General features: G+C 34.9%; 11 protein-coding genes and 3 pseudogenes across 12 annotated transcripts in view; 12 read left to right on the forward strand and 2 right to left on the reverse strand.

Moving 5' to 3' along the window:
- The window catches only part of LOC146166703 (junctional adhesion molecule C-like), a 15,560-nt gene extending 6,216 nt beyond the window's left edge, over positions 1-9,344 (forward strand). Inside the window, exons 7-11 of one of the 2 annotated variants that reach the window (XM_083381602.1) lie at positions 55-145; positions 1,573-1,680; positions 2,623-2,650; positions 3,701-3,797; positions 7,501-9,344. In XM_083381602.1, coding sequence (XP_083237728.1) covers positions 55-145; positions 1,573-1,680; positions 2,623-2,650; positions 3,701-3,797; positions 7,501-7,533 — 357 coding nt within the window. In that variant the 3' untranslated portion in view covers positions 7,534-9,344. Of the gene's footprint in view, positions 1-54; positions 146-1,572; positions 1,681-2,622; positions 2,651-3,700; positions 3,798-5,949; positions 6,147-7,500 lie in introns of those variants that run through there. The other variant, XM_083381611.1, reaches the window with a different exon arrangement.
- Positions 9,345-31,604: 22,260 nt separating this feature from the next.
- On the forward strand, positions 31,605-41,133 carry LOC146166704 (uncharacterized). The gene is made up of 5 exons (XM_083384617.1): positions 31,605-32,465; positions 35,608-35,775; positions 35,901-36,087; positions 40,453-40,602; positions 40,799-41,133. Exons 1-5 carry the CDS (start codon positions 31,638-31,640, stop codon positions 41,131-41,133), a joined length of 1,668 nt encoding a protein of 555 aa, XP_083240743.1. The 5' UTR covers positions 31,605-31,637.
- Positions 41,134-42,576: 1,443 nt separating this feature from the next.
- Positions 42,577-43,549, forward strand: LOC146166705 (uncharacterized). The gene has a single exon (XM_083384627.1). It carries the CDS (start codon positions 42,577-42,579, stop codon positions 43,219-43,221), a length of 645 nt encoding a protein of 214 aa, XP_083240753.1. The 3' UTR covers positions 43,222-43,549.
- A 3,211-nt stretch (positions 43,550-46,760) lies between these two features.
- Positions 46,761-47,393, forward strand: LOC146166706 (uncharacterized). The gene has a single exon (XM_083384636.1). The coding sequence runs from the start codon at positions 46,761-46,763 to the stop codon at positions 47,391-47,393; it is 633 nt and encodes a 210-aa protein (XP_083240762.1).
- An 8,042-nt stretch (positions 47,394-55,435) lies between these two features.
- On the forward strand, positions 55,436-62,633 carry LOC146166707 (uncharacterized; annotated as a pseudogene).
- On the forward strand, positions 62,456-63,490 carry LOC146166708 (uncharacterized). Its single transcript, XM_083384659.1, has one exon. It carries the CDS (start codon positions 62,660-62,662, stop codon positions 63,488-63,490), a length of 831 nt encoding a protein of 276 aa, XP_083240785.1. The 5' UTR covers positions 62,456-62,659.
- A 2,141-nt stretch (positions 63,491-65,631) lies between these two features.
- LOC146166709 (uncharacterized) lies at positions 65,632-71,411 on the forward strand. Its single transcript, XM_083384670.1, has 4 exons — positions 65,632-65,697; positions 66,929-67,043; positions 70,263-70,397; positions 70,482-71,411. The coding sequence occupies exons 1-4, from the start codon at positions 65,632-65,634 to the stop codon at positions 71,090-71,092; spliced, it is 927 nt and encodes a 308-aa protein (XP_083240796.1). The 3' UTR covers positions 71,093-71,411.
- Positions 71,412-77,388: 5,977 nt separating this feature from the next.
- LOC146166710 (uncharacterized) lies at positions 77,389-85,084 on the forward strand. The gene is made up of 3 exons (XM_083384682.1): positions 77,389-78,061; positions 84,782-84,852; positions 84,973-85,084. Exons 1-3 carry the CDS (start codon positions 77,389-77,391, stop codon positions 85,075-85,077), a joined length of 849 nt encoding a protein of 282 aa, XP_083240808.1. The 3' UTR covers positions 85,078-85,084.
- Positions 85,085-85,110: 26 nt separating this feature from the next.
- On the forward strand, positions 85,111-85,638 carry LOC146166711 (uncharacterized; annotated as a pseudogene).
- Positions 85,639-95,795: 10,157 nt separating this feature from the next.
- On the forward strand, positions 95,796-102,529 carry LOC146166712 (uncharacterized). Its single transcript, XM_083384705.1, has 2 exons — positions 95,796-96,126; positions 102,057-102,529. The coding sequence occupies exons 1-2, from the start codon at positions 95,796-95,798 to the stop codon at positions 102,527-102,529; spliced, it is 804 nt and encodes a 267-aa protein (XP_083240831.1).
- A 3,946-nt stretch (positions 102,530-106,475) lies between these two features.
- Positions 106,476-107,492, forward strand: LOC146166713 (uncharacterized). The gene has a single exon (XM_083384717.1). The coding sequence runs from the start codon at positions 106,476-106,478 to the stop codon at positions 107,490-107,492; it is 1,017 nt and encodes a 338-aa protein (XP_083240843.1).
- A 2,310-nt stretch (positions 107,493-109,802) lies between these two features.
- Positions 109,803-111,109, forward strand: LOC146166714 (uncharacterized). Its single transcript, XM_083384728.1, has 2 exons — positions 109,803-109,816; positions 110,293-111,109. The coding sequence occupies exons 1-2, from the start codon at positions 109,803-109,805 to the stop codon at positions 111,107-111,109; spliced, it is 831 nt and encodes a 276-aa protein (XP_083240854.1).
- Positions 111,110-139,047: 27,938 nt separating this feature from the next.
- LOC146166715 (uncharacterized) lies at positions 139,048-139,767 on the reverse strand. Its single transcript, XM_083384740.1, has 2 exons — positions 139,656-139,767; positions 139,048-139,487 (listed from the first exon to the last, which is right to left on the reverse strand). Exons 1-2 carry the CDS (start codon positions 139,765-139,767, stop codon positions 139,048-139,050), a joined length of 552 nt encoding a protein of 183 aa, XP_083240866.1.
- A 2,731-nt stretch (positions 139,768-142,498) lies between these two features.
- On the reverse strand, positions 142,499-143,480 carry LOC146166716 (uncharacterized; annotated as a pseudogene).
- Positions 143,481-144,179: the final 699 nt, after the last annotated feature.

Genomic DNA, 144,179 nt, shown 5'->3' on the forward strand with positions numbered 1-144,179 from the left:
TAAAAAAAAAATAAATAACCGCCCCAGTAATAACCATTTTTATTTGACAAACAGAAAGTGGTTGCCGGTGATGCTGGTGAGTATTTCTGTGCAGCCGTCAACTCACAAGGCCAAGCACAATGCACAACCGTTATGATTACAACCAGTAAGTCAACTTTGGTCTTTAATTAAAATTAGAGCTTAGTGAAAGATCCATAAAATCTGTGTTGAGCTATTTTTGCGATTTGCTTTGCCTAGACCAGGGGCGTGCAACCTGCGAACCAAAATATATGACCCTCGGAGTGCTTTGATTTTTGGCCCGCACCACGAAACATTTAGGCAACTGTTTTAGATAACTGTTAAAATATTGAAACTTTTTTCTAGGTAACCTTATATAGCATGTAAATTTTTGGTTCATTAAAATAACTACAGTATGAGGTGGGAAGCGATTTACCTAAAATTATCGCCAACAGTCATTTTAACCGTAAAGCAAATTATAATTGCTCCACGAATAAAATCGCCTTAAACGATATCCTTTTGTTGTGCTATTATTTGTTTTTAAACAACTATGGAATTATCGCTGCAGTAGCTGTTAACACTTAATTACTAGTTTGTTTATAATTTTGAGTCAAACTTTATAGCAAAATTCCTTGGTTGACGGAAGCAAAAAACGAAAGTAATTCCAAAGTAATGTGGCCTGCTAACAAGATAAAACTACAAAAAAAATTTTGGATGCTTTCGGAAAGTGTATGAGTTGTGTGAAAGTTTAATGTATGGATTGCCCTGAGCGCTGCAAATTTTTTTGTTCTTGAAATGATTTTAATATTGTGCTCCATAGTTCGTAAAAATTCTCTCTGCGCAGCTAAAAAGTAGTTCTTTTCCCGCAATCATCTCGATCTAAATGAGTTTCCACAACTGAGAAAATTTGTTACTTCAACGATGGCATTGTTCGGTTCTATGTACGTGTGTGAACAATTTTTTCTAAACTGGGGTTCATGAAATCCCCTCATCGTTCAGAACTGAGTAAAGTACACCTAGAGAATAGACCGCGGGTTGTCAGCACTTACATTCAAGTGAACCTGGATAGGGTGGTTTGTGGTTGGGAAAACAAGCCATTCAAAGCTCTCATTAAAGTGATTTTAAAGCTTTTCCGTTGAATCTTAATAAACTAAAATCGAAACGGTTTTATTTTGGTGGTAGTCACTAAAACGGGTAGTCGACGAGATATATGCAAGTGGCCTGTGGTCTAAACCGAATACACATATTTTGGCCCAAGGTTGCACACCCCTGGCCTAGACTGTTATGAGATGTTTTTAGAGTTAAAAATTCCAACACAGGTATAAAATATGTTTATAAGCCCTTTATATAATTTGATATTAGATTTAAAGATCAGTTTAACATATAATCTGACATACAGGTGAAGTTCTCCCCAATCATCATTATCCATTAGAGCCTGTTGCTTTAGCTTTTATGAAACCTCAAAGTTTTTGTTTCAACTTATATTTAACCTAATTTTTCAACTGTTTTAGTTCTTTAGGACGTCAGAATAACTTTTTTGCCTTATGGTTTAAATTTCTTTATTTTCATTTGCAGAGGAGCAGAATGTGGGGCTCATTGTTGGCATTGTTTTTGCTGTTATATTTGTTGTCCTACTTGTGGCTGTGCTGGCCTGGTGGACATGGAGGAAGGGATATTGTGATAGTAAGTCTTTGTCTCTATTTTTATGCATTTTTTGTGTGTTTTATAATCCAGAATACCTTAATAAAGGAACACACAATAAGACCCACAAGGCAACAATATCTAAATAAAAATAATGTATAATCCATAGTATTAAGACATTTAAGACCAATGACATCTAAATACACAGTAATATCCACGGCAAAATTAGATCTAAATCATCTAAATAATATCTAAATATGTCGGATTAAGTCCTAAATTCATCAGAATAAGGCCCAAATTGGCGAAATAATGCCTTTTTGGTGTCAATGGACGTCCTCGTTAACCGACGTTGCTGTTTTCGCACTGGATTTTTTTCCCTGTTTTGGGTTAGTGGGGTGGTAATAGTAGGTGTTGGAAAATTGGTTGTGGTTAAAGTTATTAAGGGAGTTAGTGATGTATTTAGGAGTGGGGTTTGGTAAAAGGTTGTATAGGCCTGTTCGATTTAGGCGTTATTACGACTATTAGGTAGTAGTCCTCTTGTTTGGTCTTATTCTAAACTGTGTTTTATTACAACGTTGATGTCATTCTTATTTTGGTCTTTAGCTGGAGATTCCTCAATAAATATATAGTGGAATGCGTTATTGATGACTTTCCACTCTTAGTAACAAGCCCACAGATATCTAGCTTGGTGTACTAGTTGTTTGTCAAGCTGGCCAGCAATTTCTATTTGCATAGAAATACTGGATGTGACTCGTACAAACCTATCAATCATTTACCAGAATAAACTTGTTAAGCTATTGACAATTGAAAAATGCGTTTAACTCCCTGTTTTTTCTTTTGATCTAAATCATGTAAGAGTTTAGTTGTAAAAAATGTATACAAAATAGTTTTACTAGTAAATAGAGGAAAATGCGAAGTAAGCCTGTGTACAGTTTGTGGTTTTGTATTACAGAATTTTTATTATGTTTTGTTGTTTTTTTTTAGATGTCTTTTCGAAGTCTGAACCCGATGAGTAAGTATAAAGCATAAATAAATATTTTCTTACAAATTTTTTTTTACTGTTGTTCTGCTTCTCAAAATGTTATCCCTGTTGTAATAATTTCATATATCTATAAAAGCCAGGTATGCTATTCAATGTTGAAGTTATTGGTCTGACAATGTAATAGCTAGAAACAATTTGGTTGTATGTAGGAACAAATAGTAATGTGTGTGAGTTCAAAATTTCTATATTTTTGTGATTTCCCTTTAAGTTTTGCAGTTTATACTTACTGCTGGTCAAAATCTGCACAATTAAAACTGTTGTAGACCTTTCATTTTAACGTAATAGTTAGAAAATTAAGTTAAAATGGTTTCGAAAGACCATTTGGTTACACTTTCTTTATGATCAATTTTGATTTATTTGAATGTAATCAAAGTTAGAAAATAATTATGTAATTTTTTCAACACCTGAAACCATGGCAGCTATTACCGATAAAATAGGCTCAAAAAAGGTTTTCCAGTGAAACAGATCTCATCCTAGAAACAATAAAACTCAAAGTTTAAAAACCTGACTAAAACCAGGATTAGACACTTTTTAAATTTAAAGGAACATTGTCAGGTCGTTCATTTGAATTAATTTGTTTTAAACGACCCGTGGTTAATTAAAAATATCATACTTACAAAGAACAACTTTTATACAAAGTAGAAAGCTAAAAAAAATTTTCCTGGTAAGCTTTTTTTCCCATTTGAAAACATGTGACCTCATGCCCTAAACTTTTTGAAACAGTTGTAGAAAAGCTTTGTTAAAAACTATTTACTAAAACTATATACTTATTTTTTTTAACTTGAGAATGAGATGCATTTATCATCATTATATCAGTTTTTGCTAAACTAACACCACCTTTTTTAATGTGGACAGAACGTTGTTTTTTTTTTGTATAGTCTGTAGTGTTTTATTTCCAATGTTATGTTTTTGCACTTTTTACACTCAGAAGTTAAAAAATGTGCCTTATTTTTTAGCGATATAAAAAAGTAGATTTTACCAGATGAATGTAAATAGGCAATTTGACGATATTCTTTGCAGGGTCGAAGATGATGGATCTAATGACATCATGCTCGATGGTAATGGTCCACTGGTCCACAAGCCTCCCAGTGTAGTTAACGGATCAACGTCTGGAAAGGTAACATTTTGTTTTCCAATTTACATCAAATTTGTTAAAATATATCAGTTTGATGGCCGCAGCTTTGTTTGTTTAATTCTTTTAATCGGATTTTCCTGATTAATTGTATTTTCCATTTTAGTGTAAAATACTTTCGTTTAATTGTAGTCAAATTCCTAATTCTTTATTGTTCATGATTGTTTCTTTACAGCTTGTATGTATTGATATACTCTTAGTTTTTGCTGTTGGCTTTTTCTAAACTTTGCAATTTAGTTCTACAACAAATTACCCTTAAAAAACATCACTGTTATTCCCTTTGTGCAATATTCAAAGTTCCCTACCTGTTTACCAAAGATTTCAATTCAAACTACGGTAAAAAACTCATCTATCTTCGCATGTCTCTCAGTCAATTATTTTGTATTTTTTTCTATTTAAAAGAATAATTTGAACTGACCCTTAATATAGCAATTAGGAAATTAAACGTAACATCACATACTTGTAACTGCGTTTAATTAGGCTTTATGAAAATATATGTTTAATGCTAATTGATATGGGATAAAACTGATATCCCTTTGTTATATATTTTAGTTTTCACCTCACTAATAATATATTTTACATGCGTGCAAAGTGACAGTGAATGACAATTCTAAACTTAGATAATAATTAACACAGCACAACCTAACATTAACATCACCTCTAACATACATAAAAATCAACAATTTAAGTCTTTGTTTTGCTTTGTAAGAATCTGCAGTTATTAAACAATTTAGTTGGAGTAGATGTACAATACTTCCAAGTAGTGCTATGGTCTACATCAGTGGTTTTCAACCAGGGTTCCACAATCTCTAAATTGTTTAGCTAATTGAGGTGTGTTTATTACACTGGGGTTCCTCAAGCCAGTGAAATGTTTCCATAGTGTTCCACTCCAGCAAAAAGGTTGAAAAGCACTGGTCTACGTATACCAAGACTTAAATTCAAGAGTATACAGAAGCAAAGAAAGGGTGAAAACAGTTATAGTATGCTGTAGAAAGCAGCTGTTAATATCAACACTAGTCGGTTTTGCAGAGCATTTATTTGAAGTGCTAAAATATTAATGTTTCTGTTTCAATGGTTAACGATTGTTGGACTTTTCGGTAATGGCAAAGAAGAGAGTACAGTGTAAATAAAATATTTAAACTAGAATGAAAGTTGTGGTAACGGTTTTTTTGGAGGGAAAGTGCAATAGTTGTCAGCATTATTTTCCTAGAGATCTGTCTATTACCAAATGGCCATTTTTAAGATTCCACCTGTTGTTGCCAGACAGGTGCAGTATTGTGTTTCGTGAGATTAGTTTCAGCCAGCAGCAGGATACATTACATTAGATGCACAGAATACTGCATGTCCGCTTCTGTGCTAATCCCTAAAAGCTGCTAATTTGGTGGTAATTATGTAGAAGTCTGGTGTTTTTTCACGGGACCATTACCCGGTGTGTCATATGGATACTCTTATTTTTAGAAAGCAATAAATACTCACTCTTTCCGGGTAGGATTAAATGACCTATCTCTTAAATGAAACTTATGAACACTATATGAAGATCACATTATGTGCGGAATTTAAAAAACTCCACATTTCCATTCTACATACATTGGTGATTCAAATTTTACCTCTAAATTTTCCCAAACAAAATTGTTAAACAAGTTATAATTAATACTATTTTCCTACTGCAACTAAAGCATATGCATGTATCACGAAGTGCTGAACAGAGATTAGACAAATACGGCCGTTTTATGAGATTAGACAAATACGGAGATTATACAACTACGGCCGTTTACAAAGATTGCAGAATAGAGGCGACCAATTTTACCAGCATCCAATCTAGGGTCAGTCGGCCTTTTCTTTTCCCCAAATCCATTTCTTAAACTAACCGCGTCCTTAAATTAAATTAAATCACATTTTGAATAGTATTTAATGAAAGATGCACACACATATGTGTGTTAACAACTGAGATCTAGCCCTTCTGAAGCTGCATTTTGACCAACGATAACGGCTTAGGTATCATTAGTACACCGAAAAGCCATTGCAATGCAGACTCACCGAGCTCGGTGTATTTCCAATAGAATATACTAGTAGCCTCACACAACTAATTTTGAGTGGAATGAACGCGACTAATCACGTTATCCAATGCATTTAACAGCAAGAGGCCTCCATGATGATTTGAAGCACCTGGAGTTGCCTTGTAACGGAAGCATTCTATCCCCGGGTATATGCACCTATGTCTCACCCCTCAAACTCTGTGTGTATATATTGTCAAGAAGCGTTCACTTTAAGAACAACTAAAAGCTGCCCGTTCTCTTCGCATTGCTTCGAAATGCATCTTTTCGGTCGATTTTCGCCTTTTCTATACAAATTTTCTATACAATTCGAATGGTTTTGGTTTGCATTAAATCGAAATGATCAATGTTGCTTGTTTTGAATTTTTAGTTGTTGTGTCGCTGTCAGCCGTGTTTTTATAACCTCTGCTGCGTTTTTTTTTTTTGTGATTAACCCCAATTTATCGGCATGAAACGTTCGTATACGTTTGGGTTGTGTAGTGCATGCTGTGGTAGAATACGCCTCATTTAGCCTTCAAGGTTTCATGTTGCACCATTTTCATTCGCAAGTAAAAGGCGTCGTAGTCAAGACAAAGGTATTGGCACGTTGCACCGCGCATTCCACATCTGTACATTAAATACGCTAACGTTTTGGTCAGACCCTGGCTGTTCTGAATAACCTATAGTCCAGTGTGTTCTCAATCGGGGTGCCGCGGCGCCCTGGTGTGCCATTTCAAATGCTCAAGGGTGCCTGGGTATTTACGATTTTTTTTTAAGAATCTGATTTTTGCTCATTTGGTCAGATTCTTGATTCGACTATTTGTGTACGATTAGAGACCATTTTATTAAATGGCATTTTCCTACATGTTTCAATTTAATTGTGTTGTTCCAGTTCCATTTATAGTGACATTTAAGTAAAATACTCAACGAAAATTCCAGTCGGGGTGCCGAAAATCATTTTTTTTTTGAGGGGTGCCGTGAGCCATACAAGATTGAGAATCACTGCTATAGTCCTTTGGGCTTTCACGATTCGGCCATCCAATAACTTCAACTCACGTTATCCCATAAACGCAAATGCGCTAATACCAGCTTTCGTAAAGGGCCGCGTCTATTGGGTTTATTGCCGAATGCCTTTGAAAGTTGCTTAAAAGCGACCGCTATTGATTAATAGAGTCGACCGCGTTGGATTGGTTTTGAAAGGTTATTGATTTTCTTCCAATGGTACTCCATTTAATGTGAGCTGCTCTGTCCAAATGAAACCGACTTTGAAGAGCGTTTTGCATCGCATTGGCGTGACCAGCAATTAATACCTGTTTCCTTTTTGAAACTGTATTTATTGCGTCATCCACAAGTACATGATTAAGGTAAAATTTAAAAGTTAGTCCGCGGCCCACTAAAGTGGCACAAAGGCCCACTATTTGCTGACCACTGATTTAAAAACCAAAAAACAGGCAAAGTCCAGTATATGTTCCATTTTTCCACCCAACGCGACTATACAAGGGTGGAAAATTACACATAAGGCGCCAATCAGTTCAAAAAAATGTCTAAAAGAGCCCCAAACTGAAAAACACCACGACGCCTTTACTCTCGAATGACCCCGAGTAACCTCGGCGGTGTGTTATTGACCTTTGACCTTGTGAATGTTTTCCACGAAGCTTCCCGACGGTGCGGTGCGCGTCATGCCGTAAAGCTAGTCGGACGGATCCACCCCAATCGCCCCTTTCAATGTACAAAGGCTTGTCTTTGCACTACTTTTTTCCGTGCCTGCAAATTGTGTACGCGATTGTTTTTTGTTTGAAGTTGTTATTCTACTTCTTTGTGAACGCACTGCTGATTTGCGCACAAGTAAATCGATGTATTTTGAATGAAATCCGCACGTTTATTCGTCCACCAAAGACACGGTCTGTTAAAATTGTCGGTTAAACTGTACATTGACATTGCTTATTGTTTTTCGAATATTAAAATCGTGACGCTTTGGGTAACTTATTTATCCAAATTATTCCACAAAGTTATATATTCTTGTATTGAATATTGCTCTGCGACATAACCACCCAGTGCATTTTTAAAAGCTTTTGGCCAGAGGTTTAAATATCTATTAAACAAAGGATTGAAAACTCAAAATGTACGCAATCGCTTTGTGTAGCAATTTCAGCGCCATCATGTAAATAGGCCTAATTCGCGAGCAACTATATATTAGCAGCGTATAGCCCGTGTTGTGTTTTGATTTCTTGTTTCTGTAGCGTTATGTTTCACGTTCGTTCGGCTTACACATTCATATGACTCCCTTTAGAAAAACAGTCGTTGTTTTTGTTTTTTGCGGCTGGTAATTTTCAGTTGTGCTTCGCCCGCGCGAAGCTGCACGCAATTCGCTTTTTGCGCGCTTTTTCCCCTTTGTTTCAAATGGCCTTAATCAGCAATCGCGGAACCCCGTTTTCTTATCACTTGCGGTACGAACCAGCGCGGTTTTGCGTTTCGTGTTAGTTAGCCTATTTGTTGCTCGCCTGTTATCGTTTTGTTTTTTGCTTGATGGCCCTGATAGCGCGGTTTGCAATGAAATTAGCTTGTGCCATTGTGAATCAGTTTTGGTCGATTTCCCTAAGCTTTTTTGGTAAGCGATAGTTTCCTGATGAAATTTGCGTACGATATTTTTTTATAAATAGTGATATTTTCACCTTTAGCTCGGCCCTAATTTAATGTTAAATGTTGACGATTTCTTTGACGAGAATAGCCATTTTCACTGATCAAGCGATAAAATTCGTCTTCACAAACCTAAATTTTAACGATTTAATCACCATTCTCGTGTTTTTCTTCTCTGCTTCTTTACAAGCAGGTACCTGGAGTTGCGATATAGTACGACGCGTCGTTTTTCTCGTTTTTTGTTCAGTCGCTTATATTGATCGTCAGTTAAATTCGTGTAATTTGCGCAGACTTCGCCAATTGGCCTAGCTCGTGGCTCTAATGGTACACCGACCGACTGTGCAGGCAGTTGCCCTGTTCGCGGTCGGGACTTGAGTAGTGTAGTTGTTTTTTTGTCTGTATAACCAAATGTACATTGTGTTTTCGCCTTTCTGCGCGATGTGTTAGCGTTTTAGATATTCTTTTCGTACTCGCGGACTGCAGCAAAAACGCTTCTTATACCGTAAACCGATTTCTGTAAACGCGCTTGAACTAACCGGCGCCAAACTTTCGTATTCATGGACCAATTAAATTTGACCCACTTACTAAAATTACCAAACGTTTCGTGCCCGTCATTAATCCGCTTTACCTGGTACGCCACTAGTTGCGAACACAAACATTTAGCACTAAAACCATGCAAAGGCCTTTTGATTTTGGCCATTTAAAAGTGGATAAAAAAATTACATTGAGACCAAACATTTTTTTTACTGCTGTATTTCGATTTTCGTCTTTTTATTTGCTTGTTTTTAACGGTTGCATAGCCTTCTCTGTGACCGTGCGATTGCTGTACAAACGGTATTGTTAATAAAATTCCACTAACCAATGCTATCAAATGAAATAGAAGAACAAATTTTCATGCTTTCCAACATTGTGAGGTAGAGAGAAACTAGCTTATACTTCGAAAACTATTGTGATGAATCCTATTTGCTAGACCAATAGTAGAGGTTTGCTAAAAGTTTTAGCAAGCGTTACTAAATTGATAAACATTGTGTAATAACGAACTGAAACCACATTTCTTGCGAAACGTCCACTGGAATTAAAATATAAAGTTTACCTAAAAAATGGTGGTTTTAATTGCTATATTAGACAGCGTGTAGGTCTTTCAAATGTTGTTTATTGACTATTAACAAAACCACCGTTTGTCCAAAGTTTAAAATCGATCGAGCATAAGTTCGATATATGACCTAATCTAAGTTTATCAAGTGCTTCAAATACACATTATTTGTATCTGATTGCGGTAAAAGTTGATGCAACTGCTAAATATGGCCTACCTCTTGTTTTAAATGATCCCGCGTGATATATGTTTTTAAGTTAGGCGTACTCATTTTGAATAGTTATCACACGCACTTCAAAACACCTGCATAGGCCTACTCATTTTAAATAGTTTTCACATACACTTCAAAACACCTGCATAGGCCTACGTATTTTTATTTAAACTACTTTTAATGTGCATATTTGCAAACCTAATGGCGAGACACGAAGCAAAAACACTTAATGACTTAAGTGCGCCTAAATTTACTATTTGCTTTATTTGACTAAATTATTTTTTGTACTTACTTAACTTTAGTCAAATATTAAGTTAGAAGCCTTTGTGGTCTCACTTACATAAGTACGTTCTTCCAATTCGTCTCTTTCATAAAAAATGTTTAAATTACCAATGATTTAGTTCAGTTTGCAATAGAAAGTTTGCCACTTGAACTAACTCTTTGCCGCTCTCTTGTGACTGTTATTTTTACAGAATAGCGGCTTCGTAATTCATAAATGTCGGACACAAGTTGTTCTTAACCTTTTCATGCTGTAAATCGAAATTGCACAAAGACTACGGAGAAAGTAATACACCGCATTAAATGGTTGTTATTGAGTGGTGACGTTTGGTTGTTAACCCATCTGTAGGACGAACAAGCCTAGGGGAATGAGGTGTAAAGTTTTTCCCTTAGCAGGCGACATTTCGTTTGATTAGATTTATACTACGGCTTTTGCGTCGACACACAGCAAGCGTGAGCTTTGTATAGGTTTAGGACACAGTTAATTAGAAGTGTTTATTACGCACTAAGTGATAAGTTAAGTCGGTCCCAATTGATAAGTTATTTCATGGTATTTAGGCTGTGAGAAATTTGTGGATAAATAGATTTATGTCGGAGTTATAAAGATTAAAGAAACTGGGCCTAGCTAAAAACCAAAAAAGATCGACATTGGGTCATTTTCTTATAACAACATTTGTAGTTATATCCCCAAAACGGTCGTTAATGTGCATCAAATAAAATGAACACAGTACAATTTAAAATTCACACATTTATTGTAATGAATCACTAAACGCAATATGTATTAAAATATTTGAGGGTCAAGGTTGCGGCGCATTGGAATCAATCTTTTCGAATATGTCTTTTGGCGCACTTGCATTGTCTCAGCACGACAAGTTAGGGTGCTTTGTCAAAACGAGTAAGTTGAACAACCATTACTCGACCGCAGCCGACTCATTTTGCATCAATGAAGCCAGGAGTGGAGTTCTGCCTCACAAATATTTTATATCTTGACTCGTTATAATAAGAAAACCTCCATTTGAAAGTTGTCAATGAAATACAAAACATTTAGCTGAAGATTAAAATTCTGAAAACTTTTCTTGCGAGGCAGCTTGTAATTTTGCCTGCTCCGCTAATTCTTCTTCATAATAACGAAGCCAATCATCCTCGGTTGGAATATTTCTCTTCTTTCCTGTGGTGTTTAGGTTATTTACAGGCGCTGTCTCTTCGTTCAAGTTATTTTTGGTAAACCGTGCAAATGTCAGCTGTATACTAGACCCCAAATCCAGGCAATCCTTGTGGTCAAGTTTTGCTTCCAGTTCATCTGATCCAGGATAGCTGGTGACTATCACTGGCGATTTCACCAGCACTTTAGTCTTACGCTCCTTAGAAATAGTCGATGCCACCATTTCCAATCGGTCCAATTGAGCTGAAATACCTTTAAGAAATACAAACATTGTAAAGAGTAGAACATGCAGTAGTTTGGAATATAGTAAGTATAGTTACAGTTACCTTCATATGCGGTAAGCATTTCTTGAACCTTGTTTTCCATTCCTTTTAAACCAGAAAGTCTTGTTTTTTCAGAAACGGACCCAAAGTTCTTCGCATCAAACTGTGAACCAACATCACAAGCAACAATTATTAAGTGTCGGAAATGAATTATGTGGAAAACTGCATCATTATTTAACTAAGTTTCAACATAAAAATTAAAGTCGCATATTTTATATTTTACGCAAGAATATAATATTACTTACGCTAAGGTTTTTCTTTAGCTTGCTTCCGACTCTTGAAAGTCCAATTGTTTTTCGAACCAGCCAAAAAAGACTACAAGAAAACGAATTGCTGTTGGTATTTTTAAATTTTAAGGACTGTTCTAAGTTTTACCGCAAAATTAGTGAAATATTGTGCTTACCTCTTTGCAAATGCGCGTCCAGTAATGGAAATGCCGAGCAACATAAGAACGGCGACCACCATCATAGAAACATTAAAGGCCAAATCGTTCCGTAATTCTTCCACTGAAGACGGAGCTGTTCCGACGAGAAAGTTTTTCAATTCGATGAACTTTTCGATTTTCGGTACAGGCGGACCTTGCACACCGAAAAAAGCAAGCGGAGAGTACGTATTCGTACCAAGCGTGCAATAAAATCTCATTTTCGTGCTGCAATAATTTTCCTCTGAATATAACAAGTATACCAGAATGATCATCAATAAGAAATGTTAAAAAAAATGTTAAAAAATATGCCTTGGGCAAAATCCCATTGTTTTATTTCCTCTGTGACGTAACACAAACTATGTTAGTAATATGTTAGATTTATAGCAAATCTGAAGGAATAAATAAAATGTGAAATGCCTTAGAAATATGTTAAATAAACAGTTTTTGCGTGGTTTTCAACCTATTTACGATAACTTACAAATCAGGTGCTTATTGTAGCCTACATTAAATATTTTGCTATTTTAATATATTTTAAATTCGATAGGTAAACCTTTTTTCATTTAGAAATATTGCCAATTCTAATCAGAATGACTGGTTTCTTTAAGGCACTTGCGTACTGAGTATGTGACATGTGTGCTCTTATCGTTGGTCCAGGACTCCAGATGGACTTGATCACCGAATACGCATTGTGTATATGGACGTTTTAGTTACTTCTCAACAGATTAGGAATGTTAGCTGTGTTTGTTACAAAAGACCAACATAGTTTTTAAGTTTTTAAGTACCTCAACAAATACATTTCACAGATGCTTATTTTAAATAGAAAAGCTTTTTTTTCTGGAAAAATAGCTTTTCTTATTTTTTTGTGGTTTACGTTTTGCTTTAACTTTTGTTGTAAGATGCCGACACAAGATGTTATCTGTTTTGCAGTTTATACAAATTATCATTACCAGTTTCTGGTGGATATTGAAGATCACAATTTTATCTGATTACTTTCTTCAGTCAAATTTCACCCCTTTTCAAAAATGCAGAAAAACAAAATGATTACTATTGTTAGATAGAAAGTCAACAAAAGAAACCATATTTAAATAAAAAAAACTCCTCCCTGGCAATAACAAAACAACTTGCTATACGATATTTGCATTTAGTAATGATCATTCTACACTATAGTATAATTTACATAAAACAAAATGTTAAAATCATTTTTAACTATAAGTAACATTTTCCATGTTAAAGTTTTTTTTATCTCAGGAAAGTAACACATGGTTAAAACATGGCCTAAAGCTATAGCTTAATTTGAAGCGATCTTGTCCTCCGAACCTCTTCCTTCGCTTGACAAGCTCCCTGGCACGTCCTCGTCTTCCTCCAGGAAGAGCACGACATCCATGCATCCTCTGGTCTCCCACCTCTGCAAGAGGGATCGGGGGGACAGGAGAACAAATAGATGTATGGACAAATGGTTTAACTTGCCAACTTATTGTGTGTTGTGCCGCGAATTGTTTTAATGATTGCAATGGAAATGATGTATATAGTAGGATAATTAAAACCCTTCAAGCTTCGCAAATACTAATAGTCGATCAAAGTATGTTTTTTCAGTTTTTTTAATATTTGTAGGCCTATTTTATAAAGCATTTAGACTTGCATACCTAGTATTTACCCAAGGATATTTTACAGTTGGATATTATTATATGAGTGATTCCTTAAAAAAGTTATGTATGAGGTTATTACTAAAAAAAAGCTTTTCTTTTGTAATTAATTTCACTCCAGTTGTTAACCTGTCTAGGTACGGTTTTTACATTTTCCCTGCAAATGGCTGCTAATTTAACGACTAAAAAATATTCTTCATTTAACTCATTCTTATCAATACACACAATGAAACATATGTACACACATATGAGTGTTAACAACTGAGATCTAGCCCTTCTGAAGCTGCTTTTTGACCAATGATTACAGCTTACATATCAATTCACCGAATCTGTCGATCATTGATGCAAGCAGGGCAGACTAGAAAACAACTAGCCTGCAGTGAGGTTCGAACTCACGACCTCCGGTCAAGCCGGGACCGTCTCGGCTTTCAATGATCGACAGATTCGGTGAATCTGCAATGGCTTTCAATGTACTATCATTCTTATCAATGTGCAAGTTTTTTTGCTGCACAATTGCATAATATTTTTTTGATGTGTTGTAATATTTACCTAAGTACCTAAAGTAATTCGTCTTATATTTTGATTAGGTCATTGCGATTTCGTCAAGTTTGACTGTATAAATTTTGCCTTTAGCAACATTCATGTGCGATAACCTGCCCAAGTTTCATGGGGTGAAGTTTTGCAAGGGTAAGGAGCGTACGTACTTCAAATAAACTTTGGTAATACTATAATCTCAATCGAAAGACAATAATCGTTTATTTACATTGTATAATCAACATAACAACACAAGCCCCTTTTTTGGTGATGACTGATGACATATAATACAAAGCAAGATGCTCTTTGCTGGTCGATGCTAGTCAGTTGTTTCAATACGACAAAGTGGGACCGCCCATTCGAAGTTGAGATCTCCATAATTATACATGCCAATAATAGATCCTTGTGATGGATTTGTTGCAATGACCCAAAAAACAGCTGGGCCCGAACCTGATGGACACCCCGGACACCAACGCGCGTAAACACTTCCACCAGTTGAACTTCGAAGCTCTTCATTCTGTGCAGATAAAATGTAGAATTCCGATTTTGATAGCAATAGTGTCTTGTAGATTCAGTGCATTTTGGGGGTATTTAAAACTGATGTTTGCTTTAAAATAAAACGTAAATCACATTCATTTCGGATACAGATTAAACTAAGTATAGAACTTAGCAAACTGAAAATCAGTTTGTTTGTATGTAATAAAAAGATAAATATATTTCGCTATAAAGCATCTTCAGTATCTAAAAACATAACACAACATAAGACAAGAATACGCTATAAAAACCTAAACCAACTGTTCTAGGCAAGTGGTGCACTATGCAAGCCGCAACTGCTGCAACTAAATGACGATGCAATCAGTAAAGTGACGTAAACTGATAAGACAGATAAATGCGCGCCATGAGGTGGAAAATAAAAAAGAGAGGGCAAATAGAGAAAACTAAACAAAACAAAGTAAAACAGCAAAACAAAACACTATTTAAAACGAGGTAAAATCATTTTTTGGATGTTTATGCTAGCATTTATAAGGTTAAGCCATTTGTCCTCGCACAGGTCTAGTTGGTTGACCTCGGGTTGCTCTACAAAAGCCAGCTTGGAGGCAAAAATGTGGGCATGGTAGGAAGCATAATGTTTTAAAAGAGCAGCTTTGTCCCCGTCTTTCGACAAAGAAAAGGTTTTCCACGTCCCTCTGTGGCTATTCCATCTGGTGGAGAACGAATTTTTAGTTTGGCCAACATATTGTTCATTACATATAACACAAGACGCAACGTAAATACCGAAATTTTTACAGTTTAAACATTGATGTAGTTTTATGGTTTTACTCTGTGTAATAAGTTTATTTGTGGGAAAAACCATTGTTTGTAATTTGCCGTGATGACCACAAAGACCACAGTGGCCACATCCATTGGATTTGGGCAACTCTTTGTCTTGCACGATGTTAGAGGACGCTTACGCCAGCATGCGGAACTTTGTGAACTTGTTGGCGAGGGTATGAGGCCTTTTGTACGTCACCATGACGTTCTGTTGGTAAGACCTCTCTTTCTTTGTTAATTGTAGAAGATCGGGAAATCCGGTCGCCCAAGGAATTTTCTTTGGACAACCAGAATCGTTTGTTTTCACCATTCGGATTCAGGCAGATTTTGTTATTCGAAAGAATACTTTGATCATTTCGGATACGTATTTTTCTTCTTAATGTGTGTTTCAAATTTATGTAATGTCGATAACAAAGTAAAGCCACCCACCTCGTAAGTTGACGCCAACCAAACTCGTACGGCCTTGTCTGTGGGTTTGTCAATGTACATATTCCAGGCACGCTGAATGTACAAATACAGCGCCTCGTACATTTGTTCACTCTCAATATCAACCAGAGTTCCGTTGTGAAACTGACAAAGTCTTTCTGCTGCAGCTTTGCCTTTTCCGTACTTCACATATGCAACAGTTTGTGGAAGCCAGAAGCATGATCCGTTGAAAAGAACGCCAGGGCACTGCGACAAATCTAAAACGTAAAAAGAATAAAGCCTAAATCATATGAATATATACTTTAGTTTATTCAAATAACTTTGACTAAATCATCTAACCTTTTATTTTCTTGGCAATTTTTTGTTCGATTCTGTTCCAATCAACAGTTGGCTGTGGTCCTGTGGGGCCAATCGGGCCAGCTAAGCCCCTCGGGCCTCTCCGCCCAGGAGGCCCTGGACGTCCCCTCATTGGTGTCGAGTTCTCTCCGGTGCTGGATTGTTGCATCTCGAACAAGCTTCCAATTGGTTTGCAAACCAAGAAGTCGTTGGACTGAACTTGTCCGTAGGCGAGCGAAGCTTGCAGCAAAACTAGAATTAAAACGCCCAGTTGAAACATTCTTCTGTTGTTGTAGTTTCTCATATTCCTTGAGATTTCCTTCGAGGTCTTCTATCGTTGCTGTTATTCGCCGTAGTTTTATAGACTTTGGTGAGACAGGTATTGTTGATATTCGCAGCCTTATACGGCGAACATTCTATTTATGAAATTTCATGCCAGCTGAAGTTGTTTTGCTCGCATTTTGTTGTCACACAGTTTGAACTTATAAGGTTACGGAATGTTCGGTTGCATACGTCAGAACTTCGTTTCACACACCGGAGCCTTATTTGTCGAATTTCCAAGGTTCTGTTGGGTCAATTTCTACTGAGGCATGTTTCTGCAGTTTCATGAAAAGCTGACAAACATATGAGCACATAGATTGGCATTCTCAACAGGCCTTGTTGTACGAATTCCATTGCTGTTGTACAAATTCCAAAATTCCTTAATTTTGTAGTGCAAGTGAATTCTTAATTCTTTTACAGAAATTCTAATGATTCAATCGCGTCTCGTAGGCCTACTTTGGTCGCCACTGTTCATAAAATGGCATCGATATACAGTTTGCGATGCATAACGCCATACCATTTCCGTCATACAAATCCAATAAATCAATTGTTGTCTCTTACTCGTCACGATGTATTCTTCAAACCAGCATAATAATCAAACTTAATCCGCTATGGTATTTACTTAATACAGTGAAATAACATTTCGTAGACAAATAACGCCTAAATTAATGCAAAGTTATTTACTACTTTAATAGTTTACAATTAAGCTGCTTGGCCAAGCTTTGTACCGATTGAGTAAATATAATATCGATGGCCTATTTGCAAGTTGTGGCCTAAATCACTAAAACTTATTTATATTTGTGGTCCTATTGATTTTCAAGTTGGCTAGTTTTATAAAGGTTTTGTGCTGTTACGTTTAAGCTTTAAGTTTTTTACAGTTGAGGTTGATTCACTTCTGTAGTTAATCGCAGTCCCTAACCGCATTTACGCCTGGGTGAGCATGGCGCGTTTCTGCAAAGCCACACGTACTATCGAGGAAGAACAATACTGCATTAATTTTTTTGAGCCAATTCAATTGTAAGCTTTTCTTGGTACCTTATTCTCAGCCTCGCTATTAAAACGGCTTGTTGACGAAAAATACCCCCGGTTGATGTGAGTTGTAAGGCTAGCGATCCGACTGCAAACTGTAGGCCTATATCACAAAAAGTTAGCAAAAGCCTCCTAAACACACTAATAGCGTTATTACCGCTCCTCTCGAATTGTTTTCAATTGCAGGAGCCCTACTTAATGGCCTGTCGGATGCCAACACGAAGTGCTTTCAAACAGTATTCAACAGAGGAAACGTAAATAAAACATCAAAACGCGTTATACAATAAAAGCGGCTAACGTCTTAAGAGGAGCAGAAACGTGAAAAAAAAACTAAAATAAAAACCCTAACTTGAAGCATTCTTGTGTTGTAGAGAAGTTCTTCCTTGAGACAACTTAAGGGTTGTGTGTCAGTGGTGTCAAATGTCGTTCTTATATAGCATTTGAAAAAACTCGTTCCGTCGGTGAGTGCAGCCATATTTGGCCAAAACTCCATGTATGGCTCTTCAATAGGAAAGATTGTTCATCTTAGCTGTGTTTGGTTTTCTTATATTCAAATGTGGCGCGGTTTTCACTGATAGTGATAATGATACGGAAAGTTTCATTGCGTAAGTCGGAATGTGTTTTTGCATCAGAAAGTGCCTTATTGTTCAGCTCTCCAGGTTTTGTGGCTTTATTATGACCCTGATGCATTACAGCAAACTTGTCTCGCAGTTATGTTAGCCAGAGATTGGCAACATGTTTCGCCTTACTACAACCCCTGAAGAAACGAAAAACAGGACGCCATACCGTCACTATAATATTCTCGCTTAGTAGGCTACTTTACAATTATGTCGCAAATACTAAGTTAAAAAACACGCATCAAAATAACAGTTTTTCAAAGTTCAGTGTGAAATTTGCACATAATCGTTTAAGGGGGTCAAACGTAGGGTTTCAAAATCAATTCTTAGTATTGAAGTTCGCACCAATATCACTGAAACCAAAACTGTTTTCATAATCAAATATATTTATTGTATCTAATCTATGCCTAATTGTACTGTAATTTTCATCAAAAGGTTCGAAAAATCATGGATATTTTGTGTTTTTTAGACATTAAAGTAGTGTTGAAAGCAGCAAATTCATCTATTAGATTGTATCTAAACGCGGTGTGAACAAAATAGAAATATTACGTGTACCACGTGTATGTTTGCAAGGGCGTTATGCGGTGCAGAGGCAGTATGCTTGACACACTCGGTTTAGTTCAATATTCTCAATTTTAATCAGACAATATTGTCAAGTTTGAATATAACGTGTATATCAGAATGATCATTAATAAGCAATGTTGAAAAAATGTTAAAAAAATATGCCTTGGCCAAAAACCCATTGTTTGGTTTCCAGTGTGACGTAACACAACAAATTAGTAACGTGTTAAACTTGCAGCAAGTTTTATAGACTAATTAAAAGGTGAATCAACTTAGAAATAGGTGAAATAAACAGTTTTTGCGTGGCTTGCAACCTGACTTTACCTTTTTTCCTTCTAGCTTAGATAGTATCTAAACGCGTCATGCGCTGCAGGCGCAAACAAATTAGAAATATTAGCCTACGTGTGCCGTTATGCGGTGCAGAGGCAGTATGCTTGACACACTTGGTTTAGGTCAATATTCTCAATTTTAATCAGACAAATTTGCCAATTTATATAAAATTTTTAGGTTTTTGTTGGCAGCTACTGGGCAATAGCACAAGGCAATAGTGTTGAAATAAAAAAATGCGGTTATTGGTTGTATGTTTGGCCACATGTTTAACACCCCTGCTTTTATACACATCATGCCGCCCATATTTCTTCCATTAGGATTTTCAATTTTGTCTATAAACTGATTTATGTCGGCGGTATAGGTAAAACAAAAAATATCCATACTGTCACTCTCTTATAATGTCCTGAGTAGTTATATACCGAAAACGATCATTTAAATAAAGACAATACGATTTAAAATACACATATTTTATTGAAATAAATCATTAAAAGCAAATTAAAATGTTTGAGCTACTATAGGTTGTGGCGCATTGGAAGCGATCTTTTTGAAACACAAAATCTTTTGGCGCACTTGCATTGTCTCAGTACGACAAGTTTTGGTGCTTTGTCAAAACGAGTAAGCTTCCTCTTATTACACAGCCATAACTCACCGCAGCCGACTCATTAGGCGACAGGGTTCTGCCACACAAATATTCTATATCTTGACTCGTTATAATAGGGGGACCGCCCTTTGAAAGTTGTCAAAGAAATACGAAAAACTGAGCCGAAGTTTAAAATTTTGAAAACTTTTCTTGCGAGGCAGCTTGTAATTTTGCCTGCTCCGCTAATTCTTCTTCATAATAACGAAGCCAATCTTCCTCGGTTGGAATATTGCTCTTCTTTCCTTTGTTGTTCTGGTTATTTACAGACGCTGTCTCTTCGTTCATGTTATTTTTGGTAAACCGTGCAAATGTCAGCTGTATACTAGACCCCAAATCCAGGCAATCCTTGTGGTCAAGTTTTCCTTTCAGTTCGTCTGATCCAGGATAGCTGGTGACTATCACTGGCGATTTCACCAGCACTTTAGTCTTACGCTCCTTAGAAATAGTCGATGCCAACATTTCCAATCTGGCCAATTGAGCTGAAATACCTTAAAAAAATACAAACATGGTAAAGACTAGATTAGAACATACAGTAGTTCCAAGTATATAGTAAGAATATTTTACCTTCATATGCGGTAATCATATCTTGAACCTCGTTTTCCATTTCTTTTAAACCAGAAAGTCTTCTTTTTTCAGAAACGGACCCAAAGTTCTTCGCACCAAACTGTGAACCAACAACACAAGCAACAATTATTAAGTGTCGGAAATAAATTATATGGATAATGGCATCATTATTTAAATAAATTTTAACATATTATTTAAGTCGTATTTATTTTTTACCCAAGAATATAGTATTACTTACAGTAAGGTTTTTCTTTAGCTTGCTTCCGACTCTTAAAAATCCAATTGTCTTTCGAACCAGCCAAAAAACACTGTAAAAAAACGAATTGCTGTTAGGTATTTTAAAACTTTGAAGATTGTTCTAACTTTTACAGAAAACTTAATAAAATATTGTGCTTACCTCTTTGCAAATTCGCGTCCAGTAATGAAAATGCCGAGCAACATAAGAACGGCGACCACCATCATAGAAACATTAAAGGCCAAATTGTTCCGTAATTCTTCCACTGAAAACGGAGCTGTTCCGACGAGAAAATTTTTCAATTCGACGAACTTTTCGATTTTCGGTACAGGCGGACCTTGCACACCGAAAAATCCAAGCGGAGAGTACGTATTCGCACCAAGCGTGCAATAAAATCTCATTTTCTTGCTGCAACAATTTTCACTTTGAATATAACGTGTATATCAGAATGATCATCAATAAGCAATGTTGAAAAAATGTTAGAAAATATATGCTTTGGCCAAAATCCCATTGTTTTATTTCCTGTGTGACGTAACACACACTAAGTTGGTAACATGTTAAATTTATAGCAAATCTGAAAGAATAAATAAAATGTGAAATACCTTAGAATTATGTTAAACAAACAGTTTTTGTATGGTTTATAAACTGTTTAGGATTACCTTTTTTTTCTTTCTAGCTTTTTTTTATTGAGCTGAATGTTTCTCACTTGTTTATTTTAAAAAGCATATAATTTGTTCCTTTTGAAAAGTGGTTTGATAATTAAGTTCGATTTTTTCTTCAATCCAAGGGCCTTAATTGTTAGGTAACGGACATTTTACATATGCCCAGCATTCTTAACTCTGTCCGCCACTGCTTGTAGTTATTTCTTAAAAATTGCTCTTGGTACCATCCATTAAACATGACACAATGTGAGAACTTCTGTCTTCAACTCTTTACCATTTTTTAACTTTTCCTATTTCGGATTTTCCTATTTCGGATTTTCCTATTATTAACGGATTTTCCTATTTCCCCAGTTGTATATTTAGTTAGTTAAGTTTCAGTAATTCGGAACAAAACTTTAGAAGGTTGTACACAATTTTGGGTAAAGTTTTAAGTTTGCCTACCACAGCCGTACACAAACAGGCAGGGGCGCCCGCAGAATATTTCCAGGGGCAATCAGGAACGTAACCAGAAAATCAAAAAAGCTGTCCTGAATTTTCAACTTAGGGAATTCCCCTATATTTCGCCTGATGTTAGTGACAGTATGACGTCATAGAATGGTGATTGCAAGACGTGATAGAAAAAAACCAGAATCCCCAGAAAGCCAAACACGTCCAGCAAAAGCGAGCACGTGAGTCGTCGACAATCCTGTCAGTCGCCAGCTGCGAAACCACAGTCTGCAATCGTTAACTTTAGGCAAAAAAACAAACCAAGACCTTAAAATATATGTGTTTAATTGTGGTAGAATCATACATAATTCAACTATCAGCAGCGGAGTTTTTAAGTTCCATGAACGGAACTAGCGCTAAATTAGAAGCAAGCCTTTCACCACGTGCAATACTAAACGAAGATCGTTTTTACCGGGTGTTATTATGCCACGATCGACCTTCAAAAATTAAAATCAACCCAAAATTTAATTACGCAACAGTGGGCAACTTAAACTCTTAGCTTTTACATACAACTGGTACAAAAGTTTAAGACTTAAACGGGTTGCAGCCTACTTATAAACAGTGAAGCAAAACACTTGCAGCATTGTGACGTACAATGAAGTCCAAAGTAGACCATTAACTCATATGTAAAGTCGTCAGAATGCTGCAAATTATGGAGCTGGCGAAGTTTTAAATTTGATGGTCATGCCTTCAACATCTTAAATTTTGTAGTTGAAATATAAAATTGTAATATATTTTGGCGATTGAGAACCACTGAACTATAACACAAAATTATCTTACAAAGCAGACTGATTTACGATTGTAAAGAACAAAGTCACTTTAAATCAGGGGCGGGCCGCATGCGGTCCTTTGCCATTTTTTGTGCGGCCCTTCGCCTTCCAGATATTTTTCCCTAAATAAGGGTATTTTGTGTGCACCAATGTTGGAACTATTGCTCAATCAGTTTCCTGTTTAAAAGTGCAATGTAACCCACCGCTACACTAATGCAGTTGTTGAACTCGAATGGGAAGCATCTATTACAAAACAATCTTTATTCATAAAATTTTACTTGCGTCACGTTGGTATGATAAAGAATTGTTTTGCAACAAATAAACTTGTCTGCTACGACTTTTGCCGCGCATATTGACTGAGATGTTATGTTTAACAGCTGGTTTTGAATTATTGCTGTAAATAGTTTGCGTCTATGCACATCTGGCCTGGAACCAAACATTGACAAGTTGGTTCAAAATATCCAACATCAGCCTTCTCACTAATTTCTATTTGAACATCCACATGTGTGTCTGCTATGATATTTCATATTCGCTTGTACTTGTGTTTTTCTAGTAAAAGCTGAAAATATCAATTAGTGTTTATTTGATGTGCGGCCCTCCTGTAAGCATTAAATTTCCTAACTGGCCCTTGTGTTAAAAAGGTTGCCCGCCCCTGCTTTAAATGAATTCCAAGAAAGAAAAAAGCAAGAATCTGTCAACACAGAATACAGAGTTTCGATGTCACATTTGCGAAAAGTGTTTCAAAGATCGTTACAAACTAAAATATCATTTGACTGGAGTTCACTTCAAGAAACACAAATGCAAGGTTTGTGGGAAATCATTTGCAATAATTTTCGAACTTGAAATCCACAGAAGAATTCACACTGGAGATAGGCCCTTTAAATGTGCTTATTGCGCTTAATGTTTCAGGCATGTTCAAACATTAAAAGTACACGAACAAAAATTAGGAGAAATACCATATGGTTGCAAATATTGTATAAAATGCTTTGCCAATGTTTCAAGTCTTAAAACACATGTAAGAATTCACACTGGTGAAAAATCTCACGAATGCAAAGAATCTGGAAAGTGTTTTAGTGAGGCAGGAAGTCTTAAAAGACATGAAAGAATGCACACTGGTGAAAAATCTCACGAATGCCAAGAATGTGGAAAGTGTTGCAACCAGGCAGGAACTCTTAAAATACATAAAATAACTCACTCTAAAGAAATCAATGCAAAACAGAAGTTGTCAAAAACTCTCTACTTAACCATTGTAAATTATTAAAAAAGCTGACCAAAATAAAAAAAAATCATATCAAACCAGCCTCATAATACCAGCTTGTTCTACTACAAACATTTTATCACAGGCCAGCACATTTGTGTAAAAAATAACTATTTTATTTTATTTACTAGTGCAACAGAATCTGTATTCGATTTAATTTGAGAAATCTGTATTCAGAATTTTTATTTTTTATTTTTTATTTTTTTTAACTTATTTTCACTAAACTTAGGCCAACTTATTTGTTGCTTCAGTAAACCATTATCAATTGCGGCTTTTTCTCGTAACAATTTCGCACGTTTATACATCACATATGGCGCACATATATACCCTCTAGCTCTAGCATGTGGTCGCATAGAAAATTTACAAGAAAACTATTTTCCGCAAGTTGTATTTATTTCATTATTTATCTAGTTTAAGTTGGTCCAAACATTTTTGCATTTATATAGTTATTGGTTGCTACAAATATATTTCAGGGGATCTATAACCTGGTGTCTACGGCAGGTAGCACTGTGGATGTAAATCAGTTTTTTTCTACCCTTATTCTAATTGTTTTAACGACCTAACGCCTCGAAAAGCCTCCTGATCTAATAACATCATTCTTAGGAAACCGGTTTACTTCTATTGGTAACATATCATGTGATCGTGATTTTCATGATATACCCCCCTGATATAATATAGTACAACCGCGCTATACCCCCAGGTAAAATATACAAGGTTTCAAATTATTTCAGGCTATAATATTCCCTTTAACATTTAGTTGAGGTTTAACGAAACTTTCATATGAATATAACTAGTGTTTTTTATCGCTACATTAAATAAAAATATGTATTGAATAAACACGTGAATTATGCACTAATGTACTTAGAAACTGGTTTAAACAAATCTCTGGCGATAAAATCCTAATTGCCCCATACTTACACAATATAAAGAGAAAATGAGATACTGGTACCCGGTAAGGTAAACGTAGCCACATTAAAACCACACAAAAATAAATAAATATCTGTGCAAACGACCAACAACTGGAAATGAATATTAACCGTGTAGATAATTTAAAATGTTTCCAACATTAAATTTTGCACTCCAATCCTAGCTGGTACATATAAACCTAGTCATCCGTTACATAAAAAACAGTCATCCGTTATATAAAACTAGACATGCGTTACACAAAACCAACCATGCGTATAAAACGCCATGCGTTTCGGGCTTAAGAAAACGGAGGTTATTGGTTTAGAAAAGCTGTGCAGTGTGCATACGTAGCTGCTTTTTTAAACTTCGTGCTATGGCATATGGTTTAACAAATTGAGGTTAAGGTGTTGCTTTGAAACACAGGGCCGCTGTACGATTACATTATATTTTAATGACAGCATTATATAAACAGCAGTTAGGCAAAAGTTGTTTTGAATTTTAAGCGGTGTATGGTATCACAAATGCTACTATATGACGTTCAAGTATAGCAGCTTATATGTGTTGGGTTAGGGAAGCATCTTAAATTGTATAAAGAATAAATGCGCCAACAGTCGCCAACCCATTCCAATATAATAGTAAGAATAAGAGCATTTAAAAAGAAGCATCTAAAACTCGAGCAGCCACTGATTGTACCTTCTTTTGTTGGTCACGCTGCTACGCTCCAGTGCGCACGGTGCTAGTAATATAGCTGGAGGCTTGTGTGAGTTAACTGAGATCAAGTGATTGAGCGAGGTAATGCAGTTGGGCGATTAGAGCTGTTACTCTTACTCAAAAGTATATTTTCTTGGCAGTAAACTGCAGCAAGATGCAACAGTAGAAAAGTAGCTTTGCCATTAGAGTAATTACTTAAAGCAGGGTTTCCCAAACTTTTTTTGGACCACGGACCACTATTTGTGAATCTGTTTTTTCGCGGACCGCAATACAAAGCAAAACATAAATAAAACCAAATTTTATATATTTACAATACTGACAACGTCAATGGGACGGATGAGATTGCTTCCTTCTGCTTAAATCATTAATTCATAATAAATTCAAAGCGCAACAAATAAGATTTACGATACTGGATAGCAAAAGCTTTCGAAATCAATAAGTTGTGAATAACTGCGACAATTTAATTATTGTTAAAAGAGTACACACTACTGTACAACAGGGCTTGGCAAACTTTTTCTAGTCGCGGGCTAAAACCAAACTCAGAAAGGTCTCTGCGGGTCACACAAAATGTTAACTACGAATTATGTTATTTAAATGTTAGAAACGACTGTTAATTAGGCGGGCTCCGGATATGTTTTTGCACTTAAAATCGTGTTTAGTTACCTTTAAGGAGGCAGTAACGTGTTGACGCAAAGCGGGACAAAAAGCGTTTCTTAGGTTCAAAATTCGAGTCCACACGTCACTATTCATATTGAAAAATGTAATGAAACCATTTTGAGAAAACGCGATAACCTTAATGGTTAATCTAGTTCAGTGTTTGTTCATGTACTGAATTTAAGTCCGGGCGCACCTGGCGAGCGCAGCGAGCGCGATTTTTTTGTGGGTATACTGACATTTATTTTAAATTTCTTTGAAAGAAATTTTTATTACATTTCAAAAATTAAAATTAAAAATGTATGTTCATATTTTTGAACACGTTTTCCGTTTGTACGCGAAGCACTTTGGCAGTCAGTCTTAAATAGGGATGTTCAAAGTAGAATACCAAGGTATACTAGAATAATAGGTTCCGAATCTAGAATAACGAATCCAGAATAGCGAATCCTAGTATATTTTTATTAAATTATTTAACCTCGATTTTGTTTGGGGAATGGATTAATCTTTTTCTACCCTACAGGGCCCACAATCACAGCAATAAATCGCCCCAACAATTTGCTAACATGTGTATATTATAATAAAAAATGTTTTACATTCTTAACAACTGTCATTTGAAGCAGTTGTGTAAACTGTAATACATGTCCACTTTCCAGGTTGTTGCGAAAACTTATATTTTTGCCAATAGTGAGTACAATGCAACACTGCACACAGAACTCTTTAGCAATTCGGTACAGTTTTTAAAAGCATTGTTGGATCTTAGTGCTTCTTTTTTGACTAATTGATCTGTTATGCAGTCAAATAATGTACTGCAAAGAATGTAAAGTTACTATTGACATAACGAATACTTGATAATTTACGCTGTGCATAACTGCATAACCTCGCTGAATATTGGCCTAAAGTTGACCTTAAGTAACCCTATAGCGCACGCATTTTCTCGATAGTCAGCACGTGTTACTTTTGCAACTTAACACATTTAGGGAAATTGCGAACTCCGCTCCTGACATTACACGTTAGTCGCTCGCCCAATAACGCTTGATTGACACTTAATTATTAGACGAACGTTGTCGCCAGACACAAAGCAATTGGTCGCCCGAAAAAACGCTGACACTGCACTACCAGGTTACATTTAAAGCAAGCACTATAAATTGGTCGCCACAGCGACATGCCAACTTACCGCACGCGTTTGTACAATTAGGCGCAACAATCGACGGTAAAACATTAAATTATATCGGTTCCAATTACCCGAAATAAACGACAGAATTGGATTCGAATCCCATCTGGATTCGAATCCAAGGATTCGATATTCTACTTTGAGCATCCCTAGCCTTAAACAAAGCAAATACTTTTGAAACAAAGGAAAAAGGTAAAACACATTTAATCCAAAGAGAGTTAGTAAAATTAAACAATCTATCCCAGTGGTTCCCAAACATTTTTGGCTCGCGGCACACTTTTAACAGAACTACAACAGAGTAATTTTACAATTGCCCTTAACACACGACAAACAATATGTAAATGTCTCAATATTATTAATTTGTAACAGATATAGTTCGCAAAAGCCTAAAATGCTTGCGTGTATGCTTATTGGTAATACAAATAACCTATTTTCCCAAATTCCAAAAAGTTTCGCGACAGTACACTTGACAATCTCTCAACGCACAATAGTGTGCCGCGGCACATAGTTTGGGGATCACTGATCTATCCTTTCTCTTTTGGCCTTTGCTAAACAATAAAACGAAAATGCTTAGAATCTGGTTTGTTACTTTAAAACCAGTGATACGCGTTATGGCGTTGGTTTAAAATACAGCTTATAGGTAAACCTTGGCGATAGTGCTATTTCGCAAAAGAAGAACTAGAAAGGTCTAAACCTAGAAATTTTGTCTCAAACAAACCTGAATCGTTGTGGGCAGAAAGGAAAGTGGAAGGAAAAAGAACTTGGCGTCGTTGCCGACCATATAGCGCCCTCTAGGGTGGGCGTCGAAAAGTGCTCGAGTGATGGCGTCGGTGACTTCATGAATGTTTGGGTTCGTCAGGTCGTCCATAACCTTTATTACTGCTTCGCATTCTAAAGCAGCAAAATGAAAAAATGGTAGATATTTCCGTACAATTTGTGGGAAACCAAACAGGCCAGTATATTTTTAAGATAGTCTTTAGTAAGCATTGAACATAATAAGTTGCACAAAATACACAAAATTAGCCCTTCAATGCATATTTTAGACAGTTCAGTTCATAAGAGTTAATGCTTCGCCAATATATAGACGTATATATACATATCGGTGCCTAGAGTTAATTGTTTTCTTTCTTCATGCAGTTGGTAAAATATATTTTTCGCAAACACCAATCGTGTAATAAGGGAAAAACCGAATTTTATTTGCTATTTTAGTAGGTATGCTAATCCCTCTTTGGGAGTGTCTATTCAGCACAAAAGCGCCTTGAGTAGCACATGCCACTCTAGCTCTAAATTAAACTTCATAGGCTACCAGTTTACAATTGCACAACTTGTAGTTAACATGACTGAGGGTAGGTTTAGTACAGAGGCGTGCAACATACGGCCCGCGGGCCACAGCACGGCCCGCGAGACCTTTTTACGTGGCCCGCTCAGACTACGTCAAGTAGCGCATTGTTTTTTTAAATTTTTCACTGTTTAAGAAGTTATTTGTAACGGAATCATTGGCATTTATCAATTTGTATTACGTATTCATCTTAACCCACAGTATTGCCTAACTCAGGGTTTCTCAACCGTGGCCCTCGGCCCCTGGGGGGCCACGGAGCTGTCATTGGTGGGCCACGAGCATAAGTCTGTAGTAATGACGTGTATTGCAAAACCGTGTCATTATTTTCAGTTTTTTAGTTAAATCTAAACTTGTAGTGTTAAACCTTCTTTGACCTATTGTAACGCATTTTTTCTTTACTACCTGCTGTTCGTGAGAAGTTTTGCAACAGTCGACCTCAAGCTTGCAATTCTTTGTCTGTCGCCTAATTGCATTTGTTACGTCACTTACAACCAACTTTGTGTTTTTCTAGTTTGCTCAGTTATTCTTTGTAACGCTTAACCAGCATTTTAATTATTTTTGTAAACCGCAAGTAGGATTGATACTAAAACTAATACAAGCAAGTTGAACATTTTTCAAAATAACGATATTACCGTTTTGGCTCGTAGAGATAGATTTGTTGTTGTTCCATTGATAAATTTCGATGTAAAATTAATTGTGTCAAGTGGTCAAAGCAAGCTTAACAGAACGAAGAATAGTTGAATTGCACACACTTTCAGAAGTTTACTATTAAAAATACGTTTTTACACAAAGCTTAAACATGATTTTGTGTTGTCAAATGTCAAAAATTCATAAATGGTGCGAGAGTTACGTCTCGTTTGGCTTCACAAAAGTTAGACGAGACGGCCATAATTGTGCGCAGTGTCTTAACTGCTCTGTGGTGATGTCAAATGCGTTATTACTAGCCTCAAAACTTAAAAATCACCGTTATAAAAAGCATTCTCGACGAAAGAATGATGCCGCCACAAATTCTAGCTAATTTTTTTATAATCGAGGGGGGCCACGAGGATTAAAAGCCTTTCGAAGGGGCCACGAGGCATAAAAGGTTGAGAACCACTGGCCTAACTTAACGCCACTTCGCGAATCGAGTTCGAATCTCTACAATGCGTTACAAGGAAGGTTTAGAATCATAATAAAAACCACAAGTTTAAGTTACGGAGGGTTTCCCAACCGTATAGTATTATTATTTTTAGGTAAATTAAATGAATTTCACTTTACTTGAATTTGTGTTTTTTTATTACGATACATTTCTTGTAACGTATTGTAACGTAATTTTCTGACACGTCCTTTGATAATAATAGCTAGGCAATACAGTGAGTTAAGATAAAGAAATACCTTCCAAACGCTACAACTTCTAACTTACTGCAATAATCACAAAGAGCCAAATTCCTTACTTTCAACTTACTGTTTTTCACGAAAAAACAGCCTCAGTCCTAACTTTTAAGTCGCTTTTAGTGAGGATGACAATCGTCGTGTTTAATACGCACCACGAATGCGGTTTCTAAATATAAACGAAATCAGTATACTAATGAAACGGTAAAGTCAACAATCTAGCAATTTAATTTACTAAACTATTACAGGAACCGTGGCGTAATTATCGAAGTTAACATTTTAAACACTTTTATCTGCAAATAAAGTTATCCGTTAGCGAATTGCCTACAACTCATAAATCAGCCAGAAACAGAAGAAGTTAATAGTAAAAAAAAAACAACTGCAGCTTTAGCAGCCAACAAGCAAGCGTGTGACCTAATAGACGTAATTGTTGTAAGATAATCAGCAGTTTTGAGCGACAGTTTAACATGTATTATAAAAAAAACACCTGTTTTACTTCCAACTTAATATATTATCCACACAAACTTAACGCCCCTTCGCGAACCGAGTTCGAATCTCTACAAAACGTTACAAGGAAGGTTTAGAATCATAATAAAAACCACAAGTTTAAGTAACGGAGGGTTTCTCAGGCCAGTGGTTTTCAAAGTTCCTTAGGGGGATTTCTAATTTTTAGTAGAAATCTTGTTCCAGGAGAATTTAAGAAAGAAAATGAAAATAAAACTCGTGTATAAAATATACCTACGTTATATGTTCAATTTTTGCCAAATAGCTTTCGTACAAACTCTTGGGCGATTAGAACGTCCAACTAATTATTACCAATGCTTTTTATCGCGACGGAGAAGCGAAATCCTCGGGACACAATTGAGTATTGCTATGCTCTAAGTGTAAACTAATTGAATATCAAATCCTTAAATGTCCTCTAATTTAATTCGAGAAACCGAAAATCGTCTCGACGGATGTAATGATATTCGCTTGGTCCAATATCCGAATATGTTATAAATAACTTATCGAAGTACAAGAACAATCTTCGCAACGACTAACTAAGGTAAATTGAATGGCTGTATTTGTCATTATTGCGAGAAGTAAAACATGTGGAAAATTTCACAATGCTAGGCATATTAATAGGCATGGGGACCACGAGGGTTGAGAGCTTATCAAAGAGGGCCACGAAGCATAAAAAGTTGAGAACTTGTTTTAGATCAGGGGTTCTTAAACTGGGGTCCATGGACCCCTTGGGGTCCGTGAACTAATTTCAGGGGGTCCATGAAGGCCAAATTGAAATATTAGTGTACGTTTAAAAAGTAATTAAATTAAAAAAAAGTTTAATTGAAAATAAAATGTTTTACCACTAAATGTTTTCTGACAGGCTATTTGATTGTGACGACAATTTATGACGTCATTTTTAATAATTTCTTGCCTACAGGGGTCCACGTGGAGCAAAAAATAATTTTAGGGGTCCGCGGTGAAAAAAGTTTAAGAACCCCTGGTTTAGATGGTGTTTGGTTGCTGATAAAAACGTTGGTCGCAAGGTTTGAAACCGAGTTTCTTCTAAAAGGTTCGACTCCGAAAACAATCAGTGTTAAATGTAAAATAAAGAAGAAAGGGTCACATGAGGTATACAAAGTCCTACAACCATGTCCAACGAAACGACCTTTGTTCAAAAGCTCCTAAACTTAATATTTTGCAGTTGAACGTTCAATCTAGGTTTTCCTAATTAATGTGTTAGGATTTAAAAAATAAGTTTCAGAAGTTAAAAACATTTCAAAACGCCGAAACGTTTTCTTTGCCATGGATGAGATAAAAGAGAGCGATTCTGTTGCCACAATTACCGGTTATTTATCCAAAGAGAAGCAACCTGTAATCGAAGACTCCGATTGTGCAGGACAAAGTGATTTGGATCAAATGAATACCAGGAACGAACAAAGCAAGAATCAAACAAATACAGAATTTCGATGTGACATTTGCGAAAAGTTGTTCAAAAAGCGTCATGTGCTAAACGAACATTTGTCGAAAGTTCACTTCAAGAAACACCAATGCGAGGTTTGTGGGAAACTGTTTGGAACAATTGGTGTACTTGAAAATCATTTGCGAATCCACACCGGACAAACGCCATTTAAATGTAATCATTGCTCTAAATGTTTCAAACGAGCTCGAACCTGGAAAGAACACGAACGAATTCACACTGGAGAAGAGCCTTTCAAATGTACTTATTGCGATAAATGTTTCAATCTTTCTCAAAACTTGAAATCACACGAAAGAATTCACACTGGGGAAAGACCATATAAGTGCAAAGATTGTGCCAAATGCTTTACCCAGGCAGGAAATCTCAAAGATCATGAAAAACTTCACACCGGAGAAAAACCCCATAAATGCAAAGAATGTGGAAAGTGTTTCAGTCTTACAAGAAGTCTTAAAGGCCACGAAAGAGTTCACACTGGAGAAAGACCTTACAAATGCAAAGAATGTGGAAAGTGTTTTAGTCATTTAAAAAGTATTAAAGACCACGAAAGAGTTCACACTGGTGAAAAGCCATACAAATGCAGAGAATGTGGAAAGTGTTTTAGCCAGGCGGGACACCTTAAAAGACACAAAAAAACGCACTCTAGAGAAGAAACATTTTAAAATCTAAAATCTAGTTTTAAATCTCACAACCATTTATGCCTGCAAAACATTTTTTTGATATAATAAAGTAGAAATTGCGAACAAAACTATACAGATAGTAAAACACAACAATGGTTAATAAAGTTAAAGAAATGTCTGAAATTTAAGGAAATGTGAATATGTGCGAGTTCAAACATATATCGATGTGCAACTTTCTATGCGGTAGTTTATCCCATTTCAGCAAAAGTAAAAGGAAGGACCAGTTCATAAGAATGCATTGAATTAATTAAGTCGATAAAGTTTATAATTTTGCCATTTTCCACCCACTGAACGTCTATATATTTTAACTTATCCATTATTAATATTAAAACGGTAGCTTTGAGATGTGAAATATGAATTAATGTCTTCTCTTTTTGTCGCTTTAAATAAAGTTTTTCTAATTTATAATTCCGAAAGTTGTTAAATGAAGTGTTTCTAAATATCCATGTACCACTTGTAGGTATAATATGTATAATGCGTTGAAAACGCTGTCATGACTTTTACTTTAGTAATATCCAACCCATGTTATTGCGCAAAAAAATATACAAATTACAGTTGTTTTGTTTCTTGACACGTTACAAGTTGCGCAGCATTGGAAAACTTTTATGTGAATTGCAACATTATGTTTTTCATGTTTTTTTTTAATACAGAGTTATTCGCTACGCTCAAAATGATACCTACTACTGTATGGGCTTTGATATTCTTATTTCGTCTTGCAACATTATGTGTAACCGAAGTTATGTGGCCGTTCTTGGTGGTTTCTTGCATTGTGTTTACGCAGTACACACGCAAAAGCCGATATAAATACAACGTTTTTTTAGTACGCCGAGTCAGGTTTTAATTAGGTCTATCTAACTTCTAATTGATTCTAGCTGATATAAATTTGATAAGCGGTTGGTGATATTCCTTATAAAAGCTCTTTAGTCAGGTAGCTTTAAATTCTTGAAAGCTTTAGAAACAATTAAGGAAAGCTAATTTTTTTTTAAATCATACGAACTAGAGCTATTTCAAACAGTCGTTGTTAATATGAAGTGCCTGGGAGAGATATGATTTCATGCAAAGCTCGTTTTCATGAGCTAGGGAGCTTTGTAATCCTATATACCAGACCTGGGCAACATACGGCCCGCGGCTTGGATCCGGCCCGCCAAGCAATTTCTTCCGCCAGCGTAAAATTTTTCCCAAAATACATATAAGCATCCTAAACACTCTTTCCAAAGATGGATTTATTCATGACCCTATACAAAACTCTATTTTTAGCCTGTTTTCAATACTAAAATGGAAGTTATTTTCGCGGTTCGCGCGAATCTTTTCTGCCTTTCTCGTAAGTGCCACGCGATTTTTGGCATCTTTACTGACAAAAAGCGTCCTCTGCATTATGCTACTTTCTCCAATATTAGTTAACAAACCTATCCTAATATTTATATATTTTTTGCGCTTCGGTCGAATGTATTCCGTCTACAAAATATGAATGAAATACCAGATGATTTTCAAACTCTGAAACATACCGATTCGCATTTTGTCAACCTGATTTAGTTAATGAATGCTATGTTGTATGTTTCTCCCGATTTATACCGTGTTTGCAATATGGCTGTTGTACCACAAAACTTGAAGCCTCAAAAAGCAAAGTAAACATTGTAAGTTTTTTGTGACGTTTTTACGTATTTTAATCCTAACTTTTGGTTCAACGCGCCCTCTACTTGATAAATTCTAATATATCAACAAGATATGTACATTTTCTATTTGTGCTCAATGCGTCACGTCCCCCTATAAATCCTAATTAAAGTTGGTATTTAAAGACAAACCTAGTGTCATTTGTTTCACGACGTCTTCTTTAAATTCGACTAAAATTGCAAATTCGCAAACTACAAACGTAATAAAAAGTTCGTTAGCTTATTTGTTTTATACCGCCAGAGTATGACGTCATACTGCGTGTATTTAGGATACTATTTTTGACCCGGCCCCCACAACATTGTAAGTTTCCCAAGCGGCCCGGGGTTAAAAATAATTACCCACCCCGGTGTATACTTATGTTTTAATTGGATAAATGTATGTCGCTATAAACATTAGTACCGCTTATTTGAAATGTATTATCGCCATAAAACGTCGTTGTGGTTGTGATATCCTTCCTGCCTTCGTCTAATTATAATCAAGTGTCAATCAAATGTTATTGGGCAAGCGGCGAACTTGTAATTTCAACGCGCTTCTTTAAAACGCGTTTGTATTACAAAGTAACACACAATGGTACATTGTGGACGAGATACGCTCTATAGCAGCGGTTCCCAAACTGGGGTCCTCGGACCAACTGGGGCCCGCACAACAGTTTTAGAGGGTCCGCATGGAGAATTAGTATTTAGGTTTTTCCACATTAGGCTTTAGCGAATGTTTTTAAACATTAGTCTATGTTTTAAACATTATCTGTCATCATTATTGTCTTTAGTTATGCTTTATTATTCGATCATGTGGCGTGTTTTATGATGTCTCTTGTGACGTCATAAAACATCTATTATGTTGTTCTACCTGCTATCAGTGAATCGTTTGCTTTAGTTAGAAAGTTGTCTGCACTAGTGTACTATAAGAAACACTGTTCAACTTACCCTTGAATTTTTATAGGGCCGCGAAATATCAAATTAATTGTAAAGGGTCCGAAAGGAAATTTTTGAGAAAAGTTGGGGAACCGCTGCCTATAGCAGTTACGTAATAAAACAATTAATTTAAAAAACCTGCTGTTTTCGAGCTAACTCGTGCGCAAATATGCTTTCAAAAATCATTTTATTTTGATACCTTGATGGGATCTTCTAAAAAGACTTTTAAGGGCCACATGCTGCTCCGGAGCCGCGGTTAAGAACCACTGCTCTATAGGCTTACTAAAAAAATCGGGGCGAGAACCGGCGTTGTATAATTACTCATGGGTATGCAATACCGACGCTAATAATGTTTGCAATTGTTTCGGTATTGAATATAGCAGATTATTACAGTCGTTCTTTGAACGCGCCTTAATTTGATGTTATAAGGTTAGCTTGGCCATCTTTGTTGGGCTGTTAATTTGATAAATCAGTATTAAATATAGTTCGGTACACTTTTATCTTTCAGGAAATAAATAAACATGTCTAACCACCAGACCAATTTTGAATCAAAATATTTGAAAAAAGACAGCGATGATGGATTTTCCGATGATTCTGTTTCTACGGTAACAGATTGGTCATCACAAGAACATCAACCTGTAAGTGAAGAGTCCAAGTGTGAAGAACAAAGTGACTTGGATCAAATAGATTATTCTAAGAAGGATGTAAGTAAGGATAAATCCAACAAAGGACAACATTCCAGACGACACGGAGTTCCGATGTAACATTTGTGAAGTTGTTTAAAAATCGTCGTAAGCCAATTACACATTTGTCCACATTTCACTTCAAGAAACACAAATGCAAGAATTGTGAGAAACTCGATAAATGTTTCAACCATGCTCAAACCTTGAAAGGACACGAACGAATTCACACTGGGGAAAGACCATATTTGTGCAAAGTTTGTGGCAAATGTTTTACCCAAGCAGGATGTCTTAAATTTCATGCAAGAGTTCGCACTGGAGAAAGACCTTACAAATGTAAAGAATGTGGAAAGTGTTTTTGGCGAGCAGGACATCTTAAAGAGCATGAAAAAGTTCACACTGGAGAGAGACCTTACAAATGCATAAAATGTGGTAAGTGTTTTTGTCGCCAGGGACATCTTAAAGTTCATGAAAGAGTTCACACTGGAGAAAGACCTTACAAATGTAAAGAATGTGGAAAGTGCTTTAGACAGATGTCAAATCTAAATAAACACAAAATAACACACTCTAGAGAAAAAAAATTCAATTACAAAACTTATTTTTTTGTAATATAAGCAAAGAAACTGCGGACTAAAATTTCACAGCATATAAAACACAACAATGTTTAAATAATTTAAAATATATCTGCAAATGGAAATGTGAATATTGCGAAGCTTATAGAACTTATATTAAAGTGCAACTGCCTATACCAGTGTTCCTCAACCTATGACACAATATAGGATCTACAATGCATTAGTTCACTTGGGTAGATCACTGGGAGTGGTTTTAGGCAAAAAAATTATAAACTTGTGAAAAATTAGTTTTCCCTTGCAAAGAGTTTAGCCAAAGTTTCGCTCTTACACTTATACTTTGGTCGGTGCGCAAAAAGGTTGAGAAACAATCGCTTATGGTTTGAGAATCACTCGCTTATGTTTTTCAATTTGGCTAAAGTAAAAAAGACGGACCTGTTAATAAGGATGTATTCAATTTCCCAACTTGATTCAGTCACAGGATTCGGCATTTACCCACCGAACCATTGATTAATTATTTTGTGTCATTAAAACAGTCCCTTTAAGTTGGTGAATCTTTATTTAATTCTGTTAGCTTTACCCATTAATTATACCTATATCATTTATGACTTTTGCCTTTTCAATTTTACTATGTAAGCAATCTTGAATATACAAATGTTTAGTGTTGTGTTTTATAGAACGAAACAAGTTAGAAACGCATCTAAAAAGGTGTTTGTTGAATAACTACGCATATGAGGTTTGTGAGCGAAAATACACTTTTAATACCACAAAGAAATAGACTTTAGAGAAAAACATATGAGTGCAAAATATGTGGAGACATAACCCGTAATATTGATTAGAAAGTTATTACAAAGGCTTTAATTACGCACAATTAGATAATATTATTAACAGACATCAGTTAATAAAAGTTTGAAAAAAACAAATGTCGTACGTCGAGTATAATGTTAACTTGGAAAATAAATAATAATTTACGTGAAACAATAGTAAAATGTGCACGTGTTACTCCCGACCTCGTGTTGTAACATTGATAGATGGGAATTCAGCTCTTTGTTTCATCTTTGCGTGATGTGGGTGTGACTACTGATAACAACTTTCACACAACACGATTTCACTTTTCTCTCACAGTCATTGTAATATTCGTTTAATTAAAGTTGCGCCGATAAATTAAAGGCGAATATATTTGGATTGGGTGGTTTCTGTTGTTTTTGTTTACTTTTCATTTCATTTTTATGTATATATCGGTTGCTGGCTGAAGGTTTGTCCAAATTTCTAATTTTAGCAAATTCGATATTATCAAGTAGAATTTAAAAAAATATTTCAAATATTGTGTTTTATTATATCTTCGTTGTTATTTAGTTTTTGCTGGAAAATTATTTCTTTTCAATTCTAAGAAAAGTATTTTAAAATAGGGTTAACAAAAATACAGCAAGCATATAACTTACCATGGTTCGAACCTTAAAAAGCAAACATAAAGCAAAGTAACTGCAATCCCTGCTGATGATCGAGGTTTCAACTTTGTTATGAACCGACTAAACTGGAATATTGCCAGACATTTGTTTTTAATTGTTACACTCCGCTGCGCAAGACTGTGGTAAATATAGCCTAAGGCAAAAAAAATTAAAGTTGCAGTTTTAGTTTATCACGGCTTGTACGCACTAGAAAAATAAATAAATTAGGAGAAACCAATATGGTTTTACCTTTAAAATTAAACATGATAGCAATACAACCAGAATATGCAGCCACAATTTAGATAATTGAAACTTCGACTTTACTAAACTACTCATCTCAAACGTTACAATACTTCCTCACTTAATAAATTATTAATGAACATTGGAATCTATTTCCCTAAAAGTTAGTGGAGAATAAATCCTCAGCGCTTTTGTTTTTCTCGCTGTTCATACTTTGTTTCAGTCCGCTGCGCAAGAGTGTAGGAAATACAGCCTCGGGGTGTGGCGAGCCAACTTAGAGTTGCAGTTCTAGTTTATCACGGCTTGTACCTACGCACTAGACAAGATAAAGCGTTTGTTAAAATCATTTATAGTTCAAAAGGTTTTCAAATTTTTTACTCTGCTTAAAACTAATCAAGAGGTGTTTCTTGCACATCGTTTTTATCTTGTTTTCAAAGATCAGCAATCAAGCATATAATAGTGTAAGGTGAAAACGATAAAGTTTATATAGAAAATTTAAATATTATTTTCAGTGTTTTAAGGTTTATTGCTAGCCGTTTATATTTAAAAATTTCAGTTTTGTAATGCACGTGAATTTCAAACGAAACCATAGCGACATTGCGGTAAAAACTACGATCAAATATCTTGTAGAGCCTGCCTTATAAAGCAGGTCATGCAATGTGTTATAGCTGCTAGCTGCTTAAACTTTTAGCGCCTTTGTTTTGCTGCGCAAAAATGTAGGAAATATAGTCTCAGGGTATGCCAAGCCACTATGTTAGCATTAGTCAAGTATATTTACAGAAGATAAAATATTTATTAAAAGGAGTTATAATATTTTAAAAGGGTTTACAATTGATTTCTTCCTGATTTTATTCTAGTCAGAAAATTTCTATTATATTTTGTTTAAACTTACAACACGCAGCCTAAACATTTGTGTTAATATTTGAGTATTGCAGTTTTAATACATGCGTAAAGTTATTTACCATTTCTCTAATCAATTTAGATTAGTTTTATCGTAACCATTTTTATCGTATTTGAAAAGTTCAATAATATTAAAAAAAAAAAGTGATTCAAGAGATTGTTTAAAACATTTAAAGACGTTCAATTGTTAGGCCTACTGAGTTCCTGGTAAAATTTTAAATATTGGTCGCAAACTTCGAAACCGGGTTGCTATTGGAAGGTTCGATTTTAATACCAGGCAGTTTTTAATGTCGTTGTTAAAAAATATCTTGCGCGGTTTTGGAAAACTGTGGCTTAAATCAGGGAGTCGAACCGTTTGACTTTTCCGGTTCAGGTTCGGTTCGGGTTCAATGATTTTTTTGGAATCCGGTTCAGTTCCGGTTTCGGTTCGGAGTAAATTAAAAGTTCCGGTTCAGCTCCGGTTCGAACATCGTTATTTCAAAACCGGTTCATAAAGTTCCGGTTCAGATACAATATAATTTGCGTTAAATCTCAAAATGTGGGTCGATAAATGTAGAGAATAATCTTTGAATTGTAAGTCATTTAATCTAAGTTCCGTGACTTTTTAAAAAAACAGCAACTCAATATTGAAATATCTAAAAAATAAAAAATGAACGATTTTTTTATTCAATATTCATATTTTTTTCATAAAATTTCGAACATCGCGTAACTCGGTAAAATAGAAGTTGTGACGTCATGCTGGAGCGAACCGCTTTTGTTTACAGGTTCGGGTTCGGTTAAGGTTCAGGTACTTTCAAATTATTCGGTTCAGTTCCGGTTCGGCTCCTTAAAATCTTATAAAAACCGGTTCAGGTTCGGTTACGGTTCGGAAAAAATTGAGCCAAAACCGGTTCATAAAGTTCGGTTCGGTTCCGGTTCGACTCCCTGGCTTAAATGCATAAACACAGTCGGTATCGGATCGGCACACAAGAATAACCAGAATATCGTACAAGTTCTAAACTGACGCGATTGTTTTTCTAAACGGACGCGATGTTTTTTTATCTATTTTGCAAGCTTTTTATTGGACGTAATTGAAGTTAGAGACGGCTGTTAGTCTCGTTGTGATGTTCTGTGATGATTTTTTCATGGTGTTGTTGCGTCGTTATTTCATTAGTTACTGATAAACCAAGCGTTAGGCGCCAGTTTGGAAAGCAAGTAGCTATTGAAAGATGCTGGTTCGACCAGCGTTTTTCATGGTAATCGCGCCACAAAACAATAATAGTATGGTCACAGATTGGAGCTTGAGAAGTAAATAAAAAATAAGCCACATGAAGAAAAGGGAAATATCTTAGTGGAATCAATGAGCATAACCAAGTATATAACACAAAAGAGCATTTGCAAAAGGTCGTTTGTATGCAGTGTTTCGTATTATTTGTGAGCTACTTTTTTATACTTTTCAAAAGTAGAACTAAATCATGTCAAACCAACAAAAGTGATTTTGTTAAGACTCAGTTGAACAGAGAGCGATGATGGATTTTCTGATAATTCTGTTGCCACAATAACAGATTGGTCATCACAAGAACATCAACCTGTAAGTGAAGAGTCCGATTGTGAAGGACAAAGTGACTTGGATCAAATGAATACTTATAAGAAGGATATAAGTAAGGATCCAACAAAGAAGGAAAAAATTGCAAACAACAACATGGAGTTCCGATGTAACATTTGCGAAAAATTGTTTAAAAACCTGCAAAAACTCAATATACATTTGTCTAGATTTCATTTCAAGAAACACAAATGCAAGAATTGTGGGAAACATTTCGGAACTAGAACCGCACTTGAAATACACATGAGAATCACACACTGGATGAAAACCCTTTAAATGTGCTTATTGCGTTAAGTGTTTCAACCAAGCTCAAATCTTGAAAGTAGACGAATGCACACTGGTGAAAAACCAAATGAGTGCAAAGTTTGTGGCCGGTGTTTTACCCAGGCAGGAAATGTTCGAAAACATGAAGGAATTCACACTGGAGAAAAACCTTACAAATGTAAAGAATGTGGAACGTGTTTTAGCAAGGCAGGAGTTCTTAAATGTCATGAAAGAATTCACACCGGAGAAAGACCTTACAAATGTACTTATTGCGACAAATGTTTCAACCATGCACAAACCTATAAAGTGCTCGAACGAATTCACACCGGGGAAAGACCACATGAATGCAAAGTTTGTGGAAAATGATTCACTCAATTGAACACCCTCAGAACACATAATAAAATACACACCGGAGAAAACCATACAAATGTAAAGTTTGTGGAAAGTGTTTTAGCCAGGCAGGACATCGCAAAGACCATGAAAGAATTCACACCGTACTAATTGCTTTATATCTTTACAGAAAATGAATCAAAATGGTTGTAAATAATCTGCAACATAAAAGAGATGTGAATATTGCCCGAGCGTCGACTATATATCGACGTGCACCTTCATATGCTGCTCTTTATGCCACTTTAGCAAAAGTAGAAATGAAGGACCAGTTCATAAGACAGCATTAAATTTCCAAAATTGATAAAGGTTAGGAATTTTATATATTTCTTTACCTACTGGACATCTATATATTTTGAGCTATTATTATCGTTAAAATAGTGGCTTTAAGTTGTAGAATATTTATTTAATCTTATTCTTTTCGTCGTCCCAATAGTGTTAAATAAATTAATGGTCCCATACCCTCTCCCTACAATGTATGGCGTTGTTTTGTCCATTTAGCGTACAAAAATATACCTAAAACTTTTAGTTCGATAATAAACACATTGTGAACCAAAACCTCATAGAATATAAAACATAACAATGGTTGTAAATAAATGAAATTATATCTGCAAATGAAAATTCGAATATTGAACTTGTCTATGCTTTAATTTACGCCGAAAAAAAAGACAGACCAGGTAATAAGGGTGTGATATCGATAAAGTAACAGTATTCTGTATTTTTTTAATCCAGTTATTTTCTCGTCGCCATGGTGTTAACAATTAATTATCCCTAACATTTATGTGAATATTCGCTTTAAACGCTGCCATGACTTTTACTTTTCGGATTTTATTATATAAACAATCTTGTTGCGTGAACAAAATAAAACCTATAATTTGTTTGGTTTTATAAAACGCTGAGTGTTAATGGTGCACATAAAATGGTAATGCCAAACTAAACACGCATCTGGGGTTTGTATATGAAGTTTCGCAATTAAACAAAACGGGAATTGACATCTAAGAAGAAACATGTGAGTGCAAATATCTTAGTTACCGTAAGTTTTCATTAAAGATGATCAAAATGGCGTCGGGCATTTCGCAAAACAATCGTAAAATTGTAAAGTGTTAATTTTGACCCCCTGTTATAACGTTGATAGATGGGAATTCAGCTGTTTTATTTATCTTTGCGTCGTGCGGGTGCGACTACTGATAACAACTGCCATCTTTGCTTGCTGATTAAACCTTCAACGCCTTTTTCGTTTTTATAACCGCACTAAAATAATTATGGTCGTCAGCAACATTTTGGTCGCAATAACAACATGCCTTGGTGTTTGTATTTAGGTTATAAAGCAACAATTTAAAAAGGACTTGATAATAAAGTTAATAAGTGTACTTTGTTAGAAGAAGCCGAAAGCCAACCATACTGTTGATTCAATTTTTGCCACGACAGATTGGAAATGGATATTCAGCATTTAAGTGGAGAGTCTGATTGTGAAGAACGAAGCAAGCCTCTGATTGTTCGAAGAAATATCATCAAAGATCTTTCAAAAAGCAAAAGCAAACCCAAGCACGAAGCTGAAACAAACCAAGAGTTCCGATGTGAAGTTTGCGAAAAGTGCTTCAAAGGTCTTTACGCGCTTCGCGAACATTTGTCCAGACTTCACTTCAAGAAGCACGAATGCAAGCTGTGCGCGAAAATGTTTGGAACCAAGCACTTGCTTAACACTCACATGCGAAATCACACTGGAGAAAAGCCGTATCAATGCAAACAATGTGCAAAGTGTTTTTCCCAGTTGGGACACCTCAGACAGCACGAACGAATCCACAGCGGGGAGAAACCTCACAAATGCAATCGTTGCGCTAAAGCTTTTGTACAGTCGAGTGCTCTTAAAACTCACGAACGAATCCACAGCGACGAGAAACCTTTCAAGTGCAAGCAATGTGCAAAATGCTTTCGCTCGTCTTCAGATCTTAAAACACACGAGAGGATTCACACTGGAGAAAGACCTCACCGATGTAAATACTGTGAGAAAAATTTTGTTCAGGCCGGACATCTTCGAACACATGAAAGGACGATTCATATCGGAAAAAAGCCGTTATAAATAAAAACATATATTTTCCTTACATTTCTTTAGTAAATTTGTCACATTAATGCCTTAGATATAGCAATTGCGCTAAAGATGTTTTAGTTCGACCATTATTTCTCACTGCTCTATGTTATGGCTGCTATTAAAATATCTGATGTCAGAAAAGCCACCCGACATACCTTTACGGTGCATTTTAGAATGCAGGGTTAACGAGCTTAGCACTTTGCACAAAACTAACTGAGATTTCAGTTCATGAGGGGTGAAACTGCATAAGAAAGCACTAAGTCCAAAATAAAACTGTATGTCATATTTATATCACGTCTCAAGAACTTTAAACGTTGCTCAAACCTGGATAGCTGCTAGAATTCAAACTTCTCTTGAGGGCAGGAACTTATGTCGGCATAAGACTGCATTGCCTTAACGGTTGAAATTACCTAGGTCCATGACCTAGTGGGATATTCCTAAAACGAGACGCACGGTTAAACGTTGTTGGGCACTCTCAAGAAATTCTTGTTTTATTTAAACCAATCTTAACTTTTAAATATGTCAAAGGAAAATTATGATTAATTATTAAAATCTTAATAAACATGGTAATGTAAAAATATCTAGTTTATTAATAAACTGTAATCCATTGATACATAACATTATGGAAAAGCAATATTTATTGGTAGGAGAGTTAAAATATAACGCCTGCATGTTAGAACCACGCAACCAGTCGAGTTTCCGCTTCAGACGCGATTTTACTCGGTCTCCGCTGCGCAATACAAAGCAACAACATCTCTGTGTGAAGTTAGCTGCCTTAATTCATCCAAGAAAAAACGCACCTGGGTAATCTGCAGTGCAACATATTTTTAAAGTAAACTGTTGTATTAATTAAGGTCCGTTGCGTCAGATAACCTTGGCTTCTTGGGAGTTACCAACGAGCTAAAAATAGAAAAGACTAATTTAGCGACTTACAATATTTAGTTTAAGGCATTGTTGTAAAGTCACATAAGGTTTCTTTTCAATCAAGTTGAGTCGGATTGTGAGTCTTTAGTCGACTTAACAAATTTATTTCACGCGTTTGGTTTTGCTCTGCATTTTGTAATTTACTAATTTAGAAAAAGATCAACTAAGAATTTTGTAAGCTCGACAAATCGTGAGTTTGTTGTCCTTAATGAAACCATAAAAAAACAGGTTGGCCTAACGACTACAAGGTAAATATTCCTGAAACTATTAGAGAGGTCGAGCTTTAAGTTTAAGCCTAATTCTTAAATTAATTAATCCCATACAGCATTTACGCTTTGTGATAAACATTTAAGTCGTAAAAATATTTGTTTAAGCGCATTACTTAATAACAACAGCATATGAACTGTATAATACGTGTGAAACAATGTCGCTAAGAAGTTCATTACAGCAAACTGTGAGAGGCAAAGTATACTCTGTAATCGAGTAACATCACTTAGATCAGTTCTTCTCAAATGTCTTTAGCCAAATATACCTTAGATTTACCTGAATGCGTGGCGTATCCCTTAAACATAATAAAATGAAAATATCAAACACGTGTTTAAGGCTGGAGGACCTACCGTTGGTACAACTGCGGTGAAGGAAATAAACTTCAGACAAAAAATGTGAACAGCCCATCAAAAAAAATGTGAACAGCCCATCAAAAAAAATGTGAACAGCCCAGCAATGAGTACCATTTTTTTGAAGATCCCTGGCTGAGGTCATCCGCACGGGCCCCAGGTTGGAAACTTTGGATATTGCGCGGGGGAGATGTTTTGCAGTAGAAAAAATGCGCGGCTGTAAATAAAATTTCGACTTGAACTTGCGCGGCTGAAAATAAACCATCAGGCTACCGAAAGTTGTAAATTGCGAATTTATATTAAACTTACAGCGTTCATAGAATACTTGAATCACTGCGCAATTTTTGGTTGGTGTGCGGGCGCAGTGCGCAGGTAAATATTTAAAAAGTTGGATAGTGTAGCATTTAATATGCAATATTACTCGAAATTGCCTAATTTGACGTCACTAAACACGTGACCGTTGTCCACTGATGCGTGACCAAATCGCCGAACTGTGCGTTTTCAGCGTTTCGCAAGTGATTCTATTTGATGCATTATTGTATATACGTCTTATAAACTAGCGTTAAAAAATGTTATGCAACTTCAGTATGCGGCCCGCCAATTTTTTTTGTGCTTGTTAAGTTTCATACAGAAGTTTGCGCGGCTGAAGTTTTGCGCGTTTGCTCGAGTCAGATTTGCGCGGCTGAACACATTTTCTATAAAATGCGCGGCTGTGACCGCGGCTGAAAGTGCTACTGGGGCCAAACTTTCCAACCTGGCGCACGGCAGTGATAACTAAATTCACTACATTAATTGTGTTTGCGGCGAGTAAACAAAGCGTCGAAACAAAGTTGTGCTTATGGTGGAAAGAGGTTATAGTTTGCTACTTTTAATAACATTCCAGAGATTTGTTGTATCTAGCTATAACAATGCAAGGCAAGGCGGTTTTAACTTGGGCGCTGCGCTCGTAAGCTTCAACATTTTGCTCGCTCGTGTCATAAACGTGAACAACAATTTCTTTACATCACTGGTTCGAAAATCTTAACAAAGCCAGACAAAATAAACACGCTTTACGTACCTAAGAAGTTTCAAACGCCTACTCCAGTTTAAGCATTCCTGATGTAGAGTGTCATAAATATAATATAACTTTCAATGTACAAGACTAAGTATGTTGTGTAAGTTGCTAACATTATTAATCAACACTCGAACGATGGGATTGAGCGAATGCTGGTAAATAGCGCTTGAATTAAAGCCATACTCTAGGATAAAACAGGAAATACACAGCATTAAGTGTTTATGTCAGTTGTGGTGTTGCGCCAAAAATACTGGAACCTCCACATGACGGCATGTAGGATGCATGAAACGCTAAAGGAGAGTCTTATAATTGGATTAAAGGAGTCAGAACACATGCGATATATTAAATGCGTAAACGGTTTGCGGCCAACGACACAAAATGGCTCAAACGTTTAGTTGCAATTTCTAATGGTTCTCCCAGCCTCTCCAAACCTGACTGCCTTTATTGGTTTACAGTTTCCCGAATCGCCTTAACGAAGGGAAGAAATGGTGTAAGTGCCAAACGTAACTAATTATGATGCGACCACAGAAAACGTGATAAGATAAGAAACAAAGCGTGAAAGGTTAGGCGCAAAAGTCGAAAAGCGATATAATTTACGTAAGTGAGAAAAAAAGAAATGAAAAAACGAACAACAAGCTTTTCACAGTCTTTATTTAAGCGCCGTTCAATTTGATTTTATGACGTTGTGTCGGCTATTTTTGTTGGGTGAGGAATTTGATCATTCGGCAATAAAATTAGTTTAGCACACTTCTTGTTTTTTTTAGGAAATTAGTAAAAATGTCAAGCCACGGCTTTTTTGTAAAAACAAACTTAAAAAGGAGAACGAAGATAAATTTTCTGAAGATTTAATTGCTACGATTATAGATTCTTCATCACAAGAACATCAGTCTGTAAGTGAAGAGTCTGATTTTGAAGGACTAACTTACTTGAATCAAATGAATACTACTAATCAAAGCAAATATCAAAGCAAGAACCTGTCAACACGGAATACAGAGTTCCGATGCCACGTTTGCGAAAAGTGTTTCAAAGATCGTTACAAACTCAAACATCATTTGACTGGAGTTCACTTCAAGAAACACAAATGCAAGGTTTGCGGGAAAATGTTTGGAAGAAATAACGACCTTGAAATCCACGTGCGAGCTCACACCAGAGAAAAGCCGTTTAAATGTGTTTATTGCAATAAATGTTTCAACCATGCTCAAACCTTGAAAGAACACGAAGGAAGTCACTCTGGGGAAAGACAAAATGATTGCAAATATTGTGGAAAATGTTTCACTCAATTGTCTAACCTCAAAAGACATAGTAAAATACACATCAGAGAAAAAACATACAAATGTAAAGTTTGTGAAAAGTGCTTTAGCCAGGCAACTGCTCTTAAAGTTCACGAAAGAATTCACTCTGGAGAACGACCTTACAAATGTAAAGAATGCGGAAATTGTTTTAGCCAGGCAGGAAGTCTTACAAAACATGAAAGAGTTCACACCGGAGAAAGACCTTACGAATGCAACGTTTGTGGAAAGTGTTTTAGCCATATCTCAAATCTTAATAGGCACAAAAGAACTCACTAAAAAAAAACCTTTCAAAACAAAAACTTGTGGTATGTTTTAAATCTCACAACAAGTTATACTTTATAACTTTATTTCTCTAATATATTAAACCTAAAAATTGCAATTTAAAGGAAATGTGAATATGTGCGAGCTTCGTACATATATCCATAGGCAACTTTCTATAATGTACTTTATGCCACTTCAGCAAAAGTAAAACGAAGGAATAGTTAATTAGAATGTCTTTAATTTATAAAATCGATAAAGTTACAGAATTTTACATTTTCCCAACGAATCGCTGAGTATTTATTCATTGAAACAGTTGTCTTGAGTAGTGTAATCGTTATTTAATCCTGTTTTTATTCTTGTCGCAATAGTGTTAAATAAAGGATTTCTAATTATTCCTGTACCACTTATAGGTATAATATGCATAATGCGTTTCGAACCCTGTCATGACTTTTACTTTTCGCAATATCCAACCCATGTTGTCGGGCAAAGAAATATACAAATTATAGTTGCTTTGTTTCATGACACGCTACATGCTGGCGCTTACATAATGATTGTTCAATAAACACATTTTTGGGAGAAGTTTCGTATTTAAAAACACAGAGGAATTGACATTACAGAAAAACATATGAGCGCAAAATATTTGAGAAAGTTAGCGACTTAAACGGGAATGGTAAGACATAATCTGAAATTGAAAACAAAAGTTGATTGCAAAGCTTTAATTACGCACAACTAAACAATATTTTTAATAGATCCCAGTTATTAAATCCTAAAGTGTAAATAAGGTTTGGAAATGGCAAATACTTCTGTAAATGGCGTACGCCGGGTATATTATTTACTAGGCCTATAAATAAAAGTTTACGTTAAACCAATTTACAACAATTCTTAAATTGTAAAATGCTAAAATTATAAATTAAAGTATATATTTATACAACCACGCGAGGGCTCCGAAGCCACAACAGAATGTTGGAACATGAAACAAATGATGAATATGATGGTTATTTTACAGAGTAGGTTCTTTAAGCTCATATAACAGCCGAACATCGTCGTAGTTTTGTTCTTTTAAGCAGCAACACTTAAATGCTACAGTATAAACTAGTTTGCTGCGGAATTATATGAAAAAACGTTACTTGTAACAATATAATAATTAATAGATTCGTAACATAACTTTATCAGACTTTGATAAAAATATCTTAAAGAGTCGCAGTTTGCTACGTTTTGTAAATGTATTTTTCATTTGTACCTGGATAATTAATTCATTAACATAAGAAACACACCGGGTTCCTTGAACTTTTTATTGGTTTCAGTTCGCCAAACATTAACGCATAATGGTGTTCTATCAATATTGGTTCATTTTTCCTTATTAATGCTATAGATTTTTTTCGTCGAAATAGTAAAGATATAATGCGTTTCATTTTTTACCTGTGATTTAAACTATAGCTGTTGCCAAATGTATTTAAGCTGAATTTTGCAATCCAAGCAAATATTGTAAGTTGATTATGGACATTAATGTTTTAAAAAGCGTTACATGTTAAAAGTAAATATATATATAAGGTGATTAGTCCATTAAACACATATCCAATAACAGATCATTAAAGAGTTGAACCGCAAATGGCTCTTCGTATTTTCTACATGTTATTTGTGTTCGCAATTTCCATATACGTGTGTTGCTTAAATCAGTCATTTCGCTGTAAACGTTTGTAATGCTAATTTGAAATATATTTATTATCTCCGTAAGACATCGTTAGCATAAGCGTTTAATTGCGTGATATCCTTCCTACATTTATCTAATCATTATTAAGTCTCAATCTAAATATTAAGTGTCATATCTTATCATCATTAAGTATTTTAGAAAATTTTTCTAAAGTTTTTTGCTATGTACAAGAGAAAACCACATACGAGAATTCACACTGAAGAAAAAGACCTTTGGTCCCAACAATATTGAAATACTTTAAGTCGGTCAGCAAATCTCAATTTGTTCAAAATTGTAAATCTAACAAAGAAAAGAAATATGCTTCCTGAATTATGAATGCTACACAAACATCTAACTGTGTTATCTTTCATTATTATAGATTGTTGTGCAGCATTGGAAAACTCTCATGTGAATGGCAACATTATGTGTAACGGAAGTTATGTGGCCGTTCTTGGTGGTTTCTTACATTGTGTTTACACGCGCAAAAGGGGTTAGGGTTATATCGCGGTGTTTGAAGCAGTAAATACTTTGGTTTGGTACATTGTCAAATGTACAAGCGTCTAATCTCACTCGCAGCTGCGATAAATAACACTTTGCAAGCAGCAGCGTTGCGTGGATCGAACCCGTCGTTAATCCTGCTTACTGTGCAGTGTTCGCCGCTTTGTAAATCCCCGCGCCAGGACAATTAGCTCTCGTTTCCCTGAGCAGGAAGCATCTTGTCGTTCGACCCGATAAAACCGACCAAGACCAAGTAAATGTGTTTAACGTCATATTAGTGTTTGTAGTAAAGTGGAGTTTACTGTACAATGCTGTACTGAATATAGTTGCGGTTGTATATATATATAAATTATGTAAAAAGAAAAGATGTATTTGCTAATGTTCTGTGTTTACATTAAAACACAGCTGAGTATATTTTGAAATAAAAGCCACAAGGACTTTGTTGTTAATTACTGTCAGAAAATAAGAGCGTGGCATCGACCCTGTATACAAGTTAGTTAGTTAAGCAAATATCTACATTGCGCTTTGCACAATATATATCAAAATATTTATCATAAACCCAAGAGCCGCAAAAAACTGGGTAAATTCGCACGAGAATCTAGGCTTAATTTGAATAAGAGGTTTCCCGCAAACCTTGCATAGATAACAAATTTGTCGTTGTTTCCTTGCTTTGTTTTTTGAAAGACTAGAATTTTGCCAGATATATGCACCGACGTTTTTGTGCTTTTGTTGATTTCCGATAAGTTGTTTGCTCTATCCGGGCGCAATTGGTCTGTGTAGCTCAGCAATTGGTAGTGTGACGGTCCCTGTATGACCGAGGTTGTGAGTTCGAACCTCACCACAGGCTAGTTTTACGAACAGGATGCAGCAGGCAATGGTGCTATGAGTTTTCGCCACTTGCTCCCCACTGAGCATGTGTAGTTCAATCGGTAGAGCGACGGTCCCCTGTATGACTGAGTTCGTGAGTTCGAACCTTACCACAGGCTTGTTTTACAAACAGGATGCAACATGCAACGGTGCTATAATTATTTGTCGACTTGCACCCCTCTGAGCCTGTGTATAGTTTAGTTGTTAGAGCAACGGTCCCGGTACGACTGAGGTCGTGAATTCGAATCTTACCACATGCTAGTTTTGCGGACAGGGTGTAGCAGGCAACGGTGTTATAGTTGTGTCATCTCACAGTGATGCATACTTTTCACTTAATAGATCGACGGTTCCGCTACGGACAAGGTCCTGAGTTCGAAACTCATCACCGAGTAGTTTTGCGATCAGTTTACTCGCGAGAGAAAATAATTCAAAGTCCTTCTGTCTAAGAAATGGAGGATTAAGGTTATGGAAATTATGCGAAATAGGGTGGCAACAGCACTTTAAAGGTATAGACATGTCATTATTTTACAATTGCCTAATATTGCTATGTAATCTCATGAATCCTAAAAATTATAGGCAGCTTTGGTAAATAATGTGGGAAATGATTTTGTGAACAAAAATTTGATAATAAAGAAAATGTAAATATTGCGCGAGCGTTGAACACATATTTCAACTACAATTGTCGACATTCTTGATAAATGACGGCAAAGGTAAATAAATAACCAAATTACACCAGTTCTTTGAAGCGGCAACATTGAAATGCTACAGCACAAGATAAACTAGTTTGTTGCGGATTTATATAAAAAAAAACATTAATGTCTTGTAATAATTATTTATGAGTAACAGCATTTAAAAATATATATATATATATCAAAGAGCCGCATGTGGCCTGCGATCCTCAGTTTGCCAACCTCTGTCAATGTATGTTCATTTGTACCTGGATAATACACGAAATACATCGCGTTTTTTTAGTGAACTTTGACTTATTACTGGCTTCGCCCAACAAGACAACACGGTGTTCTGATGTGAGAATGTTTGATAATTGTATAAAACTAGTAAATCGGTTATATATTAAGATATCATCGTACAAGCGATAATCTCATTTGCAGCTGCAATAAACAACACTCGAGTGCGTCCTCTCTCGACCTCGTATTCAAGTTAGCAAGTTAAGGGATGCTTTACCTTCATTTTTTACAGTGCATATTAAACGATATGACATGAACGCAAGATCCGCAAAAATCTGGGTTAATTCACACAAGAATATAGACTCAAAGGAACTTACTTGAATACGAGGTCAACTCCCGCTTTAACAACAAATTTGTCGTTGTTTCTTTACTTTGTTTGTAGAACAATTATAGTATATTTTAATGCCCCAAAACGGCGCATTTATTTCCAAGAAATTTAATAAATTAGCATTTAGCCAGCCATATCCACAGACGTGTTTTCTGGCAAATTTCCCGGCAAGTTATTTTCACTAATAGGACTCTGCAGGCATTGGTCTGTGTATCTCAATTGGTAGAGCGACGGTTCCGGTATGACAGAGGTCGTGAGGTGGAACCTCACTGCAGGCTAGTTATACGAACAGGATGCAGCAGACAATGGTGCTATGGTTGTTTCTTGACTTGCTCACAGTGATCTGCATAGCTTTCACTTGATACAGGGGTCGGAAACCTATGGCTAGCAAGCCATATATGGCTCTTTTGTGACAACATATGGCTCTCTTGATAAAAGAATCTTGCTTGCAGAAGAAGCTAAGCTATCATTTCTCAGCATAATCTCCAAAATAATCATTTTTGGTGCATAGAATTAAAACAGAATAAGCAGCCTATAACTAGATGTTAAAAAAGAATTACATGGCTCATAGAAATACAGCAAAGAATTTTTGAACTATATGGCTCCCTGCGTGTAAAACAGTAAATGTAAAGGGGTTTGTTCATTAAACATCTGAAGTGATGAAGTTTTGCAATTAAACCTCACAGGAATTGACAAAAAACTTCAAATTAGTAATATACTCTTTTTTGTAAAACTTTTTCTTCCAAAAATATTTTATAATACACAAATACAAAACATTTGAAATTCGATTGCGTGTTGTTCTCATAAATTTTATTGTTATAGGTTGTGGTACGCGGCATTGAAACACCTCACAGTGGTTGTACAACATATCCTGTAGTGTTGATTAAAATGTCATTCCTTAAAGTAATTGAAAATTAAACATTAAGTTATAAAATGGCGAATGCCCTTGATAAAAGGCATACGTTGGGTATATTGTTAAGTAGACCAATTAATAATTCTCGTTACAAATTTCCAACAATCGTAAAAATGTAAAGTGTATATTTCGACTTCTTGTTATAACGTTTATAGATGGAAAAATCAGCGCTTTACTTTATCTTTGCGTGTTTCGGAAAAACAACTTTCACACAACACGATTTTTCTTTTCTCTAGTCAAAAGTAATTTCGTTAAAGTTGCGTCATTAATCTAAACAAAGTGAATAAAATTGGATTAGCTGGTTTGTGTTGTTTCCGTATATTTTTTATCTTTTGGATATATTAGCTGGTTTGTGTTGTTTCCGTATATTTTTTATCTTTTGGATATATCTTACAGAAAATTTGATATGATTAGGGTAAATTCAATTCAAAATTATTTAAACTATAGTTTTTGGATAATTTTGACTGAGAAGTGAGTAACTTTGTGACGTGACGTTTTCGCGCAATTCATGAGTTTAATCATCCGCATTGAATTAATTAAAGTAAATACTTATGCACCCACGCGAGGGCTCCGAAGCCACAACAGAATGTTGAAGCATGAAACAAATAATGAATATTATGGTTATTTTACAAATAGGGTTCTTTAAGGCCACTGTAACAGCCGAACATCGTCGTGTTTTCGTTCTTTAAAGCAGCAACACTGAAATGACAGGATAAACTAGTTTGTTACGGAATTATCTAAAAAAAACGGCAATGTCTTGTAACAATGTAATAAATTGATATATGTGTAACACAACTTTATTAATTTAAAAAAAATATATCTCTAAGAGCCACAGTTATCCAATCTCTGAAAATGTATATTTGATTTGTAGCTGGATAATAGACGAAATACACCGCGTTGTTTTCGTAGATTTTGACTTACTTCTGGTTTAAGATGACTTTACTACTGCTTTGAGTTCACCCAACCAGACAGCACGGTGCTCATTTCACAGTTGGTTTATTTGGTATAGGTTGTTTGATTTATGGAATGTGGAACTATATAATGATGCACAGAAAAAAACACATTAAAATTGTTATGTTCTAACAATGCACCAAACAAATACCTTTGCCTTTATATTTTATTGTTAAAAAACTGAGCAACTAATACTTATATTTAAATGATGATCCAGATTTTTTACTATCGACGCCAGGGTGGTCCAAGGTTGACAGCATCGCGGGCTACAATATTTCATGCATGTTCTTTGCAGGCCACAAACCTAAGGTTACAGGAGCGGATCAACGATTTTTGTTTGATCGGGGCACAAAATGTTAAAAAATGATGTCACAAAGCATCGTCGCTCCTGAAACTTGCACTATAGTTGGACTTGTGCGCAAAAGAAATGGAGTGTTGTTGAGACTGGGGAAAATCGTTCGCGCAAAGCGCGAAAAAATTGCGTATTTGACAAAACTTTTAATTTAAAAGACAGAAACTTTCAGATGTAAAAATAATAACAGCGTGACTGTTCATAAGTTACCAAAAATAAATGAACTGCGCCAACCATGCTTGGATGCGAAACCAGCTTAGCGCATAATAAAACCAGCCACGCGTTTCGGGCGTGCGGAAACGGAAGTTATTAGATTCAGACCAGCTGTTCAGTATGCATAGGGCAGTAGCACATATAGTAGCAATGTGAGGTAAAAGCGGTCAACATTACTTAAGATTATGAATAATAAGGTAAAACACATACACTTTAGTGTGCATATAGCACATATACACAGCAGTGTAACAGTTCAAAGCTTTGTATATCGACACAGTTGTCAACAGTGCTAAACCATTATAGGATGTTAGAGCCTTTCAGTAACAGTGTACATTAAGCTCAGTAGCTTATATGTGTAGGGTTGTATATAGTGCTGGTAAATGTGATGTTAGTTGGCGGCTTGCAGGTCAAGCAGTGGTCGGACTTCTCGAATGTCGAAGTCAAAACACTGAACGCTGCGTTAACGCTAGTTGGGCTGTTTTGCTGATTTTCAACTTTGCACATTAGTTAATAAAGGACTTACCTTACATCTTTTTGATTAAGGGGCGCTTTATGAACGCAAAAAAGTATTTGAAAACCTTGCTCCTTAAACTAGCTTCATATTAAAAACAATAATTTTACACTTAAACCTGAAAGTAAAGAACGTAGGTAAAAGAAAGTGAAAGACTTCCTAAGTTTTGGAGCATAATGGTTGGAGGTTGTAGTAAGACGTAATAAGAATATCAAAGCCCATACAGAAGTAGGTATCATTTTGAACGTTTTGAATAACTCTTTATTCATTTTCAACATCAAAATGAATAAAGTTGAAAATGAAGAAAGAGTTATTCGAAACGTTCAAAATGATACCTACTTCTGTATGGGCTTTGATATTCTTATTACGACTTCCTAGGTTTAATATTGTTATTTTGATAAAGTTAAGAGACCGCTGTTAGTCTCGTTGCATAGATTTTTCCATTTTGTTGTTGCGTTGTTATTTCATAAGTTACTGCAAACCAAGCATTTGGTTTAATATTAGAAAGCAAATTGCTATTTTACGATTAGGGTTCGATGAACGTTTTTTATGTTAATCGCGCAACAAAATAATAACAGTTTGGCAACAGATTGGGGCTGAGAGGACATTAATAATTAAGTCACATGAGAAAAAGGGAATTCAACTTGGTTGAATAAATAGGCACAACTAAGTATAGAATATGAAAGAGCATTGATTGGCAAAAGGTCGCCATGCAGTGCCTTTGTATTATTGGAGAGCTACTTTTTCCTTTCAGAAGTAAAAATAAAACATGTCAAACCAGCAAAGCGATTTAGTTACGACGGAACTGACGGAAGAGAGGGATAATGGATTTTCTGATGATTCTGTTGCTCCGATTACAGAATGTTCATCACAAGAACATCAACCTGTAAGTGAAGGTTTCGATTGTGAAGAACAAAGTGACTTGGATGAAATAAATACTAGAAAGGAACAAAGCAGATATCTTTCAACACAGAATGCAGAGTTCCGATGTCACGTTTGCGAAAAGTGTTTTAAATATCGTTACAAACTAAAACTGCATTTAGCGGAAGTTCATTTCAAGAAACACAAATGCAAGGTTTGTGGGAAACTATTTGGAACAACTTTCAAACTTGAAAACCACATGCGAATTCACACAGGAGAAAGGCCATTTAAATGTGCTTATTGCGCTAAATGTTTCAATCAAGCTCAAATCTTGAAAAGACACGAAAGAATCCATACCGGGGAAAGACCGTTTGAGTGCAAAGTTTGTGGCAGATGTTTTACCCAGGCAGGAACTCTTAAATATCATGCAAGAAATCACAACGAAGAAAAACCTTACAAATGTAAAGAATGTAAAAAGTGTTTTATACACAGAGGACATCTTACATATCATGAAAGAGTTCACACTGGAGAAAAACTTTACAAATGCGAAGAATGTGGAAAGTGTTTTAGCCGGATATCAAATCTTACTAGACACAAAAGTATACACTCTGGAAAGAAAACTTTCTAAACAAATAAGTGGCGAAGTAAAACAGCACCGAAAATGAAACACAACAATGGTTGTAAAACTTAAAGATGTATCTGAAATTTAAAGGAAATGTGAATAAGTGTGAGCTTCGAACATATCGAAGTACAACTTCCTATGCTGTACTTTATGCCACTTCAAAAGAAAGTAAAAGGGCGGGCCAATTAATGAGGATGTATTCCATTTCTAAAACATGGATTCTGCATTTACACTGAACCTATTAGTAATTTTACTTCCATTATTATCGTTAAACTGTTGCTTTAATTTGTGGAATCCTTATTTTATCTTGTTCTCATTCTCGTCGCAATAGTGTTTTAAAAATGTAATTACCCCTGTATAACCATTTATATGTATAATTAGTTTCAAACGCTGCAATTACTTTTACATTTTGAATTTTAAAATCGAACCAATCTTGTTAAGTAAAGAGAATACACAAATATCACTTGTTTTTTCAAGCGCTATATTTTTAGGACGTTGTGCACCCTTGTCTTTTTTTTTTCATTAGCTATGTATATTAATTCGCAAAAAAATCATTATAGTTTTATGTTCTGGCAATACACCAAACACCTTTGCTTTTCGTTTTTCCTATTTATTTAAAGTGACTACTCAATATTTAAATGTTGATCTAGGTTTTATTTGTTTCACAGCACAGCCTTGGTTACATTACAAGTTTAACTTGATTTTAGCTATTCTGCACCTACACCACACTAGCCCCACTAGCACCAATTAATTTACAACAAAAAACACCTCTTATGCTTTATATTCCATTTCCAGTAAAATATGAATAAAACTTTTTAATTGTTGGGCCTAGCCACACTACATAAATATCTGTGCAAATGCCAACAACTAGAAATGACTATTAACTATGGAGATAGTTTACATCAATATGATTCCAACATCAAATTGTCCACTTTAATCCTAGCTCGTACATAAACCTAATCATCCGTTACATAAAAAACAGTCTTCCGTTTCATAAAGCCGTCCATGCTTTTTTTAAACCAACCATGCATATATAAACCATGCGTGACGCTTGGGGCTCAACAAAACGGAAGTGTTTGGTTATACGAGTTGTGCAATGTGCTTAGTCGTACTTCTGTAATGCGTACAGTGGCATTTAGTTCAACACAGTGTTGCTATGAAACACACGGCAGCTATATATTTAAATTACATTATATTTTCATGTGGCTATAACAGAGCACTATATTAACAACACCTAGCAAACTGCTTCAACCTTTCTTTTATAAAACATGTATGTATTACTCCAGTTATATGTGTGTATGGTTGTTTACATTGCTGCAAAGTGTGATGCTAATCAGTGAAGCGAGTTAAATATAAATTTAAACAGCAAGACTGTTTGTCATTGGCTTATATGTGTTGGGTTGGGGAAGCAAGAAATCAATGCAACTTTAATGAGAGTGGCACCCGAATATAATAATAAGAACAAGGGCATTTAAAAAGCAGCATCGAAAACTCGAGCCATTGATTAAACCTTTCTTTATTGTCACACTCTCCTGCTACGCTCCAGTGCGCACGGTTGCTAGTACTATAGCCTGAGGCTATTGTGAGCTAACTTAGATCAAATGATTAAGCGACCTAGTACAGTTGAACAATTAGATCTCTTAATTTTACTAAAGTACAGCAAGATGGAAAAACTAGTAACTATTTCATCATATTGAGTCATTGGACAGAAAATGTTGCAAGTTACTTTTACAATCGGTAGAGCAGTATGTATAGGTTTGTACCTTTCTAATAATTTAGTAGAGCCACTTGCGACTCTGTGATGTTTTGTTTGGCTTTTACGTTAATGTTGTACTTCTGCGTTTTTAGAAGTGCAGTGCAGATTGCCTTAAGTTACTAATGTTAGCATTACCATTTTTAAATCGGATAAATAGAGATGAAAGCTTTTAGCCATCTTACATCCAATGGTTCATTAAAAGTAACGTTGTTGTGATAATTCTCCCATAAAGGTCTGGTGGTTTGCGAATAATACATGAATTTAGAAGTTAAGGAATTTGTTTTTGTTGGGGCATATTACAAGTTAAACTGTTGCTCAAACTTTGCTAATTATCTTTGGACAATTACATCTATTACGTCACACGTTTGCTTGTTTTCTGCTGCTATTGCTGCAGTTTGTTTTTATTGTTAACTATCTTTGTAACTTTGTTGCTGGCTCTTTAGTAGATTTCATTAAGTAGAAAAATTCTATTTGTAGATAGAGTGTTTAAAATACTTATGTCGATTATTACGCCGCAGATCCTATAATAGATTGGTAAATTTAATTGCTAGAATATTGGTTTTACTGTTTCATTGGTTTACTGATTTCGTTAGTATTTAGAAAGTAGGAAATGTGTTTCTTTGTGGATAATACATCAAGTTAAAACTAAGAAATATGGATCTTTGTGCATAATACAGTAAGTTTGAAGTATGGAATGTGTTTCTTTGCAGATAATACAGTAAGTTCGAACTAAGAAATGTGGCTCTTTGCGGATAATACAGTAAATTAAAAGTAATGAATGTGGCTCTTTAAAAAGTACTATTACTACAGAATTGTGTTGTGTTTTCATAGTTTAACTGCCTTGTTTTATTTTTGACACAACATAGGTTTGATTATACCATGATTAAATATTGGCTAATTTTTAATGTTTAAGAGAGAAAATATGTCAAATTTTAAGATTGAATTTGCGTCGAAAGGTTTAAAATATGAGAGCGATGATGGATTTTCTGGTGATTCTGTTACCCCGATAACAGATTGGTCTTTAGAAGAACATCAACCTGTAAGTGAAGAGCACGATTGTAAAGAACAAAGGGACTTGGGTCAAATGGACACTTTTAAGAAGGATATAATGAGTAAAGCTAATCGAAGAAAGAAGGAAAAATTGAAAAACAACAACGTGGAGTTTCGGTGTAACATTTGCGAAAAGTTGTTCAAAAAGCGTCATAAACTAAATACACATTTGTCTAGGATTCACTTCAAAAAACACAAATGCAAAAATTGTGGGAAACTTTTTGCAACAATTACCGAACTAGTAAACCACTTCCGAATTCACACTGGAGAAAAACCCTTTAAATGTGCTTATTGCGATAAATGTTTCAATCAGGCTCGAGCCTTAAAATCACACGAGCGAATTCACACTGGAGAAAGACCACACAAATGCAAAGTTTGTGGAAAATGTTTTACCCAGGCGGGAAGTCTTAAAGGTCACGAAAGAATTCACACAGGAGAAAAACCTTACGATTGCAAAGAATGTGGAAAATGTTTCACCAAGGCAGGAAATCTTAAAGATCATAAAAGAATTCACACTGGTGAAAAACCTTATGAATGCAAAGAATGTGGAAAGTGTTTTAGTGAGGCAGGAAGTCTTAAAGATCACGAAAGAATTCATACTGGAGAAAAACCTTATAAATGCAAAGTTTGTGAAAAATGTTTCAACCATAAAGGAAATCTTAAAAAACATGAAAGAATTCACAGTGGTAAAAAACCTTACGAATGCAAAGAATGTGGAAAGTGTTTTAGTGAGACAGAAAGTCTTAAATATCATAAAAGAATTCACACTGGTGAGAAACCTTGCAAATGCAAAGTTTGTGGAAAGTGTTTTTGCCATCCGAAAAGTTTTAATCGACATAAAAGAATCCACTCTGGCATTTAACACAGTCGTTAAAGCAAATGGTCTAAAATTTTGTTTAAATGTCACTCAATATATAACCTTTCAAACGTGTTGTTTTACAATGTTAACTTTGCAGGAAAATGGAAATTGTCAACAATCAAGAATGATTTTTCTTCAATGCTAATAATCTTTTTCGTCGAAACAGTATGGATGTAATGCGTTTCTAATTATACCCGTAACTTAAACGTATAGCTGTTGTCAAATTTCTCATGATTTTATATGAGCAAGAATGCACAAATAGCCTCGGAGTGTGACGAGCTAACTTATATCGACTGCTGATGCTGTTGTACAATATCACGGCTTAAACTAGCGAAAGCAATTTTTTGTACATTGGCGTTGTGTATAACTTTTACATTGCCTTCACAGTAAATGTTAGTGTTTGTGTTTTCTCACTGTTACAATTAGATATTCTACACTTTACACTAAAGTAGCCCCGCTGGTCCAATTAGTATAATAAAATACACTACTTGTACTTTATATTCCATTTCCATTAAAATATGCATAAAACTTTTGAATTGTGGAGCAAAGTCACATTAAAAACCATGGAAAAATACATAAATATCTGTGCAAATGCCAACAACTAGAAATGACTGTTAACATTGTGGATAGTTTGCATCAATATGTTTCAAACATTAAAATCTCCACTCTAATCCTAGCTCGTACATAAACCTAATCATCCGTTACATAAAACCAGTCTTCGGTTACATTAAGCCGTCCATGCGTTTAATAAAACCAACCATGCATATATAACCATGCGTGACGTTTGGAGCTTAATAAAACGAAGTTTTTGGTTATACGAGTTGTGCAATGTGCTTAGTTGTACTTCTGTAATGCGTGCAGTGGCATTTAGTTTATCGAAGGAGGGTTAAAGTGTTGCCTTGAACATGGCAGTAATATAATTTCGAGCTGCATAATTTCCTTTGGTAGTAATATATGTGGACATTACAGAATTATTGCTAGTAAGTATGATGATAATATCAGTGGAAGCAAGTTAGGCATATTTAAACAGCAAGATTATTTGTTAGTAACTTATATGTGTTGGGTTAGGGAAGCATCTTAAATTGTATCAAGAATAAATGCAGAAAACGTGACCAATCATTCAAATATAAGGATAAGAGCATTTAAAAAGCAGCATCGAAAACTCAAGCAGCCACTGATTAAACCTTCTTTTGTTGGTCACGTTCTGCTGCTACGCTCTAGTGCGCACGGTTGCTAGTAATATAGCCTGAGGCTTTTGTGAGCTAACTTATATCAAGTGACTGAGCGAGCTAGTGCAGTTAAAATGTAAGGGCTCTTACTTTTAAGTGTATTTTTTAGCAGTAAACCGCAGCACAGTGAAAATAAATAGGAGCTTTTTTTATGCTAAGCCATGTGTCAGAAAATCAAAAATGAGCAAGTAACTTTTACAATTGGTAGAGAGCATTATTTATAGGTTTATACCTTCCTAATAATTTAGTAGCCTCTTGCGACTCTGTAATGTTTTGTTTGGCTTTTACCTTCATGTTATGCTTGTACTTTTTCAGATGTGCAGTTCAGGTTTAAGTTATTTATGTTTGTATTACCATTTTTCAACCGGATAACTAGAGTAACTAGAAGCTTTTAGTCATCTTATATCCAATGGTTAATTAAAAGTAACGTTGTTGTAATAATCCTCCTATGAAAGTGGATAATACATTAAGTTAGAACTTAGATGTAGGGAAGGAACGTAGGATATGTGTTTTTTAGGCATAATACAGTTTAAACTGTTGCTCGAAATTTACTAATTATCTTAGGACAATTATCTACCTATTGTAACGTTCGTGAGAAGTTTTGCAACAGTCGACCTCAAGCTTGCAATTCTTTGTCTGTCGCCTAATTGCATTTGTTACGTCACTTACAACCAACTTTGTGTTTTTTCAGTTTACTCAGTTTTCCTTTGTAACATTTAACCAGCATTTTGATTAGTTTGTTAAACGAAAGTTAGAATGATAGCAAAACTAATACAAGCAGGTTGAATATTTTTTTCACATAACGTCAAATAACGATATTACCATTTTTTTTTAAATAGATTTGTTGTTGTTATATTGATCAATTTTGTTGTAAAATTAATTGTGTTAAGTGGTCAAAACAAGCGTAACAGAACGAAGAATAGTTGAACTACACATACTTTCAGAGGTTTACTATTAAAAAGACAAAAAAAAATTTACACAAAGCTTAAACACGATTTTGTGTTACCAAATGTCGAATGTTCGCAAATGGTGCGAGAGTTACGTCCCTTTTGGCTTCACAAAAGTTGGACAAGATGGCCATAATTGTGCGCAGTGTCTGCACTGCTCGGTGGTGATGTCAAATGCGTCATTACTACCCCAAATAATTAAAAATCACCGTTATAAAAGCATCCCCGAAGAAAGAATGCTGTCGCCTCAAATTCTAGCTAATTTGTTTATAATCGAGGGGACCCACGAGGATTAAAATCCTTAAGAAGGGGGCCGCGAGGCATAAAAGGTTAAGAACCACTGTACTAGACGCATGAATTAATGTTTTGCTGATTGGGTCTTTTTTTGAAACGACATAGCTTTGATGATACCATGATTTAATATATGTGCTAATGTTTAGGATTTAAGAGAGAAAACATGTCAAACTACGAGATTGAATTTGCATCGAACGATTTAAAATATGAGAGCGATGATGGATTTTCTGATGATTCTGTTTCCACGATTACAGATTGGTCATTACAACAACATCAACCTGTAAGTGAAGACTCCGATTGTGAAGGACAAAGTTACTTGGATCAAATGGATATTTTAAGAAGGATATAAGTAAGAATAACCCAACAAACAACAACATGGAGTTCCGATGTAACATTTGCGAAAAGTTGTTTGAAAAGCGTTATGAGCTTAATGCACATTTGTCCGGATTTCACTTCAAGAAACACAAATGCAAAGTTTGCAAGAAACGTTTTGGCGCTATAAGCGCACTTGAAATTCACATGAGAATTCACACTGGAGAAAATCCTTTCAAATGTGCTTATTGCGATAAATGTTTTAATCTAGCTCAAAACGTTAAAGCACACGAACGAATCCACTCTGGAGAAAAACCATATGAGTGCAAAGTTTGTGGAAAATGTTTCACTATATTGTCTAACCTTAAAAGACATACTAAAACACACTCGGGAAAAAAAACTCACGAATGCAAAGTTTGTGAAAAAAATTTCAGCGAAAAAGTTACTCTACAACAACATAAAAGCATTCACACTGGACAAAAACCTCACGAATGTAAAAATTGTGGAAAATGTTTTTCCCAATTAAGTGGTTTGCAAGCTCATGGTCGGATACATACTGGAGAAAAGCCATTTAAATGCAAAGATTGTAATAAATGTTTTCGTCAAACCGGTGGTCTAAAAGTGCATGAACTAATTCACACTGGAGAAAAACCTCATAAGTGCATACGTTGTGAAAAATCTTTTCGTCAATTAAGTGGTCTGAAAGTTCATGAAAGGATTCATTCAAGAGAAAAACCTCATAAATGTAAAGAATTTAGAAAATGTTTTGTTCAATTAAGTCGTATGAAAGTTGATAAACGAATTCACACTATAGAAAACAAGTTAAATGTAAAGAATGTGGAAAATTTTTGGGTCAAAAGAAACACAAATGCGGATAATTTAATAATACGTTAGGTATATGGAATGTGGCCAAATGTAAATCGTTCTCTTGCTAAATTCCTAAAATATGTTTTTCTTAAACAAATAAATTTGTGCCAACATTTGTTAACAACTATTTATTCTGTAAAACTACCAAATAATTTACTTATATCACCAAAATATTATGTAATACAAGTTTTTTTACTTTAATCGGAAATAAACGTTCAAAGTGCCTTGAATGTTTTTTGGAATTATTCAAGGTCAAAGTACATTTTTTCCTGAACTATGCAGAGCTTTCTAAGTGTACACATTACACAGTTACTTCGTCGGGGAAGGATTCCATTGTCTCATAGCATCCCGGTTATTATTTGATGATAAAACTGCCGATTCGAATTTGTTAATGGTTACATATTTTCCCGGGAACCAGTTTTATATGTTCTTAAAAATAGCAACCTGCTCATGTTTGTTCATATTAAAGCGGATTTTAGTGAGTTCTGTGAAACAACGCCCAACTATGTCATCTCTTATTTTGCTTTTTCAAATCTCAACCATATTTTCAGGTTACTAAAGTTAGCATAACCATTTTGAACCGGATAACTAGATATTTGAAGCTTTTAGCTATCTAATATCCAATGGTTATTTAAAATTAATAGTAACGTTGTTGTAATAAACCTCCTATGAAGGTGGGGTTTGCGAATAACACATGAATTCAGAACTAAGGACTGTGTTTTTGTGGATAATATATAAAGTTGGCACTGGAAGAAAGAAAGTTCAAAATTTGCTGATTAACTTACGACAATTACGTCTATTACGTCACACGCTTGCTTGTTGGCTGCTAATGCTGCAGTTTTTTTTATTTTTTATGGTCAACTACTTGTGTTGCTGGCTGATTTAGCAGTTGTATGTGATTCGTTAACGAGTATTTCTATTTGCAGAAAAGAGTTTTTTGAATGTTAACGTCTATAATTACGCCACTGATACATATAGTTCGATAAGGTAAATTGCTAAATTGTCTATATTAGTGTTTCATTGCTTTGCTGTTTTCGTTTGAGTTGAGAAATCCCATTCGTGGTGCGTATTAAACACGACGATTGGCATCCTGACTAAAAGAGACTTTAGAATTTATAACAGTTAAAAGAGCTACTAAGTTTTGCGACACAGTAAGTTAGAAAAAGGATTGTGGCTCTTTATAAATAATACAGTAACTTAGAAGTAAGAAATTTGGCTCATTGCTGATAATACAGTAACTTAGAAGTAAAGATTGTGTTTTTGCAGATAATATAGTTAATTAGAAGTAAAAAATGTGGCTAATTGCGAATAATAAAGCATCCAATGGTGGCCAACCCACGACGAGCGCATTGTGGTCTAAAGCACTTTTACTACAGACTTGTGTTGTTTTTTCAAAGTTTAACTGGTAAATTTGGTTGATTCCGGAGGCAAATGTCTGCTCGCCTAAAACAAACCGTTACAAACGACGACCTAAAATAAAAATACTGACTGTGCGAAGCGATATAGAAACAAACTATAACAATGACAAATGGAAAAAAATCTTAATGATTGTAAACAGATTGATTTCATACTAGTTGATTTTTCCGTTTCGCCCTGTATGCGCTTAGCTGCGCAAGACTGCAGGAAATATAGCCTCAGCATGTAGTGAGCCAACTTACCGTGTCAGTTCTGATTTATCACGACTAGACAAAATGCTTGAACTTAGTTTACATTCGCTTTCTTCTAAAAACAATCAGCCTTATACACAGGAAAAAGTGAAGTTGTTTTTAGACTAATTAGGGTGATTTTGCTGTCCGTAAAGAATATTAGTGCCAAGAAGTAAAGATTTCCAAAGGCCTGTTTTTGTAATTCTATTTTTTCAAAACTAGGCTCAGCACATCTTTTCACCATTTTAAATAAAAAAGTTATATTCTTTATTCTAAACCCTTTAAATTGATTTTTGTTTTTCAACCTTTTACAAAGCAACACATTTTTTTCAACCTTTTTGCGAAGTAATTAGATTCGCAATGTTATTTTTAGGTGGTGTTGAGTAACAGATAAAAAACATTGTTGGCAAGGTTTAAAACCGAATTACTATTAAAAGGTTTGACTTTGATAATTTGTTGGGATTTTAAAAAAGTTTCAGGAAATAAAAACATGTCAAACCGCCTAAACGTTTTATCTATACGATGGATCGGATAAAAGAGAGCGATTCGGTTGACACGATTCCAGATTGGTCCAAAGAGCATCAATCTGTAAGTGTAGAGTTTGATTGTGTAGGACAAAGTGACTAGGATCAAATAAATATCAGAAAAGAACGTTGTTGTGTCCAGTCTTTAGAAACCAGAGTTTCATATGATGGGACAGTGTGATTCGCAAGATGGGACAGGAAGAATCCGTTGTTTTAAATTGATCAATTTGTACCACAAGCATTAAAAACAACTTTAACTCCACTTGCTACACTTACATAAGTTTGAAACTAGCCTGTTTAGAACAATTTCACAGAATCTTAGAACGAATTTGCTGTGGTAAGCGAAAGTTATTTTTTTTTAATTAACAGGACAAGTGCGTAGCAAAGAGTGACTGTCTTTGAACTTTAGTTTTGTTGTGTCTATATTTTTACATTGAATACATTATACAAATATTCTGTCTGTGTTGATAGCACTCAACACACACGACCTAGGCCAAATCTTGTCTGTTTGCTCGTTTGTTATTTAGTGGACTTTTAAACAATAATTTTGTTTTAAATTGAATAAGTATGTATTTTGTTAAGTAAAGTTTCACCTGAATTTGCAATATTTAATGCAAATATGTTGATACGGTGATCCATTTTAACCAGGTGCATTTCTTAACGTATTTTATGGATAGGGAAACCGTATAAAATGTTTTACGTCATACATCAAAAATTTATAACCAACCATATTAAAATTTGTTAGTTGAAAACTTTTAAACTATAACAAAATGTTAGCTTCTTAAAATGAGGTAATGGTAAGTCCATTTTTTGTCACAATAACCCAAAATGTAGGTTGCAACAAATAGTTCCTCACTTGGGAACGGCCTGCCCCGTCTTACGCACCCCACATCACCATATACAGAAGATATACTGGCTGCTTATAGGTGCAAGATAGTATAAAAAACTTCCCTGTATAAGTAAGCCTGGTAAATTACCCATATATTAGTAAAAAATGAATTTTATACAACTTAAACAAATATGAAATACCTCAGATATAAAAATAAAAAAACAGCAAGAAAACACCCCTATTTTCTTTAGATTGATATGTTGTAAAAACGCCGTCAGCCTACTGAAATGTTTTTGTGTTAAAATGGTGGCTACCATTGGGTGCTTCAAAAAATAATTAAGAATTGGCGCTACCTAATGGCGCGTTGATGTAATCCCCAAGTCCCGACTCGGGCAACGTCCCATCTAGGTCAACCTTCCCCTACGTCTTAAAATATCATTTATGAAACGTTCACTTCAAAAAACACAAATGCAAGATATGTGGAAAACTCTTTGGGAGATATAACGACCTTGAAAACCACATGCGAATTCACACTGGTGAAAAACCCTACAAGTGTGCTTATTGCGATAATTGTTTCAGCCATGCCTTGAAAAGACATAAAAGAATTCACACTGGTGAAAGACCTTATGAATGCAAATATTGTGGAAAGTGTTTTAGCGAGAGAGGGCATCTTAAAAGACATGAAAGAATCCACACTGGTAAAAGACTTAGAAATGCAAAGATTGCGGAACGTTTTTTACCCATGTAGGAAGTCTCAAATATCGTGAAGGAGTTCACACTGGAGAACGACCTTATGAATTCAAAGAATGTGAAAAGTGTTTTACAGTACAACTTAAAAGACACAAAAGAACGCACTCAAACGAAGAAACCTTTCGAAACCACAACTTGTGATTAGTTTTAACAAAAAAAAAAAAAAAATTATACCTGTAACTTTTTACTAATATATTGAACGTAGAAAAAAAACTTTACTGAAAATGTAACAAAACATTGGTTGTCAAAGGTAAAAATATATCCGCAATTCATATAAAATGTGAATATGTGCGAGATTGGACATATATCGATGTACAACTTCCTTTGTGTAACTTCAGCAAAATTAAAAAGAAAGGACCAGTTCAATAGGATGTGTTCAATATTTAAAATCGAACAGAATGCCTATCACTATGAACTAAGTGCATGTATTTAAATAATTAAATCGATAAAGTTGTTTTGCTCTGCCCACTGAACCGCTATTCATTTTGATTTATCCACTATTATAGTACAATTAGTTGTGGAATATTATTTAATCCTGTTCTTTTTTGTCGCAATGATGCTAACTAAAGTATTTGTAATTATCACAATACCATTTTTTTGTATTATTCTTTTCAAACGCTTTCATGACTTTTACTTTTCGCAATTTAATATTTATGAAATCATCTTTTATGAATGGCGGCTATAATGTTAACCTGGCCAAAAGATTATATTTTACGTTACACAAATTTTAAACAATCATAGAATTTAAAGTGTTACTTCCGTCACTGGCTTATGGTTTATCTAAAATTGGAATTTAGCAAATTCGATATTATAAAGTTGATTTTAAAAAAACATTTAAATTATTTTGTTTTATAGTTTTTAGACAATTTCGACTGAAAAGTGAATAACATTGTGACGTCACGTTTTCGCGTGCATTTTGCAATTCAGGAGTTTAAACATCCGCATTAAATTAATTAAAAGTATATATTTATGCAATATTATTAGCTAGCAACAACCCTTTAGCATATAACCAACTAATTTAAGTTAAAACATACCTGGGAAAGAAGAGGCATATTAAGCTTGCTAAAGTTACACGTGATTCTGTATTGTATTTGCAATCCTAACCTATACGCTCTTAGTTGGTCACGATCCGCTTGTTAAGAACACTTTTTTATATCGAAGGACAGGGCTTATATTGTGTAACTACATGTGGTCTTAAATCTTAATTTAATGATGAGCTATATATATTGTGCAATATGACCTTATAATACAACAGTTACATCAAGCATTTTTGGAATTCGTGAATTTTATATATTATAACTGAACAGCAGAGTTTATTCTAAAGTAAGTTACTTTGAAAACTTTCAAATTGCCAAGTGTGACTATTAAAGAAGTAATTTTATATTTATTCATTCAAAACAATTAACTACCTACGCATAGGCTGTATGTATGCGAAACCAGTCATGCGTTATATAGAACCAGCCATGCGTTTCGGGCGTGCGGAAACGGAAGTTATTGGTTTCAGACAAGATGCATAGTGTGCATAGTCGCACATCTCTAATGCGTGCAGTGGCACATAAAGCAGCAATGTGCGATAAAAACATTTAACATTGCTTATATTTTAGTGTGCATATGACAGCCAGCTATATACGAACGACATCTAGGTAACAGTTTCCAAGCTTTGTATATTAACACAGTTTTTTCAATCTTGATCAACCATTATAGGACGTTGGAGCCTTTGAGTAAAATGCAACAGTACACATTACGTTCAGTAGCTTATGTGTATGGTTGTATACAGTGGTGGTAAGTAGGGCGTATAAGAAAGTAGCTTATATGTGTAGTGCTGTATACAGTGCTGGCAAATGTGATGTTAGTTAGGCGGCATGCAGGTCAAGCAGTGGACAGACTTCTCGAATGTCAAAACACTGAACGCCGCGTTTATCACTAGTTTGGCTGTTTTACTTATTTTCAACTTTACACATTAGTTAATAAAGGATTTACCTAACATCTTTATGTTTAAACGGCGATATATGAACTCGAGAAAGTATTTGAAAGCATTTGATTAATATTGTATTTCTTTAATATTGTTATTGTCATAAAGTTACGAGAACGCTGTTAGTAGTCTCGTTTCGATATTCGGTATAGCTTTCCATTATGTTGTTCAGAGATCGGCCGATATCATTTTTGGACCGATACCCTATACCGATTTTTACCTGGAAAATGTTTAAAACTTGAACTTATAAAAACTAAAATTCAAATAACGTTTTAGAAATTGGTTTATAACTTGAATCATTATAAATTGTTAAACCATTGTTTTGCCTAGATTTTTATCCAAAAATAGGTAAGTTTTGTACAGCAAAAATTAGATTATATTTTCGTACTAACATATCGGTCTACATTTACCGATACCGATATATCGGTAGAAGCTAAATATGGGCCGATATTATCGGTAAACCGATATATCGGCCTTTCTCTAGTGTTATGTTACTGATAAACTGAGAATTTGGTTGAAGGTAGAAAGCAAATCGCTATTGAAAGATTCTGGTAAACGATAAACGTTTTGCTGTTAATTGTGCAACATAACAATAATAGTCTGGTGACACATTTGCGCTTAAGATGTATAAGAAAGTTAAGACAAAAAAAAGTGAATTTAACTTAGTTGCATCAATAAATATAAAAGATCATTGAGCTACTTCATACTTTTCAGAAGTAAAACTAAAACATGTCAAACCACCAAAGCGATTTTGTTACGACGGAAGTGACAAAAGAGAGCGATGATGGATTTTCTGATAATTCTATTGCCACCATTACAGATTGGTCATCACAAGAACATCAACCTGTAAGTGAAGAGTCCGATTGTGAAGAACAAAGTGACTTGGATAAGAAAGATACTTGTAAGGAAAATATAAGAAAGGATCCAACAAAGAATGAAAAATTTGAAAACAGTAACATGGAGTTTCGGTGCAACATTTGCGAAAAGTTGTTCAAAACCCGACAAAAGCTTAATGCACATTTGTCTAGATTACACTTTAAAAAACACAAATGCAAAGTTTGCAAGAACATTTTTGGACATATAACCGCACTTAAAAGCCACATGAGAATTCACACCGGAGAAAAACCCTTTAAATGTGCGTCTTGCAATAAACGTTTCAACAATGCTCAAAACCTGAAAAGACACGAAAGAATTCACACTGGGGAAAGACCATATGAGTGCAAAGTTTGTGGAAAATGTTTTGCCCATTTTGCAAGTCACAGAAACCACGAAATAATTCACACCGGACAAAAAACACACAAATGCATAGAATGTGGAAAGTGTTTTAACCGTACAAGCAATCTTAAAAGACATGAAAGTGTTCACACTGGTGAAAAACCTTTCTCATGCAAAGTATGTGGAAAGTGTTTTAGCCATACATCAAATCTTATTGGGCATAAAAGAGTACACACTGGAGAAAAAACATATAAATGCAAAGAATGTGGTAAGTGTTTCAGTCATCAAGGACATCTTAAAGTTCATAAACGAATTCACACCGGAGAAAAACCTTACAAATGCAACGAATGTGGAAAGTATTTTAGTAATGAAGGACATCTTAAAGTTCATCATAGGATTCACACCGGAGAAAGACCTTACAAATGCAAAGAATGCGGAAAGTCTTTTAGCGGGGCATCGTATCTTAAAGTTCATCATAGGACTCACACTGGAGAAAAGCCTTACAAATGTGAAGAATGTGGAAACTGTTTTAGCCAAGCATCAAGTCTTAAAAGTCATAAAAAAACTCATACTGGTGAAAAACCTTATAAATGTCAAGAATGTGGAAAGTGTTTTGCCTGGATATCAAATCTTGTTAAACACAAAAGAACGCACTCTAGAAAAGAAACATTTGAAAAACAAAACTTGTGTTAAATCTCACAAATAGTTATACCTGTAAAAAAAATTTCAAATACATTAAACGTAGAAATTGCTTTACATAAAATGAAACACCAACAATTATTGTAAAATTTTAAACATAATTGCAAAAGGAAATGTGAATATGTGCGAGCTTCGAACATATATGGATGCATAACTTCCTATGATGTACTTTATGCCACTCGCGCAAAAGTAAAAAGAAAGGATCACTTAATAAGAATATATTCAAATTATTAAATCAATAAATGACCAGAATTCTGCTTGATTTTCGCACTAAACCCCTATTAGCTCTATTTATTTTGCGTTAACTATTATTGTTTTTATTAAAATAGTTCCTTTAAGTTGTGAAATATTATTTCCTGTTTTTTTCTTGTCGCAATGGTATTAAACAAAGCGCTGCTAATTATCCCTATCGTATTTATATGTGTAATGCGTTTCAAACGCTGTCATGACTTAAACTTTTCAGATAGCTGCGTGAAGGATTATACAAATGTTAAGTGTTGTGTTTTACAGAACATTACGTGTAAAATAGAGTATCTATAAAGGTGTTTAGAGTATCTATAAAGGTGTTTGTTTATTAAACATCTGAATTTTCTGGGTGAAGTTTTGCGATTCAAACACACAAGAATTGACCAAACAGAAAAATATGTGGAAAATTTTAATCAAAAATCTTAATAATATAGAAGAAACAAAGGGGGAAGTCTCAACGAGATAATTAAACTTATCTACGCCTTTTATATAACACATTAGTAATATAATCTTTTTGGTAAAACTTTTTCTTTAAAAAATCGTTTAAAATACACAAAGAAAAAACATTTCAAGTTCGATTGCGTATTGTTCTTATACATTTTAATTTTTATAAATTGTGTAACGCGGCATTGAAAAACATAAAAGTAATTGTACAACATATTTTGCAGTATTGAATAAAATTTCATTACAAAGGCTTCTTACATATTGCTGTAATTACACACTATTAGGTGATATTTTTAATAGATCTAAGTTTTTTTAAACCTACAGTTTACATAAAATTTTGCTATAGCGAATGCTCTTTTATAAAAGGCGTACCGTCAAAAAATCGTTAACTATACGCCAATAAATTATATTTTACGTTAAACAAATTTTAAACAATCGTAAAATTGTAAAAGGATCATAATGGTTGGAGGTTGTAGTAAGACGTAATATGAATAGCAAAGCCCATACAGAAGTAGGTTGCATTTTGAACTTTTCGAATAAGTATTTAATTATTTTCAACATAGAGCGAAGGCACTGATAACGGTGTATATTTGATGCTGAGACAGCCGTTAGAAAAAAGGAAACAGGGAGAGATACCCTTGCGACTTCTTGTTATAACATTCATAGACGGAAATTCAGTGGTGACGAAACAAGGCTGGACTGACTCATTGCCGTCATATATATTGAAAACATGTAGAAAGCAAGTGTACATTTTAAATTTTGCTTATATTTATTAAAACATTTATAAGAGAGCACAGAAAGTTCCAACGCTTATTAAAAGTTATGTATCTTGAACGCTGTATTTTTGACTTTGTTGTTAATTGCTGTCAGCGAATAAGAGCCTGATATCGATCGGCACACGCGAATATCGCACAAGTTCTAAACTGGCGCGATTGTTTTTATCTATTTTTCAAGCATTTTATTTTACATAAGTTTTAGTTTTAGACCGCTGTTAGTCTTGTTGCGATATTCGGTGTTGATTTTTCCATGGTGTTGTTGCGTTGTTATTTCATAAGTTACAGATAAAGCAAGCGTGTGGCGCAAGATTAGAAAGCAAATAGCTATTGAAAGATTCTGGTTTGACCAGTGTTTTTCATGTTAATCTCGCAACAAAACAAAAATAGTCTGGTCACACATATTGGGGCTAAGAAGTATATAAATTTAAGTCACATGAGCAAAATGGCAATAACTTAGTTGGATCTTACACAAAAATGATTATATAATACAACAGAGCATTGTCAAAAGGTCGTGGCTATGTAGTGTTTCGTATTATCAATCAGCGACTTGATACTTTTCAGAAGTTAAATTAAAACATGTCAAACCACCGAAGCGATTATGCAACGACAGAACTGAAAAAAGAGAGTAATGATGGATTTTCTGATGATTCTTTGCCACGGTTACAGATTGGTCATCACAACAACATCAACTTGTAAGTGAAGAGTCCGATTGTAAAGGACAAAGTGACTTGGATCAATTAGATACTTCTGAAAAGGATATAAGTAAGAATAATCCAACAAAAAATAACGAAATTGTAAGCAACGATATTGAGTTCCGTTGCAACATTTGCGAAAAGTTGTTCGAAAAGCTCTTTAAGCTTAATAAACATTTATCCAGAGTTCACTTTAAAAAACATAAATGCAAAGTTTGTGGAAAACTATTTGGAACAATTACCTCACTTGAAAACCACGTAAGACTTCACACTAAAAAAAAACATTTTAGATGTGTTTATTGCGCTAAAAGTTTCAACCAGCATGCTAATAACTTGAAAGCTCACGAACGAATTCACACAGGGGAAAGACCGTATGAGTGCAAATATTGTGAAAAGTGTTTTAGTAATGTTAGATATATTGAAGTTCATGAAAGAGTTCACACTGGAGAAAAACCTTACAAATGTACAGAATGTGGAAATGGTTTTAGTCAGGCATCAAATCTTAATAGACACAAAATAATTCACTCTAAAGAAACGATTGTAAAACAATACTTGTCGAAAACTCTTTAAAGATTCATTTCAAATGTTTGAAATATTTTATCTGAAACAGTTTTAACCTAACAAAAAATAACAAAACAAACTATTAATGTAATATTGTGGGAAATGCTCGTGTGACTTTAGCAAATTTTGTGACTTTTGGTAATAAAGAAAATGTAAATATTGCGCGAGTGTTGAACACATATTTAAAGTACAATTGTCAAAACTTTTGATAGACGACTTCAGAAAAATTTCAAATTAGCAAGTACAAATTAATCAAACCAAACAAACCTTTTTACCAGGTGGTTCTAGTACAAATATTTCATCACAGGCCACCACATTTGTGTTAAAATAAACCTAGTTATAAGGATGTAAACAAGGCAATGGTGTTCTAATGTAGAATATGTTTTAACTTTAATTAATGTTTCAAGTTATCACTATTCCAGGTCGATCATGTAATATTATTCTCGTAATCCAGATTGATTTGATCATCCAGACATTATTCCCAGCTAAAGTGGACACAAGTCCAAATATTTCATCCCAGGCCAACAAATTATTAGACAAATAAACCTATAAATGAAGATGTATTTAGCTTCGAAACTTAATAAAAGTTACATAAATCTACTTATCTTTCGTGTGGCTTTATAGAATCCTTGTCAAACAACTGATTACAGTTTTATCATATTTGCAATGTTTAATACTGAGGTATCATCGAACACACAATCAATAATCTGATTTGTGCTGCGACAAATAACAGCAGTAAGCCCGTTTATATGCACTTTTAAGCCGGATTCGAATCTGTTTCGTTAATTCATTCTCTCTCGTTTTGGTGCTGGAATTACTTAAGTTCTCTCGTTTCTTATTCGGCCAAAAGGAGTGGTTTTCAATCCGTTCGCCGCTTAATCTGTTCGTTTCGCAGACGGCCGAAATCGTTTAATGTAGAATGTCCTGCTTTAACGCAGTAAAACACGTCACTTTAGGGCATTATGACGTAACACGAACGGCTAGTCGTAAACAAAACAACAAGTTTAGCGCATAAAGAAAGAATATTACATACATTCGTTAGATACTAATTTGTGACAGAGGGGCTGGTCTAGAACCCCGAACAATTATTTGGGTTAGGATGCGGGTTTGGTTTAAATAGTAATACTTGGTCCACTCTCACCAAAAAATATTGTTCATTGCATTAATAATTATCACAACGCTGTGGTAGGATTTTAGACCAGCGCCAAATACAGTTTTCATTAGTCATGTTTGGTACATCTCATCACCTTCTTTTGTCCACTGTGTTTGACATTTTTCCATATTTTTATTTTTTAAATTGGAATTATAAACTTGCAAGAATATTAAAAGAAATGCCGGTAAATCAAAATAAAACGGGATCGCTTCGCTCGCCAGGTCTGCCTTGAAAAAATCAGTCCGGCATTATTTTCAACTATGGTACAAACATTTCAATCTGGGCCAAAATGGGGGAACACACAATAAGACCTAGAAAGCAACAATACATAAAGCCCAAAAAACTATAAAACCATAGTATTAAGACAAATGACATAATAAAGCCAAATACGCAGTAATATCCAGTACAGCATACGATCAAAATCGTCTGACTAAGACCTAAATCTGTCGGAATAAGGCCTAAATTCATCAGAATTAGTTCTAAATTCATCGGAATAAGGCCTAAATTCAACGGAATAAGGCCTAAATTCAACGGAATAAGGCCTAAATTATTTGGAATAAGTTCTAAATTCATCGGAATAAGGCCTAAATTCAACGGAATAAGGCCTAAATTCATCGGAATAAGTTCTAATTTCATCGGAATAAGACCTAAGTTCATCGGAATAAGGCCTAAATTCATCGAAAGAGGGCCTAAATGGCCAGAATAACGCCCGAACCTGTAAGTAGAGGGTATGGGACGATCGGGGGCCATCGGTCTGGCATCGGCCGTTTTGGTGACTACGTTTGGACGCCCTAGTCTGACCGGGGCCGTCAGGGCGCCGCTGTTTCGGCACCGGATTTTTTGTCCTGTTTGGGGTTATTGGTGGGTAATGGGTGGGGTTAGAAAATGGGTTAGTGTTGAAACTTTTAGGGGAGTTAGTGATGTACTTAGGGGTGGGGTTTGGGGTTAGTTAAGTGTTGTTTAGGCCTGATTTTGACCTTTTAGGTCTTATTCCGACGGATTTAGGACTTATTACGATTTAGACGGTACTAATACCATAGGTATTAGTGCTATTTGAGTCTTATTCCGAATTGTGTTTTATTCTGACGTTGGTGTTGTTCTTATCTTGGTCTTATGGCTGGAGTCCCAAAATGGGTGTCAAAATGAATGAAAGGATTCACACCGGCGAGAAAGCTTTTCAACTTAGAGCACGTGCAAGAATTTGCACTGGGAAAAACATTACAAATAAAAGTTTCTAGATGATGTTTGAAACGCTTAGCAAGAGATATCATAACACACAGAAACAAAATGAAAGTAAAGAATGTGAAAAAGGCTTAGTCAAATCGTCAAGGCTCAAAACTCATGAATTAACTTACACTTAAAAACCTTTAAAAACAAACTTTAAAAAAAATTACTTTTAAAAATGCAAACGATATATTTACGGAAAAAGAAAACAACAAACGTTTTTAATGCCAGGGTAAACAAATACCAACGATATTGTCAGCTGGTGAAAACATTCAGCATAAAACCAACTATAAGTTAGGTTAAAACATACCTGTAAAAGAAGATGCATATATTTAAGCTTACTGAAGTTACACGTGATGGGTATTGCTATTCCAGACCTAACCTATACGTTCTTAGTTTGTCACGATTCTCCTTTTTAAACAGTTTTAATAAAATCGAAGGGCGGTGGTTGCATTGTGTAATATGCATACATCTTTCCTCGCGCTGTAATTGCCTCGTTTTAATTGTAGATATTTAGCTATATATTGTTATAAAATAAAACACCAATTACAGAAAGGATCCTTTATATTACGTACATTCTACACATATAGTTTTTTAAATTGACGAAAAAAACGAAAAAAACAAAAAACATTTTGAATATTGACATTCGACCTCAACCACGACTATTCGTAAAGTATGTTTACATTTTTCCGATTCAATTAAATAAACTACCCTAAATTTCTTTGCATGTGAACTCATCCGTGCGTGAAATAAAACTAGCTATATGCGTCACATAAATCAGCCACGAGTCTTGGATTTAGGAAACGGAAGTTCTTGGTTTAGACAAGCTGTACAGCGTTCATATAGTTGCCTTTCTGTAATGCAGTGGTGTAAAGTTTAACAACGTGTGGTTAAGCGTTCAACATTGCTTAACAATACGATTTATAAAGTGAAACACAACTATACGTTAGTATACGTATGGTACCTATATATTAGACACAGTAAGGGAACAGTTGCAAGCTTTTTATATTAACACAGTTGTCAACACTGGTAAACCATTATAGGACGTTAGAGATACAAATGCAACAGTGTGCAGTAAATTAATCACAGTAAGGGAACAGTTACAAGCTTTTTTTGGCTGAATCGGCAATTTTGTTGTGGCGATAATTTATTGAAAAGTAAGTAATTAATGTTTTTTAGAAGAGGGATTGAAATATGTCAAACCAGATAACTGATTTTGTAACGACGAAGTTGAAAAAAGATAGCGATGATGGATTTTCTGATGATTTAGTTTCTACAAAAACAGGTTGTTTATCACAAGAACATCAAAATGTAACTGAAGAGTCCGATTGTGGAGTTGCAATTAACTTGGATCAAACGATTACAAGGAAAGAACAAAGCAAGAAGAGGTCAAAACGGAAGACAGAATTCCGATGCCACGTTTGTGAAAAGTGTTATAAAACGGGTTACGTATTAAAACAGCATTTGTCCAGAGCTCACTTCAAGAAACACAAATGCAAAGTTTGTGGAAAACTATTTGGAATAAGAAGCATACTCGAAACCCACATGCGAACTCACACTGGAGAAAAACCTTTCAAATGTAATTATTGCTCTAAATGTTTTAACCAAGCTCAAACCTTGAAATTACACGAACGAATTCACACGGGGGAACGACCATATGTGTGCAAAGTTTGTGACAAGTCTTTTTGTCGGGCAGTTGATCTTAAGTATCATGAAAGAGTTCACACTGGAGAAACACCCTTTATATGCAAAGAATGTGGCAAAAGTTTTTACCATTCTGGAAGTCTAAATGCACATAAAAGATTTCATACTGGAGAAAAACCCTACAAGTGCAAAGAATGTGAAAAATGTTTTAGCTGGTCGGGAAGTCTTCGAAGACATGAAAGGACTCACAATAAAAAAAAAGAATAAAAGTAAAACTTAAATCCGTTTCTCGTTTTTTTGATTTTTAATTAAAAAAATACTTTTCATGTAAATTTAACGAATTTCTGCTATACATATATATTGAAAATATGTATAAATAAAGTATATACTTGCTAATTTTGTATGTTTTCATTTAAACACTTATAACACAACAGAGAAAATTCTCATTGTTTTTAAAAGTCATGTATCTTTATTTTATATTTGAAATGCAAAACACAACGACTTTAACTGTGAGCAAAATAAATACGGTTCTAAAGAACTAGCCGATAGAAACGGCAATTAGGATCTTATTGCAAGAGATTTGCTTAAACCAGTTTCTAAGTACATTAGTGCCTAATTTATGTGTTTATTCAATACATATTTTTATTTAATGTAGCGATAAAAAACACTAGTTATATTCATTTGAAAGTTTATTTTAATCTCAACTAAATGTTAAAGGTCATATTATAGACGTGGCCCAAAGTTTTAGTTGGCCATGGTGAACTTTTACAACATGGTTGCCAGTGGTCCTTGACAAATAGGTTCATTCTAATGCAAATAATGTCTGACGGTTTAACTTAAGGTCGTAACGAATATTAACTGATTGTTTTATGGCGTGTTAAGTTTCATTAAAGACCTTTATATCAGTTTAAATAGCGTCAAGTTGCTAAATCGGGCCGTTAGTCGCACTGATACTGACACCTCCGTCTATGCGTGAGAACAATGTCACAGCGGAAACTTAAACCCGGTTATCGTCGCAGACAAGGATTCGGCGACATACCTTGAAAGCGTAAAAATGCGCTCAAAATTGCTTTGAGAAAGCCCAATAAGGCAAACGCCTTGTAACTAAGATCAAACTATAATAAGAGCAAGAAATTGATGTTTTATTACAGAAGTCTATATCAGAATATCCGTAGGGTAAGTCTAATACTGTGAGCTGAATTCTGTTTCAGCTGAAAAATTCTTGTTGTTAGTAGGCCTATATGCAGCCGTTGAACTTCTGATGAGTTGTTAAAGAGAAAAATACTAGTCTACTACTGAATAAGATGTTTCGTTGAAAGAACGCATGATTTGCCATTCCTAAGCAAAACATATTTATTGTAGAAGTAAAAGTGAAAATAGCAGCAACATTAAAACTTAATACAAGGCTGTCTGTAAACGACGGTAATTATAAGTTTTTTGAAAAGCAATGCAACAGATTTAGATAAATGATTGAAATTTCGACTTTTTATTGAACAGACTAAATGTCAAATATTACAATCATTTCCTGTAAAATATGATAAACTTTATCTTTCTGGATTATCCAATGTCGTAACACCATGAACAATAATGATTCGTGGTGTCCGGCTATCTACTCGTGTTGTAGCTAACGCGATTGCTGAGAAACGCTCGTTGTCCGACAGCACAGTCCTGCACCGGATGACTCCGTCGCGTCACAGCTTATCGCATACTTCAGCGACGTCTAGATTTGTTATTTTATCTTTTGTCTTTTTCATTTTATACTTTTTAGTAAATAATTTGTCTAACGCATTCTCGTTTAAAGTAGTAACCCTGATAAGGTATATGTTGGTATCTACTGCCGAAACGTCGGTTTATAACCTCGTTTACACCAGAAGAGCAATTTCTAGTTACTGATATGTTGCCTGGTGGATAAAATTATATTATTAATAGAGGCCAGTTTGTTAGACGACTACTTTTATCAATTTATTTTACAAACTACTACAATTCTAAGACATTATTGTTAACTAAGATAAACCATAGCAGGAGATTATGAATAGAGTATGTTGAGGGAACTACTAGTTGTAAACTATTTTGGCGAGGCCTTTATCAATTAAAGTATAATATAAAAGTAGGGTAAACGCAAGGCTGTTGAGAGACGAAGCAAGATTGTTTATGTGATTTAAAACAGTGTTTTCATTTTTTCTGTAGTTCTAAACTCTCGTTTTTTGCCACTCTTTGTATATTGTTACTGAGTACGCTGAACAAGAATGTAGGAAACATAGCCTCATGCAAGGTGTAGCAAGCCAAAGAGTTGCAGTTCTAGTTTATCACGACCTATGCTGACGCACTAGACAAGGTTAAAACTAGTTTCCGTCTGCTCTAAAGTTTGCCAACTTGTGACTTTGGTTAGCCCTAGACCAGGGTTACTTCAACTGGGGTCCGTGGAAACCTTGGGGGTCCGTGAATTAGTGTTAGGGTGTCCACGAAAGCCCTATTGTAAGTTTAGTGTATATTTAAGAAGTAGTAAGTTTAGCAAAAGAAAACGGTTTTGCCCTGAATGCATAGGCCTCCATTTCACTTTCACATTTTTGGACCGAAATCAGCAGATTAATGAAGTCTATTTGTATTGTAACGTTAATTTATGACGTTATTTTTGAAATTATTTGCCTACCATGGTCCACGCGAGGCGAGGCCAGAAAAAAAATTAGGGGCCCGCTGTAAATAAACTTTAGGAACCCCTGCCCTAGACTATCGCTTTCACATATAATTGTGAAAGATTAGCAGTCAACTATTTACACGACGTAATTCAGCTCTAAAAACAATCAGCCGTATGCACATGCTTTGTTTCGTATTATCGTTTACATTGTTGAGGAAAGCAATGAGTTAGTTTACATGACGCAGGTTTATCTTAGAAATTATTTGGTATCTGAAAAACTTTTTAATAAAGGAAAAAGTGATTCGTTCAATTGGAGAAAAAGTGATTTTGTTTTACACTTCTTGGGGTGATTATATTGTTTAGATTGCAAGGACCGTCAACGTTAAATTATATTAGTGGCAAGATGTAAGCATTCTAAAAGGCATGTTCGCAATTTTAATGTTTTAAGCTAAGCTTATCACAGCTTTTCGCCATTTTAAAATAACAATTTTCATTATAAAAATTGCTTTAGATTCTGTTTTTCAACCTTTTTCGAAGTCACAGATATCAAAAGCAATTTCCATGATGTTGTTGCAATGAAATTTTAGATGGTAGTGAGTTACTGATAAAATTCGTGCATTATATAGTCACAAGGTTTGAAATCAAGGTGCGATTTTGATAACAAGCAGTGTTATATGTCAATTGTTAAAGAAAAGCAATGTGTTATAGAACCTTAATTAAAACGCACCTAAACTTGATATTTTGTGGCTGAACGTGCATCTAGGTTTTTCTAATTTAATGTAGTTAAATTGTTGAGATTTGAAAAACCAAATTTCAGAAGATAAAATCGTGTCAAACCGCCGAAAAGTTTTAACTACGATGGATTCTATAAAAGAGAGCGATTCTGTTGCCGCGGTTACTGGTTGGTCATCCAAAGATCGTCAATCTGTAATTGAAGAGTCTGATTGTGTAGAACAAGGTGATTTTGAAGAAACGAATATCAGAAAAGAACAAAGCAAGAATCAAACAACAACAACAGGGTTGAGATGTCACATTTGCGAAAAGATGTACAAAAATCGTTACGCATTAAAAGAGCATTTGTCCAGAGTTCACTTCAAGAAACACAAATGTCAGGTTTGTGGTAAACTATGGGGAACTATAGCCGCACTTAAAAACCACATGAGAATTCACACTGGAGAAAAACCTTTTAAATGTGCTTATTGCGCTAAATCTTTTAACCTTGCGCAAAACTTGAAATCGCACAAAAGAACTCACACTGGAGAAAGACCATATGATTGCAAAGTTTGTGGAAAGTGTTTTAGCCATACAAGATCTCTTAAAGAGCATGAAAGAATTCATTCTGGAGAAAAACCGTTCACATGTAAGGAATGTGGCAAGTGTTTTATCCATACAAGATCTCTTAAAGAGCATGAAAGAGTTCACACCGGAGAAAAACTACCCGAGTGCAAGTTTTGTGGAAAATGTTTTAGTACTACAGGAAATCTTAAAATTCATGAAAGAATTCACACTGAACAAAAACCTTACGAATGCACAGAATGTGGAAGACATTTTAGACAAACTGGAAATCTTAATAAACACAAACTAACGCACTATAAGCGAAACTTTAAATTTGATTTTAATCTTACGTGAAGCTTTTTTCTTATTTAATTAACATTTTTTTTAATGAAAGTCAATAAACTTGGATTGGCTGGTTTCTGGTGTTTCCGTTTCATTTTGTTGATATATCTGTTTCTAGCGTATGAATTATCTAAAGTTTTAATTCTAGCAAATTTGATATTATTAAATTAACGTGAAAACAATATTTAAAGGAATATATTATTAATTTTGTTGTTATCACAACTAAAATCCCTTTCGGCAGATATGTTGATTTTTAAATTATTGAATCAACTAATCGAAAATATTGTTGGTTTCATAACATTAAACAACAAGTAAAAATCTTAAAGCGTAATTAAACATGTCAAACAATATCTTACACCCGCTAGCTATAAATCTTCAGCACTTTTGTTTTTCTTGCTATATATACTTTGTTACAGTTCGCTGCGCAATACTGTAGAAAATATAGCCTCAGTGTATGGCCAGCCAACTTTAAGTTGCAGTTCTGTTGTTTATCACGGCTTCTACTGGTTTCTGTCTGCTTTAAATCTATCCAACGTGTGATTTTTGTTGGCCCAATGTAATTCCTCCGTCACGCAGCCACTTTGACAAACTAGACACAAGTCCATTTCAAATATTTTTCGACTATTTTAACTACGTTAGTGCTAAAAAAACGAATGATCTTTCTACGCCCGGTTTGTTTACGTTATGATGCTGTCTTTTCAACTAGATCAGTGCTTCGTTACCGTTGCGCCGTGGAAGGCTGCGTCGCGGACAAACGGCAAACTTATTCAAAAATATTGGACATTTGTTGTTTAACTTATTTTATTTTTTTATTTTCGGCTATGTAATACGACTTTCAAACATTTAAAAGAAATGCCGGTATATCACGGTTTTTCAATCCATTACGAAGTAACAGATTCCAGACAAAGTTTTTGTGATATTATTGCAATGTTGCGGGTTGACAAAATGCTGCAATTAAAAAATTATTTGTGTTATAAGAAAGACGTTGAACTTGTTGCAAAACTGAGCTTTAAGTTATCCAAAGCAATTGCCGTAAAAAGAAACTCTGTTCAAGATAAAATTCAGGAATCAGCTCACAGATGAGCACTTGTCAAAGTCTATTTTCTTGGCAGTAAACTGCAGCAAGATACTACAGTGGAAAAATTTGGAGCTTATTCAATATACTAAGACTAAGTCATTTAAAAAAAATGTTGCAATTAAGTTTTACAGTCGGTAGAGCATTATGTATAGGATTGTACCTTTCTATTAATTTAGTATCTTGAGCCACTTGCGACTCTGTGATGTTTTGTGTTGCTTTTACTTTCACATTATTTTTGTATTTTTTAAATGCGAAAGGCGTATTCTTTAGAGTTACCAATGTCTGCATTACCATTTTTGAATCGGATAACTAGATATTAAAAGCTATCAGTTATATAATACAAATGGTTAATTAATAGTAGCGTTGTTGTAATAATCCTCTCATGAAGATGTGGTTGTTTGCGACTAAACATAATTTAGAAGTAAGAAACGTGTTTCTTTTTCGGATAATACAGCAAGTGTAATAAATGCGACTGTTTTTTGCGATTTAAACACTAAGTAAAAAGTAAGGAATGTTACACGGTTTCTTGTCTGCTGCGCAAGTATGCGCATCTATAGCCTCGGGGTGTGGCGACCTTACTTAAATCGACTAGCTGTTGCTGTTGTACAACATCAAGGCTTAAACTAGCGCAACTAACGTCAACAACAAGTAAAAATCTTGAAGCCTCATAAAACAAGCTGAGCAGTGCATTATACATACCGCTCGCTATTGAAATATTCAGCGCTTTTGTTTTTCCCACTGTTTACACATTCTTACAGTCCGCTGAGCAAGAAATATTCTCTATGAGTCTAACCAGCCTCAGGGTGTGGCGAGCCAACTGAGAGTTGCAGTTCCAGTTCACGGCTTGTACTTACCACTAGACAAGGTTAGTATTACAGTCACGTTTATTTAGAGAAGATAAAGCGTTTATGAAATCAGTTATAGGTATTCAAATGGTTTTCAAATTCATGTTAGCCTGCTTAAAACTAATCAATGTGCGTCTTGTTAGCACAAATTTTTAATGTCAATTGTTAAAAAATATTTTGCGCAAAAAAGGCACAGAAAAGAGTTAAGAAAAAGATTTAAAATTTTGTTAAAGAAACCATAACACTACACTATGTTATAGTTCGTTGTAAAACAACCATTAAATGCAAAATGGTAACCTGTGGCACTGTGTAAAAAAGTTTACGTCAATAATGCCGCTGTTCGTCTCGTTGAAGTATTCGTTACAAATCTTTCAGTAGTCTTGTTGCGTTGTTATTTTAGAAGTTACTAATAAACCAAGCGTTTGGTTTTAAGATTGTAACCAAATTGCTATTGATTCAGGTTCGATAAGCGTTACTCATGGTAATCTCGCAACAAAACAGTAATATCTGGTCACAGATTTGGCCTTGAATAATACATAAGAAATAAATCACATGAAACAATGGAATTTAACTTAGTTGCTTCCATAAGCAACTAATAGTAATTAAATTCTGTAAGTCATTAAATCACATGAGTATATCATACAAAAGACTATTGGCAAAAAGGCGTGGCTATGCAGTGCTTCGTATTATTTGTGAGCTACTTGATACTTTTCAGAAGTAGAATTAAAACATGTCAAACCACCGAAGTGATTATGCAACTGATAAAAGAGAGCGATGATGGATTTTCTGATGATTCTGTTGCCACGATAATAGATTGGTCATCACAAGAACATCAACCTGTAAGTGATAAATCCGATTGTGAAGAACCAAGTGGCCTGGATCAAATGGATACTTCTAAGCAGGAAATAACTAAGGATAATCCAACAAAGAAGGAAAAAATCAAAAACAACAACACGTAGTTCCGATGTAACATTTGCGAAAAGTTGTTCGAAAAGCGTCAAAAGCTCACTAAACATTTGTCCACATTTCACTTCAAGAAACACAAATGCAAGGTCTGTGGGTAACTTTTTGGAGAAATTAACACACTAGAACGCCACATGCGAATACACACTGGAGAAAAACCCTTTAAATGTGCTTATTGCCCTAAATGTTTTAGCCTCGCTCAAAACTTGAAATCGCACGAACGAACTCATACTGGGGAAAGACCATATAAGTGCAAATATTGTGGAAAATGCTTCACTCAATTATCTAACCTAAAAACACATAATAAAATACACACCGGAGGAAAACCTTACAAATGTGAAGAGTGTGGAAAGTGTTTTACCAAGACAGAAAGTCTTAAAGATCATGAAGTAATTCACACTGGAGAAAAACCTTACAAATGCAAATAATGTGGAAAGGGCTTTACCCAGGCAGGAAGTCTTAAATATCATGAAATAATTCACACTAGAGAAAGACCTTACAAATGCAAAGAATGTGGAAAGTGTTTCAGTCATACAAGAAGTCTTAAAGGCCACGAAAGAGTTCACACCGGAGAAAGACCTTACAAATGCAAAGAATGTGGAAAGTGTTTTAGCCAGACATCAAGCCTTTATAAACACAATCGAATGCACATTTCAATTTGAGAAAACCTAATTTTGTGTTTACTCACAAAGAGTTAAAAAAAGTTGAGAAACACTGGTTTGTTCTTTGCTTTGTACCACTTCAGATTAAGAAGGATGTATTTAATTTAGTAAATTGATGAAGCAACAGGAATCTGCATCTGTACCCACCGAAACTCTAAGTATTGATTATCGTAAAAAGAGTTGCTTCAAGTTGTGCAATCTTTTTTTAATCCTGTTGTTTTTTTAGTCTCAATGGTGTTGAATAATTTTTTAATTATCCCTACCATTGATATGTATAATTCCTATCAAACGCTGTCTAAGCAATCTTGTTGCGTAAAGGGAATATATAAATTAAAATGGTTGTGATTTATAAAACGCTACATGGCAAAAGCGCGTATATGAAGGTGATTGGTCAATAAACACGCATCTAAAGTTTCTCGGTGCAGTTTCGCAAGTAAAACCACACAGGAATTGACATTGGGAAAAACGGCATATGAGTGGAAAATATGTGGAAAGTATTTTAACCAAAAATAACAAATGAGAATCTTAAAGCAAGATGGTGTAACTAATGTATGCTTTTAGTAAATCCTACAATTAATAATACTCTTTATTTTGTATAGGTTTTAAATACGAAAAAAAACTAAACAATGTTCATACAAACATTTCAAAAAATGGTTTTATAATACATAAAAAGAAAAAGAAAGAAAATTTGATTTCGTGTTGTTCTTATACATTTTAATGTTACTAGGTTGTGATACACAGCATTGGAAAACTTCAACGGCAATGATACAAAATAGTTTGTAATTAAGAGGGGCACTTAAAGACTTAAGAGGGGGCACTTAAAGACTTCTTACATTTTGTTTGATTACGCACAACTACCTATTTTATTTAAAAGATCTCAATTATTAAAACCTGAAATAAATATTAAAGTATTAAAATGGCAAATGCGATTTTATAATTGGCGTATATCGGGTATAATGTTAACCAGGCCAATAAATTATACGATAAACAAATATAAAACAATTGTAAAGTGCTACTTTTGCCCCCTTGTTTATAATAACGTTGTAATGCGGAAATTCAGCTCTTTATTTTATCTTGCGTAGTGTGGGCACAACCGCTACTGATAAGAACCTTTACATAACACGATTTCCCTTTGCTTTCTAAGTCATCGCAATTTTCGTTTAACTAAAGCTGAGTCAATAAAATAAAGAAAATGAATGGATTGCCTGGTTTCTTTTGTTTCCGTATACTTTTCTTTTCATGTTTTCGATATATTTGTTTCTAGCTTATGGTTTGATTTGATTTACATTTTTATCAAATTTGGTATTATTAAGTTAAATTGAAAACAATGTTTAAAGTATTATTCTTAGTTGTTATCTAATTTTGGCTGACAAGTGTGTGCTTGTTAATCCCAATTCCAAGTAAAATGGATTAACCTCGAAAATTAAACATAAAAACAATACACCTAAAATCTGTCGACACAAGTTTAAATGTTTAAATTTTAGGCTTTTTGCATTAAATCGGCTAATCAAAAAAATATACATGGATTTTTTAAATTAAACAACATGTTAAAATATTTAAACCTCGTAAAACAAGTCTTAGGCCAGTTCTTTAGCCCTTCTGGTTTTCCCGCTGATACATTGTTACAGCCCACTGCGCAAGACTTATATATATAAACAAAATTATAATTGAAAAATATATACAAACTAGACGGGGGTGCGGTTGTTGTTTATTTTGTCAGGGGGTATACTTTCAAGGTTTAGTGTTATTTTTTTTTAATTTTTAATTTTTTTTTTTTTTTCAATTTTTTTTTTAATATTTTTGATTGACTTAATTATTTATTTTTATTTTTCAATATTTTTATTTTTTAATGTTTTTATTTTTATTATTTATTTTTTTTATTTAGTTTTTTTTGATTTTTGTTTTAATTTTTCATTTTTTATTTTTATTTTTATTTTCATTTTTTTTTTTATTTAATACTTTTTATTTTTTAATATTTTGTATTGTGTATTTTATATTATATATTTTGTTTTTCATTTTCCTTAACTTGTTTCTGCAAGCAAAAACAGATATGGGCCGAAAAATTCCCCACTTAAGCCTTTGATGCGAAAGGGATTCAAATATGGCGTAGATTTTGGGAAATGATCGAAACATATATTTGATAAATAGAATTTACGTAGATAGTGTGTATGGCCATTTTATTACATTTTGGCCAGCTTACGTGTTTGAAAAACAAATATTATCATTCTCCCAAAGACTTAAAATGGTTTAACGCCTATGGTTTGCTATACTTTTGCAAACTTTTACTCGGTAAATTTTTACCATGGCTTGGTCCGAGCAATCACTGTTAAAACAGACTTTAAATCTGTAGTTTTAAACAATATGAAACACACTATTATGTTCTCAATACGCAAACTATTAAATCGAAAGTTTTGCTAGTTGTTTAGGCCTGATGTTGGTAGGTTGGTTGGAGCAACATGCACAACAGGTGCTAACAGAGAGGCGTACGCTGCCTTAAGATTTCGCATTTAAATTTGCAGCGGACACTTGATTATTAGGCGAAGCTTATCGCAAAGTAATTGGTCGCCCGAAAAAATGCTGACGCTGCATTTAAAGCAAGCATTATAAATGTGTCGCCGATATTCTGCTTTGAACATCTCTACTCGAAATGCTTCCCTCCGTTAATTGTACGCTGGGTGAAACTTTATTCACGGCCTTATTACCTCTTTGTGTATTACCGCGACAATACGATGAAATACGATTTGGAGAATATTGGAAACATCGTATTTGGAGAATATTTGCTATTTGCACCTGTTCTGTATGTTACTCCAATCCAACATATCTACACACAATTATAAGTTGTGTATAATAATATAATAACTTACGGCTTTGAAGCGAAGGCGGTTCAAATATGGCGTAGATTTTGGCAAATGATCGAAACATACATTTGATCAATAAAAATTTACGTAGATAATGCTTACGGCCATGTTATCACATTTTGGTCAGCTAGCATGTTTAAAAAGTCAATATTTTCATTCTCTCTAAATGATTTAACGTCTATGGTTTGCTATACTTTTTCCAACTTTTACTGTGTAAATTTTTACCATGCCTTGGTCTGAGCAATCACTGTTGAAACAGAGTTTAAATCTGTAGTTTTGAGCAATATGCAAACACGTTTATGTGCCTAATAAGCCACGTTTTATATTGAAAGTTTTGCCAATTTAAATCCAATAAACGCAAGATTTATTTATTTATGACGCCATGTTATGACGTAGCTTTGTAACGTCGTCGTTAAGAATGCGTTAAACTTAAGCTTTTTGTTGTTGCGGCCCTTGTATAATTATATTTGCTTAGACCTGGTGTTGATATGTTTGAATGGTGCAACAATTACAACATGTGCTAACAGAGATGTGTACACTGCCTGTAGGATTCGCATTTAAATTTGCGGTGGTAAAATATTTTGTGTTGTAAGAGCAATAGTTTTTTTTACTTAGAGAGGCCTCTTTATGAAAGGCAAGTCGCATGTGCATAGTTTTACTAGGCAAGCCACTTCCAACACAAATGTTGCACGCGCGGGACAATAGGGCGCAGCAGGGATGCCAGTAGCCGCCTCGTCGCGACGCGAGCTGGACAAAGCAAGCGAATATGAACGAATTCTGTATGAAAGTTTTTCTGCTGCTAGATGGCTGTCGTTAGCTACAAAGTGCTAAAACGCAATATTTCAGGTTTTTACCCCCCAAGCAAAGGCCCCTGGGAGTGCAGCCTCATAAACTTTTACAAAGCACCTTCATACCACTCTACGCCATGTCTGAAAATTTGAAGGTTCTACGATGTCTACTTTTTCTATAAAGCTTCGGACAAAAGTCGGTCTGAAACAAACCATAGGAAACCATAGGAAACCATAGGAAACCATAGGAAACCATAGGAAACCATAGGAAACCATAGGAAACCATAGGAAACCAAAAAAGAACTAGACGGGGGTGCGGTTGTTGCATATTTTGTCAGGGGGTATATTTTCAGGGCTTAGTGTTTACTTTCAATTTTTACTTTATTTTAATTTTTTTTTTTTTAATTTTTTTTTTAATATCTGTATTGTGTACTTTATATTATATATTTTGTGTTTCATTTTCCTTAACTTGTTTCTGCAAGCAAAAACAGATATGGGCCGAAAACTTCCCCATTTAACTTATGCCTTTGATGCGAAAGGGGTTCAAATATGGCGTAGATTTTTGGGAATGGTCGAAACATATATTTGATAAATAGAATTTACGTAGATAATGTGTATGGCCATTTTATTACATTTTGACCAGCTTACGTGTTTGAAAATCAAATATTATCATTCTCTTAAAGACTAAAAATGGTTTAACGCCTATGGTTTGCTATACTTTTGCAAACTTTCACTAGGTAATTTTTTACCATAGCTTGGTCCGAGCAATCACTGTTAAAACAGGCTTTAAATCTGTCGTTTCAAACAATATGAAAAACACTATTACGTGCCTAATACGCAAACTATTAAATCGAAAGTTTTGCTAGATAAGTTTAGGCCTGATGTTGGTATGCTGGTTGGAGCAAGATGCACAACAGGTGCTAACAGAGAGGCGTAGACTGCCTTAAGATTTCGCATTTAAACTTGCGGCGGTAAATACACCCTATTGACACTTAATTATTAGGCGAAGCTTATCGCGAAGTAATTGGTCGCCCCAAAAAATGCTGACGCCGCATTTAAAGCAAGCATTATAAATGTGTCGCCGATATTCTGCCTTGAACATCCCTACTCGAAATGCTTCCCTCCGTTAATTGTACGGTGGGTGAAACTTTATTCACGGCCTTACCTCTTTGTGTATTACCGCGACAATACGATGAAATACGATTTGGAGAATATTGGAAACATCGTATTTGGAGAATATTTGCTATTTGCACCTGTTCTGTATGTTACTCCAATCCAACATATCTACACACAATTATAAGTTGTGTATAATAATATAATAACTTATGGCTTTGAAGCGAAGGGGGTTCAAATATGGCGTAGATTTTGGCAAATGATCGAAACATACATTTGATCAATAAAAATTTACGTAGATAATGCTTACGGCCATGTTATTACATTTTGGTCAGCTAGCATGTTTAAAAAGTCAATATTTTCATTCTCTCTAAATGATTTAACGTCTATGGTTTGCTATACTTTTTCCAACTTTTACTGTGTAAATTTTTACCATGCCTTGGTCTGAGCAATCACTGTTGAAACAGAGTTTAAATCTGTAGTTTTGAGCAATATGCAAACACGTTTATGTGCCTAATAAGCCACGTTTTATATTGAAAGTTTTGCCAATTTAAATCCAATAAACGCAAGATTTATTTATTTATGACGCCATGTTATGACGTAGCTTTGTAACGTCGTCGTTAAGAATGCGTTAAACTTAAGCTTTTTGTTGTTGCGGCCCTTGTATAATTATATTTGCTTAGACCTGGTGTTGATATGTTTGAATGGTGCAACAATTACAACATGTGCTAACAGAGATGTGTACACTGCCTGTAGGATTCGCATTTAAATTTGCGGTGGTAAAATATTTTGTGTTGTAAGAGCAATAGGTTTTTTTACTTAGAGAGGCCTCTTTATGAAAGGCAAGTCGCATGTGCATAGTTTTACTAGGCAAGCCACTTCCAACACAAATGTTGCACGCGCGGGACAATAGGGCGCAGCAGGGATGCCAGCAGCCGCCTCGTCGCGACGCGAGCTGGACAAAGCAAGCGAATATGAACGAATTCTGTATGAAAGTTTTTCTGCTGCTAGATGGCTGTCGTTAGCTACAAAGTGCTAAAACGCAATATTTCAGGTTTTTACCCCCCAAGCAAAGGCCCCTGGGAGTGCAGCCTCATAAACTTTTACAAAGCACCTACATACCACTCTACGCCATGTCTGAAAATTTGAAGGTTCTACGATGTCTACTTTTTCTATAAAGCTTCGGACAAAACTCGGTCTGAAACAAACCATAGGAAACCATAGGAAACCATAGGAAACCAAAAAAGAATAACGGCAAAAACAAGATATGTCCCGAAAATAAATTTTCGGCCCATATAATAACGGCAAAAACAAGATATGTCCCGAAAATAAATTTTCGGCCCATATAATGACATTGGAGAAATAGTGAGTATAACAAACTTTTAAGTACGAAAACACTAGGAAACCATCACCCAAAAATTTAAATTTCTTTCTATAATGCACAAAAATGGAAAACATTTAAAATTTGATGCGTGTTGTTGTAATACATTTTCTTTTCCAGGACTATAGGTTATGATACACGGCTTTGGAAAACTTAAACGTGAATGGTACGACATATCCTTTGATATAAAATACAGTGTCATTGCAAACATTTTGCTTACGCACCTGGAAGTATGTATTTATGCAACCACGCGAGGGCTCTGAAGCCACAACAGAATGTTGAAAAATGAAAACAAATATTGAATGTGATCATTATATTACAGAGTTATTTTTAATGCCATCATAACAGCTGAACATCGTAGTGTTTTCGTTCTTTCAAGCAGCAACACTAAAATGCTACACAGGATAAACTAGTTTGTTGCGGAATTATATGAAAAACAAAAAAACATTACTGTTTTGTAAAAATGTAATATATCAGTACATGCGTAACACTACTTGATTAATTTAATAAATATATGTTAACGAGTCTCATGTGCCCTGTGAGCCAAAGTTTCCAACGGCAGTAAAGAATATTTATTCATACCAAGATAATATACGAAACAAACATTCAGTGAACTTTGTGATCCTCTTCGCCCAAAAAAACAGCACCGAGTTAATGTGGAAATGTTTGATAATTGTATAAAACTAGTACACCGGTTATATGTTAAGACATCACTGCGCACGCAATAATCTCATTTAAAGCTGCGATAAATATCACTCTGCTAGCAGCAGCGTTGCGTGGATCGAACCCGTCGTTATCCTGGCTTACTGTGCAGTGTTCGCCCTTTGTAAATCCCCGCGCCAGGACAATTAGCTCTCGTTTCCCTGAGCAGAAAGCATCTTGTCGTTCGACCCGATAAAACCAACCAAGCAAATGTGTTTAGCGTCCTATTAGCATTTGGACTGAGTTGAGTTTACTGTAGGAGGCTGTTCAGACTAGTTACTATAAGTATATATATATATTGAAATGCAAGACGACTTTGGCAAAAATTGCTGTCAGCAAATAAAAGCGTCGCTTCGACCTCGCATTTAAGTTAGTTAGTTAAGCAAATATCTACCTTGCGCTTTGCACAATGTATAATAAAACATACAGCATAAACGCAAGAGCCGCAAAAAAATGGGTAAATTCGCACGAGAATCTAGGCTGAACTTGAATACGAAAAATGCCTTTTTGAACAAAAAATTGATAATAAAGAAAATGTTATTGCATTTCGTTTACCGACGTAAAACTTTATTAAAATGTCGCGGTGATTAAAAGGGTAAAAACTTTGCATCACGCCATTTAGTCAAGCACGTAGAAAGAAAATTAACTTAGCGAAAACACTACAGAGTGAATTTAACAAATTGAAGCGAACTGTAACATGTGCTACCTAAAAGCTAAGCAAGATTTGTACGAAGGCAAAATCTTTTTCAGATTCAGTCTAAATTGGCAATATTGTGTCTTTTAGGACGCATGGTCTGTTATTTAGGGTTGATGATAATTATATTAAATACATTTAACAAATCGAGCTTTAATAATAATTAATTGGAAGCAAGCAAAACTAAACTTCTATAAAACACGCATGTTACATATGTGTGTTTTGCTAATTGTGATTAGACACCAGGCTGTCTAATTGGGTTAACAATCCATGTTAAACAAATGCTTTCGCTTCGTCCAAACGGTGATATAAATGCGGAATATGTTTGATAATTGTGTGACAATTCTAAATCGTTCGTTTTTCTATAAAGACCCCACGAAATGTTGAAGGGATAATCTTATTTGCAGCTGCGATGAATAAACACTCTGCTAGCAGCAGCGTTGCGTGGATCGAACCCGTCGTTATCCTGGCTTACTGTGCAGTGTTCGCCGCTTTGTTATTCCGCGCGCCAGGACAATTAGCTCTCGTTTCCCTGAGCAGGAAGCGTCTTGTCGTTTGACCCGATAAAACCAACCAAGACCAAGCAAACGTGTTTAACGTTATATTAGTGTTTAGAATGATTGGAGTTTACTGTCGAAGACTCACTGATTATTGGCTTTAAATATATAAATTAAAAATATGTAGCAAGCAAGTATAGATTTGAAAATGTTGTATTTTCTAATAAGACTTTTATAACACAGCAGAGTAAATGTTCTAACGGTTTTTTAAAAGGTATGGACCTTTATTGTATGTTTTGTAATGCAGGACACAATGCTTTGTCGTTAATTACTGTGAGAAAAATAAGAGCGTGGCATTAATCTCGTATGCAATTTAGTTAGTTAAACAAATTTTACCTTAAGCTTTACAACGCATATTAAAATATATAACACAAAAGTAAAAGAAGCAAACAAAAACTTTTAGGCTTACATTAACTTACCTGAATACGAGGTCGACGGTTCGCTTTGACAACAGATTTGCCGTTGTTTCCTGCTTTATTTGCTTAAATATTATAGTACGTCTGTTTTTCATTTATTATCAAGGATTTAATGCAATTAGTAGTTAGCCAACAAATTTCTCCAGCGGTTTCCCAAATTTTGGACCTGCAACTTTTGGTATTTAAATGAAACACTTGCGGTCTCTTAAAACTACTTAGCGGTCACCCAAACCAAACCTTAAAAAAACCTGTACACCCTTCATCTTCTGGTGTTGGTCCGCGTAGTTCAGTTGGTAGATACATTCCCGGTTAGAGACAGTGCCGATATCGCCGGAAGACGGAGGTCTTAGAACCTCACCAAAGACTATTTTTCCGGATGCAGCAGGCAATAGTCCTATGGTTGTTTCTCGACCTTCTCACAGTAATCTGCATAGCATTCACTTGATATATCGACAGTTACTTTATTACAGTAGTCCAGAGTTTTAGTTTCATTACAAGGTAGTTTTGCGAACAGTTTACAAACGAGAAATACAATTTAACAGCCCCTCTGCCAAATAAATGGCTGATTAATGTTATGGTAATAATGCTTAGCAGGATCCCAAATAGTACGCATGGACATGATGTATACATCACATATTACAGCTACATTATATAGAATTATTGAAGATTTTTAGGATTGCATATTATTGCAAAGTAATCTTGTGAGTCTTAGAAACAAATTACAACAGCAGGTCCCAAAAAAAGAAGGTGTTTTATCCGAAACTCGCTTTATTTATGGTATTCCAAACTGCTGTAAATTCACTCAAAATGTTTTTCTATTACGGTTCAAATGACGCCACATAAAACAGTTGGACTGGTTCAGTTTGTGTGTTTTGTAATTAACCTGATTGCATTCTAATGCTTGTTTTAAGCAAATTACTTTATTATGTTTAGGACGGTTCATTAATTCTTTAAACACGTACGTTGCTAATTTGAATAATTGCCTAAACGTTTGTGTCTTCTTAGAAAATGGTTTCTTAGAATTGCGTAAAGCAAAACGACGATTTTTGATTTTTGTTGCTTGGTCCCTTCATGGTTTTGTATAATTATAATTAAGCGTTTATCAAATCTTATTGTTCAAGTGGCTATGTAACCTGCATTGCCAGGTGCATAAATTGTGTAACTTTCATGTGCCTTATTACCTTATTAAACTTGTTTTTTTGTTGTAAATGTAACGCGTTTATAGTTTACAAGAATCGTTAATTAGAATATTCAGGATAATTTGTTGTTACGAGGTTATGTCGGAACGGCCATCTCTGTTGGGCCGTTAATTTAATAAATCCGTAATAAAGGTATTATCACACATTTTTTGTAACGAAATAAATAAATATGTCAAACAACCATGTTTTTTAAAGATTCAGTTGCCATAACAAATTTGCCATCACGAGAAAAATAACCTCTAAGCGAAGAGTCTGATTGTGAAGGACTAAGTGACTTGGATCAAATGAATACTGCAAATCAAAGCAAAGATCAAAGCAAGAATTTATCAACACAGAATATAGAATTTAGATGCCACGTTTGTGAAAAGGAATTCAAAAATCATTACAAACTAAAACAGCATTTGGCTGGAGTTCACTTCAAGAAACACAAATGCAAAGTCTGTGGGAAAATGTTTGGAACAATTAATGCGCTTGCAATCCACATGCGAATTCACACTGGAGAAAAGCCCTTTAAATGTGCTTATTGCGCAAAATGTTTCCACCTAGCTGCAATCTTGAAAGTACACGAACGAGTTCACACTGGGGAAAGACCGTATGTGTGCAAATATTGTGGAAGATGCTTTGCCCAAGTACGTCATCGTAACGATCACGAAACAATCCACACTGGAATAAAATCTCACCAATGCAAATATTGTGGAAAATGCTTTTCTCAATCAGGAAGCCTCAGAAACCACGAAACAATTCACACTGGGTTACGACCTCACCAATGCAAATATTGTGGTAAATGTTTCAACCTTGCTGCACGTTTTAAATCACACGAAAGAGTTCACACCGGAGAAAAACCTCACGAATGTACAATCTGTGGAAAATGTTTTAGCCAGGCAGGACAAGTTAAAGTTCACGAAAGAATTCACACTGGAGAAAAACCGTACAAATGCAAAGAATGTGGAAGGCATTTCAGCCAGGCATCAAGTCTTGATAGACACAAAAAAACTCACTCTAAAGAAGAAACCTTTTAAAACCAAAACTTGCGACTAGTTTTAAATCTTACAAAAACATTTACGTGTATAACTGTTTTGTAGTATATTAAACATATAAATTGCTTTTCAACAAAAAAAACATAACAATTGCTGTAAAAGTTAAAGAGATCTCTGGAATTGAAGGAGCGTGAATGTGTGCGAGCGTAGAAAATATGTTGATGAACAACTTCGTACGTTGGTCTTTATGCCAATTTAGCTAAAGTAAAATTAAACGACCAGTTCGTAAAACTGCATTACATTTCCAAAATTAATAAAGTTTAAGAATTCTATATTTTTTTACCAACTGGACATCTATATATTTTGAGATATTATTATCGTTAAAACAGTGGCTATAGGTTGTAGAATATTTTTGTAATCCTATTCTTCTTGACGTCACAATAGTGTTAAATAAATAATGGTCCCATACCCACTCCCTACAATTTCTGGCGTTGTTTTGTCCATTTAGCGTACAAAAATATACCTGTAAAATTTATACTTCTATAATAAAATAATTAATAACCAAAACTTCGTAGAATATATAACATAACAATAGTTGTAAATAATTGAAAATATGTCTGCAAATGCGAGTTTCGAACATATATCAAAGTGCAACTGCCTATACCAGTGTTTCTCAACTTTTGACACAAAATTGGGTCTCTACTGCTGTAGTTCACTTGGGTAGATTACTGGGATTGGTTCTAGGCAAGATATAATTAAAATTTAAGAAAACTGAAAAGAGTTGAAATAAAGTTAACAAATACTGGTCTAAATTCTATAATCTATAATGCCATTTTCGCCAAGTTATTAAGGATACCCAAAAATTTCAAATCGAGAAAGTGACAGATTTCTATATCTAGTATGGTTAAATAAATCGTTTGTAATTATCCCTACATTTGGAGAAGTCTTTTTCATTTGCATTTGAAATCTTGCATGCTTTTGAAAATGTAAAAATGGTGGCATGAGCAAAATTTGGAAATCGACATTTCACCGAAGTCAAAACGGGCTTTTTTTCGTAAATTCACCGACGTGCTTCGTAATACCGTTTTCCCCTTCTTGAATTTCTTAAACAATAATCCATTGTAATATTATTTTCATACAAGTAACTGTTAACACTGTACTCAATTTCTAAAATCAAGAAAGTAACAGGTTTCTATATACACAATGGTAAAGTAAAACGTTTGTAATTATTCCCACATTTTATATATATAATTTCTATCAAACAATGTCGTGAATTTTATTTTTTAGATTTTGTAAGTAAAGATAAGCAATCCTGTTGTGTAAACATATACAAAAAAGTATAACATGTTGTTATAAAACGCTGCATGTCAAAGAGGCACATATCAAGGTGATATTAAACTAAACACGCATCTGAGATAGTCGAAGAAATCTCACAATTAATACCAAACTGGAATGACATTACAATGCAAATGTCTCAGTTACTGAAACCTAAAGATTTAAATAAAGTTTATAAATTGGCGTACGTCGGGCATAATGTAAAATAGACCGACACATAACATTTATGTCGGAAAAAACTTAGCAATCGGAAAGTTGTAAGCTATTACTTGCGACTCATTCTTGCAATTTTGCAAGATAAAAGTTAATCTTTGCGTCGTGCGGGTGCAACTAGCGATAAAAACTGTCTTTGTTGGTTGCTGATTAAACCTTCAACGCCTTTTTCGCTTTTCTAATCGCTCTAAAATATTTAATGAATGTCGTCGAACCTTTTTTTTTCTATTACAACATGCCTTTTGGTATTCAAATTTAGATTATGGAGCAAAACTTTTAAAAGCAGTTAACAAGTACGTTTAGTTAGGCTTGCTAAAGTAAAACGAGATACATACCGTTCACCAACCTCACCTATACGTCCTTAGTTTTCCATTATTTTACTTTTAAACAGTTGTTAATGGTAGCGATGGACAGGCTTTGAACTGTGTAACTCTATGTATATCTTTTGCCTTGCGCTTTAATTTTAATTTCTAATGTTTGTTTGAAGCCTTTATTAAACATCAATACTTTACATTGCTTAATTTGACGTCACTATGCACGTGACTGTTGTCTACTGACTCGTGACCAATGACCAAAGAGTGCATTATCGGCGTTTTTCGATGCATTCTACTTTTTAAGACTTATAGAATAGCGGCTTTAATAACCGCGTTGTTTTATCGTGTGTTCTGAGATTTGTAAATATATGCTCAACGAGCAATTTCAACTGAGTAAAAAGGATTTCCTAGAGATATACTGATACGCTATAAGTTCTTGTAATGTACCAGTTAAACGAAACAACTTAGTAATTCCATACATTAAAATCAAGCAGAAACCTATGAGAAAAAATAAACCTAAAAACTGCCAAATGACCCCAACCATGAATAATTTTAAAGTATGTTTGATTTATCCGTTTCAACCCAAAATAGACTACGCTTAATTAATTTGTACATGTAACTATCCATGCCTAACTTAAAACTAGCCATGCGTACATTAAATCAGTTATGCGTTTCGGGCTTGCGAAAACGGAAGTTATGAGTTTCAGAAAAGCTGTGCGATGTTTATAGTTGCATTTCTGTACATTTAGTTTAGCTTATCGCGGTAAAGCGTTTACATTGCTTCTTAAAATTAGGATTTAGTAGTTAAAAAAATGACAGCTATATACGTTGGCGTGGAAAATGCAGATGTGGTTATAATTATATATATATAATATAATGTTAGTGTTTATGTCGCAGCTGCATATGAATCAACCATAGCTACAATATCAAGCCTTCTGTATATCAACACAATTGTCAATCAGGATGCACCATCATTAACCCTGTAGAAGGTTAAAGTATTTTAGTATAAATTTACACATTACGCTCAGTGGCTTATTCAGCAATCTGTAGGTTGTAGGTTCAGAATAGTAATTTGCCCATCCATAGATTTTTGTTTATGCTTTAGATTACAGTATGCTGAAGCTTACGGTATTGTCTACAGTATGCCTGTAAAAAGCAAACAGACTGATGGAATGTCAACAACTTCCGCTGCGTTTTTTAAGTTGTTTGAAAAACTAGCCGCAAAAAAGTATGAAGCAAAATGTTATTAAAGCGAGTTTTAATCCGAAAAGTGTATACCGGTTATTAAACAGGTATAAACTATAGCGAAAAACATGTTTAGCCGATGATATGACGCAATAATAGGAGACGACATTTGGTGAAAGGGCCTAACTGTGTGACCAACAAACTTTTAGTTGCAGTTCTAGCCCTATACACATGCTTTGTTTATTAATATTGTTTACATTGTTGTGGAAAGCAATCAATTTAGTAACACCTGAAGGTGCTAGTATTGCTCCCAACTATAGCAGCTCAGAATGAAAACAATTGCGTCCAAACTTTTATAAGTGATGCTTGAATTACTACTTCTCAGTCACATTAACTGGATGATACAAGCTCATATCGAAACTTCTTAATCGAGATTCTTTCTATCTACCTGAACTTTATGGCTTCGTAATGCATTATCATCACTAAAATATATATTTTAAATCAGTATCAGACTGAAACACCCTAATAGCGTACAAGTTCCAGACTTGTTAGGTTTAGAGACCGCTGTTAGTCTCGTCGCAAAACTCGTTATCAATATACTGGTGTTGTTGCGTGTTTTTATAATTTCATTATAAACCAAGCATTTTGGAAGTTTGGAAAGCTTAGTTGCTAATGAAAGATTTCGGGTACGATAAACGTTTTTTTATGTTAATTGCGCAACTAAATAATAACAGTCTGATCACAGATTTGCGCTTAAGAGGAAAATAAAAATCACGTCACATGAGAAAAGAGGAATTTAAGTTAGTTGCAAAAATGAGCAAAACTATTTATATAATATTAAAGAGTATTCGCCAGAGGTTGTAACTATGCAGCTTCGTATTATTAGTGAGCTTCTTGCTACTTTTTAGAAAGAAAAATTAAAACATGTCAAAAAACCAAAGTGATTTTTCCACGACGGAACTGAAAAAAGAGAGCGATGATGGACTTTCTGATGATTCTGTTGCCACGATTACAGATTGGTCATCACAAGAACATCAACCTGTAATTGAAGAGTCCGATTGTAAAGGACAATGTGGCTCGGACCTAAAGAATACTTCTGAGAAGGATATAAGTAAGGACAATCCAACAAAAAAGAACGAAACTGCAAGCAACGACATTGAGTTCCGTTGCAACATTTGCGAAAAGTTGTTCGAAAAGCGCTTTAAGCTCAATAAACATTTGTCCACATTTCACTTCAAGAAACACAAATGCAAAGTTTGCGAGCAACGTTTTGGATATAAAACCGCACTTGAACGCCATATGCTAATTCACACTGGAGAAAAACCTTTTAAATGCGCTTATTGCGATAAGTGTTTCAACCATGCTCAAAACTTAAAATACCACGAACGAACTCACACTGGGGAAAGACCATATGTGTGCAAATATTGTGGAAAATGTTTCACTCAATCGAATAACCTCAAACAACATAAAATAATACACACTGGAGAAAAACCTTACAAATGTGAAGAATGTGGAAAGTGTTTTATCGGAATATCAAGTCTTAAAAAACATGAAAGAGTTCACACTGGTGAAAAACCGTACAAATGTGAAGAATGTGGAAAGTGTTTTGGCCAGGCAGAACATCTTAAAGGGCATGAAAGAGTTCATACTGGACAAAAACCTTTCAAATGTAAAGAATGTGGAAAGTGTTTTAGCCAAACAGGAAATTTTAATAGGCATAAAGTAACTCACATTGGAGAAAAACCTTACGAATGCAAAGAATGTGGAAAGTGTTTTGGCCAGGCAGGATATCTTAAAGAGCATGAAAGAATTCACACTGGAGAAAGACCGTACAAATGTGAAGAATGTGGAAAGTGTTTTAGCCAGACATCACATATTAATAGACACAAAAGAATGCACTCTAAAGAAGAAAAAACGTTTGAAAACAAAATAAATGATTAATTTTAAATCTTACAAAATATATACGTGAAATTTTTTTTGTAATTTATTAAACATAAAAATTGCAAATTATATCCTTATAGGAAATGAAACACAATGGTTGTAAACAATTTAAAAAATATGTGCAACATTGAGGGAATATGAATATTGCGCGAGCTTGGAACATATATCGATTGGTAACTTCCTGTTATGAACTTTAAGCCACTTCAAGTAGAAAAGACAGATCACTAAATACTAATGTATTCAATATATCCATAATGTAAAACAATTCTATATTTTTACCCGCCAAACGTCTATATATTTTGAACTATTATTATTGTTACATGAGTTGTTTAATTAGGGGAATCTTTATTTAATTTTTCCGTCGCAATGGTGTTCAATAAACGTTTGTACTTATCCCTATATTCCATTTATATGTAAAATGCGTTGCAAGGGCAGTCATGACTTTTACATTTTGGAATATTAAATCAAACTCTAGATTTACCGCGTTGTAGACATATCTAGAATTACCACGAGCGATAAAAATGACCGTTTGTCTAATAAAAGAATTGCATAATATTTTGGCTTAATTCCATGCTATAAGTTTGTTTTAACTATAAAGTGATATAATTCATTTTCGGATCCATTACACTATTATGTTTGGAGTTCGGGAATAATCTTCATAGGCCATATTTACCAATTAGTGCATTATAGCCCTTTTTTTAGTGCATTATATAACCTGTTTCTTAGGCAAAATGTTTCCACCTAGCTGCAATCTTGAAAGTACACGAACGAGTTCACACTGGGGAAAGACCGTATGTGTGCAAATATTGTGGAAGATGCTTTGCCCAAGTACGTCATCGTAACGATCACGAAACAATCCACACTGGAATAAAATCTCACCAATGCAAATATTGTGGAAAATGCTTTTCTCAATCAGGAAGCCTCAGAAACCATGAAACAATTCACACTGGGTTGAAACCTCACCAATGCAAATATTGTGGAAAATGTTTCAACCTTGCTGCACGTTTTAAATCACACGAAAGAGTTCACACCGGAGAAAAACCTCACGAATGTACAATCTGTGGAAAATGTTTTAGCCAGGCAGGACAAGTTAAAGTTCACGAAAGAATTCACACTGGAGAAAAACCGTACAAATGCAAAGAATGTGGAAGGCATTTCAGCCAGGCATCAAGTCTTGATAGACACAAAAAAACTCACTCTAAAGAAGAAACCTTTTAAAACCAAAACTTGCGACTAGTTTCAAATCTTACAAAAACATTTACGTGTATAACTGTTTTGTAGTATATTAAACATATAAATTGCTTTTCAACAAAAAAAACATAACAATTGCTGTAAAAGTTAAAGAGATCTCTGGAATTGAAGGAGCGTGAATGTGTGCGAGCGTAGAAAATATGTTGATGAACAACTTCGTACGTTGGTCTTTATGCCAATTTAGCTAAAGTAAAATTAAACGACCAGTTCGTAGAACTGCATTACATTTCCAAAATTAATAAAGTTTAAGAATTCTATATTTTTTTACCAACTGGACATCTATATATTTTGAGATATTATTATCGTTAAAACAGTGGCTATAGGTTGAAGAATATTTTTGTAATCCTATTCTTCTTGACGTCACAATAGTGTTAAATAAATAATGGTCCCATACCCACTCCCTACAATTTCTGGCGTTGTTTTGTCCATTTAGCGTACAAAAATATACCTGTAAAATTTATACTTCTATAATAAAATAATTAATAACCAAAACTTCGTAGAATATATAACATAACAATAGTTGTAAATAATTGAAAATATGTCTGCAAATGCGAGTTTCGAACATATATCAAAGTGCAACTGCCTATACCAGTGTTTCTCAACTTTTGACACAAAATTGGGTCTCTACTGCTGTAGTTCACTTGGGTAGATTACTGGGATTGGTTCTAGGCAAGATATCATTAAAATTTGAGAAAACTGAAAAGAGTTGAAAAAAAGTTGACAAATACTGGTCTAAATTCTATAATCTATAATGCCATTTTCGCCAAGTTATTAAGGATACCCAAAAATTTCAAATCGAGAAAGTAACAGATTTCTATATCTTGTATGGTTAAATAAATCGTTTGTAATTATCCCTACATTTGGAGAAGTCTTTTTCATTTGCATTTGACATCTTGCATGCTTTTGAAATGCAAAAATGGTGGCATGAGTAAAATTTAAAAATCGACATTTCACCGAAGTCAAAACGGGCTTTTTTTCGTAAATTCACCGACGTGCTTCGTAATACCGTTTTCCCCTTCTTGAATTTCTTAAACAATAATCCATTGTAATATTATTTTCATACAAGTAACTGTTAACACTGTACTCAATTTCTAAAATCAAGAAAGTAACAGGTTTCTATATACACAATGGTAAAGTAAAACGTTTGTAATTATTCCCACATTTTATATATATAATTTCTATCAAACAATGTCGTGAATTTTATTTTTTAGATTTTGTAAGTAAAGATAAGCAATCCTGTTGTGTAAACATATACAAAAAAGTATAACATGCAGTTATAAAACGCTGCATGTTAAAGAGGCACATATCAAGATGATACTAAACTAAACACGCATCTGAGATAGTCGAAGAAATCTCACAATTAATACCAAACTGGAATGACATCATAATGCAAATGTCTCAGTTACTGAAACCTAAAGATTTAAATAAAGTTTATAAATTGGCGTACGTCGGGCATAATGTAAAATAGACCGACACATAATATTTATGTCGGAAAAAACTTAGCAATCGGAAAGTTGTGAGCTATTACTTGCGACTCATTCTTGCAATTTTGCAAGATAAAAGTTTATCTTTGCGTCGTGCGGGTGCAACTAGCGATAAAAACTGTCTTTGTTGGTTGCTGATTAAACCTTCAACGCCTTTTTCGCTTTTCTAATCGCTCTAAAATATTTAATGAATGTCGTCGAACCTTTTTTTTTCTATTACAACATGCCTTTTGGTATTCAAATTTAGATTATGGAGCAAAACTTTTAAAAGCAGTTATTAGTACGTTTAGTTAGGCTTGCTAAAGTAAAACGAGATACATACCGTTCACCAGCCTCACACCTATACGTCCTTAGTTTTCCATTATTTTACTTTTAAACAGTTGTTAATGATATCGATGGACAGGCTTTGAACTGTGTAACTCTATGTATATCTGTTGCCTTGCGCTGTAATTTTAATGTCTAATGCTTGTTTGAATCCTTTATTAAACATTAATACTCTACATTGCTTAACTTGACGTCACTATGCACGTGACTGTTGTCTACTGACTCGTGACCAATGACCAAAGAGTGCATTATCGACGTTTTTCGATGCATTCTACTTTTTAAGACTTATGGAATAGCGGCTTTAATAACCGCGTTGTTTTATCGTGTGTTCTGAGATTTGTAAATATATGCTCAACGAGCAATTTCAACTGAGTAAAAAGGATTTCCTAGAGATATACTGATACGCTATAAGTTCTTGTAATGTACCAGTTAAACGAAACAACTTAGTAATTCCATACATTAAAATCAAGCAGAAACCTATGAGAAAAAATAAACCTAAAAACTGCCAAATGACCCCAACCATGAATAATTTTAAAGTATGTTTGATTTATCCGTTTCAACCCAAAATAGACTACGCTTAATTAATTTGTACATGTAACTATCCATGCCTAACTTAAAACTAGCCATGCGTACATTAAATCAGTTATGCGTTTCGGGCTTGCGAAAACGGAAGTTATGAGTTTCAGAAAAGCTGTGCGATGTTTATAGTTGCATTTCTGTACATTTAGTTTAGCTTATCGCGGTAAAGCGTTTACATTGCTTCTTAAAATTAGGATTTAGTAGTTAAAAAAATGACAGCTATATACGTTGGCGTGGAAAATGCAGATGTGGTTATAATTATATATATATAATATAATGTTAGTGTTTATGTCGCAGCTGCATATGAACCCCATATGAACCAACCATAGCTACAATATCAAGCCTTCTGTATATCAACACAATTGTCAATCAGGATGCACCATCATTAACCCTGTAGAAGGTTAAAGTATTTTAGTATAAATTTACACATTACGCTCAGTGGCTTATTCAGCAATCTGTAGGTTGTAGGTTCAGAATAGTAATTTGCCCATCCATAGATTTTTGTTTATGCTTTAGATTACAGTATGCTAAAGCTTACGGTATTGTCTACAGTATGCCTGTAAAAAGCAAACAGACTGATGGAATGTCAACAACTTCCGCTGCGTTTTTTAAGTTGTTTGAAAAACTAGCCGCAAAAAAGTATGAAGCAAAATGTTATTAAAGCGAGTTTTAATCCGAAAAGTGTATACCGGTTATTAAACAGGTATAAACTATAGCGAAAAACATGTTTAGCCGATGATATGACGCAATAATAGGAGACGACATTTGGTGAAAGGGCCTAACTGTGTGACCAACAAACTTATAGTTGCAGTTCTAGCCCTATACACATGCTTTGTTTATTAATATTGTTTACATTGTTGTGGAAAGCAATCAATTTAGTAACACCTGAAGGTGCTAGTATTGCTCCCAACTATAGCAGCTCAGAATGAAAACAATTGCGTCCAAACTTTTATAAGTGATGCTTGAATTACTATACTTCTCAGTCACATTAACTGGATGATACAAGCTCATATCGAAACGTCTTAATCGAGATTCTTTCTATCTACCTGAACTTTATGGCTTCGTAATGCATTATCATCACTAAAATATATATTTTAAATCAGTATCAGACTGAAACACCCTAATAGCGTACAAGTTCCAGACTTGTTAGGTTTAGAGACCGCTGTTAGTCTCGTCGCGATATTCGTTATCAATATAATAGTGTTGTTGCGTTTTTTCTTATAATTTCATTATAAACCAAGTATTTGGTGCAAGCTTGGAAAGCTTAGTTGCTAATGAAAGATTTCGGGTACGATAAACGTTTTTTTATGTTAATTGCGCAACTAAACAATAACATTCTGATCACAGATTTGCGCTTAAGAGGAAAATACAAATCACGTCACATGAGAAAAGAGGAATTTAAGTTAGTTGCAAAAATGAGCAAAACTATTTATATAATATTAAAGAGTATTCGCCAGAGGTTGTAACTATGCAGCTTCGTATTATTAGTGAGCTTCTTGCTACTTTTTAGAAAGAAAAATTAAAACATGTCAAAAAACCAAAGTGATTTTTCCACGACGGAACTGAAAAAAGAGAGCGATGATGGACTTTCTGATGATTCTGTTGCCACGATTACAGATTGGTCATCACAAGAACATCAACCTGTAAGTGAAGAGCCCGATTGTAAAGGACAATGTGGCTTGGACCTAAAGAATACTTCTGAGAAGGATATAAGTAAGGACAATCCAACAAAAAAGAACGAAACTGCAAGCAACGACATTGAGTTCCGTTGCAACATTTGCGAAAAGTTGTTCGAAAAGCGCTTTAAGCTCAATAAACATTTGTCCACATTTCACTTCAAGAAACACAAATGCAAAGTTTGCGAGCAACGTTTTGGATATCAAACTGCACTTGAACGCCATATGCTAATTCACACTGGAGAAAAACCTTTTAAATGCGCTTATTGCGATAAATGTTTCAACCATGCTCAAAACTCAAAATACCACGAACGAACTCACACTGGGGAAAGACCATATGTGTGCAAATATTGTGGAAAATGTTTCACTCAATCGAATAACCTCAAACAACATAAAATAATACACACTGGAGAAAAACCTTACAAATGCAAAGAATGTGGAAAGTGTTTTATCGGAATATCAAGTCTTAAAAAACATCAAAGAGTTCACACTGGAGAAAAACCGTACAAATGTGAAGAATGTGGAAAGTGTTTTGGCCAGGCAGGACATCTTAAAGGGCATGAAAGAGTTCATACTGGACAAAAACCTTTCAAATGCAAAGAATGTGGAAAATGTTTTAGCCAGACAGGAAATTTTAATAGGCATAAAGTAACTCACACTGGAGAAAAACCTTACGAATGCAAAGAATGTGGAAAGTGTTTTGGCCAGGCAGGATATCTTAAAGAGCATGAAAGAATTCACACTGGAGAAAGACCGTACAAATGCAACGAATGTGGAAAATGTTTTAGCCAGACATCACATCTTAATAGACACAAAAGAATGCACTCTAAAGAAAAAAAAACGTTTAAAAACAAAACAAATGATTAATTTTAAATCTTACAAAATATATACGTGAAATTTTTTTTTGTAATTTATTAAACATAAAAATTGCAAATTATATCCTTATAGGAAATGAAACACAATGGTTGTAAACAATTTAAAAAATATGTGCAACATTAAGGGAATATGAATATTGCGCGAGCTTGGAACATATATCGATTGGTAACTTCCTGTTATGTACTTTAAGCCACTTCAAGTAGAAAAGACAGATTACTAAATACCGATGTATTCAATATATCCATAATGTAAAACAATTCTATATTTTTACCCGCCAAACGTCTATATATTTTGAACTATTATTATCGTTACAAGAGTTGTTTAATTAGGGGAATCTTTATTTAATTTTTCCGTCGCAATGGTGTTCAATAAACGTTTGTACTTATCCCTATATAGCATTTATATGTAAAATGCGTTGCAAGGGCAGTCATGACTTTTACATTTCGGAATATTAAATCAAACTCTAGATTTACCGCGTTGTAGACATATCTAGAATTACCACGAGCGATAAAAATGACCGTTTGTCCAATAAAATAATTGCATAATATTTTAGCTTAATTCCATGCTATAAGTTTGTTTTAACTATGAGGAGACTTGAATCTTAGTGGAAGTGATATAATTCATTTTCGGATCCATTACACTATTATGTTTGGAGTTCGGGAATTAACTTCATAGGCCATATTTACCAATTACTGTATTATAGGTCTTTTTTTAGTTCATTATATAACCTGCTTCTTAGGTCCGTAAAGGGAATTTGTTTTTTGTTTGTTTTCTGTACAACTATCATGGACATTGAAATGGATTAAAACCAATTAGTTTGTAAATAGGCTAAAAGTTTTATTTATTTTTTGTTGGTTGTTGCATGGACCACAAGCAGCTATCCAAGAGCAGCCACACACGAACCAAAAAATTAGCAGCGCTCGGCGCAACCACCATTCATTTTTCGCCCGAATTGTACATTTTTCGCAACTTAATCTACAGCATCCACAACATATTTTTGTAATTTTATTTAGTTGACAGTTCACAGTAGTTTGAAATGACTTTCTCTTTCTGCTTCCGTCAACCATCGAATTGTGATGCGAATTGCTGCCTGGAAATTATGAACTCGCAAGTAACTAAGTGTTACCAGCTACTGAAGCAATTTTGCTAAGGTTGTTTTGAAATAAGAACAACAAAAAGCGATTTTAATCGTGAAGGAATTAGAATTTGCTATCCAGTCGAAATGACCGTTGTCGGTAAATCGCAGTAAATCGATTTCCATCTCATACCGTGATTTTTCTAATAAACTAAGTAATTTTGTAAAAGGTGGCCAAGGCTTAAGAAAAGTCGGAAAGTTTCAATATTCTAACAGTTACCTAAGCGAGATATAAACGATTACAAATGAAAACTTTTAAAATGACCGCACCAACATAAAGGTTGTATTGTAAGGCTATATATGTGTATTTGACTATACGATGTAATTTCCAAAACAGTTGTTTAGTGGCATATAAAGGACAATGGTTGTATTGTGTATGTTTCCCCGAGCCGTAATGCCCTCGTGTTAAAATGTTAAGCCGTACTGTTGCGTGAAAATATTCACAAAATTCTTTTCTGACAATACACGAAAAGCATAGACTTTGTTATTCCATTATTGTGAAGTTGTTTAGAACACTTTAGATTGTAAGTGTCTGTTAAAAACTGCCAAGTGATTATTCACAACACAGTGATTTACATATTATATATTACGTTGCTTCTTACTGTTAAAAAACTACACTAACACTGCAAAACCAGTCATACGTTTTGGACCTGAGAAAGCGGAAGTAATTGGTTCCAGACAAGCTGTACAATGCGCATAGTTCTACTTCTGTAATGCGTGCAGAGACTTGTGTTTGGAATGCGCCCTTTGCAGTTGAATACCGACATCGGCTGAGCAACGGTGGTTGTAAGCATTTTTATCAACACAGCACAGCTGTTGAACGTATTTTAAGTATTGAGATGTAAGAGTAATTAATAATAATAATAGTTGAATACTGGAATGTACCGTATAAAACTACCAGAAAACTAACGCAAAATGCAGCAGAAAAATAAGTTATGAACTAATACGATTTATGGTCCATTACCTATGCTTATTGCATTTATACATGAGAGATATTATTTACGAGTAGCCTATAGTGTTTTCACAGTGCTGATTTATGTGATGCCGGTCAAGCAGTAAACAGTCTAGCCGGATGTCAACAAACTGACCACTGCGTTTATCCCTAGTTGTTTATTTTGACTTTGCCACCGTCGATAAATTGACTTGTTTTCTAATATAGGTGATATATGAACACGAGAAAGTATGTGACAAGACATACTTGTTTATTTTTTATACGTCCGTCGGGGGGGGGGGGGGGGTCAATTAAGATGACGTCACTGACCAAAGGGGACATATAAACTAGGGGAGCACAATTTCAATGCTTTCAGGGATTTGCGAACAACTTAATAAATGGCGATTAGAATGACAGTAAAAGTTATTAGAAGCAGCATATACATGCCTTTAAATGTATTGTAATAAATTAGGTCGGCGTTCCTTATATTGATAAACAGAACATAAGCTAATTTCTATTTTAAAGGTGAAAAAATATTTTACTACAAAGAAAAAATATTTTACTTCTACTTTTGTTTAAGTAGAAGACTCAATTTACGGAAGAAAAAGTGACTTGGTTCAAATGGAAAGTCAAATGAAAATTGGCCATAATAACACTGAGTTCCGATGTCACGTTTGTGAAAAATGTTTTAAAAATAGAAAACTGCTAAACACCCATTTGTCCAGGATTCACTTCAAGAAACACAAATGCGAGGTTTGTGGAAAACTCTTTGGAGCTCTAACTAATTTTAACTACCACATGAGGATTCACACTGGAGAAAAACCTTTTAAATGTATTTATTGCTCTAAAAGGTTCAGTCGATCTGATACCCTTAAATCACACGAACTAATTCACACTGGGGAAAAACCATACGAGTGTAAATATTGTAAAAAATGTTTTACCCAGGTAGGAATTGTTAAAGTTCACGAAAGAATTCATACTGGAGAAACACCTTACAAATGTAAAGTTTGTGAAAAATGGTTCAGCCGGAAGGGAGATCTTAACAGACATAAAATAATTCACACTGGAGAAAAACCTTACGAATGCAAAGTTTGTGGAAAATGTTTTAGTCATTCGGGAAGTCTCATGAAACATAAAATAACTCACACTGGAATAAAACCTTACAAATGCAAATATTGTGGAAAATGTTTCAGCCAGGCAGGAAGCCGCAAAGTTCACGAAAGAATTCACACTGGAGAGAAACCTTTTAAATGTAAAGAGTGTGGAAAATGTTTTAGCCATGCAGGAAGTCTTAAAGATCATAAAAGAACTCACACTGGAATAAAACCTTACAAATGCAAATATTGTGGAAAATGTTTCAGCCAGGCAGGAGGTCGCAACGTTCACGAAAAAATTCACACCGAAGAGAAACCTTTTAAATTTAAAGAATGTGGAAAATGTTTCAGCCACGCAGGAAACCTCATCAGATCTCACAAAATAACTCACACCGGAGAAAAAGTTGTTAATGTGGGAAGTGCAAAGAATGTGGAGAATGCAATATAAAGAAATGCAAATAAACACTGTTCTATAAAAAGGTAATGTAAATATTGCACGAGCACGTGGATGCCCCACCAAATTGTACATTTTGGATATTTCAACTATTTACGTAAAAGTATTTTTCAAATTTCGCGCGATTCCGGATGCGTTCCAAGTAGGCTATGTCTAACCCAGTGGTTTTCAACCTTTACCCGCTTAAATAGGCTCTCAACTCTTGTGCCCCTCTGCTTTTAAAAATTCCCAGTATTGTATTTAACGTCTTTTCACTTTTTTTTCTTTTGGGCAAAATACAGTCATAAATAACAAATTCAGTCAGTAATCAACGAACAAATGCACCTACTTTTTAAAACAGGGGTTCCCAACCTTTTTACGATCTCGTACCCCTTGGGACACTCTGTACTGCCACGCGTACCACTTCGTTTAGAACAGTGGTTTCTAACCAATTTTCTGCCGCGCCCCTTTGATAATTGTTCTGTTCCTTGCGCCACCCTTAGATATTAAACAATAAAACAAAAGAGATTCGGTATTTTTAAAAGTTAACTTTTCCTGGCGCGAAGCGCGAAATAAATTGCGTTTATTTGGTTTGTATTGGCTAAACTTTAATTTGGGAGACACAAAAGTTGCTCGTGCCCGAAGGCTATTTACTGCAAATAACATTAAAAATTGGTGCAAAAATGTCTGAGTTCCCCCCAATTAGTGATGCGTAAAAAAAAGTAATTCGTAGTTCGCGCAAAGCGCAAAATGTTTACGTAGTTTTGATGTTAAAATTGACAAAACCAAGTTTGTGGAGAAGGTGGATCTTCTTCAACTTTATCATACTGTTCTGATTAAACACAGCCCCAATAGACAGTAATAAGTAGCAAATATTGATCCAAAATTCGATAAACTATATTAAACATAAGTAACCTCGAAGTTCGCAATTCGCAAAATTATGATTTTTTTTTTCAGTTTCTTTTCTAAACATGTCTAATTTTGATGTTATGCATAGGGCGGCATACAAGCATATTTAATGCCTATCGCAAAGTGAAACTGAAAAACTCAGTATAAAAAGTTAAATATTGGAAGGTAGACCTTGCGCCTACCTACGAATTGCTTGGCGCCCCCTAGGGCCCACTGTCCCACAGCGTTGTACGGCTATTTAAAGCAACTGTGCTCCTTGTTGACAATTGACATGACCTGTATTTCGAAGATCGTAATGGTACAAAACAACGAGAATAGTTACGTAACAATGAATAAGCTTCAGGAGTTTTTTTGTAAAACAACAAATAAACAAAATATAAAAGTTGTGCACCAGGTTTTTAAAAACAAAAAACTTCTCGCGTATTACCTGAAAACCTTCGCCTACCACAGGTTGGGATCCCCTGTTCTAAATAGTAACAAATTAACTTAGTTAGTCATTACCAAGTTGTTCTTAGATTCCGCCAAGGTATTTGTTATATTCCATTCTGTTTTGTGCAGAGCCAACCGATATCACACCATTCGATGAGATGATTTTTGATGTTCGTTTTATTGATGCGTTAGTATATTACTTGACAAATAAGCTGTGCATAACCTCGCTGAATATTGGCCTAAAATTAACCTGAGGTAATCCTGCAGCGTGTGTTTTCCTATGGAATGTTTCTTATGCAACTAAACGCCCTTTAAGGAAATTGCAAAATCGTTTCACCTGGCATTACACGTTATAGTTGCTTGCCCAACCGCATTTTCCGGATACTTATAGGCGAAGGGTATCAGCAAGTAATTGGCCGCCCTAAAATGGATAGTAGCCTTCTCTCTCTCGTGTGCTTTAGCGTTTAATTTGTTGGTTAGAGTTGTGCCGAGCTACAAGGTGCGGTCTTTTGTGTGCTAAAGCGAGTGGTAAATTAAGTAGAGTTGGGTCAAAGTTTATAACCTCTGGTAGGAATCAGAAATAAGAAGTCTCGGGGACCTTATAATATTCCCCTAACATCATCCTAAACCCACTACACAGTGGTTTTCAACATTTCATTAGTTGTGACCCTTTCCATGGGCTAAAAATAATGACATAACAGTAAAAGAAATATATATCGTTGAAAGTAATGCATAACCTCAAAAGAGCAAAAAGAAAATGCGTTTAACTGGGTATTAATAAAGCAAAATACTCTTGTTCCCCTGAAGAGTGCTCCGTGCCCCCCTCGGAGCCAGGGCCACGGAGAAACGCTGATCTAGGGGGTCGCGACCCCAGGTTGGGAACTACTGGTTTAAAGGGTTGAGGTCAAAGGTTAATTAGATCAACAGTCTAAAATAAAACTCACAAATGATCGCTTGGAATAAAAACACAAATTCCTGGGTATGTTTACATTGGTTTAGTACTAGGATTATAAACCACCCACCAATAAATATATTAACATGACTTTATAGCTTATTACAGAGTTGAGGATTTTTTGACACTGGCTGTTATCATTTTAGAAATTACGTTGATTAAGAAAGATGTGCTTTAGTTCCACAAGAAACCTCTTAACAAACATGTATAAGGATACGCATTAGGCAATGCACATGTACAGTGCCGTGTTTTGCATTCGTTGGCGTTTCAACGAAAATTTGAACATTACGTTATATTTCGGCGCGTGGAAAGGTTATTCGGTTCATGCTGTTTTACATTTCGAAACAGCGGTAATCAAGAAAGCTTGTGCTTCAATTTACAAGAAATCGTTTAACAAATCTGTAAAAGGCCTACGCATTAATCAATACACATTACAGTGCTGTTGTTTTTCATTTGTTGGCATTTAGAGTCACTTCTCGGAAGTGAAGGCCTCACGATCCGACTGTTAGTGACGCAAATAAACAACAGACGCCGAATATAGAAACGCTAAGCTAATACAATGAACAGCGATGAATGTGCACACTACATTCTTATTAACAACAACCGGTTCAAAAACAAAAATCACTTTGTATTACACCTGTGCATTAAACGTTGTTTCACTCCAATTTACAAAAATATCGTGCATGTGTTTCTAACTAATTTCAATTTATAGAACAGTACAATTAGTATTGGAAAATGGATAAATAAATGAAGCAATAAATACCCAGTGAATGTAATTAGAGAAACTATTAAGTATACGATATTGCTTTCAAATGGAACGTTTTATATTGAGTAGTAAGACATCGTTTTAAAAAAGGTATCCACGACGAGCAATAGACTTGGACGTATTTAACTTTACGTCAAAAAAAAACAAGATTCAATTTTAACTTTTCATTTAAATTTCGAATTACTGTTCGTGAAAATATCCATCGAAATTATATCGAACACTGATTTTGTGCAAAAAATACTTAAAAAATGGTAGGAAATTGTCAACTGGTTGTTTTGGATTCGATATGTGACGTTTATTGTAGTTTTCAGTTGAAGATTATGAGAGAAGTTTGCTGTATATAAGATTATCCAAGTATTGTTACAACATTGTAATATATAACTTAGTTTGAGTTGAACTATATTGTTTTTGATAAAATTAAGGTTTAGATTGGAAACCCAAACAACGACCTACATTCAATCACCAAACAAATGAAACCACGATAACACTAGCAAAGAAAAGATATTTAACCATAAAGTAAGGGTGGTTATCAACGTGGAAAAATGTAATTACAAAAACACACAAAAAAACTGAAAAAAAACAACCATTAAAATAAACACAATAATGTGGGTTAATATGCATTAAAATCATAGTTGTTTTTTAAGTTGATTGGAGTTTCGTCTGGAAAATTAATTGTTTAAATTTTATGAACCAAACCACACGACAAAGCTGTCATAAAATATTAGTAAAGTGTACTAAATGAAAAGGATAATTCAGCTATAAAATAAAGATGCGGAAAATTTAAATAAACAAAGGAATATAGATTAACAGGCATTAAAATTCTGTTTTTAAAACTCAAATTTCAAGTGACGTTTGACAAAATCACAACAGTTTTAGATTTAGACAGTGTTTAACGTACGGCCGTCGATGAATCATTGTGCTGCCTTTAACACATATTTGAATAAGAATGTGTTGGCGGCCGTTCACGTGCTGGCATGGGTTAATGGTTGATAGGCTAAATAGAGATTAGAATTTTTTACGACTGATGCCAAAAATATCAGTGTACAATATGTGTAACAATCTGATTGGGGATGTCACATAAAGATAAAATAAAAAATGATGATACATAAATAACTACTGAGTAGGCATGTGGTATGCGAGTTGTGAGTGGAATCAAGGCACAATTTTCGGACAGGTTTTTAGTTATAGAAAGTCGTGGTTTAACGAATAAGATTGTGTGAGTGTTTTTGGAACTATTGGAAATGGAGAGAAAATGTCCATACACAAAAAAAATCTGTATTTAGTTTTCAGGCCAAACACACCAAAAAGGATTAAATCCTAAACCACAGACAGTAGGCCCGGTGCCCCAGGGCAAGAACTTGGTACCGCTCTGGAACTGCATGCGCGCCGTTTCGGCGATCAGCCGCTTAGCTGCGTCACGTGTTACATTGAAAAAACAATAATTACACCCAATAAAGACTTTTATTTTCGATTAGACTATATTTTAGTTCTATATTTTTGCCCGAGATCATTAGAGAACAGCAAGTATACGTTTAACAATGTTCTATGACGTTTCGTTGTGACTTAACTTTCTATAGTCATCCCTAAAAAAATTACTGGTGGCCGTAAGATCAATAAAGACGGTCAATGCAGCCGTCATCAGCTAAAATGTTGGGCACCCTTTACGAAATGTAAATAAAATGTTCATTACAAAAAAATTGTCTTTTCATTGTCGGTTATTTATAAAAAGAGGTAAATATTTCAAGACTGGGCTCTTGCATTTTGTGCGTTGGGACGATTCGGCCCCACAGGAATCGGGGCTTGTGGGCGGTTTTGGCAGCACTTCAGTTTCTTGACGATCACGCTGTTTCGGATGCAATAGACGATGAAGATTGCAATTCCCTGCAGCCCGTTGATCGACGTGTGGATGTACCTCAGCACAAGTGACGTCACTGCATTTCCTAGACCTGTCGCAACAACAAGGCGGCTGGTTATTTCGGATGTTACGTCGTCTTTATGTGGATGGTTTTTCCATAACACTATAAGCAACACTCTTCACAAGTAAGCATGCAAAATCACGGTATATAAACATATAATATAGCTTTATACAAACGTACAAAATTATCTTATATAAATGTGCAAATCACTTTATACAAAGGGGGGGGGGGGGGTCAGCACATTGCTAATCCCACCACCCCTGAGGTACCTGAGCCCTAAAAAAAATCACTTTGTGCAAACGTGCAAAATCACTTTGTACCTGTGAGGAATCCAAGGCCCCAGCTCGATCCGAGAACCAGCATGACGAAGACGAAGGAAGAAATGAACTTTTTTGCATTTTCCATCTCTTCTCCTTGTCTCCGCTCCTCCTTTCCCCTGAATGGGAGCGCTGCATAAGCGGTGAGGAGAGAAGCCAAGAAGTTCACCACAAGAACAATACCGAGCGGGGCAGTCACCGAGAGAATGTACACCAATGTACCAGGATCCAACCAGCATCTGGCGTATTTCAGAATTCCCTGAAGGTGGAATATTACTGTTTAAAGGCATAAACATTGAACACCAGTTTATATTGATTCCGCAGTAATTAATCTAATTAAACCTACGAGCAATTTTAAGTCACCATATATGCTTTTACAGCTTGCTGCAATTTAATTTTCTTGATTTCTTACCTGTTGATATTGGTGGCACTTTTCGTAGTGGGTGCTGGGCTTTATGTAGTCTCCCGAATACAGCAGACCGACGGCGAGCGCCGAGCCAACTATCAGGGCTGGAACGAACCATCCCAGCGTCAAGAACGCTCTGTTTCTCTTCTCGGGATCTTGGGCACGAAAGCTTGCTGGAAACTTGAAAGCTATTATCATCCGGATTCCATCGAACATGAACCAGTTGCCTATATGATAATAAAACGTATATTTGTGTTCGGCTGTTTTAGGTGTTTGCTTTTCAGTTATTGGATAAATTATTAGTAATATTTTTGTGCTTCATTTCGTGTCACATGACAGAATAGCTAGCTAAAGAATTTTTTTGAAAGACTGTTAATGTTTCGCTGTAGATTAGGCCGGAAAGGGATTTTCAAACAAGCGTTAATTACCTGTAGCAAGAAGGAAGTAGTGAATGGCGGCCGTTAGAATGAGGCACATGGTGTCGTTGTTTACAGCGGCATCATGAACAAGATTGGCCACATGCAATAATGTAAGGGCGATGGCGACGTTAAGCTGAATGAGAGTACGGTCGCTGTTGATCTCGCGTTTGTGAATGCTCAGGAGTACGATGGTGGCGACGAGGAACGCGACCGAAATCGATTCGCAAACGTACGAGAATATCTGTAAAATAAAATTGCAAATATTTAAAAAAGATACAGCCCTACATCAGTGGATTTCATTGCCTACTTATCCATATACTTATTAACACACAAGGAAAATAACTATCACACTTTTACCTTGACGTCCTGTGTTAAAGCGACCATCTTTACAGAGAGAAGTACAGCAAACACGGTGTGGTGATCACATTCGCACAAGACCTGGCTCCCGTGCACTCTAGTGCGACAACCAGCGGTAGAGTAGGCTCCAGATGACTGCTCGATGAAAACACATGTGAGTTGAACCTTATCCAGCGTGAGACCTGTCGAGGAAGTGTTGGAGGTTTCTCTGGAAGCTTTCTCACAAACCCTCTTGGCGCTCTCTTTATCTTGAGTGACGTTCCTCGACAGAGAGATGGAACCATTTAGGGTGGAGTTTGCTGTGACGTCGTAGCCCGAGACACCGGTAAAAATCATCGGAGAAAGATGCACGAAGTGAGTTGTCGGGTCCTTGAGACTGCTGGAAGCATTTTGTTGGAATCTGGATGCTGAAGTGTTGTAAACACTTACCTCAAATGCCAGCACGACAACATTGGAGCCGTTTTCAGCCTGGAACGTGGAATTGAAGGAAGTGAAGTTGGTCAACCGGATCAAACCGGTTTCAGCTTGACCACCAGTTGTATCCAAGGATTTGATGATAACCATAGCTTTGCCGATGATTTTATGAATGAAAATATTGCCGGCCTTGGCCGCCACATTTACGAGAACTCTCTCTGCTGACAGCAACTTGCCCGAACTCAATGAATCATTGATTAAACCAACAGCCACTTGCTCAATCCTATCCTCAGTCGAGGGCGGGACCGGATCTGGAAATCCTGCAAATAAATTCATATGCCTAGTAAAAAAGTGACATTGTAAAAATTGTAGAATTAATCTATTTCAAAAATTTAACGGTTAGGGAAAAATAATCGAGTAGGATTGCAAAAAGTTCACCAGATAGTAGAGGTAAAATTCTTTATAAGCCAGGGGTTCTAAAACTTTTTTACCGCATCCCCCTAAATTTTTTTTGGCTTCGCGTGGACCGCGGTAGGCGAGAAATTTTACGAGATTACGTCACAAATTGATGGCACAATACAAATAAACTTCATATTTCTGTTGATTTTGGTCCAAACAATGTGAAAGTGAAATGGAGTCTTAGTATATTCAGCGAAAAACCGAAAACAGTTAATTTAGCTGTTTTTGTTTGAAAAGTTGTTTACTTTTTAAATGATACACTAATATTTCGAAAAGGCCTTCATGGACTCCCTATAGGTAATTCACGGACCCCCAAGGGGTCCATGGACCCCAGTTTAAGAACCCCTTGCTAAAAGCTAATCAACAACAATATTGTAATTTTCTCCACTGGATTCGGTTATTTTCTATTGTTAGATTAGCTCAGTGACATATTAAAATGATTTTACACAGAACCCATCGCATTCAAATGTTATTGTTTATTCTAGTCGCAAGTTTAGTTGTCAGCAAACCACCACGAGCTGACATATTGGTGTCGTTTTACTTGCAGCTGTAAAGTTGATGTAGCACCCGGGATATCCATTAAATGCACAAGGAAAATTGTAAAATTGAACGTAGCGTAAGTAGGCGCAAGTGTCATGACCAAACGGATCTTCCCGTAGCCTTCCCCACGGAAGGTCAGTGTTGACCGATGAACCGTCAGGCCACTTCCATAAACTCCTGTTGTAAAGCTGGCCACCGCCTTGGTAGGTTAGACCTGTTCAAATACAAACCGTATTGTAGAAATCTTTAATTGAAGAAGGACGTGTTAATTTCTATATGTTTATTTTGTATTTGCCTTGGACCGTTGCCTTATATCGGATCGCAAAGACCATTTGGTCTAAGGATCGCAAAGACCCTTTGTTCTAAGGGCCAAATGAAACCATATATTTACCCGCGGACCGCAATCACTAGATCAGGATGCCCTAAAACAATGCTCCGCAAACTATTTTAACTTGTGGCACACCAACAGAGCTAAAACAATTTTCGGCGGCACACATAGTGCGTCATAAGAGGGAATTTGTTATTTACGTCATGTGGCTTACCATCAGTTTTTGCAGGTTTTTTCTTGTTTAGAACGGTGCATTTAACAACTTTGCTTTATCAGCTTAACTAAGTTAAAAATTTTTTTAGCACATTAATATAATGTTTTATGCATGATAGGAAATTGTAAAGACGACTCACCCATCCATAAGTCGTTGCTAAACAAACAATTGGACAACCCAAGTTCTTGTGATGTTTCTATCTTTAGCAGCTCAGCTCGTGGATCAACTTGTTTGCAGTAAACTTTGGCATCTGACTGGTTCATTGCTGCACCCTTCACCCAATAAAACCTTCCTGTGTGAGCCGGCACACCTGCAATATAAGGCCGACTCGTGTTTCCTACATCTTCCCTGTTAGCAAAAAGTGGTGCAGGCTTTTTATTGATTAAAGCATTTTTATTATATGTTTAAATACGGACTTTTAAGCGAAGTTATTCAACCTAAAATGATATTTACAAGCCTTTGTTTAATGCAACTATCAATTAGACGTTACATTTGGGAAAGCGTAAACATTTGGAAACATAGTATTGTTTATTTTTTCTTTTAATATAGCAGTGCTTACCAAGAAAGAGTCTAATATTTGTATCATATCTGCTGTACTTTTCATTGTCTCTATTGTTCTAAATCAGGTGTGGGCAACGTTTTCTAGTCGACCTTTTCTAGTCGTATTACAATGTCGGATTATTTTGGCCTTAAAAACGTGATTTTTTTTGGTATAACGGCATTTGTTTAATTTTTTTGCAAGTTTTTATCACAATACCCAAAATAAAAAAAATAGAAAAATGTTAAACATTATATAAAAAAATAGAAAAATGCAAAATACAGCATCAAAACTTAAACTAAATCGTAGGTAGAAAGACCATCAAAATGTTTTGCACTCATGTAGTTAAAATAGTCAAATTGTATTTAAAATGGGCTCGTGTCTATTTTGCCAAAGAGGCGGCGGGCTGGATGAATTACATTGACGGGCCGTAAGTTGCCCGTACCTGTTCTAAAATGTTCTTTACAGGGTAGCATTGTTTAGTGTTCCCCTTACACTAGTGCGCCGCAACAAGCGAAAAATACTCGACATACATTTTTCCTATTTTTTTTATTTTATTCAATGACTTAGCTAATTTAACCCAGAGTACTTTTAAGATAATTCAGCTATAAGACCAATATAATAGTATAATAAAAACTTACTAAAAATTCTTAGATGAAAACTTTTCACATGCGAGTCAAACATACATAGGGTTTGTAGAAAAACGGTAATATATTGAACAGAACAATAACGAACCTCTTTCTAATAATTTGTCGTGAAGTTTATCGTTGGAGAAAAGCTGAAGGCAGTCTTGGACGAACTCGGTCTGATTCGCTGACTCTAAGTCTGTTACAATTGAAATAGTGAATAACAATTTAAGGTTACAAAACAATTACCACAGTTGCAGAATTTACCGTCTAATGCAGAAGAACAAACAACTGACAGTTTTTATAATAATAAAGTCAAATATATTATGTTTAAATCTTATAAAATGACCAAAAGTACAACAAAATACCAACTTACGTTTATACTGGCATGTTTTCTTATTGCGGAATTCGTTGACAACCGAAGTAAACTCCACTTTATTGCTCTTACTTCTGAACATCGAAACCGAACATCTGATGTATTCATCGCACAACCCTCCACCACATGCCACTGTAAAAACATAAGTTGTATATTTACTATAGACCAGTGGTTCTTAACCGCCAAACTTGCCTGCCGGTCCGCCAAATATATTACAATTTTATATCTCAATTGCAAAATGCAAGATGTTTCTTCCAGTTCCGTAATTTGCAGAATTGTGACATAACATAGAGTTGATGGTCTACTTTAGAGTTTATCAAACGTCACAATGCTGCAAGTGTTGTGCCCAACTGTTTAAAGATTGTTACAGCTGGCTAAAGTCTTAAAATTTAAGACCAGTGTTATGTAAAAGCTAAGAAGACTTTTAGTAGCATACTTTTGTCGTAACTACATTTTGGTTTTGATTTTTGTCCACCGGTCCGCAAAATTTTTTTTGAAATTTAACCGGTCCGTAAGCTAAAATGGTTGAGAACCACTGTCATAGACCACTTATTAACGACCGCGTAAAGTTACCTCACCTGCATTAACAGTGTAGCTCTCATAACAAAGAAACAGCAAAAAACAAAATTCCAGTTTCCAAAATAGCTGCATTTTTACGAATACACCTTATATTTATAAACCAACTATTCGCAAATGACAAACCACGTTTAATTTTAAATACAAACGGTTCGGAATACAAAATGGTTGATTATAACAACAATGTCGACAATAACAACTTTTTCAGTAGTTAGGAAAGCAATGTAGCGACACTTGAGTCATATAGTTGTAGATATTGGAAAACCCTAAACCCTAAACAAGGCCTTTTAACGTAAGAAAAACTTTGGATTATTTAGGTATTTTTTCGGAGAAACCACACATAATCATAACCACAGTTTGTTTTGCTTTCTTAAATGCTGCGCCTGCATTGCAATAACATATCTAAATACAAATCATGTTTCCAACGTCTTATGTGCAACCACACAGGAACAAGGCGCTAATTTATCGAGAAAAAATCGACAAACATACATCGCTATCCTACGTCACTGAATGTACCTGGTAAAACAATAAACAATGCGTCCACCCAGACGTTGTTAAACTGGAGTCGTGGCCGCTTGGGGGTATGTTGGCTAGTTTTAGGGATTCCATGAATACCTGAATGTTAGTGGTTAATTTGATACGTATTGTATTTTTTAACAGAAAGAGTTTAATTACTCTGGCATTTCCCTGAACGTATTTAGACTTGCTTTTAGAGTCGTATTTACAGATAACCTTCACATACAGCATATCCAATTGTCGTATGACGTAATTTCGAAAACTTTAATTCTGGCCCTGGTACACGCGAACCAATAAAGAACCCCTGTATTAAGCTATTAACATCGGGTGAATTCGAGCCCCCCCCCACACACACACACAAATTACCCCAGTTATATTTCGAACCCAAAGTTCATTGTTATTGTTACCAGGGCTGTTACTAACACCTGTGTTTGAATAACTGGCTATCTGTGATGTTTTACCAAGTTCAGTGGTATCCTGCTTTTTTCCCAGGGAACCATGGGTTTAGGGGCAGCAAACCAACTAAAATATCTAAACATTTACTACTTACTACCACCGCCGATGCTTGCTCAATCTGTTATTATAAGCAACTTAATATTGAAGGGGATCCACAGTACCGTATCATTTATTTAATGAAACATATGTAGGCCTACACACATATGTGTGTTAACAACTGAGATCTAGCCCTTCTGAAGATGCTTTTTGACGTATTATATCTTACGTATTGCTTTTCTTATACGTAAGTAGTAATCGTTGGTCAAAAAGCAGCTTCAGAAGGGCTAGATCTTAATTGTTAACACACATATGTGAAAAATGAAATGGTACTGTGGATCCCCTTCAATATGAAGTTGCTCCTCTGTGAGCCTGCATGGCTCAGTTGGTAGCGCGACGGCCCCGGCTTGACCGGAGGTCCTGAGTTCGAACCTCACTGCAGGCTTGTTTGTTTTTCTAGCCTGCCTTGCTTGTATCATTCATCGACAGATTCGATGAAACTGCAATGGCTCTTAGGAGCATTATTTTAATTACGACTTTTGTATTTTTAACTACGGAAATACAATTTATTTTGTGCTCCGCGAAATAGGAATGTCCGATAATATCGGATCGGAGCCGATACCCGATGCCAAGTGATTATATCGGTATTTGTCCGATACTATACTAATGTGGTATCGGTGCCGATCTGAAACCAATTTAATTTTGGAATTCAGCCATGATTTGCGATTTAATGCCGCGATTTTGATTTTGAAGATAAATTTATCAAATATTAGAAGGTTAACGCTTAAAGTTACTAAACACCTTAACTCAAAAGAAAATTTCGGATATAAGTCCAGAACTTATACGTTCAAACGTTTACTTACTTATCGTCACTAATATCAGCATCGGACATATCGGACGTCTTTACCGAGAATCTAAACTCAGTTTTAGTCTGACTTACCCCATTATGTTGAAATCTTTTCCCCAAAGGCTTCATGCGTTTCATCGCATTCCACGAAAAACTTAAAGTTCCATTTCCGAAGATGGCGGTTTGTCAATGGAATCCAGTTGTTCTCCAACTTCTTGAGCTTGCGGCTCAATAAACATTTATTAAAAATCACGGCATCGTTGTTTTAAAATATAACATTACTTAAAATTCCGAAACCAATGTAATTTACCCGTATTGCAAGGAAAAGTAAATACCACAATACATTTAGTTAATCCGACAAGAAAGTACTAACATTTAAGTTTGTAGAAATGTCTTACAAGCGTTTATAGAAAACAAAGACGCCTCCAGCAGTGGCGAGAAATTACACTTGCATTTTAATGGTTTGTGGCGTACCTGTTAATTATCAAGACATTTAATTATTAATGGTATAAGCTGCTAGGCATTTGTTAAAAGCATTTTGCTCAAAATATTGTGTTTTAGGAAGTTAGTTAATTGAAAATAATTGGGGACAACAAACATGCTATTGCTTTATTTACCCGACGTTTCGGCTACCTATGCTGTGTGCCTTACAAAAATACACCGACACCACGCAAATACGACACAAGAATGGGGCAACCTTGTGGAGTTTGCACTATGACCCAACTCACCAAGTTACGACCTCACTTTTTCTTACACTTTTTTTTTTTTATTTATGCCTTCTTTTTTTAATGATTTTAAATGTTTAGAATGTTTAAGATCTTTCAGTTTTTTCTTGGGGATAGATCTACCTGGTTCCTTTCCTTTTGCTTCTGTATCCGCTTCAATTTGGCCTTTTATCCGTGTTTTTTTCTTCCTCATTTTGAGATTTATTTTTTCATAATTTTTAGTTGCGTTACTATTTAGATTTGTACATTTTTGCAACAGTTTAACTAACTCGTTGTAATATTTTGTCAACATTCCCTTATGTTTGCCGTGGTTCATCATTATTGCTTTTCCCAAAGTCGTTCCGCCTAATTGCCTTTAATATTTGTTCGTTTGTTCATATCCTGTTATTTTTGTGCAAAGGAACTTGACTAAGTTTTTCAATTTTGTTACATATTTACGTATTGGATTTTTAATTTTGTGTAAAAAAGTTATGTTTCTCTCATTTATCAGACCAACGGCCAAACAGTTGGACGACTCCGCCCATAAATCCGACCAATCACTGTCCTGCAATCACCATGGCGTATTTGGAACAGTTCGAACGTTGGCGCCCTCTAGCGGAATCACAAAATATTTTTCAAAATATCCAAATGTTTATTTGTTTTTATTTTGACCTGATATAAATATTAAAGATACGAAATATGGAGAAGCAAAACTACAACATTATACATATCCTAAAAAATACGATAAAACTTTTACGAAATAACAAGATTAATTACAGTTTACTTTGCAAATAACAATCTTGGTTATGAAATATCGGAGTTTCCATTCGGTTAGAACATTTCCGGAGAATCTCTTAGATCTTTAGATTTGTATAAATCAACTTATGTGTGAAATATGGCAGCAAATGTCTACACACTTCTGATTTTTATAAACCATGTGTTTTTTATACCTCTTCAATAGATTTTTCTCGTTGGCCAAACTTTTTGTTTATTTTAATCCTGGCGACTGATTTTTCGTTGGATTAAATTATGCAAATCTAATTTTTTGCTTTTCGCAGGGGACGGGCAACATACGGCCCGCGGGCCGGTCCCGGCCCGCAGACAGCTTCCGGTTTTACATGATAATGTGGCCCGACAGTCTACCCCGAAACAGAGCCAAAATATTTGGGTACCCTTAAAACCTACCCAAGTAGAATTGGGTAGCGTGTTTTTCATAAGAAATTTCCCTTTTTTGTTGGGTAAAAAAACATGCTACCCAATTGGAAGAAAATGTTTTTATGAGTAGTAATATTTCATACCCAATTATTCATGGAACGTTTCTACCCAAAACAGGAAAATTGGGTACTCACAAGTACCCAATTCCAATTTCTCGAATTGGGTAATCATAGCACCCTAAAATAATTAGGTCTAAACTTTTATACCCAAAACGCATGTACCCAAAATCGGTGAATTGGGTAAGGTTAACAAATATCTAATTAACAAATTGGGTACTCTTAACTTCCTAAAAACAGTGGTTTCAGCTTAGCATAAAACAAGCCTCCTAAGCAATTTTTAAAACGTACAGTTTAGTTTATTTACAAAATCAAGTCAAAAATCGGTGAATTGGGTAAAGTTAACAAATACCTAATTAACAAATTGGGTACTTATGACTTCCTAAAAACTTAAATACACACAAGCAGACTGTTTCAAGGATTCTAACCTAAATTTTGGACAAACAAATTCCTCAAATGAACCAAATGGGGATACTATACATAAAGGGTGAGAAAAAAAATATTGGTTACTTCATTCAGTTTGGGTAGTGCATGAGTTTACCCCGAAAAACGTCAAAATAATTTGGGTACCTTAAAAAACAACCCAATTAGAATTGGGTAGCGGGTTTACTCAATATAATTTTGATTTTCTCTTGGGTAAAAAAAAGTGCTACCCAATTAAAGAAAAATAGATTTTTGGGTTGTAGGATTTTATGCCCAAATTCGGAGCCGAGATTTGTACCCAAAATAAATAAATTGGGTGTAGTCTACATGTACCCAAATAATATCGGTAGAATGTTGGGTAAGGAATGCTCACATAATTGGGTTTGGGAACTTTGGGTATTCTTAGATTTAACCCAAAACAGACTTGGGTAAAATCCAAAAGTTAAAAATAAATATGTTTAGCACCGGGTATAAAAAACAAATTAATGGATCATACATTTATTGTTCATCGTAATGATCAACACAAAACTTGTTCGATAGTGGCTGTGTTGGAAATATAACTTGTTATGACATTGATTAATGCGACTGTTTTAAGATGAAAAATCGGCGGACCGTAACGTCCAGTTTCACTTATTAATCTATAAGGCATACAGTTATGAGTTATTTCAGTAGCTTAGATTATAGCTTATAGCCTAACATACATTAAATACTTCAGTTTGTTATAACGCTTATTAGGTGTACAAATATTTAAATAACGGCAAATTGGTGTGTCGATTTTAAATTTTGAAAGTTGGAGCGAGATGTCACACTCCGATGAGCGAGAGGCATTCTTCGCCAAGCGCGCGTCTAAAAACGCCTTTGTCTCGCCAAGCGCTTAGTTTGCAAACCACATAAGTTATGTATATCTGGGAAGTGTGATAAACATCAGCCAGTTGCAGTTATCGTGTTTTCAACTTTAAAAAGATTAGGATAAAAAAGAAAAGGAAGGTGGATATGTCTAGGTCATGCCTTTTTATGGTAAGTTAAAACATGTCTGTTTTTTATTTAATTTGTATGTCAACACTTTTGTTAAAAAAAAACATGAAAGATATGCCCCACTGATATTTTACTACTTGTCCTGTCAAGATTTTTGGTGATCTTATTGTTGGACCCAGTCAAGTTTACACCAAAAACTTTATCGAGTAATTTATGAGCACACCTTAATCTTTTGGCGCCGGTCGTCATTATTTTTCTTTTGTTACCCTAAAAAAATGGAAGGATTCTAATTTCCAGACCAACGCCAGAGTCCTATACCACATTACCACAAAGAATTTTTGTTTGTTTTAGTTTGGGTGCGGTTTGACATGTGAGTTTGGGTAGGTTAAGCAATGTTAACAAATGGAAGGCTTAAGCTTGTTTCTAACAAAATATAGATTATATAATTCAATAAACGCAACAGAACGTAGGAGTGAAAATATTTGGAAATGCTTTACCCAGAACTTCTACAATTAAACCAACTCCCATTAAAGAAAAATTAAAGCAATTATACAACTTGTTTGCACCTATTACTAGAGCACTAGAGCTTCAGATGACTGAAAAGTTTTTACGCAAAATGGAAGCAAAATATTGTTATTACAAAGATACAAACAAATCTTAAAATCCACAAAAAGAGAAAACATTTAAATTGGCATAATTAATGCATATATAGCGGTGTTCGGGATAATATAAATTTCTTGTATATTTTAATGTAATATGCTTTGACATGCGGTAGTAGGAAACGTATAATTTCTAAAAGTTATGGTACGGGTATAGTTGATGCTGTTGTTGGAATTGGGAAAGTTAAAGAAAATTAAACGAGTGTCTCACGTTTACAAAAATGTTGTTTACGTAAACACCTTAGTTTGTTTAAAATTATTGAAATGAAAAATGTTTTGGAACACTATATACGGATCTGTTCATAAGTTTAATGGTGAAAATAACGGCCCTAATAGACGTTAAAAGCGACATGCGTTATACTGATGATGGCATGAGAATTTGCCGAAACGTTTTAGAAAAATGTTTTGTTAAATAAATTAGGTTTAATAATTGTAAAAAAAACACAATGCGTGAAACGTAAATCAAATATTACTACGATTGTATTCTCAAAATATTGAGGTTATCGCAACAGTCGTGTTCAAAAGAAAAAAGTAAAAGTATATGCCACTTTTATTACTTAATAAGTAGCTTAGATAAGGCTCCCAAAATTTAAACAAAAAATGGACTGATATTTCAACTGTTGATCCTCGCAGTTCGTAAAAGAGTAATCATTGGTTTCCAAACTGGGCGCCTAACATGTTTTTAATAATGGATTGGGGAATTCAGCTTTAGCTTTAACTATCAAAAACACAAACCACATTTAACAAGATATATCCAGTCAGGGGTTGTTTATCACTGTCAAAGTTGTTATTTTATTCGTTCTCGCGATGATGATTGTTTGTTATTGCAGGAAATGCGTCTGTGTCTTATCACACTGGACATACCAATGAAACTGTTCGTACAAGCTCAAATTACTTTTGTATGAGTCCTTTCGTGAACTTTAAGATTTTCTCCCTGGGAAAAGCATTTTCCACAAACCATACATTTAAAAGGTTTTTCTCCAGTGTGAGTTTTTTCGCGGTATTGTAGATGTCGTTTCTGGCTGAAACTGATTTCACAATCTTTGCACTTGTGTGGTTTTCCTCCAATGTGGATTCGTTCGTGTAATTTTAGGTACCTTGCATTCCGATAAAACTTCCCACAGTAAACGCATTGATAAGGTTTTTCTCCAGTGTGAATTCTCATGTGCTTTTCAAGTCTGATATTTTTCCCAAAGAGTTTCCCACAAACCTTGCATCCGTGTGTCTTGAAGTGAGTTTGGGACATGTGTACTTTAACAAACCTACGCTTTTGGAAACACTTTTCGCAAATAGGACATAGGAACTCCATGATTTTACCTATGCGATTGTATATTACTTGATTCATAAAAACATCTATGCTTTTGTGTTTCTTCTGAATTTCAATTTGATCCAAGTCACTTTGTTCTTCACAATCGGACTCTTCACTTATTGGTTGATGTTCGGATGTTGAACAATCTGTCATCGCGGGAACAGAATCCGAAAAAGTCTTTAGAACTTTTAGAACATCCGAAAAGTCTTTAGAACTTATATTCAACTTTGTCTTTCCAAAACCTTTAGGGTTGTTCGTCATGTTTCTACTTCTGAAAAAAATTTAAAGCCTTTTTATTGTCGTTCCAAATTATTACCAAAGCTAGCCGATCAAGCCTCATAACTTCGAATTAAATTACGTTTATATTTATTTTAGGTTATGACAATCGTTCATAACAATTACTCGAATGCCTCGGACGAGAGCGATAATTCCGAACCAACCCACTAAGTAAATTAAATTGCTTTGCAATTTCTTAAAAGCCAGTAAGATGTTTAACAATGCTTTGCATTTTTAAGAAATTATACTGGACATCAACAAATCCCTGTTCTTGCAATGCTAATATATGTACAAAAATATTAATTACATCTTTCATTTTCACGATTATCTTTCCACCATCACCAACGTTTTGTTTTGACGCTATTTTCTCGCGTATGAAAGTCATTAATGTCGCAACGAATGGACCTTTGTTTTGCTAAAATGAATCCATTGTTTTGCTCACCGCAACTACAGTAACTATAATTATCTTGATAACTATTATGTGTTTTAGTTATTTACCGTGCTTAACGTGTTAGCCAGGGCAATTTTGGGAGTAGGCATTTATGCGCTAATGGGCTGAACTTTTTCTCAAGAATTTTCAGACGGAAACACAGTTATGTCTTTCAACCCTAAAACACGTGGAATGGAGTTCCTCTATTTTAAGGGGTAATAGCTAACAAAAACAAAACCCTTCTCTAGGTAATATTACTCGACACACGCTTAGCTTCGCCGGCCCAAAATTTGCGGATGGCGACTTCTTTTTATCCACATGATGTCACACGAATTATACAGTCCATATGTTGCTGTTATTATGTAGATTTCAAGTGCACATTTTGTTTCAACAAAACGGAATACAAGTTTCAATGAACGCTATTGTTACATTAAAAAGAATGTTTCAAAAATAATATTGATAACCCATTAGTTCTGTATGGGTAATACTATTAGGAGACTGAGTAAGAATAAGAATAGATGTTCAAAATGAATAAAGAGTTATTCAAAACGTTCAAAATGCTACCTACTTGTATGGGCTTAAGGATTCTCTTACTACGTGTTACTATTACCTCCAACCATTATACTCCAAAGATTATTAGGTTAATTAATTTCTCAAGCTCCATATTGCTTATTGTAACAATATACATGTGACCTAACTCGAATGCAAGGAAACCTTATCTTGCGTTAAATTTTTAGAACATTCATGTTTTAACTCGCCAAATTAGTCTATTCTTAGCTGATTCGTAACTAAATTTTACCAACAATTACCAATGACAGAACTTCCAAAAACGTAAAATATGGTTGTGATAGCTTGTTATCACAATCAGACTCAGCTTGACTGTAAAGAAACGTGAACAACTCGCCTTGCCCGCTACACGTTGTAACTCGCTACGTTAGTCAAAATTCTTCTTAGGTGGTTCGCAACTTCTAAGAAGCCAAGGCAATCTAACACAACGGTCGGTAATATATACCTAAAGTACTTCATTCGTAATGCATTGCTGGTTACCCGATTGCTTTTGCGTCTTCAGCAGATTTCACACCGCGTTGTTATTGCTTTGTATTAGGAAGCGACTGTTTAACACAATAGTGTCTGGAGCGGAAACTTCATACCCCGCTGCCTCTACTTTGTATAGCACCAACTTGATACAATTTTTTTACTTTTCGCAAATAGGACATAGGAACTCCATGATTTTACCTTTGCGATTGTATATTACTCGATTCATGAAAATATCCATGCTTTTGTGTTTCTTCTGAATTTCAATTTGATCCAAGTCACTTTGTTTTTCACAAACTTTTTACTTACAGGTTTATTTTTGGATAATGAGCAATCTGTCATCGCGGGAACAGAATCATCCGAAAAGTCTTTAGAACATATTTTCAACTTTGTCTTTCCAAAACTATTATGGTTGTTTGTCATGTTTCTACTTCTAAAAAAAAGTTTTTTAGGCCTCTTCATCGTCGTTTTATATTATTAATATAATAAAGCTGGCGGATCAAGCTTCATAACCTTCATAACAAATTACGTTTAATTTTTTTTTATATATAGGTTGTGACAATTTTTTTTAACAATTTATTTAAAGCCTCGCATCAACAAACAATCTCTACGTTATTGTTATATTTGATGTTGCCAGCGCAATATGTTCTATACTTAGTTAATTATTGTAATTCATTAACAAGCGTTTAACTAGCAAATTTAAACGTTGAAATGTTTAAAATTATTTTCCCTGATCTATTCAAATCTCGTCATAGAACTATGGCCACTCAATTCCTATAAATTACATGCTTTAAATTGTATTAAAGTAAACTGTCATATGTTTTTGTGTTATACTCACGTTACTTAGCAAATGTTGCAACTGAATGCCCTTAAGTTGCAAAATATTTTTTGAAAAATATTTACATAAACATCACTCAAGGCGGCCGAAATTAACTCTGCCACAGCGACTTCGTCAGTGAGCTTGGAATTATAGAATAATTCGCTTTGGCGTTTTTTTAGAGCGCCAATTCGTAATAAATGTGTACAGTAAATTTCTTTACAATTTGTCGAAAGACAGAAATATCTAAAGCCAATGTACAATTCATTATTTTATGAAATCAAGTTATACTAGTACTGTGGTGTTTTTCCGTAATATTGATTGAATAAATTTGTTGTTAACGATGACACGAACTAGAACAAAATTGAAACTCATAAACAGCATATTTATGAACTAAACTAGATATCAACAAATACCTGTTATTGGAATGTTAACTTAAATATATCGAACTTTTACATCTTTTCACCATGAGAAAATAAGTAGCATTTTGTTTTAACACTGTTTTGTCGCCCTTGAAAGTCATTAAACGTCTGTTACGCGACGAATGAGCATTTTGCAGTGTGACGTTGCTCGAAGCCACTGCAGTAACTATATTGACTTTTGTGTACGTGCTTAGCATAGTCAGGGAAATTATGGGCTTCAGTATTTCATCTACTCTAGCTGATATAACTCGTCACAGGTTTGCTTCGCCGACCACATGTTGTGGTAAGTGACTTCTTATCGACATAATGTCACAGGATTTATACATTCCATACGCTGTTGATATTATGTAGATGTCATGCGCACATTTTGTTACAACAAAACACGATACAAGCACCATTAAACGCCCTTGTTAGATTATTACGTCTGATAAAGTGTTAATTCTGCATGGGTAATATTATTAGTAGACGTTGTAAGAATCTCAGTAGACTATGTTGAAAATGAATTAGAAGTTTTAAAACGTTCAAAGTCCAACCTACTGCTGTATGGGATTTGATATTGTAGCAGCTTGCGCTGCCCCATATTGTTACCGGCTTGAAACCCCGGCCAACCAAATGAAGCAGGCTGGCCGGTTGTGACGTCGTCCCACCAGCCTCTGTGAATTCATCAAATTGACAGCTTATTGCCTGATCGTGTTATCGTCGATTGTCCGAGTTTCCTCTTTTTTTCGATGCGTCGCCGAATCGAACTGTTATGAATTGTAATTAACGCCATCTGGTATTAAGTATAAAAGGGTTTTTGTTTTATGCCAAAAGTAGCAGTCCAAACTGTTCAATTGTTGAGTCCAGATCGCGTAAGTACCTGTAAGTGCTGTTTGTCGTTTGTTTGTTTATTTGCAATAAATATTCTTTCATTGTGGCTGCGCCCCACAATATCTATTCTATGTCTTAACACAACCTCCAACAATTTTGCTTGAAACCTAAAAGTGTTATCGAATTTTAATGCTGATTAACCAAATTACCAGTGTATATTACAACAGGGTGGCATGACCGCCGTGCTATCTAAACTCCACTAAATCGAAACAAACAAACTGTCGTTGCATTAAGTACATGCTGTCAGGTCGCTTATAAATTTATTGCACATTCGATAAATTCAGCATAACTCTGCGTTCAATAAAACAGCTTACAGCGCAGTAAAACACGTTTGCCAGCAAGGCGTGCTTTTCGTTGTGTCTGCAGTTCGCCGTTTTTCCAGCAGCCGCGTGAAACTATATAGCACAAGAGCGACTGCGTTTGATGCTGAGTCGAAATGTCGGCTGGATTTGCCAGACCGGCCAGGAAAGGAAAAGAGTATCAAGGTGAAATATTTAACACTTTACCAGGCGAACACGCTATTATCAGAAACACAAACCACAAGCGTTAAATAACTTTTTCGAATAAACACCACTCATACAATGCTGTGTAACAATTTTAGCAGACACAGGTACTGAAAAAATATGCAAATCCATACTTAGGGTTAGCTTAATTCGTAGTAAGGAAGGACATATTACGTTCTTTTGAATATTGACTTGTCGATTTAGCAAACTATCTGGCAAGCAAATACCGTAGTGCTTTAAGTAACTATAGTTCAAGTTGTTAATTTACAGTGGTTTCATAAACACGTTGATACGTTTTAACGATACTGAATGCAAGATAAAGGAATAATGCAAAGGAGCCGAGATTCTATAGAGGAATAAAAGCATTAAATACCGAAACTCAAATAAATGTTTCTTGGCTATACAAACAGGTCCTATAATTATAATACGTTTTCTCAAATATGAATTGCATTTAAAAGCTTTAAAAATGGGAATACGCAAAATCTAAAGCCTTTGCAATACAAAGGGATGTTGTTTATAAACACTTTTCAATATTTGGTCAAAAATAAAACTTAAATTAGAACGCCCTTTTGGAAAACAACTAAAGATAAATATACCGAGCCTTTGATATGATGTGAACCCAGTACCTGAACCATTAGCATACAGGATTATCTAAATGTAATGAAGAAATCATGTCAAAGTTAGAAAGCAAATTAAATTTAGCAATTAGAATATGCCCTATAACACAAAGAATATTTTACACAAACCAATTTGATTTAGAGCATAGTTTTTTATCTGAAAGTTCACATCATTGGTCCAAACTTAGAGACGGCTCCTTTGAAGCTTGTATTTGCTTGTATTTTTGTGGTTACAAATTTTATTTAGCTATTTTGCCCCAAAATTTCAGTTTACTGAATTATCATAGCTTGCCGCACTTGATTTGTAGCATAAAAATGAAATTAATCAAGTGATTGACCGGCAGGTCGCGTAACTAACATCATATTTACCAGCACTGTAGACAACCTCATATAAGCTACTGAAAATAGTCTTGCAAATTGAATTAATGTCTGTAGCGGCTTCCTAAAATCAACGTAGACGCTTACGTAAGCGTTTTTATTCACCCATTTAAGACGTCTTGTCGTGAAATCGTTTTATTTTGTGTTTACAACTGGAAATCTCTTCTTTGACTAAAACTTGGCGTCTTAGAAATGTCTTCAGACGTTTTTAAAAATACACAGAAAATTTGCGTGGCTCTTAGGAAGACGTCTACACGTTGTAATATAATCGGATTTAAAACCATTAAAACCGAATAAGTTCAACCTTAATACATAATAAGTTCTAATCAAAAAAAAATGCCAGGTTTCCAAAATGCGTGAAAAAGTGTTTAATAATCGTATTCAAGTTCAAAAATGTCGCGGTGTTTTTTGTACATAAACTAGTTACAAATAAATACATACGTCACAAAAAAAAACGGTTTTAAAACCTTTTTAAAATTGGAAAAAAAAACAAAAATAAACTTAATAATAAAATTTCACCCTTTAAATTATTTCCTTATGTGTATTAGATTGTTTAAAGATTTTATACCACACTTCATTTCTATAAGGTTTGTTACTTGATGTGAGTCTTTTCGTGTCTGCGAAGATTTCCCCTCTGAGAAAAACAATTTTTACAATCTTTACATTTGTAAGGTTTTTCTCCAGTGTGAATTCTTTCGTGATTTTTGAGATTACCTGTCTGGCTGAAATGTTTTCCGCAATATTTGCATTTATAAGGTTTTAATCCTGTGTGAGTTTTTTCATGTTGTCTGTTACTTCCTGGATGGGTGAAACATTTTCCACAAACTTTACATGTGTAAGGTTTTTCTCCAGTGTGAATCCTTTGGTGAACGTTACGAGGTCCGGCCTGACTGAAACACTTTCCACATTCTTTGCACTCGTATGTTTTTTCCCCCGTGTGAATTAGTTTGTGTGATTTTAGGATTTGTGCTCGACTAAAGCGTTTAGAGCAATAAAGACATTTAAAAGGTTTTTCTCCTGTGTGAATTCTCATGTGATTGGTAAGATGACTTAGTGTTGGATAAAGTATCTTACAAACCTCGCATTTGTGTTTCTTGAAGTGAAACCTGGACAAATGTGACTTTAGTAGTTTTCGACTTTTGAAACACTTTTCGCAAACGTGACATCGGAACTCAATGTTGTTTTTGTTATTCTTCTGACTTTCCATTCGATCCAAGACACTTTGTCTTTCCTTAGTTGGAATGTTTTACTTACACAATGTTCCCTGTGTTACAAAGTCTTTAAACGTTCAATTGTTTTGTTACAAACTAAATTTGCAGTTTAAAATTTTTTAACCTTAAAAAAAATATTCTTTTTTAACTTGGAAAATTAGCTGACGCTTCAAATCAGTTGTATTATCGGTATAAATGACCGACCTAATTTACAAGAATGAACTAAAATGCATTTAAATGCTTTCTCCTAGCAACTGTTCCTGTAAATCTAATCACCATTTAGTTCAGTGACATTCATACCATCACAAAACTAAGACACTGGATATATTATTACCTAATTTAAATGTAGGCTCCAACTGCAGCAATTGAAAAATACTTAGACCAAATAAACCTTAGGTAGGTTATAAGGTATGACGTAATGCCTAATTATAGCTGTAGTAAGCAATACGTCATGGGTCATATCATATCCAGCCTAATATTTATTCAAATTATTTTCCGCAGCAACTAAGTTAATTCCCCTTTTAGCAGTGACGTCATTTTCATCGCACTCCCACGTCCCTATTGTAAATAGAATCATCAAATGTGCTATCCTATTGTTGCGTCATAGTATCGCCTAAACAGAATATGTCTCTATAGTAGTTTATATCCTTTTTTATAACAGGTATAAACTCTCCGAATTAAAACGCGGTTTACTAACATTTTGCTACATTTTTCAAACAGCTAGAAGAAACGCAGCGGAAATTTTTATGAACATCCTATCAGTCTGTTCACTACTTGGTCGGCATACTGTAAGCAATACTGTAAGCTGAAACACAAAAAAATCAATGAAATACATTTTTAGGTGGCATGTGCAAATTACTATTTTGATCCTACAAGTTACAGATTCCTGAATGAGCCGTACTGATGTATATAAGCTACTGAGCGTAATGTATACATTTGTAGTGCTTTTACCTCCAACTGGCCCAATATGATGGTGCATCGTTATTGTCAATTATTTCGTTATACAAGGATTAATACTGTAGCTGCGGTAGTTGATATATAGCTGCCATATATACACTGATGTATGTAACTGCCATATATACACTGATGTATGTAGCTTCCATATGTACACTGATGTATGTAGCTGCCATATATACACTGATGTATGTAGCTGCCATATGTACACTGTTGTATGTTAACTGTCATATGTAGGCTACACTGATGTATGCAGCTGCCATATGTACACTGGTGTATGTGATATATATAGCTACATCTACAGTTTCCAAGCAAACGTATATTATATATATACATATAGCTTTCATTTTTTTTAACTAATAAATTATATAACCTTAAGAAGCAATGCTGAACGCTTTTACTGCGATTAGCTAAGCTAAATGCCACTGCATGCTTTACAGAAATGCAACGATACACATCGCATAGCTTGTCTGACACTGATGACTTCCGCTTCGTTGAGCATGAAACGCATGGCTGATTTTGGGTAACACCCGTTAGCTCTAGTTAACGCATGGATGGTTTCACGCACAATCAGATTTAGCGTAATTTATTTAATGTTTGAAAAATCCAAATTTAAACCTACATTATGAAAAATAGTTATGTGTGGGGTCATTTGGCAGTTTTTAAAGATGTTTCTTTTTTCTTAAAAGTTTCTGCTAATTTTAATATATGGAATAAACAAAACAGCTTCGTTTAACTGGTGTATTATCAAAACAACGTTAAATTACACATGCTAATTGCTCAGTAGGTTATGGTCGAGACACAACTATAGAACCATTTCATTCTGCATCCTGTTTGTACATACAACCTTAATTAAAGGGGTTCACAGCCCGTATCCAGTAACTGAGCATTCACAATTCACCTACACGAATTCGTTTATTGGGCTGTATTGTTGCACTGACTAAGTAATATTTAAAATAACCTTGACCCTTGCAGGATATATGTTGATCTCAATTTCCTAATCAATAGGTGATTTACAAAAAACACTCTCTCTTTGTCATTTTGTGAAGTTAAGTTTAAGTTAACCTTAAACAAATGTAACTAATTTTAGATCAAAGAATGTTAAAACATATAGTTACCCACTTTATAATAATGTTTACCAAATGTTAATGCACCAACTTACATGTAAATTCTATGTCGACTATGCTATATTTTATCACGACGCTATGTGCTGTAACCTATATACCGAGCAATATTCGGCTTGTACTAGTTGGTTACTTTCGGCGTGTAAAACGAATACAGAACGTTTATATTTGCGTTGTATGTTTCAGGAACACAATAATTAATCCATATTGAAAAGGTGGGCCCAGAGTTGCGAAAAAAATATAGTATTACTACTCAACAGTCCACCGGATGACGAATAGTTGCAAAAGGCGTCCTAATAAAATGTATTGCAAAAATAGCAAAGTTGTACTAATAAACATTTTGCACATTAGCAACATTTTTATAAAGTTTGCATCCACAATCGTAAACGATGGTTTTTGAAGGATATATTCCGGTGTCTTATTACGTATCAATGGAACTGTTTCTACGAGCTTTGTTTCCAAGCCAATACTTCAGTGTGTTTTCTTTCATGTTTTCCAAGACTGCCTTTCTGAACAAAGGATTTTTCACAAACTTTGCTTTTATAAGGTTTATGTCCGATGTGATTTTATTCGTGATGTTTAAGACATCCCCAATGTCTAAAACACATTTTACAATGGTCTGAATTCGTTCATGCTCTTTCAAGGTTCGAGCTAGACAGGGCGCAAAAGAAATTACAAAATCCCTTCTCCGGAATTTAGGAGTTTGTAAGTAATTATATGCTTGACACGTAAAGTGATTGTAGTGCTCTCATTATGATATGCTCGATGTCGCAATTAATTGTATGCTGTCATTATTATGATAAATCAACACGCAATCAATATTTTCAACGTTTTATCGTTTTGTGTTGTCTAAAAAAATGTTTAATAATTCCATATAATTTGCACTCATATGCTTTTCTGTAATGTCATTTGCGGTTTTGTTTTAGTTGCAAAACGTCAGCCCCTCGAATTCGTGTTTATTGAACAATCACCTTTATATATGCGCCATTAGCAGATTTTATAAAACACAACGCATTATTTTTGAAAAAGTTTTTACGCAAAAATGCTTATACATTGAAAACCGAAAAGTGAAAGTAATTACAGCGTTAGAAGATAACAACACATTTCTAACACTAAATTTAACACGTTTGCGACAAGAAAAAGAACAAGGTTAAATAGAGATTTCGCGATTTAGAGCAATGCTTTAATATTAATAATAGTTCAAGATGAATAGAGGTTCTGTGGGTAAAAAATAATTTTGTTACTTTATCCATATTAGAAATTGATTACATCCTTATTGAACAAAGTGAAGCATAGACCAGTGTTTCTCGAGCCGTTTTTTTTAATTTTTATAATATCTTGCCTAGAACACATCCATTTATTTTACCCAAGTGAACTACTGCAGTAGAGACTCAATTTTGTGTCGAGACCCATAGATTGAGAAACGCTGGTTACACGAAGTTCATTCATGTTCGAAGCTTATGCAATATTCACATTTCCATTCGCAGATATATTTTTAACTATTTACAACTATTGTTGTGTTATATATATTACGTAAAAATTTAGTTAGGAGTCCATTTGTTTAATATACTACAAAAATCACAAGTTTTGTTTTTGAAAGCTTTCTTTTTTACAGTGCATTCTTTTGTGTCTATTGAGATTTGATGTCTGGGAAAAACACTTTCCACATAGTTTGCATTTATGGGGTCTTTCACCAGTGTGAACTCTTTCATGATCTTTAAGATGTCCTGTCTGGATAAAACATTTTCCACAATATTTGCATTTGTAAGGTTTTTCTCCAGTGTGAATTCTTTCATGATCTTTAAGATGTCCTGTATAGCTAAAACATTTTCCGCAGAATGTACATTCGTGTGGTTTTTCTCCAGTGTGAACCTTTCTATGTGATTTAAGACTTGCGGCAAGGGTGAAACATTTTTTGCAATATTGGCAGTGGTGAGGTTTTAACCCAGAGTGAATTTTTTCGTGGTTTCTGAGATTTCCCGATCGAGAAAAGCATTTTCCACAATATTGGCAGTGGTGAGGTCGTAACCCAGTGTGAATTTTTTCGTGGTTTCTGAGATTTCCCGATTGAGAAAAGCATTTTCCACAATATTTGCATTGGTAAGGTTTTATTCCAGTGTGAATTGTTTCGTGATCGTTACGATGATGTGCTTGAGGAAAGCATTTTCCACAATATTTGCACTCATACGGTCTTTCCCCAGTGTGAATTCGTTCGTGTAGTTTCAAGTGTGAAGCTGAGTTGAAAGATTTTGCGCAATAACCACATTTGAAAGGTTTTTCTCCAGTGTGAATTCGCATGTGAATTTTAAGTTCGGTTTTTTTTCCAAGCATTTTCCCACAAACCTTGCATTTGTGTTTCTTAAAGTGAAATCCAACCAAATGCTGTTTTAGTTTGTAATGATTTTTATACAACTTTTCACAAATGTGGCATCGGAACTCTGTATTCTGCTTGGGAAGATTTTGGCTTTGTTTTTTTACAGTATTTATTTGATCCAATTCAATTTGTTCTTCACAATCCGACTGTTCACTCGCAGGTTGATGTTCTTGTGATGACCAATCGGTAACCGTGTCAAAAGAATCATCAGAAAATCCATCATCGCTCTCTTTTGTCAAATCCGTCACAACAAAATCGCTTTGCTGGTTTGACATGTTTTAGTTTTAAAAAGTATCAAATAGTTCACTATTAATGCGAAGCACTGTATACAAACGACCTTTTACTAATACTCTTTCGTATTATATAGTTAGATTTGCTCATTGATGCAACTAAGGTAAATCCCTTTTTCTCATGTGACTTAATATTTTTGTATTATTCAAGGCCAAATCCGTGATCAGACTATTATTGTTTTGTTGCGCGGTTACCATGAAAAATGTTTGTCGAACCCGAAATTCCAATAGCAGTTTGCTTTCTAATCTTCAACCAAATGCTTTGTTCATTAGCAACTTATAAGTAACAAAGTAAAGATGAAACTTTCACTTTCTTTCACCTACGTTCTTTACTTACAGATTGAAGTTTAACATTATACTATAAAATGTACAGCTAGTATAAGGAGCAAGGTATTCAAATACTTTTTTGCCTTCATAAAGCGCCCCTTTTTGAAAAGCTGTTAGGTAAGTTAATTAGCCAATGTGTAAAGTTCAAAAAGATAGTAGAACAGCCCAACTAGAGTTGACGCAGCGTTCAGTGTTTTGACATTAGAACTGCCTGTCCACTGCTTGGCCTGTAAACCGCCCAACTAACATCACATTTACCAGCACTGTATACAACCCAACACACATAAGCTACTGAGGGTAATGTACACTGTTGCACTTTCCTCTAAGGCTTTAACGTCCTATAATGGTTTATCAGTGTTGACAACTGCATTCATATACAAAGCATGGAACTACTAGCTTGCTGTGGTTAATATTATATATGGCTGTAATATACACACTAAAATATAAGCAATGTTGAACGCTTTTATCGCACATTGCTACTTTATGTGCCACTGCACGCATTTCAGATGTGCAACTACTGTATGCACATTGTACAGCTTGTCTGAACCAACAACTTCCGTTTCTCATGCCCGAAACGCACTGCTCGTTTTATAAAGCGCAAAGCTGGTTTTACATACAACAGGATTAGCGTAGGTTATTTATTGTTGGTAAATTATGGATAGTCGTGCTGTTATTATTATTATATTTGACAGTTTCCACAGATGTTAATAGAAGACGCCCGAAACGCATGGATGGTTTTATTTAACGCATGACTAGTTTCACATACATACATACAGCCTTTGGATGGGTAGTTTATGAATAAATGTAAAAATAGGCCATGAATATTCATACTTGGCAATTTGGATGTTTAAAAAAAGTTTATTAGATTAAACTCTGTCGTTCAGTTATAATAATTATCTAGAACGAACAACTTGCGTAACAATATATAGCTCACGATTAAATTAGGATTTAAGATCACAAAATCATTACAGGGTTTCTAAACAAATATACATGGAGTTACACAATACAACCCTGGTCATGGGATATCATTAAAATGGATCATAAAGAGGAATCATGACCAACTAAGAACGCATAGGTTGTTAGGTTTGGGAATACAATACAGAATGAGGTGTAACTTTGACAAGCTTTCATCTTGTTTTACAATTACAGGTATATTTAAAAAAATGTTTGTTAAGCTTAATGTTTACATCAGCTGGTAATATGGTTGGCAGTTCTTTACTCTGGTAAGGCTTATTGAAACTTTTATTGTTTATTTCTAATATGGAATTCGTTTCCTCGTTGTTTCGTATGTTAGAAACAAACAAATTTAAAATCATTTTGTGCCTTTAAAACGAAGTATAAAGCGTTTTTCTACTAGGTTTGTTTTGAAAACTTTTCCCGATGTTAGTAATTTTTGGCTCCTGCAATTACATTCTCGTTGAAATTAATAAACATAATCAAAGTCTTTTTTAAGTCTAAGACGTCCTTCAAAAATGTTTCAAATGTTTTATCTTTACAACTTTGTTCCGATGCGAGTTCGTCCTTCCATGTCTTCGAAGATTTCCGGCCTGAACAAAACTTTTCTCACAGTATTTACATCGGTGAGGTCTTTCTCCAGTGTGAATCCTCTCGTGTGTTTTAAGATCTGAAGACGAGCGAAAGCATTTTGCACATTGCTTGCACTTGAAAGGTTTCTCGTCGCTGTGGATTCGTTCGTGAGTTTTAAGAGCACTCGACTGTACAAAAGCTTTAGCGCAACGATTGCATTTGTGAGGTTTCTCCCCGCTATGGATTCGTTCATGTCGTCTGAGGTGTCCCAACTGGGAAAAACGCTTTGCACAATGTTTGCATTGATACGGCTTTTCTCCAGTGTGAGTTCTTTGGTGCTCTTTAAGATGACCTACATGACTGAAATATTTTCAACAAACATTGCATTTATAAGTTTTTTCACCAATGTGAGTAGGTCCATAAGCTTTAAGACTTCCTGTATGGTTAAAACACTTTCCACAAATGTTGTACTCATATGGTTTTTCCCCTGTATAAATTCGTTCGTGTGCTTTCAAGTTGCCAGCATGGTTGAAACATTTAACGCAATAAACACACTTAAAGGCTTTTGTCCGGTGTCAATTCTTTTATAAATTTTAAGAACTCCTGCCTGGCTAAAACATCTTCCACAAACTTTACATTTGTAAGCTTTTTCTCCGGTGTGTATTTTATTATGTCTTTTGAGGTTAGACATTTGAGCGAAACACTTTCCGCAAACTTTTCACTCATGTGTTTTTTTCCCATTGTGAATTCGTTCGTGTAGTTTCAAGCTATATTTTCGGTTGAAACATTTATCGCAATAAGTACATTTGTAAGGTATTTCTCTAGTGTGAAGTCTTTTATGTTGTTGAAGATTTCCTGCCTGGGTAAAACACGTAGCACAAACTTTACATTTGTAAGGTTTTGTCTCCAGTGTGAGCTTTTTCATGATATTTAAGATGTTCTGCCCGGCTAAAACACTTTTCACAGTCTTTACATTTGTAAGGTCTTTCTCCAGTATGAACTCTTTCATGTTGTTTAAGATTTCCCGCCTGGGTAAAACACCGGCCACAAACTTTGCACTCATATGGTCTTTCCCCAGTGTGAATTCGTTCGTGTACTTTCAAGTTTTGAGCTACTTTGAAACATTTAGTGCAATAAGAACATTTAAAGGGATTTTCTCCAGTGTGAGTTCTCACGTGGTTTTCAAGTTCGCTATTTCTCCCAAACAGTTTCCCACAAACCTCGCATTTGTGTTTCTTGAAGTGAGATCTGGACAAATGTACATTGAGCTTAAAGCGCTTTTTAAACAACTTTTCGCAAATGTTACATCGGAAGTCCATATTGTTGTTTTTCATTTTTTCCTTCTTTGTTGGATTATCCTTACTTATATCCTTCTTTGAAGTATCCCTTTGATCGAAGTCACTTTGTTCGTCACAATCGGGCTTTTCATTTACACGTTGATGTTCTTGTGATGACCAATCTGTTATCGTGTCAACAGAATCTTCGGACTCCATCTTCGCTCTCTTTTTTCAAATCGGTCGTAGCAAAATTGCTTTTGTGGAATGACATGTTTTAATTTTACTTCTAAAAAGTATAAAGTATGCTAATAAGTATTGATATTACGAAGCACTGAATACCTACGACATACTGCCAGCGCTCTTTCATAGTATATTGATTGAACTTAGATAAAATCTCCGTTTTGTTATGTGACTTGATTTTATATACTTCTTCAGCCCCGAGAATATTATTCTTTTGCTCGATTAACGTGAAAAATGTTTATCGAACCCGAATCTTTAAATAGCAACTAGCTTTCCAAAGTTGCACAAAATGTTTGGTTTATCAGTAACTAACAACGCAATAACAACATTAACGTCTGTTAGCTTTATGGCAATACCAATGTAATTAAAAAATTCGGTAAACAAAAATAAAACTTCTTTACCTACAGGAGAAGTTTATTATTTTCTTTCACTTACGGTACGTTCGTTACTTCCAGGTAGAAATGTAACATTATATTCTAAAATGTACCGCTTGCTAGTATAAGGAGCAAAGTTTTCTAAAAAATTAACAATTCATATACGCCCCTTAGACAAAAATCTGTTAGGTAAGCGATTTATTAACTAATGTGTAAGGTTGAAATATTAGTAAAACAGCCCAACTGGAATTGAACGCAGCGTTCAGTGTTTTGACATTAGAGAAGTCTGTCCACTGCTTGA

Source organism: Ascidiella aspersa, chromosome 1, assembly GCF_963924565.1.
Source record: "Ascidiella aspersa chromosome 1, kaAscAspe10.2, whole genome shotgun sequence".
In the NCBI taxonomy this organism is placed as follows: Eukaryota; Metazoa; Chordata; class Ascidiacea; order Phlebobranchia; family Ascidiidae; genus Ascidiella; species Ascidiella aspersa.

Excerpts from the sequence above, each read along its gene's own strand:
- LOC146166710 (XM_083384682.1), top strand. The coding sequence starts at position 77,389 with ATGTCAAACCAGATAACTGATTTTGTAACGACGAAGTTGAAAAAAGAT. Across the intron at positions 78,062-84,781 it reads ATGTTTTAGCTGGTCGGGAA|AGAGCGATGATGGATTTTCT; the intron begins GTCTTCGAAGAC and ends AACTGATAAAAG. Across the intron at positions 84,853-84,972 it reads CATCACAAGAACATCAACCT|TTCCGATGTAACATTTGCGA; the intron begins GTAAGTGATAAA and ends AACAACACGTAG.
- LOC146166712 (XM_083384705.1), top strand. The coding sequence starts at position 95,796 with ATGTTTGGAACAATTAATGCGCTTGCAATCCACATGCGAATTCACACT. Across the intron at positions 96,127-102,056 it reads TCACCAATGCAAATATTGTG|CTGCAATCTTGAAAGTACAC; the intron begins GTAAATGTTTCA and ends GTTTCCACCTAG.
- LOC146166704 (XM_083384617.1), top strand. The coding sequence starts at position 31,638 with ATGGATGAGATAAAAGAGAGCGATTCTGTTGCCACAATTACCGGTTAT. Across the intron at positions 35,776-35,900 it reads TAGATTATTCTAAGAAGGAT|AAACACAAATGCAAGAATTG; the intron begins GTAAGTAAGGAT and ends TTTCACTTCAAG. Across the intron at positions 40,603-40,798 it reads CAACAACATGGAGTTCCGAT|CTCAAATCTTGAAAGTAGAC; the intron begins GTAACATTTGCG and ends GTTTCAACCAAG.
- LOC146166715 (XM_083384740.1), bottom strand. The coding sequence starts at position 139,767 with ATGCGAATTCACACTGGAGAAAAACCTTTCAAATGTGGTTATTGCGCA. Across the intron at positions 139,488-139,655 it reads TCACACTGGGGAAAGACCGT|ACCACTGCCAATATTGTGGA; the intron begins ATGAGTGCAAAT and ends GGTTACGACCTC.
- LOC146166709 (XM_083384670.1), top strand. The coding sequence starts at position 65,632 with ATGGATCGGATAAAAGAGAGCGATTCGGTTGACACGATTCCAGATTGG. Across the intron at positions 65,698-66,928 it reads GGTCCAAAGAGCATCAATCT|AAATGCAAGATATGTGGAAA; the intron begins GTAAGTGTAGAG and ends TTCAAAAAACAC. Across the intron at positions 70,398-70,481 it reads TCACACTGGGGAAAGACCAT|ACAAATGCATAGAATGTGGA; the intron begins ATGAGTGCAAAG and ends GACAAAAAACAC.
- LOC146166706 (XM_083384636.1), top strand. The coding sequence starts at position 46,761 with ATGAATACTACTAATCAAAGCAAATATCAAAGCAAGAACCTGTCAACA.
- LOC146166713 (XM_083384717.1), top strand. The coding sequence starts at position 106,476 with ATGTCAAAAAACCAAAGTGATTTTTCCACGACGGAACTGAAAAAAGAG.
- LOC146166705 (XM_083384627.1), top strand. The coding sequence starts at position 42,577 with ATGGATATTCAGCATTTAAGTGGAGAGTCTGATTGTGAAGAACGAAGC.
- LOC146166708 (XM_083384659.1), top strand. The coding sequence starts at position 62,660 with ATGGAGTTCCGATGTAACATTTGCGAAAAGTTGTTTGAAAAGCGTTAT.